Below are 144,179 nucleotides of genomic sequence, written 5' to 3'. Positions count from 1 at the left end.
GCTGTTCTTACCACCAATCGGCAAGCGCTTATTCGTTTTTTACTTCCGGGAAGTCCGCCATTGATCTGCATGCGAAAACCACAACAAACTAATAGCTAATACCGCTAGCTCCCCGCCGGCCACGAGTAGACTACCAGCGCTCTGCAGGATGACCAAACGAGGCATAATGATTTTACTGCAACGAATGTTATAATAAAAGCTTTTCTATACATTTGTCTGATTGAAAACTTTATTAACAGATTGCAGAATGGGTTCAGTACGGGCTCTCTGAGCAAAGGAAGGAAGTGAGAGATATGAATGAGTAATGCTCGCTATGTTCGGGTAAATATGCTGATGTTATTGAACGTGTAACTATATAACGTTAATGCCACAAAACGAAAGCCTTTGTTGATCATAAGTAACTTTGATGCAGTAGCTTGTGTGTGCAGGTCGCTTGACTGAAACTTTTTTCAAAGTTTGAACGTGTGGACCAGATTGACGCGACACAAATTGACGGATATTTATCGGCCACTGCCATCGGCACATTTGAGCTTATAGGCCGATGGCAGTCAACAAGGAACTTATCGGCCAATACCGATACCCGACGATATATTGGTGCACCCCTACTTACTAATTTTATATGATTTATTATAAAAAACTGATTTTATGTCTGCACTTTATGTGCTCATTTCTATGTCTATTCTACTATTTTATTGCACTGCACTATTTTACTCTGTCTATTATCTTACTCTTTTTATTATTGTCTATTTAAAACTGAATCAAACCATAAACAAATGTTGGGATGTTAGATCCTAATGTGAAAAACTGATTTTATGTCTGCTCATTTTATGCCCGTCTTTTTTCTGTTGTGAAGCACTTTGAGCTGCAGTTTCTGTATGAAAGGTGCTATACTAATAAAGTTTATTATTATTATATGCCCTTATGATAAGCACCAACAGACATTTATTTAACAGTTTTTTTTCTTCTTCTAGGTGTCGAGATCTGCATTGCCACCCCAGGTCGTCTCATTGACTTCCTTGAGAATAATAAGACCAACCTGCGACGCTGCACATACCTGGTGCTGGACGAAGCTGACCGCATGCTGGACATGGGCTTTGAACCGCAGATCCGCAAGATTGTGGACCAAATCCGGGTATGTTGCAGCATTCTTGATTGCTTCTACTTGGGAGATATCTCCCATCAGCTCACAATAAATCATGTTGATATTAGGGGTGGGACAATACATCGATCCAGATCGATATATCGATCTATTATCAATAATCAAATAGGATCGACGCAACGTAAAAAGATCGATTCATATTGCGATACTCTTATTTTGAAAATCCCTGCGAGTCATATCCGCCGGCGCCCAGTATTGTGAAACTCCGTGTAGAAATTACAGCAGTGTTTGCGTCTGCTGTAAAGCACTACAGAGCGTCTATTTTGCGAGCCGATATAAGTCTGTGCAGTTTTTTCCCCGCAACGGGTCAAATGCATACAACAGGCGTTGCATCGTCGCCATTCCTTTATGCCAACGTCGCGTTAAATATCTAAATGAACGTCGCGTTGGCTGCTAAAAGCTAAGCAGCTAACCGTGAGAGAGAACAGGAGAGTGGAAAGGGGACTTGGAAGGAGGAGGGGTGGGGGCTGTGGGGGACTGTGTGTGTGTGTGTGTGTCTGTGTGTGTCTGTGTGTGTGTTAAAGCTCAATATATAAAAACAAAAGTGAACAGGAGGTCTATTTGTATTAAAAACAATAGATTGTTTTTCATTTAAATGTCTGGAAGAGCTCAAAAATAAATACATCAATTGATATTTCCGTAGCCTTTTTTTAGTTGATCTAAATGTGACTGATTGTGTTAAATGGGCACATAATATCGCCTCATATCGATCGCAGACACCTGAATTGAATCGTATCGTATCGTGGCAGACTTTGTGATATCGGCAAATATCGTATCGTTGTCCAAAGAATCGATATCGTATCGTATCGTGATGAAACTGATGATTCCCACCCCTAGTTGATATTATGACATATTTCATTTTAAAATGTCCAATCTGCAGCTTTTTGATTCGAGGGTCAACCGTTTATAACGGCTCAAATGTAGCAAGTTTAAAGATGTGGTTTCTAATAGGGATGCACCAACTGACTTTTTCAGTCCCGATACCGGTATCTGCCGATACAGAGTACCGATCCGACACCCATTGTTCAATTAATAAACTGTTATAAAGTGTGAAATACCTCCAAACAGCTGACCCTTTCGCTCGCTCCATGCTGTATTAGCGCTATACATTTGCTGTTTTTTGAGAAACTACCGGCGCGTGGTGCTGACGCATGATGTAGTATGTGTCACACACATAGAATTGAAGTATGTAGTTTTTCCCCTGGCACTTTAACCTTTTTTATTGTCATCTATACATATATATTTTGTAATACGATTTATTGAATAAAGCATAATTATTATAAATGTTTTTGAATGGTCTCCGATACCCGATCTAGCTATTTTAGTCATATCGGGTCCGTTATAATTATCGGATCGGTGCATCCCTCCCCAGTTTCTAAACCGGAGCAAACGACTGTTCAGAAATGCTTACCTACCCTTTGCTGTGCCTCCCCCAGCCGGACCGCCAGACCCTGATGTGGAGTGCTACCTGGCCCAAGGAGGTGCGACAGCTGGCTGAGGACTTCCTCAAGGACTATGTCCAGATCAACATCGGAGCGCTGCAGCTCAGCGCCAACCATAACATCCTGCAGATAGTGGACGTCTGTAATGACATGGAGAAGGAGGACAAGTGAGTAGTGCAGGGTTCACACAAGGTGCTTGAATGTTGACATTCCTTAAAAACGGCAAGAATTTTTTTTAATATTTTGTTTTGAAGTCCTTGAAATTCAAATCAACCATTCACATAGAAAGTTTAGCACCCAAGTGGCGACCCATGTAACGCGCTGCGTCGCGAAGCGGCCGACCCGAGTTTGATTCCCGGACTCTGCGTCCTTTGCACAATGTCTTTCCCCCGCTCTGTCTCCCGTTCTTCCTCTCTCGCTCTCTCTCCCTCTACCGGACTGCCCGGTAATGCAAACAAATAAAAAAATCTACCAAAAACATAACTAAGTTTTGTTCATCGATGATAAAATTGTTCTGAAATCAAGAATTAGTTATTTTTTTCTTTTTATCTAAAGTGTAACTAATTGTCGGAAATTGGGTTTAAGCCATACATATTGGATCCGATTTCTTTTCAATAAAAAACAGCATTTAAAAGTGAATTGTATCCTTTTAAATGCCCTTTTAAAATAAAAAATAGTTTTTGAATTTAATTTGGCAATGTCTGTGGGAACCCTGGTAGTGTCTACAAATGGGGGGAGGAAATTTGGTTAGAACTTTGCTGCTGTTGGGGCATACGCTTTCTATAATAATTGACCCATAGGACAATTAAATGCATTCAAGAACCAATGTATAACTTAAAAGATATGATATTTCTTGTAATGCTTTTTTTAATGCCTCTTCTCTTCAGACTCCTCCGTCTACTTGAGGAGATAATGGCGGAGAAGGAGAACAAGACCATTATCTTTGTGGAGACCAAGAGGCGGTGTGATGAAATCACCAGGAGAATGAGACGGGACGGGTAAGGACACCTCTACACCAGGATGCCATTTTGATACCCCCCCCCCATTACATTGTTGCCTCGGCTACATAACATTTGATTGAAGCTGGTTTGGTAAACTGATGATTTTGTGTGTCACAGCTGGCCAGCGATGGGCATTCATGGGGACAAGACCCAGCAAGAGAGAGATTGGGTACTCAATGGTATGACTTAAGTGTTGTTTATTTTTATTTTTATGAAACATTAGTTTGATTACTTATATACAGCCGAGACATTTTTCCGTAATGCAACACATTTCTATCCCCTTCTGTTCAGAGTTCAAATATGGCAAGGCCCCCATCCTCATTGCTACAGACGTGGCCTCCCGTGGCTTAGGTCAGTATGTCTCTTATTATCCCAATTGTGTTGTTTCTCTTCAATGTTACACGATTTTAAAGAAAGTGGTTTTGCTTTCTTTAACTTTTCTATGCATTTTCTGAGTTTTTCTCACCTAAAGGTGCAGTCTTTGTGGCAGGCGCTAGGCATGACAGTCCCAGGCCTCAAGAGGGAGAAGGAGGACATATTGGAAGTGCTCCACTGGCTTGCCACCCAGTGGGCCTAGAGAGGCGAAAGCTCTCGTGTGCCAGTAATCTTCAAAAGGCGGCGTGGCTCCGCCTTTGTTTCTGATAAGTTGTATATTACACGCGCATCTGTTCTCTGTCCATGGATTTTACCTGACAAACGCCATCCATCTAGCCAGCTGTTTCCAACTCAAACGTAAAAAAAAAAGAGAAGCTTGATTGTGTGACTTTTGCCTTGCATGCCGTTTTGTTAGAGAGCACTGTATCGCAAGTCACTTTTTTGAGATTTGGAACAATTGTCACCATGGGAACTTGTATCAAATAGCATGTTTGCAAGCCTGTCTTAAGCTTTCCGTTGTTTTTTTTTTTTGTTTTTTTGTTTTTTTTTAAGTGCTGGTTTTCTTGAAATGGAGAGAGCAGTTTTAAACCTATTGTTTCTCATTGAAATTGGTGAGACCTGGCACATGTGTTTTTAAGGGGTTGTGGGGGCATCTAGAGAAAGGAGAAAGAGAATGAGAGCTCAAAAACCAAAGTTCCTCCCTCGCCTGCGTTTTAAAGTCATGTCGAGACCTGCCAACGAGAGACATTTTCTCAAGTGAACACTGGCTTCTGGGAAGATCTTGCCTTGACGAGACTGATGGGGGGGCGCGGGGACTTTCGCTATGCTCCTTGAGGGGTTCCGCAGGGTTCATTACTTGGGCCTTTTTTATTTTCCGCTTTTTTGGGGCCCTCGTTAAATTACTTGGGTCTACTCTGTCTTGGCAAGACATGCAGTGCGGCCTTTATTAGCAAGCTTCTTATGCGTGTGTACTGGGAAATGGGACCTACCGAAATGTACCACAACGGTCCTATATTGGCACATGAGGAGGCCCCAGTGCACACAGTGGCCCAACTGCGTAGAAGCTCCTGGATGTCACTTGACAATTTGTGGGGGATTTCGCTGCATTGGGAAAGGAATAGTGAATGCATACTCCTTTATGGTAAGACTTCAAATCCATTTTTTTTCTCTCCCTTGGTAATAAGAGGGAGGATGAATGTGTTTAGGATTCTTATTATTATGGTAAGCAATTGGAGTGTGCATCGTTTCTCTCTTCCCACAGTAGTATTCCCATGGACTAGTTATGTACATACTGGTTAATCTTTAACACTTCCTCTTGCAGGCCAACTTCATAACCACTTCCTCCCCCTTTAGCCTCCACTGTTGCTAACTTGTTGTCCCTTTTTGATCTGGCTGTTGTGGTGTGCAAAATCCCGTGCGGCTCCTTCCTTTTGTTTTGCCACACTGCAACACTTTCACAGATGTGGAGGATGTGAAATTTGTCATCAATTATGACTACCCTAACTCCTCTGAGGATTATATCCACCGCATTGGACGCACAGCCCGCAGTCAAAAAACGGGCACAGCCTACACCTTCTTCACCCCCAACAACATGAAACAGGCGGCCGACCTGATCGCTGTGCTCCGCGAGGCCAACCAGGCCATCAACCCTAAGCTGCTCCAGATGTCAGAGAGAGGAGGAGGTAAATATACCCATAGCTGCAAAATGCTGTCTGCAATGGTTTTTGGTTTCCTCTTTAACTCTTTCAGTGCCACGCCTGGTTTTCCGTTTTACCGCTTGAATGCCACCATCGGCGCCAATGTTAACGTTAATATCGCCTAATCTATGTTTTAAATTATGGCTATGTGTCTAATCTGCCCATCGCATTATCAAAGACTATTTTCCAGTCAGTGCTGTGAAGGCAGATTGTTTTTTATCGCGTCGTTTCCGTTTCAGAGCAGTTAGAAAAGCCCCCGTTTTGATATAAAAAACAGCTCATTCTGGAGCATTCTATGAAAATCGTCTTTTAGTGGAATATTCCACAACGTTGATATTCGTCGGCCTTTTTATGAATCGTTTTCAAATAAACGCTAGATGATCAATATTATACGTGCACGCAAGCACATTACGGCCGCGCACTGATAATCGCTCCGTTGATTTCCTCACAGACTTTTACATTGAAACCGAAAGAAGACATTTCACAAAACAGCTTATAACTTCATCAAACTTACTCCGATTATCCTACCACTGATAACATAGAGTCCTTACCTGACATCAGATGGTATCCAACTGGTATATTCCAATTCCTGATCACCATTCGAAAAAATCGATACGTGTATGGATCCAACGCGACACTGTAGAGCTCCATAATCCGCGGGGATCTGAGGCTCCAGAATGAACTGTGGTAACCCCGGCTGGATCAGTGAACTGGAAAATGTGGAGTACCGGATTTTTTTCCCCATTAATTTTCATTGAGTCCATTCCAAAATCACTTATGTCATCTGGGAGACGACAGGGGGCGCTTTTTTCCACAGTGATCACCGGCGCAGCTCGGCTATACTCGGGTAGGCTCGGGTGATGCAATAATTTTTCAGATCGCAAAAAGAAAAAAAAAAAAAAATTCCGAGAAATCTCGTGAGTGGCACGCAACCACCTATAAAAAAAACAGAGAAATCTCGTGAGTGGCACTGAAAGAGTTAAAAACACCCCCTTATCTATTCCTCTTTGATACGAGGGTAGGCGGCGGTTGTTGTGGAGAGTGGTTGTAACATTTCTGACCGGAGATTAGAGCCATATGAAATCCGCGTTCACGGAATCGCGGATGGAATTGCGGAATTGACCAATACAAATGGAATCAACTGCAAAAACGTGGAATATTGCAGAATTTGGCCTAATCTGGACTGAAATTCCGTTTTTGGGTGGAACGTTTGGTGCAAAGCAAACATGACCAGGGACCGCTGCGTGTTACACACAACACAGTAGGGCTGCAACGATTAGTCGACATAATCGACGACGTCGATCATAAAAACTCGTCGACGCTGAATTTTTGCGTCGATGCGTCGTAGAATTTTTTTTTGCACTACCTATCTTTGTGAAAGTGGCTTCTCAGCTCTGGTCCAGCTGAAGACAAAGCAGAGGAACAGATTGGACATTGAGCATGACCTCAGAGTTGCTTTGTCTACCATCACCCCAGACTTTGAGACTCTTGTCAGGAGCAAACAACATCCTCAGTTATCCCATTAGTTCCCTGGGATCTTAAGCTAAGAAGTCTGCTAAGAAGGATATATTATTTATTATTATTTTATTTCATTGTGTTTTTAGCCCGAGTTGCACTTTTGTTGTAACCCCAGTTATCCCATTAGTTCCCCCAAACGTACTGTCGGCCTGTTATGTTAAGCTAAGAAGTCTGCTAAGAGCCCGGAAAAGGAGCCACGCCCACAGGAAGCAGAGATGGAGGGTGTGACAGAAATAATCGTTAGATTAGTCGACTAATCGAAAAAAATAATTACAGATTAGTCGACTACCAAAATAATTGTTTGTTGCAGCCCTACAACACAGCAGTGTCCAAGCGTCTGCCGTCTGGCTGCTTTGATGTTAACCAGGGATGCACGATATTGATTTTGACACCGATACCGATATCGATAACTTTATGCTCCTCAGGCCGATAACCGATATCGATAACCGATATTTATTGTATTATAATCTTTTTTCTTAATGTATATATTTTTTTTTTATCAATTTTTTTTTAAACATGAAACAAAACATATCACAATACAATAATAATACATAAAAAGACTTCCCAGGACAATAACTTAACACCTACTTAAATGTGACCTAACCAGACAACAGAAACAAAAGCCAAGACAACAGTATTGACTGATAAAGTGACCATATTTATTTTTCCAAATGAAAATTCACAATCCGTCAACAACTTATAATACATCCAACCTAAGACGCTCGAAGCTTTTTGTTCTTCTTTTTTCAAAGCGGAGCCTTGAAAAAAAGGCTTTGAGTGGACACATCACCACCACAACAAGTCACCTGCAACAAGCTAGAAGCTAGAACCTAGAAGCTGCTGTGAATCCAAAGCCAGCTATTGACGAGTCGTTTGCTAAATTAAAGAAGTTTGACAGAAATGACCCAAGGGCTCAAGCCGCTAGCTTTTAAGCAGTCCTTGGTGGTGCAAATTAACCTGGCTACTATGGAGCAATAAGTGACTGCGTTCAACCGAGGGTTGCATCACAGCCATGGAAGGGGCTAGCTTTGCTTAGCTCCTCGCGTCGTCGTAGGCTTCTAAGTTAACACAATAACACACCATCGTAGCGGTGGTGATGCCGCAGGTGACCCGTCAGGCTGGATGTATTACAAGTTGTTGCCCTTTTCCCTCCTTGTGGAACTTCTCCATTGCATTTATTACAAATAGCAAGCGATCTTTTTCCTCTGAAATTCCGAGTACCGACGCGGCCATCTTTGTTTTTAACGTCCGCGCTGATACAGAAACTTACGTGCCTACGTCACAGCCAAGAAAGGGAGCGCTCGATTTGTGTAAAACGCCCTGTTCTTAAACCACACGCTGTCAGTCGTACCACAGTACTGGCAAAACGGGATGAGCCTACAGTCAAAACAAACGCACTTCATTCCAATTCACCCACACAGCATTTTCTTTTACCAAAAAATATATTATATTATCGGAGCTATTAATAACGTTATCGGGATGACGTCATAATTGCTGATATCGGCCCGATAATTATCGTGCATCCCTAATGTTAACATTGTCAAGAAGCTAAGAAATTCCGCAATAAGCCCTAAATTCAGATCAGAGCAGTATCCTAATGACTTTTATGCCTCCGGCAAACGATTGTCATTACACACTGTCTTTTATAAACTAAAACTTAAATAGCTATGTAACGTTACAGTACATAGGACTATAGATGGAAACTATAGCTTCTAGCTAAATCTAGTGCACCCATCCATTTGTTTAATACAAATGATTGTCAGTCAGTACACACTGTCCTTTATAAACGAAATAAACTAAACTAAAGGTGCCTAAATTATGCATTACTCTATTTCATCTCAATATAATAGATATAGCTAGGCTACTGACATTGTCATTGTGATATAATGTCAGTAGTAGCTAGCTGTATCTATTGTTTACACTTGAAATGTGTATTTTTATTTTGTGTGCATTTTTATTTTGTCACAATATTATTTGAAAGATATTGTGTAAAATTGAACTGTTTCTGAGTTGCAGCACTTAAAAACATTAAATGGACTGTTATATCTTATTCAATTGTGGACATTTATTAATTCCCACTTATTAGACACTATTTCTGATGGTAAAATTAGCATAAAAAGCAAAATACAGAATTCTGAAATATTAAAACGGAATTTGGGAAGAATTCAAATGGAATTTGGAAAATAATAAAACTGGTTTCATATGGCTTTACCAGAGATGTAGACCAAATTTGGTATCACTTTTTAATGTGGAGCTAGTATTTACAGATTCTGATTGCAATGAGATGATGTAACACTTTTACTCGTATTGTTTATCATTTCTATAATACATTTTAATGATCATTTCTAAGGCTGAGACCACTTATCGATTTATTGATAACTGCGTGAAAGTGTCGTTTATAGATTTGTTTGCATGTGTCAATTTTTTTTATTTTTTTTAACGTTGGTTCGTGTGTGATATTTATCTTTTATGTATATATATTTGTTTAAATTTATAATTTTCTTTTTCTTTTTTATCGATAATTGTCCCGATTTATTGATTCTTCCAAATGGCATATCGTCTCAGCCTTAATAATTTCCCACTTCTTGCATTGTCATTTAATGAGGCGGTACCAAACTGAACATGGTTTCCTATCTCCTGTCTTGTCTTCCGCTCCAGGCTATGGAAGTCGGGGAAGAGGTGGCTACAAGGATGACCGTCGGGATAGGTATTCCGGGGGTGGGAGGAGTAGCAACTTCAGTGGTGGAAGTAGCTTCAGGGATAGGGACAACGATAGGGGCTTTGGCGGCGGACCAAAGGGCGCCTTCGGTGGCAACAAGCCTCAAAACGGCGGAGGCTACGGAGGCAACAGCGGTGGCTCTGGTGGCGGCGGCTATGGCAACGGCAACGGACAGGGTAGTTTCAGCGCTCCCGCCAACCAGGTGGGTGCATTCGGTAATCAAAATTTCCAGGGAGCCTCTCAGTTCGGGGGGGCGCAGGGGTCCACTCAGAACGGCATGAATCACCCCCCGTTCCCCTTTACTCCACAGCCGCCACAGTCCCAGCAGCCACCGCCTCCAATGGTACCGTACCCCATGGCCCCTTCCTTCTCTCAGTAAGAGATCATTATTCGCACAAGGATACGGAACCACCTTCTGACTTTTTATTTTTTTTGTCTTGATCTTTATCGTATGACGATGATATTATTATTATTATAATTATTCTTTGTACTTGTTAAACTTTTTTTGCTAACAGCAGGGTTGGAATTATTGAGTGACCCCGAGCATTGAAAGGAGTCTCAGACTGGACTCTAACAGTGCAGTGCTAACTGCTGCACTTTCCCTTGACTGTTTTTATTTGTTACATTCCTCAGTAATTTATTTTTACTAGGTAATGTGATTTTCTTTTGAGTTTGTGGTATGTTTAAAGTGAAATGTTATGAAGAACGTACACAAAGGGCGTGCATGGCCCTTTAAATAAAAAAACATTAAAATGGAGGTCTTGTGTCTTGTCATATTTTGGGTGAATGATATGATAATTTAAATTGTTTTTAGATGGATCCTCAAGCAGTTGCTTAGCTTTAGGTTGTTGGAGTACCTCAGACGAAGAATCATGTACATCAAAATGTATCTAAAGACTAAGTTAATTCATAGTTAAAGATGGCAGAGGTTGAGTACTTTCTTGTGACATCACATTCACACTCCCAAGTGATTTTGATTGACTTTACAACTGCAAATACATGCGTTGTTCAAAACGGAGATATATGGTTCTTCAGTGCTAGGGTTAATTTGATAGTTATACACTATATATATATATATATATATATATATATATATATATATAAGAGTTATGTTATGATTTGAATTGAAAGTCCTGTTAGATTGGTTCAAGAATTCCAAGATTGTACTTGGAAGGAAATGGAACAAATTTGATAATTTAACACAAGTTTACTCCTTTTGACTGTTTCTTTTGTCAGGTTGTGTGATTTACTGGCGAGAGCGTTGCGTAAGAGTGTGAAGTTAACATTCTAATGATGTCATGGTAGCTACTGGGCATTGAAAGCTATAGCTCTAGACTTCCTACATGGAATTTGAAGATTATTTGCCAAAGGACTTGCACTAGAAATGGTTTGAAATTGATTGAAAACTTTATTAACAGATTGCAGAATGGGTACAGTACAGCTCAATACATACAATTGTTAAGGGGATGCAGACCAGAGAAATACTTTCGTCTTGTTTACATCAGGGTCCCCCATTTTCAATTCATCGTAACATATGACATACAGATAGACAGTACTGCTACATCTATACATTTATGACATACCAGATTTCCAAATACAGTACTGTTTGTGATACGAAAAGAGTAAAAAAAAAAGAGTATATACATTTGACGTAGAAACTACATTGGAGGTTGGGTAGGTGGGAGGGACCGTCATTGGGGGAGGGGGCGGGTTGGGTGGGTGGGGGACACTACAACTGTACAAGCAAAACTACATTTGAATATTGACAAGACCATACTTGGTAATTTACTGTACATTGGAGGGGGTTGTGTTAGGACATTTACAGGGGCCAGTTTCGAATTGCAGTCTCCCGTAGGTGTTTTTTGAGTGTTTTGAAAGTGGGTAGTGATTCACATTCCTTTACAGCTTTGGGTAGGGCGTTCCACATTGATGTGGCATAATTGCGAAATGTGTTTAGTCCCTTGTTTGAGCTGAATCTGGGTTTAACATGATTTGTGGAGCTCCCTCTGGTGTTGTGATCGTGGTATTCACTGACCTTTAGGAAGTATTTTGACATGTACATTGGTACCTTCGTAGTGTATCTTGTAGACCAGGCCCATTGCAAGTTGCTGTACTCTGTCGTCTACTCTAAGCCATCCTAGGTTGTCAAAGTGGGCAGGGGTGAGGTGGGTTCTAGGAGTAAGGTCAATCAGTAGTCTGACCAGTTAGTTTTGAGATGTTTGTAATTTTGTTTTTAGCGCCTTTGAGGTGCTTTGGTACCATGAGGTGCAAGTATAGTCGTCGTACCCTTGAATGAGTGCTCCTGCCAGAGTCTTCAGGGTATTCTTGTTTACCAGTGAGGAGATCCGGTACAAGAATCGAGTTTGTTGGTTGACTTTCTTTATTACATTGGATGCCATTTTGTCACAGGAAAGATTTGCCTCTAGGATGGAACCCAGGTAGGTAATATCTTCTTTCCTTGTGACAATATTGTCACCCACTGTAACTGAGAAGCCGTCGGTCTTGCTGAGTTTTGTTATTTGAACCGAAGAGAATGGACTGTTTTGCCCATGTGTAATGATAGTTTGTTATCAGCGAGCCATATGCAGATTTTGCCTAGTTCTGAGCTGAGGGTTTTTTCAACCTGTAACTTGTTCTTGTCAGAGACCAGCAGGGCTGAGTCGTCCGCAAACAGGAACAAGTTGCAGTCACAAGCTGACGACATGACATTTGCATAAATTAGGAACAGTAGCGGACCTAGTATGCTTCCTTGTGGAACACCACAGCTTACTGTGAGGGGGGGGATAGGGTACCGTTTACCTCCACCATCTGCTCTCTCCCCTCCAGGTAGGATTGCATCCAGCTCACTGATTGACAAGCTAAAAGCAATTGGTTTTGATAGTCTATCAGAATGGTGTGATTGACAGTGTCGAAGGCCTTTTGTAGGTCCAGCATGACCATGCCGCAGTATTTGCCCGCGTCCACCTCTTGTTTGATCTGGTCGTTTAAATACAGAAGGCATGTGTCAGTGGAGTGGGATGTTCTGAAGCCAGATTGGAATTCGTAGATTAGATTTTTTTCCGCGAAGTATTTTTCGACCTGTTAGTATACAATTTTTTCCATGACTTTCGAGATGAAGGTAAGGATAGAAACAGGGCGGTAGTTGCCTGGGTCTAATTTACTGCCTTTTTTGTGCAGGGGTGTTACTAGCAATTTTGAAGTCCTTGGGGACGTGTCCCTGTTTTATGGAGAGGTTTATTATGTGTGTGATGACTGGGGTGATGGCGGCTGCTGAGTCTCTGAGGAATTTGGAGGGGATGTTGTCATGGCCAGTGGCCTTGTTAGGTTGGAGGGCGCTCAGTTTTTTGAGTACCTCATCTGTTGTTACCATTTCCAGTTTGAAGTTGTCTTTGTGGACCCCTAGGTTCTTGTAGTATGCTACTATGTGTTCTACCCCATAATGCCCTGAGTGGGAGGGTAGTTTGTTTCAAGTTCCTTTTATTGCCACACGGCCAGGCCGGTGGAATTCGAGCACGGTGCAGGTGGTAGCTGCGACAATACACCACAGTCCACAAAGACATAAGATAAGATATTCCTTTATTGATCCCCTTGGGGAAATTCAGGCATCATAGCAGCATGGAGGGGGGGGGGGGGTACAGGTAGTAAAACAACACAGTATACAGGTAGTAAAAAACAACACAGGCAGTGTAAACAATTTGATCAATATGGTCAATATAATTTACTATCTGACTAGCTGAGGAATATTCACAGTGTCACATAAGGTGCAGTATGCATGAGGTAGTGTTATAATTTACTATACTGAGTATACATTATTCACAGTATCACGGTATCCACTGAAATATACATTATTCACAGTATCACCGTATCCACATAGGGTGCAGTAAGCCTAAGGTAGTGTAAGAAGTGTAAGTAAGAAGACGCATGTAACATAACATAACAACATAACATTTACCAGTGTTGTGGTTAAAGCTATGCATGTTTTATGCTGTCTTTATACAATGTGAATAATTATTATTGTATATTTGTATTTTTTTTTATAATGTGATCTAAGATCAGCAACGCTGTGGAGAAAATAAACCATAATGACGTGAGGGCAGCTTTGTGAAACTGCCATTAGAAATGTATCATGCGCAGACGTCCTTCCCGACTATGGCATCTAGCCACTACTATTAATTCATTCATTGTACCCGGAAGTAATATAGCAAGTTCCGGCTTACGTCACGTCACACGTTTTCAACAAGTTTCAATAACTAACATAACAGTGAACACAGCACGCTTGGTTATATCTCCAGGCATCCAAATCTAATCTTTTAGATTTAGTCTTTTTACGATATCCCCGACAGCGTCATAGAAATCAGCAGGGATCTGTAAAACTAGATATTTCTAGCGTTAATCGTGTTGTAAACCTACTTTTTGTGAAATATTATTATTATTATTATTTTTTTATTTATTTTTTTGAATGACTTCTAAATTATGCTCACTTACTGTGTAAAACAGTTCGTTTCTAACGTTAGGCGTGAAAAGAGTCTAACGACCTTACCACGCAGAGTAGCATTAGCTCTGCAGCACAACAGGGGGGTCGGGTCTAATAAAGTGGCTCCCCCTCCGGAGTCGGATCACATCCGAACTCTGCTGCAGCTGTGCACCGACAGACACTACCTGGCGCCTGGACTCACTCACGCAGACTCTCTGCGACGCGGGCTGAGCTGTAACTATGGACCCTTGGGCAGGGAGCTCAGGCAAAACACCTTGGATCTGTGGTGGCGCGCTGTCACAAGGTCCAAGGCACAGGTGTTCGGGATATGCACTCTGCTCACCAGCAGCAAGGAGAGGGCCATCGAAGTGGACGGCCAGGTGAGGGTTGTGGACACCGAGGACCTTAGCAAAGAACTTCAGCAAAAAGGAGGAAGGAAGGAGGACCAGATCCTCCAGAGGTTACAGACCCTACTTAATAAGACATCAGTGTCTGCAAGAACAAGTCTTCTTCCAGGTAAAGTGGTAAAAATGTTGTGTAGACGTTATAAACACCCATAGTGACCACGTATAAAATAATCCATTGGAGTCAGAGGTATAGGAATTGGACTTTATGGCAGCAATTTGAGGGAAGATGAAAGGGACCCACCCCTTCCTTAAAACAAACTGACGTGCATTCCTTTTTATCATATTATAGAAACTTTACTGCCCCACCCTCCACAAACATCTGCTGATTCCTATATACCATACCCCACTACTCCTATGTTGTTCTATGTAACCTAACTCTGTGTGGCCTGCTGGCGGTCTTGTCTTCAGGTGCTCTGGAGCAGTTCGTCCCCTCCCTGGAGCTGGTGAGCGGGAAGCTGCCCTTTGGCCTCGCAGAAACGGGCACGTGCTTCCAGCCCTCTCACGGACCTGGTTGGTGAGGCTTTTAGTCTAATGTCAACAATACAACATTGGCCAATACTGTTGGGTGCTGTGAGGGTAATAACCCGAGTGTAGGTAGTCGAAGATGGACTTGGTAAACAAAGGTTTATTCAGAGTTATGGCCTCTGCCCTGGATGACCCAACTGGGACACCGGCCTCGTGGCCTCGAGTGAGCTCGAGAGTCCACTCTGACGTGGCTCTTTTATAGGGGAGAGCGAGAGAGGGGAATTCTGGGTAGAGTGGCCCAGAGGGGGGGGGGGGGGGCATGTTTTGGGGGGTTGAAGGTGAGAGACGAAAGGTGAATGGATGGGGGAGGGTAATGGGATGGGGGGGCAATGTCCGGCCCATGGGGACATTAACGTGTGTTGTCGGGCCTTACAAATTCATTTGATTTGATTTGATTTAAGTAACATACAAGCTGTGGTGTTCCCTCTTGTCTACCAGCCCTCTCTCTGAAGTTACCCAGGCTTCACTGGTGTGGTTCTGCTGTCCTCGTACCTCCTCCCAGTGGTTGGACCACTGGGCAAGACAAAGGCTGCAGTGGTGGAGGAAGGTGAGTGTGTGAGACTAGGTGAGGTGGAAAGTGTGTGTGTGTGTGTGTGTGTGTGTGTGTGTGTGTGTGAGACTAGGTGAGGTGGAAAGTGTGTGTGTGTGTGTGTGTGTGTGTGTGAGACTAGGTGAGGTGGAAAGTTAGTGTGTGTGTGTGTGACTAGGTGAGGTGGAAAGTTAGTGTGTGTGTGTGTGAGTGAGACTAGGTGAGGTGGAAAGTTAGTGTGTGTGTGTGACTAGGTGAGGTGGAAAGTTAGTGTGTGTGTGTGACTAGGTGAGGTGGAAAGTTAGTGTGTGTGTGTGACTAGGTGAGGTGGAAAGTTTGTGTGTGTGTGTGTGACTAGGTGAGGTGGAAAGTTTGTGTGTGTGTGTGACTAGGTGAGGTGGAAAGTTTGTGTGTGTGTGTGTGTGTGTGTGTGTGTGACTAGGTGAGGTGAAAAGTTAGTGTGTGTGTGTGTATGTGACTAGGTGAGGTGGAAAGTTGGTGTGTGTGTGTGACTAGGTGAGGTGGAAAGTTAGTGTGTGTGTGACTAGGTGAGGTGTGTGTGTGTGTGTGTGTGTGTATGACTAGGTGAGGTGGGAAGTGTGTGTGTGTGACTAGGTGAGGTGGAAAGTGTGTGTGTGTGTGTGTGTGACTAGGTGAGGTGGAAAGTTAGTGTGTGTGTGTGACTAGGTGAGGTGGAAGGTGAGTGTGTGTGTGACTAGGTGAGGTGGAAGGGGAGTGTGTGTGTGACTAGGTGAGGTGGAAGGGGAGTGTGTGTGTGTGTGACTAGGTGAGGTGGAAGGGGAGTGTGTGTGTGTGTGTGACTAGGTGAGGTGGAAGGGGAGCGTCTATATTAATCCCAGCCGAAGAGTGCAACGCCCTCCAAATGCGCATTTTCTTTTCCCCCGCTCAGACGCCGAAATGGAATACATGTATATTATCGCGACGCGATTCACTCGCAACGCCATAACGTTTTCCCTGTACATTGCAACGTTAACACAACGCAGCTGTCAACTGTACTTTACATATTATCCAAACGAGGACCACATGTACTTTACATATTATGGAATAAATCAATCGCGTACCTCTTAGTTAGCTGCATGTTAGCTCAGTTAGCTCAGCAGTTAGCTCATGTTAGCTCAGCAGTTAGCTCATGTTAGCTCAGTAGTTAGCTTCATGTTAGCTCCATGTTAGCTCAGTTAGCTCAGTAGTTAGCTCCATGTTAGCTCAGTAGTTAGCTCAGTTAGCTCAGCAGTTAGCTTCATGTTAGCTCAGTAGTTAGCTTCATGTTAGCTCAGTAGTTATCAATCAATCAATTGTAGAGCTGGGATAAAGGAGTCGGAGGCGGTGTATCGAAGTTGAACCTAATTCCTTTATTCAACAGCAGCATAACAACAATGTCAACGTAGTCGAATCGATAGGTAGAATGATGTATCGAAGTTGAACCTAATTCCTTTATTCAACAGCAGCATAACAACAATGTCAACGTAGTCGAATCGATAGGTAGAATGAATGCTCGAGGCAGGAAGTGCTACACACAATATCGTCCGGGGGGAACTACTATTCCCAACAACAGTTCTGTGTGAATTATGTACAATCAATCAATCAATCATGTACCTCTTGCACGGCTGCGGCGCGGCGGCTGGCGTGGCTGAATAACAGTAGCAGTGATCGCCTGCTGCGTCCATCGCGTGTATATATATACCGTATTAGTATTAATAGCATATAGCAATAGCAATATATAGCAATAGCATATAGTATTAATGTGATTGACCAGCGTTAATGTGTGCTAATATGGCTTTAATATGGCGCGTTAATATGAACCAAAGGCTTTGCGTTCTGCCATCTGTGATTAGTGTTGAATGCGGGTCTGAACCGCGTCGAACCAAGCGGCGACCTCATGCGCATGCGCGGCGAGCACATGGGCGAAGGAAAAGGAAATGCGCATTACCGTACTGGCGTATGGCGAAGAATGCGGAAGCGCTCTTGCACTCTTCGGCTGGGATTAATATAGACGCGGAAGGCGAGTGTGTGTGACTAGGTGAGGTGGAAGGGGAGTGTGTGTGTGTGTCACTAGGTGAGGTGGAAGGGGAGTGTGTGTGTGACTAGGTGAGGTGGAAGGGGAGTGTGTGTGTGACTAGGTGAGGTGGAAGGGCCTCTGAAATAGTATTTAATTTATTTTTTTAATCTTTCGAACATGTAAATACAAACAAAATAAAACAAAAACAAATCATTCATCTCTAGCAATGAAATGAAAAAAAAAGAACATAACTCAATTTACATGTTCGAAAAGGAGTAGGAGGAAGTATAAACCTATTTAATCCTGCCCCTTTTCCACTAAACATTTATGTGATTTCTTACTAATTTAAAACCTTACAAAACAAATATATATATATATATATATATATATAATTATACAAAATTGAGTATGTATTTAGACCATGTGATGTCAAAACCCTCTACTGAGCCCAGTACAAGTGAAATCCTTTTAGGCAAAGTCATAACTCCGTTTTATTAGTGTGTATATATTAAATTTGTATTGAGAAGGAGACTGAATAAGGGAGATGCAGGAGAGTAGATTCTGCTTCCATGCACTTTTTTAGAAGCTAGATTGGCATCATGATCGTCACCTTTTTGTGTGAAATACTGTAGAGCAGCGTTTCTTGAACCAGGGTTAAACAAAAGCAGCAGGTCCTGTGTCCCACATGAGAAGTAATAGTATATTTCAATGAGGCTGGGTCTCAGAGTGAGACTTAAATGTAGTCAATTTGGTTAAAGCGACAATGTGTGTTTCTGGCATCTGCTGGCCGCAAGCGGTACTTTCTCTGTGTTTTCAATAAATTTCCCATGAGCCTCTTTGCTCTGTCGCTGCTGTGTGTCTTTTATTTTAATAAAAAAAATTGTTTTAAATGCAGAATTTTTGCAGAGCGAATTCTTGGTTTCTTGGTGGTCAAGATGGCTGCATATTTGTTTGCATAAAATACCCCACGTTCTGTGCAGGAAGAAACTATTGTGTCTTGTTCGTTCCAAGGCTTATACTTCTGCTATCGTGAGAAGACTGGCTAAGCTGTGTCTCACCAGACCATGTGAGGCTAGAGCAGCAACGCAGAGTGCCACGTTGAAGCGCCGGTGGTCTGTTTGCGCTGTAATCACTCCAGAACTGTATTCATTCATATAAAAAAGGCACATTGCCGCTGCACTGAAGACGTTTTAACACTTTGGGTGCCAAAAACGAGTTAAGTCGTTTCTGGGTAGTTTTTCCTTTTTCCCCCCGATATTTGTATTCATTATCCACCCATATGGAATGAGTCTGAGGTCACCAAGGTGCAATACCGGCCGCATCCCGCTAGACGGCGGTATCGAGCACCCTTTGTAACTTTATCTTCGCCTGTGGGGCGTGATTTTTTTCCGTAGCCTCTGTTTGCGAAGACGCTCTCTGATTGGCTAGGCCGTGTACAGCGAAGAAGAAAAGACCCTCTCTGACTGGTTTAGCTCCGAAGGGTCTCTTCCGCCTTGTACATATTCTCTGCTTCGAAGTGGTTATGCTTAGGCATTCTTTCGAAGTGGTTATGCTTAGGCATTCTTTCGAAGTGTTTATGCTTAGGCCCTCTTTCGAAGTGGTTATGCTTAGGCCCTCTTTCGAAGTGGTTATGCTTAGGCCCTCTTTCGACGTGGTTATGCTTAGTTAGGGTTAGGGTTAGCCAATCGGAGAGCGTCTTTTTCTTCTTCGCTGCAATCAAAGAGCGTCTTTGCTCACAGAGGCTACGGAAAAAAATCATGCACCTGTGGGACGGCCAAATGTCTCGGGTATAATTTTTCCTTGTCGGCCAAGGCGAGCAGTTGTCCCGGTTGCATTGAAGCGCGTCAAATATCCCCGGTTTCATATGTTGTGGTGGATTATGCCGTGGCCCAAATCGACATTGGATGTACCAGATGTAGGGATGGGTACCGTTCACATTTGAACCGATACGGTACCGGTACCTGTGAATCGATACCGGTACCCAACGGTACCTTTTTTTGGTACTTTAGTCTCTAAAAATCTAATCTACCTACCTCAGTTGTGAAGAAAAAATCCAAACTTCAAATAACCACACTTTCGACCGTTTTCGGCTTGCCATTGCCCCGACTGCTTTGTTGTTGAATCAAGTCAAATCCTAGGTAAGCGTATTGTGCGTGTGAACATTGACATGAAAATAAAAAATTTAAAAAAGTGTAACAAAAAATAAATGATTTTTATTTTATTTTAATTTTTTAAACAGTATCTCACGTGAATTGATACTCGGTAGTACCGACATGTTTCGGTAAGTACCTTTTTAAAAGTACCGAATTCGGTACCCATCCCTAACCAGATGGCGATCAAACAATTGGAATATTATTTTTGGAATACTCTCGATCACAGGTAAGAACGATCTGATGTCAATCTTAGCTTGATCCTGCAATGCTTTCATACCGATTGGGCTGATAACCGTTTTTAGTGTTCAATACGAATGCCGTTATTGACAATCAAATAATCAGAAACGACCCCCCCCCCCCCCCCCTTTTCATACATTCATGATGGAACATAATACCTATGATATAGATTTGATTTCGGGATAATAGCCTATACAGGCAAGAAATGGCAACGTCTATAGTGGAATTGACGTGTAGGGCTATAACTCAGCATTTCATGAATTACCCTAGACCGCTCTAAAACCATACTTATATTCACCACGGTATAACACGGGAACGTATGGATGGAAAAATTTATTCTTTTTCACATATTGAACGATAGATGGGTGATGTCAAATGGACCATAGTATTGTATCCATAGCTATAATATAGAATATAGTTATAGCTCTACAAACAAGGTGACGGATCCCTATCTATCTAGTGGTGGCGTCGCTACAGACGGCTGCGTCTAATGGCTTGCACTGAAAGTGTTAAGAAGCCCCACTGTAGCATTATTAGTAACCATGCAGTAACCTCTCTCCATTCACATCTTTATTTGTTATTGGTTATGCTGATGGTTACTTACAGCACTTGTAATATAATAAGTCACCCACATTAATAAATTCTCGGCAAATTTAAATCTTCCTACAAGAAGAATGTTGCTGCTTTTCTGTAGTCGTATATATTGAAATTAATAATCGACTTGTACATTTAATTTTTTCTTTTATTATATTAGATTGTGAAAAAAATAGGGGTTAACATACCGTTGTATTCGTTCGGTACACTACACAGCCGTTCTGTACGGTACGGTACACACTGAAACGGTTCGGTACGGATACGTGTACCTTTACACCCCTATCATACACTTTTACTATCATGTAGACTATTCTGTTTTGTGTTTTATGTGATGTATTATATATTGTATACATGCAATTTTATTGTGTTCTTGTGTGATGTATCGCACATTTAATTGCTGCGTGATGTATCGCAAAATGTTATTGCTGTTGTCTTGGCCAGGTCTCCCTCCCTGGTTAAATAAAATTAAAATGTATCATCTCCCTCCCTCCCTCCATCTATATATCCATCCCACAGTTTGCTCTGGGTCCGTCTGACTTCAGCTGCAGTGACATCCCAGAGGGGGAGCTGGGAGGGGAGGCGTCCCGCGGTGTGAAGATCATCTACAGGTTCCCCTGGGGACCAGAGCTCCTGGAGACTCTGTGGAGCAGAGGAGATGCCGAGCTGCTGCGGGAGCACAAGGGAGTCCGCACCAAACTGCAGGTCAGTGGTCCAGACAGTGGGACTACAGTAGATTCAAATGTATTGTCATCATGCAGCACAAGTACAGTACAAACGGAAATAAGTTGGCATCTAACCAGTGTGTAACGGTAAAGTGCAATAACAATATGCAATATACAATCTACAAGTGATTCAAAGGTGCTGTGGTAGATGGCAGGTGATTTGTTGAAACATAGTGGATTGAATTATGTTCTCATCAAAGGGAATGTATTTGATCATTTTTACCCTTCAGACGAAGAACCATATAAGTCTGTTTAGAAATGTTTTGCATTGGTCTCTCTGACACTATTGTTTTTTTTATTTTTTATACTTTATTGTGTCAAAGAAAGTCATTTTACATTTAGGTATAGTATGTGTACCCACATACACATACACAACTGCACATATCCATACTTACATACACACACAAATGTACATACGCATATTTTAAATCTTGACACATTTTTTTCTTCTTTTCTTTCTTTTTTTTCTGACACTATTGGATGTCATTTATATGGAGATCTCTACTGCACAGGTGATTGGGGTAGGACAACCCAGCATTGAACTATTGGTCTCAGCGGCCGAGAAAGTTAAAGCCATGATCTAGCGGCGAAGCATGGTCGAGATGTTGGTCCTGAGGGGTCCTGGGGTGGGGGGTGTGAGTGGGGAAAGAATTGTCTTTTGTGGCATCTGTAATAATATAATTTAAAGGGGAACTATCTTACTATTTCTTTCACTATTTGGGCAATAAAGTCTATGTCAAGTCAAGTCAAGAGTTTTATTTGTCATGGCATACAAGGCATACAGTGAAATGCGGGTGGTCATGCCCGCAGCCATTGTGCAATAATACAAGTAATAAGAATAAGACATAACAGGGATAATGTACATAAAGTTTAAAAATGCATGGTAAAAGATGTGGAACACATTTGTACGTTTTCTTTTCAAAATAATTCATTGTTTTGTATTTCTAATCGAGTTCTGTAGAGCAGCATTTTCTACCCTTCAAGATTCCAAGCTGTTTTTGGCTGGGCTCCGCCCATGCTAGCAATGCGCTTTGAGTGACAACTTTGGGAAGAGAGAGATAGAGAGGGAGACTAATTAATTTAGCCACGGGGGGTATAATCCCACAGGACAATGCATTGGTAACTTGTTTCAAATGACAATATATACCCCTGTGAATATTATTGCATGGATCGGAATACGAATATATTTTGCAACAGGTTGATGTGACGCGAGTGCTGATACAGAGAGAGAGAGATAGAGAGGGAGAGAGGAGAGATCGCTCCGAGAGCGCGCATGTGCGCGCTTCGAGTCACGATGCAGGGGGACTCGGGGAGAGACGGAGGAGAGATCGCTCCGTATGAGCCTCTCTCTCTCTCTCTCTTTTTCTCTCTTTTGGGGAAGTGCAAGTGTCTGTCTGTCTTTTGCATTATTTCCACTAGCTCCGTTGTTGAGCAAATTGTTGATTGTGGGTGGGTGAACAACCAGCGGCTGAGATATGCAGATCAGTCCGTAGGGGTGGACGGTATGGTCTAAAATTTATATCACGGTATAATTTGAAGCATAGACGGTAACGGTATATATCACGGTATCAGTGTTTCTGTTAGAATAATTTGTTTTGCCTGATAGGCAGGCTATATAAAGAATGACATCCTCAAGGCATGTAGATTTATAATATTTTAACTTAAAACTAGGCTACTTTTGCGTATAAAGTCATTATATTCCAAATAAAATAAGTCCCGAGTCGAGACTCCTGCTCCCATTGCAAACAGCGGGGCTGGATTTTGCTAGAAACATAGGTAGCTGCAGAGCCGCAGAGCCAGGGGCTCTTTCAGGTCATTCATTTCAGCCATTGGCAATTCAGCCGTTGGGTGAGGGGGCGCTGTTTGACGGGCCTGTGACCAGACCTGAAAGAGCCCCTGGCTCTGCGGCTCTGCAGCTGCATGCTATTCCCAAATCCACTGCTGCAGCCTTCCTCCCGGCTCCCGCTGCTGCCGTCGTTATCATAACACTACACACATATAATGTTTACAGCAAACTGTAGTTGATCACCAGGTATGTTTTATTAACGTAGAATAATTCATATAAGAAAAACGATAGGGAAATATCTTACCTTTCTCCACTGGTTAAAAATGCCAGGAACTGAAATTGAAACTTGCTGTGCGCCGCGGTGATATGTGTTTATTATGAAATGACAATTGCGTGTTGACACGCCCACTGCGCGAAGCCTCCTAAATAACTTTTTCCAGTTTGCACATATCTATTATCTATGACTAATTCTATCTATTTTTAGGGGCAAATGCGATTGAAATAGTCGCGCTGTGGTTACATGACGTCATTGCTATTTTAGAGCTGCCCTACCGGTTACACGGTATAGTCAAAATCCATACCGTAGAGCAAATTAATACCGTTTATACCGTTTATACCGTCCACCCCTAGATCAGTGCCTAATTCACGTCAGCGAACCAGTCAAATCAGAATGGCTTGGTTCAGTGGGGGAGGACCTTGTCTCATCTGAACTAGAGAAATGTGCAAAAAATATAATTTGCGACATAGATAGTGTTGGTACAACCCCACATTGCTAGAAAACAATGCTAAACACCGGAAAAGGCTATTTATAAGATAGTTCCCCTTTAATAACATTTTAATATTTTGTATGTTTTTATATTATGTATTTTATTATTTCTGATTGTCTTGTCATGATTGTAGTTAATATTGTTGAAGTATTGTCCTGTGGTGTTATTGTGTTACTGTATTGTGTTTTGTTGTGAAGAAGAGAAAAATTTGCAACAGTTGTGATTGGAGGATCAAGAAAAGAGGGTGGGGTTTGACACGGGTCCATTCTTTACAGTGTCATCGTGTTGTAAATATCGTCATCCTGGGGAGTGCTTATGTCATGTGTGTGTGTGTGTGTCATTCCCATTATGCTTCAGTGTCAGGATGGTAGGAAGTTGGTGGTTCCTCATGTTGTCTCGGTGACGGCGAACATGGACCGTGGTGTTACCGCCTACCTCTGCAACTCACTGCAGGTGAAGACGGCTGAGGGCAGGCAGAGACTGCAGCAGAGGAAGGTGAGCATCCTTCCAGATCAAAATCAAATCTAATGGATTTGTAAGGCCCGACAACACACGTTAATGTCCCCATGGGCCGGACACGTCTTCTTTAAGGCCCGACAACACACGTTAATGTCCCCATGGGCCGGACACGTCTTCTTTAAATAAGTCAAGAAGAAACGGTTACAATAAATCAAGAACAAAACAAAAAACACCATGAAATCCAGTGTAAAATAAATTAATGCAACACTCCCAGACATACCCCACAAAGGTAAGGAAAAACTCACTAAAAACCTAGCAATAGGAAAAAAGCACCACGGGCAATGTGGAGGGGAGAAACCGTAGAAGGGCCGTTCAAGGGGGGGGGATCTCCTTTCTTGGATGTCGGTGATGCTATAAAACAGGCGAAGTATGTACACACTACATATACGTGTAATGAAATACAAATATGTACATGCAATAGCAACTGGGGTACATAAGAACATTTTGAAAGATTGAAAATAGAATAGAGCTGATGACGGATCCATTTTTGAGATTGTGCCTCCGTATTCCGTATTGTGCCGAATACGGAACAATAGTTGAAAAAAAACTGAAAAAGGGGGCGACGGTGGCTCAGGAGGTAGTTTAGTCATCAGAAGGTTCCCGGTTAGATTATTGCTCCTCCCAGCAGCGTATAGAAGTGTCCTTGAGCAAGACACTCCACTGCTCCCAATGAGCAGGTTGGTACCTTGCATGGTCGCCTCCTCCGTTGGTGTGTGACTGTGCGAGTGAATGGTTGAATGTGAGGCATAAGTCGTAAAGCGCTTTGGATAAAAGCGCTGTATAAATGCAGTCCATTTAAATGTCATTATACATTCGCAACAACAGATCGTATCAAACCCCAAGCAAATCAAACAGCTGTCGAGCAGCCAAGGAATACTTTGTTACAGAGTGTAATTTTAGAAGATGGTGAGCCCAAAAAGACTGCCTTAAAAATGGTCAGAGAAAGGCTTGCCACTTCCAGGAAATTGAGAGAATTTGTTTTCTTTTATAAAAATAAGATTTGGTCTTCAAAAAAGGATTTTTCCAAAAATGTCTTATCGGGGTTGTCTTATATTCGGACCAATACTGTAGTATGTCAGTAGGATAATGTAAGATAATATTTCTTTCTTTCTTTGTGGTTTTCTCACTATGCCTTTTTGATTTCAGGTTCTGAAGTTGCACCCAGTTTTGGCTCCAATCAAAGTGTCTCTGGACATGGGCATGGGTGCCACCGTGGAACTGAGACGGGTAAAAAGAGGCTTTTATTCACGAACATCAAGGTGTTCAAAGACAATGATCCATATTTCATTTTGTTCAGTGTGGGGTTTTGCTCACTTGGAATATTCCGTGAGAAAAGTGCATAATGAGGAGAACCAATCAAAATGGGAGAAGGACGGGGGGGCCTTTAGGATGAGCGGAGTAAGAGTGTATGACATGTACTTGGAATGTTGTGCAAGTCTGTCAATGTCATCTTGTCTGATATGAAGATACAGTCTGCACTCGCACTCAATCTGGTTGAATAGTCTACAGTCTAGTATGTGTTAACTCATTGACCGCCACGCTTAGGTGCGCGAGAGGGCGCTAGAGCGTCACTGCTTTAATCAATGGGAGGACTGGGAGATTTGCGAGTGCTTAAAATATATCTTAAATTATGGCTATGGGTCTAATACACTCGTCGATTATCAGTGAGTTGCTTGCAGTCAACATGTACAAAACGGATTTATTTTTCATCTGTCCATTTCCGTTTTATACCGTTTTGAATACGAGTATAGTTTTGGTGATTTCTAGTAATTCCAGAGAAAGACGCGATAATAGCCCTTTAGTGGAATACACAAAACACATTGTAATTTTTCTGCTGATTATCGAATCTTCCTGAAATCAACGCTAGATCATCATTATTGTCCTTCCTCGTGCATACATGAAATGGCCCTTGTAGCGTGCCGCCCCCCCCCCACCTCCTGCACCCAACGGAAAACAGCCACACATACACACAGATACAGCGTCGATCGGGGTAGAAATACATATCAGATCAACGATCAAATGTATATATAATGTTCTTACCTTGTATCTGATGTAATGCAAAAGAAGTAATCTAATTATCTGATCGCCATTTGAAGTACTGGGCGCGGAGGTCCGTGCCACGTTCAACAGCATTGCATATGAGGGGCGGGGGCCAGCTTCGCAGATGTATCATTGAAATCAGGTTACCTCGCCTGATTATTTAAACCACGCCTGCACGGCTTGGATCGTCCCAGAAAGAAAACGTTACCATTCCCAGTGGAGTGCAATACCAGCCGGAAGGCGTAGGGGGCAGTATTTGCCCTTTTGCGAGCTCAGACCCATTCCCAACAATAACATCAGGCTGGATGGATGAAAATTAATGGATATCGCTAATAAAAGAAATAACGACCAAAACCCGACTATACTCGTGATTGGCGCTCAAGCGATGGCGAGTTAACCCGACTATACTCGTGATTGGCGCTGAATGAGTTAAGGTACGGGCAATATAAAAATTGCCGATACACAAGTATTTTTCTGTGGTACTATTTCAGTGCCATATAACTTCTTGAAAGTCTGAAAGGCTTTGAAATCATAAGTATAGACAATTAAAAATCACTATTGTATCGTGGCTCAAGTATTGTGTTAAAGGAACACGCCAACCTTTTGGGAAATTAGCTTATTTGCCATCTACCCTGGAGTTAGACAAGCAGATACATACCCTTTTCTTCTCTGTGCATGCATTAGGCTTAGGGAACAGCCACACTGTTAGCCTAGCTTAGCGTCATTCACTGGAAGTAGGTATGCCAGTGTACCCTAGTTCCCAACAGTCACGAAATACATTCCAAATACAACTCCAAAACGTTCCTGTAAACATGTTGTGACCTGTGTATTTTGAGTTGTATTTGGAGTGTATTTCGTGACTGTTGGGAACTAGGCTACACTGGCACACCTACTGACGCTAAGCTAGGCTAACGGTGCGGCTGTTCCCTAAGCCTAATGCAATGCATGCACAGAGAAGAAAAGGGTATGTATCTGCTTGTCTAACTCCAGGGTAGATGGCAAATAAGCTAATTTCCCAAAAAGTTGGCGTGTTCCTTTAACATCATATCAGGAGCTCTGGTGATTCCCTCCCCTGTTGTACGTGTTATTTCACCCAATTGATGCCTCTTATCGTCAATCGTTCTCATTCTGTACTAATGCAGTTCAATTGAGCAGAATTACTTTAGAATACTGAAGACCTGTCAGCATTGCCTGCGGCTTGGGCCGATCGTCATACTAACTCGTTTGGCTGAGTTAGCGGGAGGGAAGTCGAGGGTGGTAATCTGGCATTGTGGACAGCGACGCCTACAGGTCAGGTCTGGGTGCCTGCTCAGCGAAAGGCAGGAAATGGTGAAGGCAGCATGACCTCCCACGCGTTACGCTTCACCAATGAGAGTCCTCGCTGCCAGGTGAAAAGAGAGCCACTGGCTGTCTCCACATGTGTCGGAGGAAGCATGTGGTAGACTTCAGGGTTCCCTTGTACCGACCAGTAGGAGGAACATGCGCACAACAACCAGGTAGGGGAGGGGGGAATTGGCATAATGACTAAAATTGGGATGGGGAGAACAATTTTAAAATCAGGCGGAGAAAAAGAGGATACAAAAAAATAATACTGAAGACCTTTGTCCAGCATGTTAAGTTTTCAACTATCATGATGAATGTCATGTCCTTGTAGGTTTGTGAAGGTCTGCAGCAGGAGCTCCAGGAGGCTGAGATTTCCACATGGCCTGGATATCTGGATACCATGTCATCCTCACTGGAGAAGCTGAACACCAAGTAAAGCTCTTGGACCAATGACATATTGCACATTATTTATAGTGAGGGAGTGATGACATATTGCACATTATTTCCAGTGATGGAACAATGACATATTGCACATTATTTCCAGTGATGGAACCATGACATATTGCACATTATTTCCAGTGATGGAACGATGTCATATTGCACATTATTTCCACTGATGGAACGATGTCATATTGCACATTATTTATAGTGATGGAACGATGACATATTGCACATTCAACTTTAAAACTCAGGGGTAAAAGTTTAGACACAAAGGGGTTCCTACAGGAACTATATTAGTAACTTGATGATTAGGGTGATGTTTGACGAGTGCAGCGTTGAGAAATTGCAAGGGGACTATGAGGATTTAGACTGCTTCCCCAGGATGCAGTTCACTATCATGCAAAAGCAGCTAGGTGCATCGTGAAGGTAAGTGATTGAGCGCGCCATTCCATGAGAACCAATGAAAGCTTTGACAAAAAGCATTGTGTGAACACGGGTTTAGGAGGGTTGAGACTTGAATAGGGAAGCATTGAGGAGAAAACTAAGTTCCTATCAATATGGTTGGTTGCTGTGTAAACCAAGAATAGAGGAATGTTCACACTTGCACAGATGAAATGCATGAAAGGGGACATACTTCAAAGTTGCCTACTGATGAGTTTTTACATAATACTGTTGTTACAACCGTCTTGAGAGCCACAACATGAGCGGCACCACCAGTTTGAAGTGAATGAAGAAGGAAGTGAATATTTACAAAAAGTGTTGTTACTTGACTGGGATTATGAGAGAAAGAACTTGTGTTCGGCCGGTCCTCATCGACGCATAATGTCGTGAATGTCCAGGTTCACCACCAGGAAGTTGCACTTGAACGGCCGAACAAGTAGTAAATACCACAAGTGAACTCAGGCAAGTTCCATAGTTGTAGCATTATACTGACCGTTGACCTATTCACATACTTTATTATGAACATGGGAGTATCATGAGACATCATCAGAAATATGATATTATATTGATTATTGATATGATTACTGACACAGTGAGGTCCATAAAAGACAGACCCAACACACCACGAGGACAGGACAAAGATAGATCAGTATATAGGCCTCACACAAGTGCCTTCCGTTAGCTCATTAGCTGCCCATGGAACACGAAGGCATAGTACAAAGACACACAAACAAATACAATGTGCTTTAAAGGTGACATGTACTATAAATGTCATTTTTCAGTCTCTAGCATTGTATTATAGTAATAGGAGTTCGTATCAATGTGTTTTAGTGTCTAAATACCATATTGGCGGATTGCTCTGATTCAGCTCAGCCCCTTTCCTCCTCCAGTAAATCAGGCCATTTTGATTTGAACGGCTGAGTCACGTCATTCGGACGCTGGGTAGCAGACAGTGATGTGATTGGCTCTGTGGTTGTAGCTAATGCCCGCCCACATTCTACCTAGACTGACTGTACACAGAGAGTGGAAACCACTTCCTCATACTCTGCATGGGGAGAGAGAGAGAGAGAGATAGAGAGCACTTGGGGGGGGGGGGGGGGGCTGCCGCGCGCCACACACCCGCAAACGGGAGATTGAAAGAAAGAAAAAGAAAAAACACAAGCTGCCACACGGACTCATCACCGAGAGGGAGAGAAAGGGAGAGAGGGGGCCTTGTCAATAACGGCCTGTCTTTTTTTTTCTCTCTCCCACCCCCTCCCTCTCTCTCTCTCTCCCACCCCCCCTCTCCCACCCCCCCCTCTCTCTCTCTCTCTCTCTCTCTCTCTCTCTCTGAAAAATGATGGTTTTGAGTACTTGATTAGAAATATAAAACAATGCATTTTTTTGAAAAAAAACTTACAAATGTCTTCAATAGACTAACAGGAATTGTGTAAAGTTGCCCAAATAGTGCTAGGAATAGCAGTACATAGCCCCTTTAATAAGATCACAAGAAGTGAATTGCTTGTTAGCAGCGAGTTAATAAGAAATGTAACTTTTCCTATGAGTTCATTTGTGTGTGTGTGTGTTTCTAGATATGATGAGATGGGGGTGCTTTTCACGGTGGTGATCACTGACAACACGCTGGAGAGTGGCTTGCTGCAGGTGCGCAACAGAGACACCACCATCAAGGAGACCATGCACATCTCCGTGGTCAAGAGCTTCATCGCCAGATACATTTCTGCTGCCAGGAACATTTGAACAGGCTCGGGTTCCAAGGGAGCGTGTATATAAAAAAAACGTGACTTGCTCTGCGTTGGACAGAGCCTAGAAAAAGGTCTTTTGATCTTTGCAAATGAATCCCCCTGATAAAGAGGTTTCTGTGATGGCTGGACATCCACATTTTCAAATGAACGAATGGTAGCCTTGTGCACGTGGGTCAAGCATGGCAGCTAGCTGAAGAAATCTGCCCCAAGGGCAGCCGGGACTAGACGAGGGCTGCAGCGAGGGCTGCAGCGAGCGCAGCGCCCGGGGACCAATCCAAGTTCTCCTGTCAGTCTTCGTCAGGGACGCGACAGCGTTAGCGATCTGCTCTGCATGTTTTTCCATTGGGTTCATCTTATCTGGAGGGGAAACCCTTGCGAGCACGGGGCGAACATGCAAACTCCACACAGAAAGGCCCGAGAGATACCCAGGTGTAACTGGCAACACGGCAACCTGGTCCCCACGCGGGAATCGAACCCACAACCTTCTAGCTGTGAGGAGACGGTGTTAACCACTACCCCACCGCCTGTGCATGCATTCTCTAGTCTACAGTGTATCTACAAGGAAATTACCGCAAACAGTTTGGATGCAGGCGGTCAGAATTAGGGGCATGGGAAATGGATACGAATGCGAGTGCATTTGTCTATCACAGGCAAGTCATGTTGCAGTCGTGGGCTAGGCATTCTTCCCCTGTATCTTCCTCATAGTATATCCTCATTGAAAAAGGTGTGGGCAGTTTGTGACCATTGGGATAGATGTCTTGTTTCTTTCAGTATTTTGGTTAAACATACCTCAATGTGTACATGTACCTATTAAAATGTAAAAAGATATTGTCATTTGCAGTGAAATACTTTGTGCTGTGCTCCATACCATAATAACTTGGCTGTCTGATGGCAAGTCTCGCGAGAAGCATGCAGCTGCAGAGCCGCAGAGCCAGCAGCGCTCTCAGGGCCGCTCAGCAGCGCCACCCACCCAATGGCTGAATTGGAGTATTGCACTGTGCGGGCACAGCTGTGAGATCCGCGTGAGGCCAGAGGATGTACATACTGTATGAGTAAATTAACTATACTTTTGCTCACACAATATCTTGAATGAATGCGTTTATTTATTTCCAACATAAATTGAAAATAAATAATAATAAAAAACAATAAACGGATTAAAAAACAAACAAGTAGGAGGATGAAGTGTAAACGTATGTATTCCTACCCCCTTGATTGATTGATTGAAAACTTTATTAACAGATTGCAGAATGGGTACAATATACAGTACGGCTCAATACACACAATTGTTAAGGGGATGCAGACCAGAGAAAGACTTTCGTCTTGTTTACATCAGGGTCCATTTTCAATTCATCATAACATATGACATACATGACATACAGATACAGTATTCAGTATACCTTCACGCTCTATTATCTTATGCAACTCATATTCACTCCACAAACTGAAATATACATACATTGTTGAATGAACAGCCTGTTTCTTGAAGTTAGACTCTCCTCTAAATTGTAACCCCCCTCTCTATAACAGAATTTTTGGATGTTACCCGGGAGTGAATTGTTTCGTGCTTTAAACATGATTTGTGCGGTCTTAAATTCAGCCAAGTCCCAGAGTTTCATGGCATGTGATTAAAGAAATTGTGTGTTCCAGATATCCTACCTTATTGATAATCAAAATCAAATGTATTTGTAAGGCCCGACAACACACGTTAATGTCCCCATGGGCCAGGTAACGGTATACTTTTGCTATGCTATACACTACAGTCTATGTGATGTGGGTATGATGGTAATTAAGGAATGGTGAATATTATGTTTAATGTAAATATGTGTATACTGGATATGAACAGCAGTATTATAGGCCTACAGCAGTATTGTACAGCCAGCAATATTATACATTATTATACATGACTATTCTATGCAAGTAGGCTATGTCTAAGCTATTTTACAATATTATACAGAACTATGTGCAATTATGCATAAGACACTATATGTGGGTATGTCAGGTGGTCTTGTGGTCAAAGTTATGTCTGTGGAATCATATATGATGTGGCAAAAGTGATTCATATGGTGGTTAGGCTTGAGGGGGAGAGTGGAAAATAGGTAGGCTCGAGTTGCCCAAACTCATTGACGAGGAATTAGGGGAGATAAAGTATGCAAGAGTTTTGTGGGATGGGAACCTGGCCGTAGGGTGTGGTAGTGAGGAGCAGGTGGAGAGGGCTAGGAGGATGCGGAGCATTGGTGGGGTGGGTATACAGGAGGTGGTGAGAGTAGGGGAGAAGAGATGTAAGGGGGTGATAGCTGGGGTGCCGGTCGAGATGGACGTAGGGACGAGTTAAGGGAGGACAGGCGTAATGGCACAGTTAAGAGAGTAGAAAGGATGAAGAGGGGAGCGGATAGGATAGAGACGGAGACGGTAGTGATTGAGTTTGAGGGTGGGGTTGTTCCTAGGGAGGTGTTTGCAGGGCAAATGGTGTATAGGGTTAGGGAATTTGTTCAGAATCCTCTTAGGTGTTATAGGTGCCAGGAGTTTGGCCATATAGCTAACACGTGTAGGAAGGGGCAGAGGTGCGCTAGGTGTGGCGGGGAACATGACTATGGGAAGTGTGGAGAGGGAGTGAAGCCGTGGTGCTGTAGTTGTGGTGGGGAGCATAGTGTAGCGTTTAGGGGGTGTGAGGTGATGAAGAAGGAGTTCGAGGTGATGAAGAAGGAGGTCGCGGTTCGTAGAGTGAGAAGGGAGGGTAAGGTATCGTATGCTGAGGCGGTTAGCAGGGTAGGACAGGGAAGCCAAGAAAGGGTGCAGGGGGTTGGAGAAGGGCATTTTGCAGAGAGGGTAGAGCAGGAGGATAGAGAGAGGGTAAGGGAGGAGAAATTTGGTATTGTGGCCTTCGTGGCAGGGGTAGTTAATGGTCTGGCAGAGGCTAAGGGTAGAACAGATAGGGTAAAGATGATTGTTAGGATAGCGGTTCAACATTTGGGAATGGAAGGTCTGAAATGGGAGAAGGTGGTTAGGGAATTGAATGAGGGGGCTGTGAGGGATCAAGCAGCCCAGAATAAGATCGCAGGGGGCAAGGAGTGTCCCGAGCAGCATTAGCTGCACTCCAATGGACAATGTAGGGGATGACGGGTTCCAGTAGACTGCGGGAAAAGAAGAAGAAGAGCCCATCAAAAGAATTGCGGAGGGCAGTAATACCATAGATATATATGAGTAATACGACACAATGCGTCTACACTGCCGGAAATTCAAAAGAAGAAGAAGAAGAAGAACTCATTTTGTGCATTGTGGGAAAACATCCAGATGGGCGGTGTGAATGTGGAGAGACTGAAACTGTCGGGCATGTTTTCCTAGAATGTGAAAGGTATAGGAAAGAGAGGGAAATCTTTTAGAAAGGTCTGGTAGAGTTGGGAGTCTCTTCCTTCTCTCTTAAATCTTTCTTTGGCATGGATAATGAGAACCACCAGCTGATCACAGAGTCAGTGCTGACATTTCTGCACGCGTCAGAGTTGTATCAGAGGATATAGCGTTATTGTATTTATTAGTATTGGACAGGCAAGAGGAGCAGAGAAGAAGGAGATAGAGTCGATAGTCATGTGTTTTGAAGATGAGAAGAAGAAGAGGGTAAACAATCAAAAGTTGGTTTACCAGAGGCCTAACTATGGAAACCATACCACTAGCGTAGTATAAGAACTGAGGAGGGCAGTAATACACCTGCGGGAAATTCAAAAGAAGAAAGAAGAAGAAGAAGAAGAAGAAGAAGAAGAAGAAGAAGAAGAAGAAGAAGAAGAAGAAGAAGAAGAAGAAGAAGAAGAAGAAGAAGAAGAAGAAGAAGAAGAAGAAGAAGAAGAAGAAGAAGAAGAAGAGCTCATCAAAAGAACTGCGGAGGGCAGTAATACGCCACGATGCGTCTACACTGCCGGAAATTCTAAAGAAGAAGAAGATCTCATTGTGCATCTTGAAACGGTACTGAACTAGGGTGACCAGATGCAAAAAGTCCAAAAGTGGGACAACAGTAAGATTTTGGTGGGACAAAGTGGGACAACAGTACGATTTTGGTGGGACAAAGTGGGACAGATAGATAATGTAAATTTTTTTATTAGAATAACTGCCATGGTCTTCACTGAATAGATTTAAATCAAAGGTTAAAGGTTAAATCAAAATAAATACAAATTAAATACCACCTAACATCTGTTTTAAATATTCAAACGTCATCACTTGACAGGAATGTCTTGTGTTTGATATTCCCTGTTAACACAGAACTAGGGAAAACAGTGTAGTATAATACAAAAATAATAATACAAATAAATTGTGTTTCTATATTAGAATAACTGCCATGGTCTTCACCGAATAGATTTAAATCAAAGGTTAAAGGTTACCACAGTCGGCTGACCTGTATGAATGGGAGTGTTGTACTGTGTGATAGACACTTGTTATCTCAGCTGCAGTGACCTTGTCCGTCTGACTATCATTGTTTGGTTTAAAAAGAAACGTATCCATAGATCTGGATGTTTCTTTTTGGTGAGCCACTTTCAAGTGAGACTCACGTCCACTGTGGCGCTTCAAGTTGTATTCTCCTCCATGCGCAATTGAAAACGAACTATGACACAAAACACAGAAAGCCTGCTGCGGATTGCCTGCCATCTGCCTCACCCAGTCATGTGTCGTTTGCCAGTCTTGGTTGTAACTGCAGGTCCATTTCTTTTTACTGCTTTCCATCTTGAACTAGTTCGCTTGTAATGTTGTTGTGTTTTTTTTGACCAATCAGATTTGCGATATAAGGTAGCGTCACGACTCAGTCTCAGTCACGTCACAAGCAGGCAAGCAGCACGCTAAAGTACTATAACCAATCAGAGCAATGTGTGTGGACAAGAGGCGGGTTGCTACGTTTACTGTCTGTAGGGAGGGGCTTTTAGACGCATGTTTTTTTTGGCTTCGAAAAGAGGGACATCCTCTCAATATGAGGGACGCGGGACATTTGGTCAAATGGTGGGACAGTACAACCAAAAGGGGGACACCTGGTCACCCTACAGGCAATCCGCAGCAGGCTTTCTGTGTTTTGTGTCATAGTTCGTTTTCAATTGCGCATAACTGAACAGTACTGAACAGATAGACTAAACAACATAGATTGAAGCCTGCATTTCTCAACCAAGGTGCCTTGCCTACCGCTTTGCTGTGGAAAGACTACAGAGACTTGTTCCTGTTCCTGCAACTTGTTCCTGTTTGCGGACGACTCAGCCCTGCTGGTCTCTGACAAGAACAAGTTACAGGTTGAAAAAACCCTCAGCTCGGAACTAGGCAGAATCTGCATATGGCTCGCTGATAACAAACTATCATTACACATGGGCAAAACAGAGTCCATTCTCTTCGGTTCAAATAACAAACTCAGCAAGACCGACGGCTTCTCAGTTACAGTGGGTGACAATATTGTCACAAGGAAAGATGAAATTACCTACCTGGGTTCCATCCTAGAGGCTAATCTCTCCTGTGACAAAATGGCATCCAATGTAATAAAAAAAGTCAACCAACGAACTCGATTCTTGTACCGGATCTCCTCTCTGGTAAACAAGAACACCCTGAAGACTCTGGCAGGAGCACTCATTCAGGGGTACTACGACTATGCTTGCACCTCATGGTACCAAAGCACCTCAAAGGCGCTAAAAACAAAATTACAAACATCTCAAAACAAACTGGTCAGACTACTGCTTGACCTTACTCCTAGAACCCACCTCACCCCTGCCCACTTTGACAACCTAGGATGGCTTAGAGTAGACGACAGAGTACAACAACTTGCAATGGGCCTGGTCTACAAGATACACTACACGACCAAGGTACCCATGTACATGTCAAAATACTTCCCAAAGGTCAGTGAATACCACGATCACAACACCAGAGGGAGCTCCACAAATCATGTTAAACCCAGATTCGGCTCAAATAAGGGACTAAACACGTTTCGCAATTATGCCACATCAATGTGGAACGCCCTACCCAAAGCTGTAAAGGAATGTGGATCACTACCCACTTTCAAAACCTCTCTCAAGGGACACCTACGGGAGACTGCAATTCAACACTGGCCCCTGTAAATATCCTAACCCAACCCCCTCCAATGTACAGTCATTTACCTAGTATGGTTTTGTCAATAGTTCAATGTACAATTGTGTTTGTTTGTACAGTGTCTCCTCCCCCCCCCCCTCAATGTACAGTGTTACTTGTTTATACAGTGTGCCCCCCCCCCCCCCCCCCCAACCACCTCCAATGTAAATTACCCAGTATGGTTGTCAATATCCCAATGTACCCAACCCCCCCCACCCAACCTCCTCCAATGTACAGTTTCTACGTCAAATGTATATACTCCCTTTTCTTGACTCCTTCTGTATCACAAACAGTACTGTATTTGCAAATCTGGTATGTCATAAATGTATAGATGTAGCAGTACTGACTATCTGTATGTCATGTATGTCATATATGTCTATATGAATTGAAAATGGGGGACCCTGATGGAAACAAGACAAACGTCTTTCTCAGGTCTGCATCCCCTTAACAATTGTATGTATTGAGCCGTACTGTATTGTACCCATTCTGCAATCTGTTAAATAAAGTTTTCATTCATTCATTCATTCAGACAATACAGACCCTCTCCCACACTTTCACAATTTCCCGCGAGGAATTGTCTAGTTTTTTTTTTTTTTAATTATTATTTATTTTCAATTTATGTTCGAAATAAATAAACGCATTCATTCAAGATATCTGGCCTCGCGCGGATCTCACAGCTGTGCCCGCACAGTGCAATACTCCAATTCAGCCATTGGGTGAATGTGGAACGCCCTACCCAAAGCTGTAAAGGAATGTGAATCACTACCCACTTTCAAAAACACTCTCAAAAAACACCTACGGGAGACTGCAATTCGAAACTGGCCCCTGTAAATGTCCTAACACAACCCCCTCCAATGTACAGTAAATTACCATACAGGTCTTGTCAATATTCCAATGTACAGTTTTGTTTGTATAGTTGTACAGTGTCCCCCACCCACCCCTCCTACCCAACCCCCCCCCCACTCCTACACGACCCACCCCCCCCCCCCACCCACCCAACCACCTACAATGTACAGTCCCCCCCCCCCCCCCCACCTACCCAATCCAATGTACAGTTTCTACGCCAAATGTATATACTCTTTTTTTCTGGACTCTTTTTGTATCACAAACAGTACTGTATTTGCAAATCTGGTATGTCATAAATGTATAGATGTAGCAGTACTGTCTATCTGTATGTCATGTATATGTATGTCATATATGTTACGATGAATTGAAAATGGGGGACCCTGATGTAAACAAGACGAAAGTCTTTCTCTGGTCTGCATCCCCTTAATAATTGTATGTATTGAGCTGTACTGTACTGTACCCATTCTGCAATCTGTTAATAAAGTTTTCAATCAATCAATCAATCAGTCAGGTGGCGCTGCTGAGCGGCCCTCACAGCGCAGGCGGCCCTGAGAGCGCCGCTGGCTCTGCGGCTCTGCAGCTGCATACTATTGAGTCTCGCGAGCTTTGGGGTTTGATAATCTCCTCCCTCTACTGCATTGGGTGTACTTCCGGTGCATGTATGCGCCTGTTTCGTGCCGTTAGCATTTGGAGATATTATATCTATGTTTGGAGATGGCCGCAGACAAGCAAAACGAGGCGAAAATAGCCACACTAGACGACAATAAAGAAAATTCACCCTATCAAGGACTTGGACTGGAAAGTATCCTTTTTTTTTAAAAAACCCAGACCACAGCCTTATCCTGTGGTGTCTAATGTCTGCTAGCCAGACATGGCAACGTTAGCTCTCTTATGCTACGTGTCATAGTATTGCAAGCTTGCTCTTATCAATGGCTTGAACCTCTTGATTACCCTTTCAGACATTTTAAAATCTTTAACTAACCAATTAAGGATGTGGCGATTTGTATATTTGTTACGCAGATAACTGGAAGTGTCCATATACTATATAGCCTAGTATTAACCATATATTTATGTACATGTTGTTACAATTAGCTTTAAGCTGTGATTGATTGATTGAAAATTGTATTAACAGATTACAGAATGGGTACAATACAGTACAGCTCAATCTCAATACACACAATTGTTAAGGGGATGCAGACCAGATAAAGACATTTAGTCTTGTTTACATCATCAGGGTCCCCCATTTTCAATTTATCATAATCAATTCAATTCATAATCAATTCAATTCATTAATGTTGCCATTGATTAAAACGTGCATAATGAATGAACTTTCTATGGTCATTATAGATGTCTTTGTTATTTAGCTAACTGCAGCACTGTGTTCACCATATGGATAACTGTATTGTGGTAGATCAGGTTGTCCCTTAACAGTGAATTATTAAAGTCTTGCAAATCATCAAGGATTCACAGCAACAACATGGCTTGAGACATGGAGACTACCAGAGATACAGGTGAGATGTGCCCAGAAAAGGAGCTGCCTCTAATTTATCAATGGCTTAATTGACCAGTGCCTTTCTATATTGAATCACAAAGCCTGGTTTGTCTTTTTAGGCGAGCCATCACATTCTTTACCGTTCAGTGGTGTCTTTTACTTTGGACTAATATTACTCATCAGGGGAAACCGTGGCTCAGGAGGTAGAGCAGTTGTCTGGTAATCGGAAGGTTCCCGGTTCAATTCTGGCCACTCCTGGCAGCTCGTCAAAATGTCCTTGAGCATGACACATAACCCCCTAACTACTCTGACAAGCCTTCAGCTTTGTAAAGCTACTGTGAAAGACTGGCGTCCTGTCCAGGAGTTGCACATAAAGCTGTCTTGAGACTAAGTAGCTGACACCCGTCAAATAATGTAATATCCACAGATGGTTTATTGAATAATAGTTGCTATATTTAATTTTACTCATATCATATAGTCATATTTAGTGAAAAAGCATATTTAATCATAGCTTAATCATCTCCATGTTACTATCTCCAGGGGGTACTGTTCCCGCAGACTACGCCGTCTGCGTAAGACCCTGGGTTTCAAGATGGGCCACCGACACAAGTTCACCGGCAAGAAGGTTACCGTGGAGATGCTCTCCGACAACAGGTGAGGAAGGTATCTTGTCAGTAGTTTAGAAGGGTACAGGACTAAATGCTCTGACAAAAGGTGAGGAAGGTATCTCGTCAGTAGTTTAGAAGTAGGGGTGCACCGATGTATCGGTCGGGTATCGGTATCGGCCGATAAGTGCCTTGTTGACTGCAATCGGCCTATCGGCCGATAAGCTCGAATGTGCCGATGGCAGTAGCCGATAAATATCCATCAATTTGTGTAGCGTCAAGACAAAAAAAAGTTCACTCGCGACCTGCACAACGCCGTCCCCAGTCCCCCCCCCCCCCCACACACACACACACAAGCTACTGCATCAAAGTTACTACTTATGATTAACAAGGCATTCGTTTTGTGGCATTAACGTTATATAGTTAGTGTTACACGTTCAATAACATCAGCATATTATTATTCGAACGTAGCAAGCGTTCATACTAGCTCAGTTCTTTCCGTTGCTCACAGAGCCCTGAGTTTTACCCATTCTGCAATCTGTTAATAACGTTTTCAATCAGACACATGCAGGGTTAGAAAAAAAAATATAAATTCAAGGGCTTTTTTTGCCCCCCTTAATTGATTTTCGGGGGCTTTTTTTGTATTTCGGTGGCACAACATTTTTATAATGAAAATTAACATAAAGATTATAAAACATTGTTGACACTTTTTTTTTTACAGTCTTCGTCCCTATGTTTGATAACGTAATGTTAATGTCTCCATATATAGGGCTCTACGCTAACCTTTTTCCCAAGGAGCACATGTGCTCCTAAATAAAATGTTAATAAATTAAATCTAAATACAAATTTAGGAGCACACAGAAATTTAGGAGCACAGTGACAATTGTTCAAGTAACACACACACACACACGATGTGTGACATCATGGCTTGGTTTCATGTTTTGAGGTACCTTCAATTATCTGTAATTAATACATACATACTCTATCTAAATAGATTAAATATTATTGTCCCTGAGGGCAAGTTGTGTTGTCTTGATATATCTACAAATAGCAGACGAATAACCGGTTGCCTCTGGATCAATGAATGTCTAATATTGAATAATATTATTAGCTATTTTATTTTTAACATCCCTAATTCCAACAGTCAAGAGGCTTGTTTCAAATTGATACATGAAAAACCCCACACACGCAACGTTTGAGTATAGGCTAGGGGTGGGCGATATATCGAGTATACTCGATGTATCGCGGATTGTTCTACCCGAGATGTAGTACTGTACTATATCGCGAACATCGAGTATTAGTTTATATGGCCCGCGGCCGAGAGACACTCGCAGTGCTTTCCTCGAGAAGGGACGGCGGAGCTATAGGCTAACGTTAGTGTATTGGTCCCGAGTGTAGCAGGGACGGCGGAGCTATAGGCTAACATTAGTGTAGTCAGGGCTGTACAGTGCGATATAATGTTGCGGTTGTAATTTCATTAGACAGACCAGCGCGGACCTTTAATAACATGTCATTTAATTGACACGGGCAATGAGCTAACGGTAGCTGCTAACCAAGGTATCCATTAGGATTATGCTAAGCTAACTAGCGATAGCTGGAAAACGGTCAAAGCGGACTCCACAAGACTAGTTCCATTCGTGAGGAAAGGGGGTGGGTTATATTGACAACGCTTGACAACAGCAGTTTAAACATAACTTCATATTTATTGGTTATTCGTTTCTGTATATCATTCAATTTCCATCTCTGTGTGTCTCCATCTCCATCTCTTCCTGTTTACATTCGAGTGTGACGTCATCACCTACGGCAGCTTAGACGATCAAAACGCGAACCTAGAACAAAACCCGAGGGGGGGGCGCTGGCTCTCTTGTTCATTCTCGCCCTCTCTCTCTCTCTCGCTCTCGCTCTCGCTCTCTCTCGCTCTCTCTCGCTCTCTCTCGCTCTCTCTCTACATTCAATGATTTAAAGTAGCCAAACGTTACAGACAGTATAAATACTAACTGGATAGTTGATGATATAAACATTTAATTTCATAAATATTCTAAAATCATTAAGTCTGCTATAAGCCATTATACCTTTGTGTGTGATTATTATTTTCTCACAGTAGGGTGTGTATATATATGTGTGTGTGTGTTTTGCTAAAGTGGATAGAAAACACAGTACTGTGTAAAAGTCTTAGGCACCCAAGAGTTTTTATATAAATTGTCTTAGATGTAAATCTTTTTTATTAGTGTCAGTAGACTACTCTTAGTACATTTTCATTAAATTAAAAGCATCTTCATGGTTTAATAATGCAAACATATGTTGCAGGGACTTATTATAATCATCATATTGGCGTGACTGTATGCATCAAAGGGTTAAATCAAGCATTTTTAAGTGATTTAGAGGAAATGTCAAAATATTGCGATATATATCGTGTATCGCGATATGGCCAAAAAATATCGCGATATCATTTAGAGGCCATATCGCCCAGCCCTATAGGCTCTGGCCAGATCGATCAATGAAATACGTTGCACGCTCAGCGCTGTGGAATGAAGGAAATGCGCATCGGGATCGGATTTGGATGTTATTCTTTGGAGTTGTGTTACAAATGGAATGGTCTTTCCCCGCCGAACACAAGTTACTTAACGTTACACAGGTCGCGCTATGCAGATGCTTAGCTTGCTAACGTTAAGATAGCAGTGTAATGCTTGATGAAAGCAGAGCGCTCTGTCTGTGTTCGCATCCTCTCAAGTGCCTGTAACACGCAGCGGGCCCCGCCTCCCTCCCTCCCTCCTTGGAACAAACATTCCACCCAAAAACTGAATTTCAGTCCAGTTTCAATCTGAACTAGTATTAACAGCGGAGCTGTTTTGTAATATTCACTCGTCTCGTACACTGCAAGTAAATGATTTTTCCGGTTCGCAGTCGCACACACACATATTATTAGGGGCAAATACGAGGGAAATGCTCGCACTGTAGAGCATATATATAATTATATATATAATTATTAAACTGTCGGGGGGGCTTTTCTTGCCCCCCTTAACTGATTTTCGAGGGCATTTGGTCAATTTTCGAGGGCATTTTGCCCCAAGCCCCCGTTAATTTTTAACCCTGGACACATGTAAAAAAGTAAAAAGTAAAGTAAAAGTAAAAAATGGATACGCGCTTGCCGATTGGTGGTAACAGCAGAGGCGGGTGCAAGCGGTGTGTGACGTAATTGGCAGAATCGACTGTCAATCAAAATTTCATTGGTTGAGACAATAGTATCTAGCTGCAGCCCAGCAGGTAGACCATGCTGGGAGAACTAGTATCTAGCTGCAGCCCTGCAGAACATACTGGGAGAGAGATAGTGCTATTTCTTGATGTTTCCTTTTTTTAAGTAAGTAAAGAGGCCTATGTTCATATCGGTGAGCACAATTTGTAACACAAATATACAGTAGTTTCATAAAAAAAAAAAAAAATATTACAAAAAAAAATAATACTACAAAAGAAAATAATATTTTAAAAAGATTTGTTGCCACAAATATCGGTATCGGCCGATTGTGTTAGTTGAACAATCGGTATCGGTGGCACATTTTCATATCGGTGCATCCCTATTTAGAAGGGTACGGGACTAAATGCTCTGACAACAGGTGAGGAAGGTATCTTGTCAGTAGTTTAGAAGGGTACAGGATAGGGGTGTCAAGGTACACATATCCGTACCGAACCGTTTCAGTGTGTACCGTACCGAACGGCTGTGTAGTGTACCGAACGAATACAACGGTATGTTAACCACTGACGACCGCCCACCGGGGGCTGTTTTTTTCACAATCTAATATAATTATTATAAAAAAATAAATTACAAGTCTATTATTAATTTCAATATAGAATATTCGTTGACAGCCCTACAAGTACAATTAGTTACTGCACACTACATCACCCCTGAGTGGAACATGGAAAGCCAAGCTTTCCCCCACTGTACCAAAAACCCGTACCGAACCTTGACTTCAAAACCGAGGTACGTACCGTACCGTGGTTTTTGTGTACTGTTTGTTACACCCCTGGTACAGGACTAAATGTACTGATGGGGCAGTGAGCAGGATGGTACCAGGCACCTGCACTGATTACCATTGTTTCCATTTAAAGGGGACCTATTGTGAAAATGGCTTTTCCTGTGATTTGCATTGTTTTTGCAGAGTGAGGGGTTGTCTCAAAAGAAATGTGAAAATGTGAAATATGTGCAATGTGAGGCTGATAGAGTAGGAAGGCAGGCGAGGGGGTCGTTCTTGACATCGTCTCTCAATAGAGAAACTATGTTGCGCATACGGTAGTTTGAAGGTCGAATCTACAAATTTTGCATAGTTGATGACAGAAGTGTACTCTTCTTTGTGTTTATTGGTGGATCGCAAACCAACTAGGTGCATCACCTACTGTATCACAGTGTGTAGATAATAGCAAGTGTACTCTGGTACAGAACAACATTACTAATGTGAAAGCTGGGGGAGGCGGGGCAATCGTACTCAAGCACAGTACAAAGCAATCGTACCTAATATGAAAATGCCCTCAAGTATTTGCCTACTTTTTGAGGACATTTTATCTGACTGTTGCGTGGTCGCCCCATTAGTTTGAATTGCAGCTGGGAGAGCTACAGCTAACTTGGAAGGTTGACGATATCTGGAATTATCCTTTCATGTTCCTTTTCTTACGTATATTGTGAAAGGAAATGAACCCTTTCACTGCTGCGCTACCAAACGGTTAACCCTTTTCACTGCGATAATACACAGAAGGTTAACCCTTTCATTGCCACATGACAGCCGGTTAACCGTTGGTTGTGTGATAGTAAAGGGTTAACCTTCTGTCGTGTGGCAGTGAAAGGGTTAAGGAATATGAATGCCTTGTGAAAGGAATATGAATGCCTAAATGGATAACCCAACTGTCCTCCCTCCCTCCCCCAGGTATCTGTTGCTGGTTCTGATGGAGGCGGAGCGGGCGTGGAGCTATGCCATGCAGCTGAAGCTCGAGGCCAACACGGAGCCCCGTAAGCGTTTCCACCTACTGGCGAGGCTGCGGAAGGCTGCCAAGCATGGCGAGCGGCTGGAGAAGCTGTGTGAGAGTCCGCGTGTCGATGCCAAGACCAAGCTGGAGGCACAGGTATATACACCAGCCCGTCCTCGCTTTAAACCCTTTCACTACCACACTACAGAAGGTTAACCTTTCACTACAGAGACGGTTAACCGTCTGTAGTGTGGTAGTGAAAGGGTTAACCTTCTGTAGTGTGGTAGTGAAAGGGTTAACCCTTTGTCGTGTGGCAGTGAAGGGGTTAACCTGTGTTGTCGCAGTGAAAGGGTTAAGATATGTGAATAAACCTTGCCGTCAAGCTCCTCCTACTCGCAGACCGTGTGGTTCAAGCAGTGCCCGGCAACTAGGGGTGTAACGGTACACAAAAAACACGGTTCGGTACGTACCTCGGTTTTGAAGTCACGGTTCGGTACGGGTTTTCAGTACAGTGGGGGAAGGTTTGGCTTTCCATGTTCCACTCAGGGGTGATGTAGTGTGCAGTAACTAATTATACTTGTAGGGCGGTCAACGAATATTCTATATTGAAATTGATAATCGACTCGTTAAAAAAAAAGTGGTGGAGCTGGGGAGGAGGAGGAGTGCACCTGTGACCCCCGTTTCCATCAGGGGAGTCGATGTGGACAGGGTTGAAGAGTAAAAAATACCTCGTTGTGCACATCGACAACAAACTGAACGGGTCAAAACACGCAGAGGCACTGTAAAGAAGGGCCAGAGCCGACTCTACTCCCTCAGAAGGCTGAGATCCTTCAATGTCTGTACAAGGATGTTGAGGATGTTCTGAGTCGGTGGTGGCGGGCGCCTTCTTGTACGCTGTGACCTGCTGGGGCAGCGGACTGAGAGCAGGGGACACAAACAGGCTGGATAAGCTGGTCAGGAAGGCCAGTAGCGTGGTTGGGGTGGAGCTGGACTCCCTAGCGAGGGTGGCGGAGAGGAGGAGCCTTGCTAAGCTCCAGGCCATCAGGGAAAACCCCTCCCACCCACTATACACAGACTTGGCTGACAGGAGGAGCATGTTCAGTGCTATGCTCACACTACCTAAATGCAGCACTGAACGGCACAGGAAGTCCATTCCAACAGCCATCAGACTATACAATGCATCCAGGGACCGAAACTAGAGAGCGCCACCCGCCATTTGCGCTCAGTTTTTACGTTTGGCGCCTCCCACTGAGACGTCTGAGCGCCGTGTGACGGGCAATCAAATAGTCATGTGAAAACCGAAAATCATGATCCAATTCTTTAGCGGAGTTCTCACTCGCTGTCTCAGCAGACATGAAGCGCGCACCGCGCACCCCCTCCCCACCTGTTTCTGTATGCCTGCATGTAAACAGAGGCTATTGCCTCCGAGTCACCGTGACGTTAGTTAGCACTGCTGCTCCTACCCCTGTATGCCTGCATGTAAACAGAGGCTATTGCCTCACCGTGACGTTAGTCTAGTCAGTGTGGGACCTTCGTGAGATAACGTTAGCTACCGTTACAAAATGACCCAGTCAACTAATCACTTAGTTTAATACACGAGGCATTGTGTAACGTTATCCAGCCGGCTAGCTACGGATAGCTCCCGACATCAACAAATCCTCCAGCAATAGTCCAGTGCATAATACCTCCGTTGGCTAGGTAACTAGTCACTACGAAATGTCGCAGTAAACTAAATAGTTCACTGAGGCGTTGTCCCAACGCCATCCAGCAGTAGCTACAGATAGCTCTTGGCATCAATGTCCTACAACAACAACATGCTTATTCGAGTCCCTGGTTTACATCGCATGAGTGAGGGCTGCTGACTAGGGTCCAGGTGCAGCGCCGGAGAATTCTTTTGCATGCTGAATGTAGCGTTTAGGGTCCAGCTGCACCCCCGGAGAATCCTTGCTGGAGCTGGAGGCCACTCGAGTATACACACAGACAGTGGAGCTGTTTGCAGACAGCGAGGTGGCGATGTCTCGCAGATAACACAATCACAAGTATGATTATATAATATATATATTTTATAAAAAAAAAATCTATATAAAATAATAATAATAAAAAATTTTATCAAAAAAAAGTTGGCGGGTAAGAAATATGCTTGGCGGGTAGATTCTTCCCATCTACCCGCCACTGGCCGGTGAGTCAAAAAGTTAATTTCGCTCCCTGAATGCATCACTGTGCCTCACTGCATCACTGAGCACAGAGTGACAGTTACCATCTTCCTGGACTCTTACTTTTGAAACAGCACTGTGCAATACTACACCTACTGTAGTGACCTCAGTATATTTTACTGTATTTATTTACTGTATATTTTATTCCATTTTTATTCAATTTTATTCTACTCTTATTCTACTCTTAGGCAATTTGATTTGTTTTGTTATTCTTATTCATGACCTGTTCTGTCTAAATGTTTAATGTTGAGCGATTTGCAGTGTCAAATTTCCCTCTGGATAATAAAAGTATTTCTATTCTATTAACACACCGTTATATAAGCCGCCGGGTCGAAAAATGGGGAGCTTATAGTCCGAAAATTACGGTACTTTGATGTGGGGAAAAAGCGACGTGCACAAGAAATAATCCAGGGTTTATTAATTGGATTTGATGGAAATGCCAGTTGATGATGGAGACAGAGGCAGCACAGAGGAGAGAATACGATGTGGCAAAAGAGGCCTCATTGAACATAATTTCGCCTGCACCCTGCTTTTTGGATATTGGATAGCCCCGCTTTCCAGATCTGGCACAGATGGCACGCAGGTACTTGTCTGCCCCATCCACAAGCACAGACGGTGACTAATTTATTTATTTTCAGTTATTGTATATATATATATATATATTAACTCAATCAGCGCCAGAGGGCGCTGTGTACTGTGTTGGTTAAAAGGCCACCGCTTTAAAGTATAGGAATACGTGGCGGTGTTTGCAGAGTATCGAGTATCTATCGTTCAATTTGTGAAAAAGAAATAATTTTTTCATCCATACATTCCTGTTTTATATGTTTTCTGTTTTGGCCAATAATTTTCATTTCTGTGCAATGCATCCCTAGTTATAGCCATAAGTAATATATTTATGTATTATGTCTGTAACAAATGGGTTCATATATTACATATTCAAACAATGTAGACTGTTTACGTCTTCAGAAAATACAATATGTCATGACATGAGTGTTATAGAAAATCTGGCACAGCTCTTTGACCACAGTTGTCATTAATTGTCTCTTTAATATTTGCCAAAACCAAATGGGCTGAGTGATGCGTACGAAATATACATATTGCTACGGGAACACGTGAGTCCTTTACGTTATTATTTGACGTGGCCATTACGTACCCATTGTACTTTTTCTGAGGAGAGTGTGTTGGGTCTAACAGGCATCGCCAACACACACACCAACAACCGCGGACTCTCTCACAGGCACAGCTGATCAAATAAAAAAAAGAAACATACTTTTCCGGACTGACCATCTGAGCTCCTCTCCAGTTGAACTGCTACTATGTTTAAATCCAAATAATCCTCTGCCATTGTTGTAACATGGATCTGTTCTCTATAGTCTTCAGTCTCGTGAAGTTAAATCCTCTCTACAAGTGAAACTGAAATTTAGGTCAAGTTGTTAAAGGGGCAGTAGGCAATTAATTTACTCAGTGGATGCCTGAACACAGAATGACACCAGTATCACTGACTACCACGGCAAGCCTATAGAAAACGATTATATTTAATAATAATAATTATAATACTGTAATTATCATAAATATATAATAATAATTATAAATATTTTGTTTCTGTTGTATCAAACCGTAACCACAATACCGAGGTACGTACCCAACCGTGGCTTCTGTGTACCGTTACACCCCTAATACTGACGCAACTAAGTTGGGTGAAAGTACAGCTCACTCGGTTGCATCTTGACTGAAGTCTAGATCAGCACAGGTTTGTTTTCACTCTGAAAAGAGATCGACCACTAACCAAGGTTCGCACAAGGTGCTTGAAGTGCTTAAAAAAAATCAAGGCCTGGAATTCCTGGAAAACGGCTAATTATTTTAAAAGGTGCTTAAAAAGTCTTTGAAATTCAAATCAACCATTTGCATTGAATGTTTTGTTCATCCATGATCAAATTGTTCTGAATCAAGAAATCGAAAATGTTTTGGTTCTGTTTTAATAAAATCTGACTAGTTGCTGTCTCGCTCGCTCCAACTGCTTTTCTTCATTTATTCGCGTGTGATGCTCTAGCTTGCTCTAGCTGGCAAGCAGGCCAAGAAGATGCTTAAAAAAAAGCATTTAAAAGTGATTTGTATCCTTAGAGTGACATCCTTGAACATTTTAAATAGTGCTTGTGGAAAGTACTTAAAAGACCTTGAATTTCATTTTGCACAATGTCTGTGGGAACCCTGACTAACCAGAGATCATTGATTTCAGGCCTACAGATCCTACCTGTCTGGTATGGTGCAGTTTGAGCTGCAGGAGTGGAAGCCCGCCATGGAGGCTTTCAACAAGTGCAAGTGAGTTAGACCATATCGGACCCTATGCTCTGACCTTGTGTGTAGGGTTGGGTACCGTTCACATTTGAACCGATACCGGTACTAGGGGTGGGAATCGCCAGAGACCTCACGATACGATACTATCGCGATATGTGCGCCACGATACGATAGTATCGCGATACTAAATATATCGCGATACGCTGAGTATTGCGATTTTATTATTATTATTATTTTTTTATCTAATTTAATTTATTACCTTTTTTCAACTGCAAAGTAAAACTGTCAACATGTTTTATCTAATAAAATAAAGTTCAGTCTGTTCATCTCACTTCAATCATTTTTATTGCTGAACATGGTATTTTCTCAAGCAGACAGATGTAAACACTGTAATCTGTGTTGCATGTACCTGACAAACTGAACTGTTTGTATTACAGTCATATTCCAACTTAACTGAATGCACATGTGTGTGTGTGTGGACTACTGTACTATTACAGGTATTGAAATGAACAATGCAACTTCCTTATACAAATGTTCTGAATTTCTTTGATTTTTTATGAATAATTAAGTAAGTATCGCCACGCAAAGTATCGCGATACTACTACGTATCGATTCCCCCCCCCCCCCCCCCACCCCTAACTGGTACCAGTTCCTGTAATTCGTTATCGGTACCCAACGGTACCTTTTTCTGTAATACTTATAATTTATTATTATTTTTTTTAAATGATTGCAGTTGTAAAAAAATAACCTTCTCAATTTCAAATTTAGAACATTTTGTTATTTATTGTTGTAACACAACCCCACAAAATAAATCGCATGATCATGTATTGTGTTTTTAAATGATTAAATATCAACATTATCTGGCCATCTTCAGTAAATATGATCACACTCCTCTGACCTCGTCTGGTCTTTCCAAAGACCCAAGAGATGGGACAGTAATATATATATATATTTGTGGAAAAGGCTCCCTCTTGTCTAGTATATTACACTCTTATAATAAACAAGTAAAGATACCGAAATTTGGTACAGATTGATGTAGCATGAATTGGTACTCGGTAGTACTGATGTAATTCAGCCGGTACTATTAAAAGTACAGAGTTCGGTACCCAACCCTACTCGTGTGGGGGATTGTGTGTATGTGTAACTTGGACTGGAGGGATAATGCTAAAAGATGTAACTTGTGTACATTGGCAATAATGTAATGTTCTACTTCTATTATAACACTGTAAGAATATTAAGTGAGTTTGACTATCGGGTTTGAGTTTGATCTGAACGTATGCAATAGTTAGCATGTTATCATAACGCTGTATGAACATTAAGTAATTCCCATTGTGACACAAACGGTCCTCAAATGGGGCCCAATTGGATAAACGAAAACAGAGGAACTTAACAAAAGTGCATAACCTAGTGCATAAATGGCCATAACGTTTAGACAAGTTTGTACAGTCCTCATAAAATGTGTTGCATATATCAAGTAGACATACTTGTGCTTCAATGCTGCTGCTACCCTGAACCTTTCACTGCTGCTTATAGCTTTCATGTCCAGCTGTAACCAGTTTTATGATGACCAAATATATAGACGTTGTCAAGATTCAAGATTCAAGACGTTTATTTGTCACATACAGGGCATACAGTGAGATTGTGCAATAATACAATAGTAAATAAAATAAGTAGAAGATAATAAAATAGACATGATAAAATAGACATGTTAAAGTCCTGAGATAAATGCAATACACTGTTGGCTACAAATTAAGGCACTGGGTCCTATGTACACTACTATACAATATACAGTTTTTACTCCATATCCTTATGCTATACTTGCTATTTCTAAACTATACTATACAAGAACCACAACAGTTCTTTCCTTAAAGTGACCTTTTTTTCCTTGTTCCTTTAAAGTGTCCTGTCTAATTCGTCAGTTATGACCCTATGGCCTATGGTTATGGCCTATGACTATTCAAGCTGGTATATTTTATCAGGTTTACAAACCTCTATTCTGTTCTCTCCTTTCTCTCTCTCATGTAATGTCTGCCCATCAGGACCATCTATGAGAAGCTGGCCAGTGCTTTCACTGAAGAGCTAGCAGTGCTGTACAATCAGCGCGTGGACGAGATCTCACCTAATATCCGCTACTGTGCTTACAATATCGGTGAATATCTCTCACACACACACAAATTAACAGCACAATACATAATATGCAGCTATTTCAGACACCCATGTATTTAGGCATTTGAGTTTCTGTTTTCATGCAAGCATGTGTGTCAGAGTAGCTCTGTATTCCCCTCTTGGTTGTCCGATAGATGTTTGTCCTCCCATGTTTGAATGTTGCCTTAAACACATTCATATAACGCATAACAAACGCACCTTAAAAAAAGGGTGTCCCCATTTAATGTTTTGCAAAACCTTTGAGTTGAAGATTTGGTCAATGGCATGACCATTTTAACCCTTTCACTACAGGAGGTTAACCTTTTTTTTTTTTAATTTTTTCCCCATTTGTGCACTCAGTAAGCTAAGCTATGGGGGTAGATTTCTATCAAAAATAAACAAACGCAAAAGTAGAATCCACAATTGTAAAAACGATCCACACACACACTTCTCAATCTGTGTTTCATAAATCATAAAAACACGCTTGATCTGCTTAGATTTACGTACGGAATTCTAAAAACACGCTTGATCTGCTTAGATTTACATACGGAATTCTAAGGACACGCTTGATCTGTTTGGAGTTACGTACAGAATTTTGAGACAAATATTTCACTGTTTTCCCTGTGTGGATTTGTGTGTGAAGCTTCTTCTTCGGCGCTACCGAATATAACAAATACCGTAATTCCTCTAATAGTAACCCCGGCTTGTATTTGTTTCAAATGTAGCGGGTACCAGGCTTGTATTAGGAGGAGGCATGTATAAGAGGGAGGCCTATATTTCAAATTTTCAAACGGATCATAATGAATAAATCAACATTTTGTGTCAGTTTGAACCCAGTAAAATGTACTGGGTTCATTTATTGAAACCAAGTACTGTATGAAATAGTAAACAGTGCAATTACAGGTAGTCACTGGTCATTTCAACGTTTTCAAAGTGAAATCAAGTAACTAGCTCAGTATGCAGCTCAGTATATTAGTAACCCGGCTTGTATTAGGAGGTCGGCTTATAATTGCTTAGCTCAAGAGCACACCCGGCCATTAATAGAGACCCGGCTTGTATTTGATTACCGGTTACTATTAGAGGAATTACGGTAAACGATGGGATTAGAAACTACTAGGGCTGTCCCCGACTAAGGATTTGGATGGTCGACTATGATTGGCCAAAATTTGCCGTTAGTCGACTATCCATTTGCGCTGTGGGGAGTGTTTAATGTCTGAAGGAGTCGACTGAAGGCTTCTTGTCCTCTGCAAAAGCATGCAATTAATCCACTGATGGATACATCTTGATATTTGTCTAGTGTGTTCATTAGATGGGTGAAATCCTCTTTCAGTGCCTCTGTGCCTGTTTTCGTAGGCAGTTAGCCTCTGCTATGCGTGCCATTAGCGTTAGCCACGCTTCTAGGCCTCTTTTCTTTTGGAAAGAATGATAAAAAAATTTTATTAAAAAAGATTATTATATTTATTTTTATTTATTTTTTACTATTCGACTAAGAGGTTGGTTAGTCGACTACGGCTCCTTTCGTCCGATTAGTCGACTAATCGACTAATAGGAGTCAGCCCTAGAAACTACAAGGCTAAATTAATTCAGAATGCAGTTTGTTGAAATGTGGTGGCCGGACAAGATTTTTGTAATAATTTCTGTATCAAATATGAAAGATATGAATAATATATTACTTTGAGCATACCGACAAACTATATTCATCATAAACCCATTCAAGTACATTTTCAGACGGAATTGTTTTATTACTATCACTATAATTATCATAACTTTTGAACAATAAATTATATTTCTAATCTGTCAGCTGTTCTATATTGCCCCCATAATTGTCTATATCCCATACCCTCCAAGTTTCCTGCTAGCTTGTCAGTAAAGTGGTTGCAAATGCAGTTGTTTGTTGAAATGTGGTGGCCGGACAAGATTTTTGTAATTTCTGTATCAAATATGAAACATATTAATAATAATCGTCATGATAATCATACAGATATTTAATATCATTTGAAAGCCCTAGTTGTTATCTTCAAAATGGTACTATATATATTTACTTTGAGCATTAATCTTCATAATGGAATGTTGATGCCTAGGGCTAAAGATAATGTGTGATTTTGGCCACTGGTAGCGCTCATGAGCCGAAGACACCTCGGGCCGTGTTCGGTAGCGCCGAAGAAGAAGAAGCTTCACACACGAATCCACACGGGGAAAACAGTGAAATATTTGTCTCAAAATTCTGTACGTAACTCCAAGCAGATCAAGCGTGTTTTTATGATTTATGAAACACAGATTGAGAGGTGTGTGTGTGTTGATCGTTTTTACGATTGTGGATTCTACTTTTGCGTTTGTTTATTTTTGATAGACCTCTAAGAAGAAGAAGCTTCACACACGAATCCACACGGGGAAAACAGCGAAATATTTGTCTCAAAATTCCGTACGTAACTCCAAGCTGATCAAGCGTGTCCTAGAATTCCGTACGTAAATCTAAGCAGATCAAGCATGTTTTTAGAATTCCGTACGTAAATCTAAGCAGATCAAGCGTGTTTTTATGATTTATGAAACACAAATTCGTTTTTACGATTGTGGATTCTACTTTTGCGTTTGTTTATTTTTGATAGAAATCTACCCCCATACTAAGCAGCCTTTATTAAAAAAAAAAAAAAAAAAAAAAAAAAAAAAAAATGTAACCTTTATTTACCCAGGCAAGCAAATAAGAACAAATTCTTATATACAAAAGCAGCCTGACCAAAAAGCAAAGGCCTCTTGAGATATAAAAAAATACAAAATTACAGTAGCAATAGTATACAAGGACAATTACAATAAATAAGGGAGAGAGAGGGAAGAAGGGAGAAGAATGAGTGAGGTAAGTGAGGGGGCTTAGGGGGAGGAGAGAAGAGTTGAGGGCTATGCGTGCGATTGGAGTCGGTTATGATCTGTTGCAGATTTTGTTTAAAAGCAGTGAGGGCAGTGAGTTTAAGGGTGTTTTGTAAGGTGTTCCAGTCGGAAGCGGCAGCAAATCGGAAGGCGTTGCATGAACTGGGTCCGACTGTAAAGCTGAGACTCACAGCTGTATTCCAACTGTATTCATGTGTGATTATGTGAGTCAACTAATTTCATTAAAGTTGCATTTTTTGCGACGCATACCATTGATTTACCAATGATTCCAGGATTTCTGCTAGACGGGACAGTTTGGAGATTGGTCAATAATTATTTAGGTCAATTCTATTCTCCACCAGAAAAATAAACAATGCACATCCTCCGCTCCTTGGTGCTGAGCCAAACTGTAAAAACATTAGTAAATTAATACATCAACAAAGCGGGGCTCGCAACTCACTTTTGATGCTCCAAGGTGTTTAATTGTGACAAAAATAGCAGATACAACGTTTCGACCCTTCCGGTCTTTTTCAAGTATGAACACACAACTGGAAATTGCATCTTTTTTATACAGGAAATGAATAAATTAGCTATCAGCGCCACCTGGTGATCAGGGGCGGTACCAAGACTTGCATGATTTTTTAATAGATTTTAGGCATGATTTTATAGCAATACAATTTTTACATTTGAAATTTTGTAGAGAAATATATATATAATATATATATATATTATATATATATATTAAACACAGTATCATCTAGTATATACCACACATACAGGATGTCACACATACTGCACTTAATGTACTGAACAGTAAGTTACTACAGTATGTAATATGTTGTACATACTTTATGTATGTAGTACATGCAATGAATTCGGAGGCAGCTTGTATCTGTATGTCTGTCCGTCCCCTGGTGGTATCATTGAACCCTTTCACTACCACACTACCAAAGGTTAACCCTTTTAACTGTGACGATACAGAAGGTTAACCTTTTCACTGCCACACGACAAAGGCGTTAACCCTTTCATAACCACACTACAGAAGGTTAACCTTTCACTACCACACTACAGACGGTTAACCGTGGTAATGAAAGGGTTTGGAGGAAGGATGGAAAACATTTCAGCTCATTAATTTAATTGTAAGTTGCATTGAGAGGAAAGTTAATAAACAATCGTGGTCGCCTCTGGGTCTTCATTGTAATAAAAGTTAAATTTAATAGAGGACATATTCCACGTTAAAGGTATCTTCTTCATTTTATTATTTGCCTTTCTGGGCCAAAGGGGTTTAAGCTGCATTCTAGGGTTTGGCCAGCAGGGAGGATCAGTCTGCTGGCTGAAACCATAGGGAGGGAGGTGTAGTGGTTACGTCATTGTTGTTTCCACCTCACTTGAAATTGCAATACATTTTCAGTGGACACAATTCTAAATTGTCTCGTTTAAAACAAATAAAGCATGAACATTGGCATGGTGTACCTTTCTGTGTGTATTCATCCACAATCTATAGCTCAACATGAAAATATTCGCAATTAATCATCAAATAATTACGTATAATTTTATTTCAACCAAAAATGCTTAGAAAATAATGTTAGTGATAGAAGGGAACTCATTTTGTGCAAAAATGGAAAGCTTGCCAATGTTCATGAAGCAGAATTATTACCGATAGCCGATAATACTTTTTCCCAATGATAAATCCCTATGTAGTGACGTCAGACTACACCTCCCTATTGCATGGGGGCTGGTCTCTCCCCACAAAAGTAGACCAATCAGAGCTAGTGATTAGGGATGGGACCGAATATTAGAATAGTCATTCTGTTATTAAGATCGATTTCATTTTTTTTTTACAATTGAATATTCATTTTGTAAAAAGTAATAAAAATTATATAATTTTCATAGCCTAATTGATCAAAAAGATGCACATGCTACTGTTTCTGTTTGTTTATTAAAGCCGGTTGATAGGCCAATGCAATGCTGTTATTATAGGCTACGATGGTGAATGGTGTCATTTTGATTTATTGTCGGTCAGCTGAAAAAAAAAGTATATACCGGTAAATTACTTTTTTATATACGGTAAATTCATTTTTGGATAGCACTTTTGCCGTAAAGTCCCATCCCTACTAGTGATTGTAAAACATGATTTTCATTGTACTGAATCTTTTAGAGCAGCGGTTCTCAAACTACGGGTCGTGACCCAAAGTGGGGTCGTGGGTAGGTGACAGTGGGGTATAGCATTGGCAAAAAAGAAACATTCTGGCAACATATTTTGGCTAAATATCCCTCGTTTTATAAATGTGTATTGATAATATAGTGCTGTAATTAAATGTTCTAATAAATATGCATGATCAAGTTCAACAACGTGTGCTTTTATTTTGATATTTCTTAATTCCATGTTGAAATGACGCAATACATTAATTGTGGGGTCGCCAAAAAAAATCCTAAATAAAATGGGGTCGTGCTGGCTGGATACACCGCTGTTGGACTGTAGTCTTGTTTATTTATTTTAGAAGGGTTTGCAATTATATCTGATTTATATAAATATATAGTCACATATTGTTGCGGGACTCTAGACACACATCCGTGTATATGGATCGCTGCCATAACTCAATAATCGATATGATTTGGGCGTTTATTGCGCCATACAAACCGGAAATGGATCTAGTTGATCAATGTCTTTTTCCTCCAGTCTCATCGGCGAACGGTAAGAGGACAGTAACGTTACTTTCAGCGTGATTGTTTATTATTATTAATGCAAACGGCTCTGCTCAATATATCACCCATACTACATAAAGCATTTACTGACGATCACAGAATTATAAACGACCCCCCCCCCCCCCCCTTTCATCCGCGCATGATGAGTCAACGTTTAGGATCATGTACAGTTGAAATTTTTAATATAGCGTGTATCGCGAATAAACTGCAATCGATAATCTATATTATGCGTTAAGGCCTATAACTAACATTCTAGGAATTACTGCAGAAAACGATAAAAACACTTATATTCTAGACGTATTTTCGTATGAATATATGAATGAAAAAGTAACGTTCCTACATCCTGAACGATAGCTAATCGATGTTGAATGGGCCATAGTACGATAATGTCAATTTAGCAATACAATTTAAAAAGTTATAGCCCTGCAAAGAAGGTGAACATCTCCATAGGCTTAGACTGGTGGCAGTGATCATACATTGATGGATATAAGCATGGCAGTTAATGTGTTAACTCAATCCCATTCATTCTCAATGGAAAGTATCCACCTATGAATATTACAGAAATTTGGCAACTGTACAAAACGGAAACACTTTGTCCCCTCTGATTGTAGGTGACCAGAATGCCATTAATGACCTGATGCAGATGAGACTGGCTGGAGGTGGTGGAGGAATGATGGCTGAGAAGCTAGAGGTGAGTGCGACATTCTGCACATTTGACCATTCCATGGCTGGACACACTCACTCACTCACTCACTCACTCACTCACTCACTCATCAAGGTTAGAAAAAAAATATGTTTAACATAGGGTTTAATATAGTGATTGTTAATAAATAAATAAATTTAGTATTTATTGATAAAGTATGGACAGAAACTGAGTCTTTTGTTTGTTCCCCCATCTGACAAATTACATTTCACTTAAAATCCATAGTTTTAGGTCAATATGCTGTTTTTTTTTTATTTTATAATATTTGTCATTAGACATATTCTTTTAGTTAACCGACACAATCTCATCATGTCAACTTGTGATGTATTTACAGGCCCTGATCACCCAGACGAGAGCCAAGCAGGCGGCCACCATGAGCGAGGTGGAGTGGCGAGGGCGCTCTGTGCCCGTCAAGATTGACAAGGCCCGTATCTTTCTACTGGGCCTTGCAGACAATGAGGCTGCCATCGCCCAGGTTAGTCAAAGACGCTGGGCGTGAAGCTACAGCCTTAGTGGACTATCTTTTACTTTCACTTGATATCATAGTTGGCCTTTGAAGACATATCTTGTCTGTCCCAGCAAAGCATCGGGATCAATTGTCGCAAAAGTGCACCCGTGCAGTCCCTTTAACATACAGCAGGTGGTGATGTTCTCATTGTAAGTGACTGCGTGCTGCTAATCTCTCCAGGGCTCCCATGGCTGAAGACTTAACTGTCTCTTATAGACGCACCGTCACACCCATGGCCATGACTCCTCTGGGCTCTGGCATGCAGCCCCTCTCGTCACCTGACTGCATTCTGAGCATTTCAACCAACATACTATCACTGGGCTACACCCTTCAGGTCTCGGTGGCCAGATTAGCATCATCCTTGCTAGACGCTTATCCGTTTCAGATTGGTCGGCAACCTTTTGTGTCACTTAATTGTAGTATTTCAGGCTATTGTTCTGCTAGCAATGGTTCGGAAAGGACTTTGTTATAGGCGGTCTGCAGACCAGTTTCAGCCACAAATCTGTTGCATAAATGTTCAAATAAGGAGACCTTACAAATGTCACTAAAAAGCTGCAATGGCACAAAATGACCTTTTCAAAACCTGCCCTCTTTTCTTGATCTAGTGTTGATCAACTGATTATTTTAAAGGGGTTGCAAGATGGTTCTTAATATGTGAAAATGTACCTTCACGTATTCCCACTTTCCTAATTTATTTACAAATATATTATATTGGACTGATACAGATGAGTTAGTCAAAACCCTCATTTAAACTTGTCTCGTTGTCTTATAAGCAGTCATTTCAGAACTTTAGAAGTTGCTTCTAATCTTCTTCCCACGGACACACTCTGCAACAGTTGTGACTGGAGGACAAGAGCGCGGCGTTTGAGAGGGGTCAATTGGGTTACTGCTTGGTTGTGGTTTATAAAAATTTAAATAATGCGAGTGTAGCTCAAGAGACATTGTTCAGTTGCTGTTCAACATGGCTGCCTGCGGCCAATATGGATACAAACGTTTTGTTCCACTAGCTCACAAATTTATAGCCTTTGGAAACGGAATAGAAGAATTAGGCTGTGGAGAGGTCCCGTCAGACATGTCTACCCCACCCTCTCCCCACCCAATCACCACTCCCTCCCCACCCAATCACCACTCCCTCCCTGCTTAAAAGAACAGAAGATACCCAACAGGTTTAGGCGTTGCAAGGGTGTTGGCGCAAGTTTATAAAGCATTAAATGACTGCAACCCTACTCATCAACCCTAATCATCTGGTAACATTCCTTGCATCCTTGGCCACAACAACTTGATTGCGCTTAAGTCTTTTTTTGTTTGTTTTTCCCCGCCCTTTTAAAGGTGGAGAGATGCATTTAAAACCAACAGGTGGAAAGACATTCTTTAAATTACATTCTTCTCGTTCCTCCCGCCCCCCTGTCCTGGGCAAAGTCCAATCAATTTTTGTGAACATTGGAAACCAGAGAAATAAGATTCAAACCTGTGATGTCATCGGGGTATAAAGTCCGGAGCTGCTCCATTGGAAAAATGAACGGGAGACGTGATTTTGTGGATCCACAGCACATTTTTCTTTTGTATACCAAAATGATCTTTATTCTATCGTAGTGTTCACAGTTTTTAAACAGAATGATGTAACCGTCTAACCAGAACATTCCCCTGGGTGCTCTCAATGTCATCTGTACCATATTTCCCAATTCATTGTCTACTTTATACCTGATGATGACATAACCGATTTGAGTTTAGATGAGCTAAATTAGCTAGATTTTGGGTTTGGCGTGGAGTTGTTCATGGTCAATAATATTTTGGACTGTCTTGGAACATACAGTAAGAAACCTGTATCAATTCGTCATGGTTCCCCGTTAACCCTTTCACTACCAAAAGGGTAACCCTTTCACTGCGACAATACAGAAGGTTAACCCTTTCACTGCCACACTACAGACGGTTAACCCTTTCACTGCCACACAACAAATTGTTAACCCTTTCACTGCGACGATACAGAATGTTAACCCGTTCACTGCCACACGACAGTGTTAACCCTTTCACTACCACACTACAGAAGGTTAACCCTTTCACTAGTGTGGTTGTGAAAGGGTTAAAGCCAAACTCTGACTCATCGTCTGCCATGGAGTTCAGTTTGCAGCAGGGCAACACAGTGTGTGTGTGTGTGTGTGTGAGAGAGAGAAACCGTGTGTAGAAGAACAATGGTGTCGTTCACATATGGACCACAGTGACTCTTGTGTGCTGCTGTGTGCAGGAATGTTATGAGCAACCTGCTCTGCCACATAGTCCTGTCTCCCCCACCAAGACACAATCGCATTCCTGGCTGGCTGCATCCGACGGATTTGGATAGGAAAGAATCTGAAAAGTTTTTCGGTGTTTGTCTGATTTTAGTTTAATTTAGTATGAACCATTGACTGACTGGAGTGAGTCAGTGTGTGTGTGTGTGTCAAGTTTTGGCTACATTTTGAGTGTTTTTTTATGTCATTTTATTAAACCATTGGGTGTGGGTGGTGGGCTGTTGCAAGATGATTTTAAAGGGGTTGCAAGATGATTCATGATATGTGAAAATGTACCTTCACATTTTTTTAAACTAATATTTGCAGCCTGTAGGCTTACTTCAGTAGTAACTCAAATGGCCTGAAAGTCAAATGTGTATCGTCTTTTTCATTTAAAAGGGTTGTGAGTGGGGATCCTTTTTTGTTTTGGGGGTCATTGGCCAAACAAGGACGGACACGCATTGGATGTGGAGCATCGTCACACATCAAGATTGAACAGATCTTACAAAGTGCCATGTACGTGAGCCACCACTAGGGGCAGATTGGCTAACCATGACTGACTGAGTGGGTGGCATTTCAGGTCTATGAGGTGCTTGAGTTTGACTGATACAGACAAGTCAAGACCCTCTTTTAAATGGGTCTTATGTCATCTTATCAGCAGTCATTTCAGAACGTTAGAAGCACAGTCGGGAACCCATTTCCAGAGGTTGCAGTACAGTACAGATATTGCATTTCTTTTTCTATAATTATTTTATTCCTTATGTAAATCACTTTGGACTGTATGAAATATGCTGTAAACAATCTTGCCTCGTCTTCTGTCTAGCTTATTCAAAAGACTTCTCAGATGGTCCGCTCGTCAAATTTACGAGCAACATTCTAAACTGAAGTCTTCCTCTCTGTGAAACATCCTGACATACAACACTTGTTCTTTTGTTAGCCCCTGGGCCTTGAGCATCATAATCATCATCCATTCCGACGAGTGGTGACAGAATTGTATGTACGACTGGTAGATAAGCCTTGATTGCGCTAGAATTTTGATTGGATGGGCATTATGTCACTCTGTAACATGTAACTGATATGTAATTGGTTATCATATACACAGTACAAATTTAATGTAATTTAGGCTGCACAGTAATTACGGTATGGTTTGTTTTGTATTGTAATATACAGGCGACCAATGAGGAGACCAAGGAACATCTGTATGAGACCATGCTGGCAGAGTGTAGAGACACCATCCAGGCTGTGAGAGAGGAACTCAAGACTGAAGCGGTAAGAGGAGTGAACCGGGTTATGGAGTTGATGGCTTTTATATGTGGAGTTGAAACTTTCAATGCTGGAGTTGGCCGTTTTGGGGGTACGAAGTTGGGACAATTTGGGTTAGCGTCAAGTTAATTGCCATTTTGAGTTCTTCAGTTAGTTAACAAAGTTGACACTTTGGGTCACAGGCCAAATGAAATCAATCAGGAAACTGCGCACTTGGCCATACTATGTCTATGATATTTCTTTGTTCCTTGTAGAAGCAGCGAGAGAGAGGCCCTGATGGAGACTGTGGAAAGGTGTCCAACTTACAGTTCCTGCACAGGTAAAGCACTACAACTAGGGATGTTCGATATTGGCTTTTTTACCGATATCCGATATACCGATATTGTCCAACTCTTAATTTCCGATACCGATATCAACCGATACTGATATATGCCAGGGTTTCCCCCCAAAAAAACACAACATTATGCATACTTTTCACAATAAATAAAATAAGAATTTGTTCTTACTTGCTTGCCTGGGACCCGGGTAAATAAAGGTTAAATGTAAAAAGAGAATTCTTTTTAATTTTTAATTTTTTTTAGCGGATACCGACAATTTCCGATATTACATTTTAATGCCAATATCGGCCGATAATATCGGACATCCCTAACTACACACATCACTGAGTGCATTTACCCTTAACACACAATATCTGACAACCAATGGGGCGACATCCTTAGGTTGGTACACTCCTCGTCTATATGCGCCAAACACTGTCTATTATAGTGCAAGGTGCCACACCGGGTTCATCACACCAATCCCAAATGATGTGAGCTAGAATGAAGATCAAGCCTAGTATATCGAGAAGCATTTCATTGATCAGAGAGAAGGTAGTAGAGCAAACACGTTTTTTACGTAGATGAGGAGGAAATTCCATCTATAAGGGACAAGCCGGTGAAAGGTCTGGGTAGGTGGTATAATGAGGAGTTGAATGATGGTGAACAGATGGAGCAACTTGGGGAAATATGTTGTAGAGGGGAGAGGAAGGATGGAGAAGTCGGGCTTCCAGGCAAGTTGAAGTTATGGTGTTTGCAGTTTGATTTATTCCCTGTATTGATGTGGCCATTGTCAATATATGAAGTACCAATATCAAAGGTAGAACGGCTTGAGAGATTGGTTAACTGGCTGTGAGTTCCTCTGTGTATTAGTAGAGTGGAAAGGCATTATCATGCTACCAGTAACTATTCTAACAGAGGAGTTTAAGTGTGTGAAGCTGAGAACGGAGTTATTGCTATCTGGGAGCAAAGTTACAGTAGTTAGTAATTTGGTCCCAAATCCAACCAGAGGGGGAGATGGTACCCAAGACGGGCAGTACAGGAACCAGAGGCAGCTCTTAGGCATACAGACATTGTAGGTCCGGTGCAACAAGGCCTAGGGCTCAGCTCGGGGAAACCAGTATGGAGCAAAGCAGGTCCTGCAGGAAGGAGAACGCTGGTAGTGGAGCAGGTTCGGATGTAATTTGGTTTACAAAGGCTGTGGCCCAGGCTAAGCAAGGACAGTGGATGAACTGGGAAAGTGTAAAGAAGAGGACGATTAGTTGGAAGGACCTGTGGAGTATGGAGGAACATTTTATAAAATTCCTAATGCGAGCTACTTATGATGTGTCACCACAGAACCTAAAACAGTGGGTAGATGGGGACCCGCCGTGTCCACTGTGTTCAGAGACAGCAACATTGAGGCATATTACCGTAATTCCTCTAATAGTAACCCCGGCTTGTATTTGTTTCAACTGTAGCGGGTACCAGGCTTGTATTAGGAGGAGGCCTGTATAAGAGGGACAGGGAGGCCTATATTTCAAATTTTCAAACGGATCATAATGAATAAATCAACATTTTGTGTCAGTTTGAACCCAGTAAAATTTACTTCATTTATTGAAACCAAGTACTGTATGAAATAGTAAACAGTGCAATTACAGGTGGTCACTGGTCATTTCAACGTTTTCAAAGTGAAATCAAGTAACTAGCTCAGTATGCAGCTCAGTATATTAGTAACCCGGCTTGTATTAGGAGGCCGGCTTATAATTGCTTAGCTCAAGAGCGCACCCGGCCATTAATAGAGACCCGGCTTGTATTTGAGACCCGGTTACTATTAGAGGAATTACGGTATGTCAGGCTGTAAGACTAGTCTTTCTCAAAGCTGGTATAGATGTCGATATAACCAGGTTTTGAAGAACTTGGCAGCAGGAATTGAAAGTAGAGTACAAGTGAATTCAGGATGTAATGGGATGGAGGGTGCAGTCGAATTTTGTGCCGAGACATTTCCAGACTTTTAATATCATTCACAGTTTCCCTCTTAACCCCTTAAGCCTGACGGGCCCGGTACTGGGCCCGAAATTAATATCACGTCATAAATGGATCAATACAGTCCGTATTAATATAAATAAATAATTTATATTCTCCTTTGGTTCATTACAATTTACTCAAGCATAGTAACGGACACAATATTTCTGACTCTGGGAATACATTCCCTGAGGTCCATAGATGTCCCTACTAGATAAGAACATGTCTAACATGTCTTGTAGAAGTTGAGTAATCTTCCATTTACTTAGGTATGTACCTTTAGGCGAATCTTCAGAAAATATGCCTCTGGCTTAAGAGGTTAATTGTTTATCTCTTTCTGAATAAGGCCAATAATTAAGGGAAGAAATGGATTTCTGTTGTCTTTTTTTTCAAGGACTTGTTCTAAACTCTGGTCTGTGTCCTGCTAGCTACCTGACCTACATCAAGCTGTTTACTGTGGTGAAGAGGAATGAGAGCATGGCCCACACACTGCAGGCTAAACTTAAAGAGCCCCAGGCTGATGAGAATAAGAGAGGCCCCCGCCCCCAGGATCTCATCCGCCTGTATGACATTATCCTGCAGGTACACACACACACACACACACACACACACACACACACACACACACACACACACACACACACACACACATATATATATATCGCAGAATGGATTTGTCAGTACAAAGATATGTAACATTTGTTATGGTTAACAACTAAACTGAACTGTATGATAAAAACCTAATATCATTCTCAATCATATCCCATAGACACGATTTTGCCCCAAATAAGCCACTTGACAGAATCAAGTCGAGAGGCACAGAATGTTTCTTTCCTTTTTCATCCTTTTCTTTTAGTATGGCTGCCTGTAACCACTTTTAAAATAAAACACCCTGCTTTCTGTGCAGCGGTAGAGTTGGTAAACACTGGAACAGCATGCTTTTACTGTTCTACTGTGACTTGTTCCAGTATTTCTCATATATCTTTATCAACATATGGCAACCGTTGTCTCTTCCATTGCTATGTACAAAACAATGGTTACATTGCCATGCTGCAAGCAAGATAACTATGCAAACATTCCGTGGAAGGCCTCCATTAATTCAAGTCATGTAATTTCCTTGTTCAATGGAATTGTGACTTTCAAGCATACTTTAGTTTGACACCTCCCTCTATCTGCCTTTCTCTCCCCCCCTTTCTCTCCCTCACCCTCCTCTCCTCCTCTCATCTCTCCTCCCCTCCTCCCTCCTCTCTCCCCCCCCTCTCTCCCTCACCCTCATCTCTCCTCCCCTCATCTCTCCTCCTCTCCTCCCCTCCTCCCTCCTCTCTCCTCCCATCCTCTCTCCTCCCTCCTCTCTCCAGAGTCTGGCTGAGCTGGCTACTCTGCAGGGCCTAGAGGAGGACCACACCTTCCAGAAGGAGATGTCTCTCAAGATGCTGGTATACAAGGCCTACAGGTCTGACACAGATGCATAACATACATAAATAGATTTTAAAGGGCCATACCGGTCTAAATAGGAGTTTCAACCTTTTGACTAATCGGCACACATATTTTACTTTATCTCTGACTATTTTAGAATTATGTTTACTTATTTTTATTATTTGAATGTTCTGGTTGATGAACCTACCCTAAAATTATCTCCTGGTCGCACTAACGGAGACGTCGCCCCTTAGAAAAGATGTATGTTCATGAAAAACCACACTTTCTTTAGGGACTATTTAACCCATTACTTTCCATAGTGGGTTATCTGGTCCATATGTGCATTGATTTAAAAAGGTCCAAGTGCAGTTATGTTCCCACACAATCGGGTCACTTTGATAAATATAAGCATATAGCATGACCAGGAAATGCATTTAAGCCATGTTTATCACCATAACGATATAGTCCTTTTTAAATACATATACATATATGGATACAAATACTGCAACCCCCCCCTAATGTTTGAATGCTGCATCTACACACTTCCGTAAAATCAGACTCCACCCTGTCTAGAACATAAATGAATGCACGCGTATGTACATGCACACGTGTATTATTTATACTGCCATACAGAGAATATTCTATTCGAATCACTTTGAAATTGCCATAACAACAAAAACATTTTATTTGGTCATCATTGCGTGCATGGAACTGCACTCGTGTGCACATTTGCTGACAAACACACACACACAGTTTTAACTATGGTGTCCCTCTGTCTTGCTGCAGGTGTTTCTTCATAGCCCAGTCCTACGTGGTTGTGAAGAAGTGGAGCGAGGCGCTGGTTCTATATGAGAGGGTGTTGAAGTACGCCAGAGAGGTCCAGTCTAAGGCCAAGAGCCTCAACAACAGTCTCGAGGTTAATGATGCAAACAAATACGCACACATGAATGCACACACAACACTGCTAAGCATGCATAATGAACAAACGCATGCACGTACAACAACACTGCTAAGCATGCATATGAACAAACGCATGCATTGCACGTACAACAACACTGCTAAGCATGCATATGAACAAACGCATGCATTGCACGCACAACAACACTGCTAAGAATGCACCAATAACATGTCTTGTATTCTCTACAGGATCTCCCGGATGTTCAGGAACTCATTGCCGAGGTCAGCGCGGAGAAATACTCACTTCAGGCAGCAGCCATATTAGGTGAGTATCTATCTGAATTGGCAGGCATTTTCTGTCTTGACGCCTAACTGGAGTTAGATAATGGTGTCCATTTTGATGGCTCTGCTTGCGTTTTTAACCCTTTCACTACCAAATGGTTAACCCTTTCACTGCGACAATACAGAAGGTTAACCCTTTCACGGCCACACGACAAAGTGTTAACCCTTTCACTGCCACACTACAGAAGGTTAACCCTTTCTCTACAAACGTCTGTAGTGTGGCAGTGAAAGGGTTAACCTTCTGTAGTGTGGTTGTGAAATGGTTAATTGTGATTCAAACTAAATCAGTACATTGAAAGTGAGTGACGCTGAGTGGTGTTTGTGTTTTAGACACCGATGAGACCCCCGAAGTTCCATCCCAGCAACAAGTGAGGGACAACACGGTAAGAGACCAGGGGAAATGTTGGAATGTGATCAATATTATAGTACTATGCATTTTATATTGAAGCCTGTTGCTTGCTGCCATTATCGATTTATTATAGTGTCAAATCTGACCAAATTTGCACGACAGAACAAGAGATTAATCTATTGACGATAGCTAGGAAGCATGTTTACACATTGCCTATTTCAGTATAGAAGTGCCAACACTGCTGCTGGATTCTTTTTCAAGCTTTATACACGGGCCATCATGGAAATAACTAACGTTATTAATTATGGCAATACGTAACATTACTGTAACACAGTTCTATTGACATTGTGAATAGTGTTCTTTCTGAACACATTACATTAAATGCATCTAGGCTTGTGGATATTAAAGTATTTCATGATTATATGCAAAGACATACTTGGGATTTCTCAAATACTAAACGAACAATAATCGCTAAACGAACAATAATCACTATGCAACAACCATCAAATGCACACAGCACACACACCCACACGCACACACTCACTCAAACAAACAACTCACTGCAGCACCCACTCTCCACACTTTAGATCACACAAACACACTTACACTTTATATTTATTGATAAAGGATTTGCACTACAACTCGTACACCTACTGTGAATTGTACCTAAACTGCACCTCGTCCATTTATGCCTTGCACTATATAGTATTGTATATTAGTACACTGCACAGTATTGTATATTGTATGGTAACTACGTCTACGAACATTGTACATATGTCTAAACTGAACACTGTGACCTCTTTTTTTACTTCTAATTTTTACTATGTTTTTATTTCATACTTATCTTGTCATGCACAGTCTCTGGAGCGCAACAGTAAGAAGCATTTTGTACAAAAGTATTCTGTACTTCTGTATGACAACTATTAAAGAAACTTGAAACTTGAAACTTGCAGCCCCCGCTCATTAACATTTATTTTGCTAACGTAGGCCGCCCTCCTCTAAACATGATCCACAATTAAAGTTAGCTAACAGGAACACAGCTTTATCTGTTTTGCCTCGGGTAACTAGATTGACCTGTGCCTGAAACTCTGAGAATGTTTTAACCAGTTAGACTACATAATTAACATGTATAGTGCAGAAGGTCCGGGTCTACAGAGCACACCTGAAGAGCTGCACTCTGCTGCGATGCAACTAAAAACCATAAAGCATATTTAAAAAAAAAAATTTAAATCTTTATTTCGAACATGTAAATGAATACAAACAAAATAATAACTAAACAAAATCAAAACATAACTCAAACAAAATAAATAACTAAAAAGAAAAACATAACTCAATTCGAAAAGGAGTAGGAAGAAGTATACACTTATTTAAATCCTACCCCTTTTCCACTACTCAAATGAGTGTACTAATTTAAAACATCTAAAAATATATATATATGCAAAACAAAAAAACAAAAACTATATGTAAAACATGAAAGAAATAAAATAAAAATTTAAACACCCGTGAATATCAAGTCCCTTCCTCATCCCTGTACCTCGTGAACATAATTTCCTTATAAATCAGTTTGAATTGTCTAATGTTTGGACATTGCTTTAGCACCACATTCAGACTGTTCCACAGTTTCACTCCACATATTGAGATGCAGTGTCTTCTCATGGTAGTGCGTACATTAAGAACTTTTAAATTGAGTTCTCCCCTCAGATTATAACCCCCCCTCCCTATCAAAGAACAGTTCATAGGGCCTAGAGGAGGATGATGACGATGATGATGATGATAGTAGTAACTACACGTTGCATAACACAGACTTTAGTGGGCGTGTTCGCTCAGAGGGAGGGAAGGAGGGGGAGGGAGAGACTGCTGCACCCCCCCCCCCCCCCCCGCCTGTACGTTAATGCCAAGCAAGCAGTGCAAAAATGCTTCCGCATTCGTCACCGCACGCTAGTGCGGTAAAGCGCCCTTCTTTTCAGACAAATGCTACCGTGCGTGCACCGGCGGCGGCGTGCTCGCTCAGGTGCGTGCGTGCGCCGGCGTGCTCGCGCGAGGTGCCCGCGCATGCGACACGAGCGGAGCTCAATATATATAAGTCACCGCCCCTTATTCAGTATCCAACAAATAGCTCAATTGGCTAGGACACATGGCTGTGGATCCTATGGCTTGTTTGCTGGCGAGTTCGAATCCCATCGAAAATATTTTTTAACGTGATTTTTTTTTAACGTGTATTCTTTCGCCGATTAAGGTTAGGCATTGTTTCGGAGTTGGTTAAGGTTAGAACGGTTAAGTTTAGGCGCTGTTAAGGAGCTGGTTAAGGTTAGAGTTTGTCAAAGAGAATGGCAATATAATTTCTATGGTTAAGGTTAAGGTTAGGCATTGTTTCGGAGTTGGTTAAGGTTAGAACGGTTAAGTTTAGGCGCTGTTAAGGAGCTGGTTAAGGTTAGAGTTTGTCAAAGAGAATGGCAATAGACAGCCTATTTCCGCGAAAATGAAAGGCGCATTACTGCATGCCACTACGGTAAATTTTTGCACTGCTTGCTTGGCATAAAGCTACACGCCCCCCCCCCACTAGGGTTGCACAATACACCGATGCTAGGAAAGTGTTGCGATACCAACTGTTAAATTGTATTAGCATAGCTACTTTTAGAATAATAAAGACAGTGTCAGCGGAACACATTGTCTGTTGGTGATTCTGCCTAAAGCCAGGACTCGACAGTGCAAGTGTCTCACTCGCATTTGCGACTAAAATAGCTAACCGCAAAAATTATTTAGGAGCACATGAGTTAAGATTATATCCTACAAGCTGACAATTCGATGACCTAGACTTAACGTTGGCTGCTAATGTCAACCAAGCTGGTTAACATTATAACATATAATAACAAATGGAGATTAGCTACAGTATATAGTTAAGCAGCTGTAACAAAATCATTTTATTATTTTTTATTATATTAAGTTTCAACAGCGTCAAAATTATAGACTTTTCCATGTTCTGCCATCTAATATATTCCATTACTTTTCCTGATATTATTATAGGTTTTTGCTGTTGTATCGTTTTAGAACCGGTATTGATAAACATTTGGTATCGTGACAACACTAACACACACAGGCAATCCCACAGAGTAATCCCAATATGGAGAACATCGGCCAACCCTAGTTGGAATGCTGCCTGCTACGTTTTGAGCAGGGCTCTTGTGGCCAAATGAAGCTAGCTGGCATATACCACAGATGTCCTATTTGCAATGCTGTGTATCTTTAGTGTTCATGAATCCACATGGAATACATACTTTGCCAGATTGTCGAACCGTGCCAAACTTAGGGTTCGCACAAGGTTCTTGAAGTGCTTAAATTCCTTAAACAGAATTTTTTAACAAGGTGCTTAAAAAGTAATTGAAATTCAAATCAACCATTCGCATTGAATGTTTTGCTCATCCATGATCAAATAGTTTTGAATCAAGAAATCAAGTGATGCTCTAGCTGGCAAGCAGGCCAAGAAGATTGAAGAAGAAGAAGAAGACTGCATTTATGGCGGCTAAGTGGCGCAGTGGGCAAGGCGCTCGCCACTAGTGCAGGAGATGCTGGGTTCGAGCCCAGCTCTCGGCATTGCTACCAGCTTGGCTGGTCGTTCATACTAACACAATTGGCAGTGTTAGGGGTAGGAAAGCTGGTGGGTGGGTCCTGGTCGTTGTAAACAGCGACTCCTACAGTTCGGTCGGGGCGCCTGCTCAGCGAGGAAAGGATCTAAGGGGGGTAGTGTGATCCTTCCACACGTTACACCCTCTCAGTGAGAGTCCGCGCTGCCAGGTGAAAAGAAGCGGTTGATTGGCTACACATGTGTCGGAGGAAGCATGTGATAGTCTCCACTCTCCCAGACCGACCGTAGGGGGTAGGTGCGCAGCGACCAGGAAGGGGATTGGGAATTGGCATAACGACTAACATTGGGATGGGAGAAAAACGGAGGAAAAAGGAGGGGGAAAAAGATTAAAAAAAATAAAATAAAAAAATGTGCATTTAAAAGTGAATTGTATCCGTTGAGTGGCATCCTTGAAAATGAAAAATAGTGCTTGGAAAAGTACTTAAAAGTCCTTGAATTTAATTATGCAATGTCTGTGGGAACCCTGCAAAAAACTAAATATTTGAGTGGTGAAAATACTGATTCTGTAATCTCTCATCAGCGTTTTTAATTGTTTTCATTTTCTTTTCCACACCTCCCCCGTTCAGCCCCTGTGTGACCGCCTGGAGACCTTCCGCCTCGACCCAACCCTCGTGGGCAAGCAGCCCAATCTGGTCCAGTTCCCGCCCGACTTCCAGCCAATCCCCTGCAAGCCCCTGTTCTTTGACCTTGCTCTCAACCACGTGGCCTTCCCGCCCCTGGATGACAAGGTGGAGCAGAAGGGCAAGGGCGGTCTGACCGGCTACATCAAGGGCATCTTTGGATTTGGCAGCTAAGTTGAGCCCCACGCTTCAGCGAGAGCTCTAGTTGAAAGGCCCATAAGGCTGTCATAGACCACTGCCAGACCTGGGTCGATTGTTGAATTGGAATTCTTTCAATGACTCTTGAGCATTAGATTTTGACTGTCTGACGGGCAAGAAGGGTAGCGTTTAGCAATTTTGAGGCTATCTGATTGGTCCGCTGCTCCAGCCAAGATCGATGAATGATGAAAAAGTTATTGAATTCATTTCAAATGGTAATCATTTGAGCCATCGTCAGTAATGACAGGGTTCTCAACATACCGGCTCCCTCCTCCTGAGCTGTGGAGACATCTCTACCACATCAAGTTCCAGAGGTGTTCATGCCTTTTTCCTTCGCCCGTACAGTCAATTTGTCATGCTCACAATCCTTGCTGTTAGGGTAAACTAAGCTTATTTGGCACAATTCTTCATTGTTCAAATTATTTTAAATATTTTTTTTTCAAGTTATGAAAGCACCTTCATGTATCCCATGTCTCAGTTTCTGTGTATATGAGAGAGGTTTCAAGCATTTTGTTTGCCGGAGTATTCTTTTTTTCTTGGGACCCAAACAAATAAAATCAGTGTCACACTTGTGAAAATACACTAGTACTCAGTAACCACACAGAAACAGGTCACACTCATGAAAACACACTAGTCCTCACAGTAACAGAAACCGGTCCACCACCCACTCGGGGCCCCTACACCCGTCAATGCGTTGTATCAATCGTCTCTAAGAATGTTTGACTAAAACTCGGAAGTACAGGGATCGTAGCAAAGCATGTCCAAGCCATGCTGTGGCCTCTGAGACTACCTCATTATCAGAGTCATGTGGTCGTGATGGATGATGATGATATCAGTGTTTGTTTTGTGTGGACTGTACTTATGATCTTGATAGCCAGATATCAACAGTACTGTAATAATTGTGTCTTATCATTTTCTTTAAGGTCCTCTCTACTCAAAAACTAAACTCTTCTTGGAGGCGTGACTCTGACTCTACAGATTATTTGTGCGCAACTTGTCACAAGAGTGCCCTTTTCACGTTATTCCACTGAAGGGTGGGGGGTGGCGGCTTCTCTGTAAGATACGACGAGATATTCCTTTATTGATCCACTTGGGGAAATTTGGGTACTTCCTCAAAATCTGAGCTGCTTGTGTGACGCAACTAATCTTGCAAACCTATTCTGTTGCTATTGCCCACCAAGCCACAGTCCACCAGGAAATGGTAACTGTTAACGTGAAATGCTAATGTGAAACTCATATTCGTTGATACGTCATCCGGTGATCTATCCACGTGGGGGGGGGGGGGGGGGGACCTTCATAGATCATTCATTGCATTCTTAATGAGGGCAAAGGTGTAGGGATGCAGCTTAATCATTTTCAGTCGTTTATTGATTTTTTTTTGTGGAAAAACCATAACAAACAAATTGTTGTTCATTATACAACATTTTTAAAAGTGTTAAAACATGTGTGCAGGGGATCTTTACGTTTGAGAATAATCTTGCCTTTAGAGATTTTCTCATCCTACATGCCATTTGGCACCACTTAACTACTCTGTAAACGACTCTACTCATGGTTTTCACTTGGCACTATGTACGACAATAGCTCAACTATGGTGAGCACCTTGATGTAACTAACAGACTGCAGGCCAAGATGTCAGTTTTGAAAAATTACAATATGTCCTACATCAGTACATATTGTGTGATTATACACCAGACTGAATGTCTTTGAATTTCTAAACAGGTGAGTGGATCTCAACATTTTATCATCTTTGTAGTTTCTCAGAAACATCACGTAATTATGTCTAATGTAACGATGTGGACATGGCAACATGTAAATCTTGCCAAGAAGCAAAAAAAAACAGGATACATTTTAACTTATCGTATTTTTCATCAAAGTTTGTCAAATTTTTAAAGGGGAATACCACCCAAATTAAGAATTCCAATATTTTATTTCCATGGCCCAGGAAAGTTCAATCAATATTTGAACTTGGGCAGCTGGGTGGCGCAGCGGACTAAGCGCTCGTCACCAACGAGAGAGACACTTCCGGCTGTCAGCGTTGCCTCCGGCTTGGCCGGCCATCATACAGGCTCAATTGGCAGAGTCAGCGGGAGGGAAGCCGGTGAGGTGGTATTCTGGTCGTTGTAAACAGCGACTCCTACAGGTCGGTCAGAGCGCCTGCACAGCGAGGGAGGGAGATGGTGAAGGTAGTGTGACCTCCCACACGTTACACCTCACCAATGAGAGTCCGCGCTGGCAGGTGAAAAGATGCTGCTGGCTGTCTCCCATGTCTCGGAGGAAGCATCTGATAGACTTCAGGGCTCCCTAGACCGACCAGTGGGGGGCACATGCAAGCAACGACCAGGAAGGGGAGAGGGGAATTGGCATAACGACTAAATTGGGATGGGAGAAAAACACAGAAAAAACAGGAGGAGAAAAAGTGGATAAGCCGGAGAAGTTTTTTTTTTTATACTTAAATGAGCTTTGTTCTGTATTTCCGTTTTCACTTCTATAACAGAAAATATACCCATATACTCAACTCTCCCCTGGGTGCACTTCCAGTGTCATCTTTAGCATCTCTCCCAATCATTGTCTATGGAGCAGATCCAGACTATATCTGATCACTTGGGATTTGGGAGAGAGTTGTTCATGTTTTCACTAATATATTTCCTGACTCGTAGACCATAGGAGATGTCATGTATGAATTGTTAAATTGTGCGTAGTTCCCCTTAACACATTGAGTGCCAACGTTATTTTTTTTATTCACGATTTCCATTCATTTTTCATCAATCTAGCCTCACGTTACCATTGGGGATCTATCTGAGCTCGAACAGTGAAAATACCGCCCTATCATCTCTCCGGATGGTATTGCACCCATTGGATTGGACTGAATGAAATGGATGGGAAAAAAAGAGTCCACAATCCACATTTTACTTGTCAGGCATGTAACCGGAGACGATCCCATTCATTGCCGAGCCGCAGAACAGCGTGGAATATGTGTTTCCAGTACCCAGCGTTGGATCAATAAACGTGATCGATATTTGGAATGGCGATCAGGAATTGGAATAATCTTTTTGGAGAACATCTGATCTGAGGTAAGGAATCTATTTTACCAATCTTGGGATAATCAGTTTTTTTCACCTACCCATATCTCAGCGTGTCCCATGTGTGTGCTGATCAGGAAATAAGATAATAGATTTTTCAGCCCGCTTCTCTAGCGTGCATAAGTACACATATACTATCGATAATCTAGCGTTTATTTGAAAACGATTCATAAATAGGCAGAAAAATGATGACTTGTTTTGTGTATTCCACTAAAGCGCGATTCCTGCAAAATCACTTAAAACGAACGTTTTTCAAAATGGTATAAAAACGGAAATGTACCGATTAAAAAAAACATCTGTTTCGACAATGTTGACTGCATACAAGTCATTGATAAGCGATGGGTGTATTAGACACAGCCATAATTTAAGATATAGTTTATGCGTTCGCAAATGTGCTCGCCCTCCCATTGACTACAGCGCCGGCACGCAAGCGCTAAATCGTGCTGGCACTCAAAGTGTTAAGGCAGAGCCAGTGTGCCATTTCACATCAGTTGAAACCTTGACTTGTTTTCATTGGTCACCCCCACCCCCTTCCAAGGTCATGACTCATTATCGCCAACAAGTAGGCTCTGTAGTGAGACTTTCATGTAAAAAACATGGAACTTTAAATGTTCATTCTAAGGTTGGTAGTGTGCCTAGCCCGAGAGTCCCCTCACCAAAACTCACAAGTGCCATGACTGTTGAACAGACCTAATTTTTGCCTGTGATACATTACATTTTTTATTTCTTTATTTAATTTAACCTTTATTTACCCAGGCAAGCAAGTAAGAACACATTCTTATATACAAAAGCAGCCTGGTGATACTCTATCCTTATGACTGTTTCTATCTGACTCTCTCTTAATATGAGCATACTTCTTTTGCTTACTACTTTTTATCACATTTTCTTTGGGTTTTCTTTTTACCCTTAAATGTTGTACGTTAAACAGGGTTATGTGAAATGTGTGCAGGAATAATTCCAGACAATAACTCAAGAAGCCAGAGGAAGGATTTCTGTAAACTCAATTAATTGTAAACCGAATGAGGAATTGATGAATAAACATAATGAAATTATTGATACGATTGTATGATTTGATTTGGTTTCCAAGCCTCTAATTAAACGGACACATTTGAACCAAAGATTACTTGTCTCTTTGCTTTTTTTCTTCTATTTTCCATAGTTTATTTTTTATTCAGTTTTGAAAGTAAAAAGAGTTAGGAATATTTTACATCTGAGACGGGCATGATGATCACTTGTAGTTGAGATTTAATCCTTTCACTGCCACACTACAGAAGGTTAACCCTTTACTATCACACTACCGAGGGTTACCTGTCGGTAGTGTGATAGTAAAGGGTTAACCTGCTGTCCTGTTGCCGTGAAAGGGTTAAGGTTTATGACATAAAAAGGCTGACCAAGTGGCACTGTCCTGAAGAGGAGAAAGACGGCAGCATAGAAGTGCATCTCCCAAAACGTAGCTCTACTCTGCAAAGACCTGCTGAGGATAAGAGTGTTGGAGAAGACGACATGAAATACACCATAGAAAAACAAAATAACCAAGTTTCCAAGAGAAGGAACTACAAAAGGAAACGGCGTAAAGAAACCTGAGAAAGAATGGCTGAGACCGACTTACCGCAGACAGTCCTGATTAACCCTGATGGAGTCACAACCAATGAACATTGAATAGACAGACATTGGCTATATGCCTATCAGAGCTATAGCTCTGTTGTAAAAAATAAAAACATTATTTCTTTGGCTCGAATAGATTTAGTTTGTTTATATTTTTAGAACAGTACCCATAATAATGGAACCAGTTGTTGGACCAAAGCCTGACCAACAGCCTAATGCTTTGAAATACTTTGAATGTTATTGAAATACCTTGACTTATTTGAATCACTAACTAATTTGTTCTTCCCATGCACAGGGACAACAAGTGGAAACCAGGACCCAGTCAAGCTTATTTGTGTTTAGAACTATGATTTGAAATTGGTTATGTCGGTAGCTTCTTTGATATATATATATATATTTTTGTAATTGTGTTTTAATGCACAATTAAGGGGCCGGTATGTAGAAGCAGAAACCGACTTGGTGGATTTATATTGTTAGACTATTAGAACTTACATTGTTTAGACTAGGTGTCGTATTTATGTTGAACTCTATAGGGGGCACCCCACCTACTATAAGTAACCTAGCTGATTACTGTAATTCATGCACCTGTTATGGAGATTCATTTTCGTCCTACCTGTTTCACTGTTTGGAACTGATCGACAGAGCAACTGACAACTGCTCTAATTGAACCATTTATTCATTCTTCTTTGGACAATAAAACCCTGTAAACCGTACCAGCCGCAACTTGGACATTCTTCTATATTTACATCACAAACTGTGTCACTGAGTAGAGAACTAATGGGTGCATCGTGACACCTGTCACCACTATCGGGGAGTGACAGTCGGCCACTACAAGTCTATTCTATACAGTAGCTATATCCGCGGTGATTTGGTTACTTATTTAGATTGCAGTGTGTGTGTAATGCTTACAATGCCTCATTGAGTCATGACTATAAATGCAAAACGTAATTGTTAATGATACAAATATTGTCATATTTATCTTTATTATTTAATTCTGAGGATGTCTGTAGACTACTTGAACGCAATCACCAACTATTTATCCCAAATTAAGCCTTTTACCAGTTTCATCACCTATGCATTGTATGTTACTATTGCACTTTACTCTTACATTTGCACTCTGGTTGGATGTTGTATTGCACTTGTGCTGTATGATGACAATACATTTTAATTAAGGCTGTCAATCTATTAAAACATTTAATCTGATTAATCACATGATTGTCCGTATAGTTAATCGTGATTAATCGCATATTTTTTATCTATCTACCTTAAACTGATCTTTTTCAAGTTTTAATACTTTTATCAACATGAGAGTAAACAAATGCTTGCTTTATGCAGCCATTTAACACAAAAGGATGACCCTCATGCATTGAAAATTTGCATCAAATTCAAAACGGAGTGATGCACAAAATAACTTAAAAGAAAATAATAATTTAAAACAATGAATAAAGTGTGCATGAAATAATAGGGGAAAGAAAACGTTAGGAACTTGTTACATTCACCCACACAAGGGCTTAGGATTTACTGGGGCCAGTTTTGAATTGCGGTCTCCCGTAGGTGCTGCTTTAGAGCGGTTTTGAAGGTGGGTAGGGATTCACATTTTACGGCTGTGGGTAGGGCGTTCCACATTGTTGTGGCATAGTTGCGAAATGTGTTTAGTCCCTTGTTTGAGCCGAATCTGGGTTGAACATGATTTGTGGAACTCCCTCTGGTGTTGTGGTCATGGAATTCACTGACCTTTGGGAAGTATTTCGACATGTACATGGGTACCTGTGTGGTGTACTTAAGCATTACATCATGCGCAGGAGTGGTTTGTGAACAATAAACCATGCCTAGGGGTGGTCGTTAGACCCCCCCCTAGGCATGGTTTATTGTTCACAAATCACGACTGCAAGTGGTGTAATGCTTTTATACAACTGCCACATTCATCCAACCTTATTGCTATACAATAAACACACATTAATCGAAGATTTATTGAAAAAAATTCAATGACCCATAGATTACACAATCCAACATTGTGTAAGAGACTAAGACATTCGCCGTGACAGAATCGCTTGATATTTAGTCGTTATGACGCTATCAACATATCCATTTGTTAAAGATTATTGTCCGCCATCTTGTGATCCGGCGGAGTGATGTGATGTGATTCGGTTGTGGGCGGGTCCTGGGACCAGCAGCGTGGAGAGTTCCCTATACATACGTGTAAATGGCTGTTTCAGCCAATCAGAATCGAGAAATTTGCATGCTGTTGTATAATGTATCTTGTAGACCAGGCTGATTGCAAGTTGCTGTACTCTGTTGTCTACTCTAAGCCATCCTAGGTTATCAAAATGGGCAGGGGTGAGGTGGGTTTTTGGAGTAAGGTCAAGCAGTAGTCTGACCAGTTTGTTTTGTGATGTTTGTAATCTTGTTTTTAGTGCCTTTGAGGTGCTTTGGTACCATGAGGTGCAAGCATAGTCCTAGTACCCTTGAATGAGTGCTCCTGCCAGAGTCTTCAGGGTATTCTTGTTCACCAGAGAGGAGATCCGGTACAAGAATCTTGTTCGTTGGTTGACTTTTTTGATTACATTGGCTCTTTGCTCTTCTCCTTCACAGTCCCAAGTCGGTCGTATCCTTTCGGGGTCTGCATACGGACCACCTGTCCCTCTATTTTTTTTATTATCTTTTTCCTCCTTTTTCCGTTTTTTCTCCCCTCCCAATGTTAGTCGTTATGCCAATTCCCAATACCCTTCCTGGTCGTTGCGCACTCTACCCCCTACCGTCGGTCTGCCGGAATATGACTGCCCCCTTAAATTTTGATTGCAAAGTCTGACATTGACCAAATTTGATATTCCTGCACCTATGTGTTCGAAACTTCTTATTTTATTTTTTATTTTTTTTACTTACGTTTTTATTTTTATTTGTTTTCAACAACATACATAGACAACATTCATAGACAATACATTTCAACATATCAACAGTACATAAATATAAAACAAATAGACAAAAATGAGAAAAGAAAAAGTGTGGCATGGGTCCTTCGGTCCATTCTATTTTTGCATTATTTATTTACATTTTCATTCATTTCCTTGTATCCTTTTCAATCCCCTGTGATGTTGTTCCTTCCCCTCCTATATTCTTCCCACTTTCCCCATTTCCATTCAAACTTTTCTTCTTGCAGCCTCAGCAGATGTGTGATTCTCTCCATTTCCTGTATCCCCTCTACTATCTCTATCCATTGGTCCTTCGTCGGCACTTCTACCTTGTACCACAGCTTAGTTCAAGCTTTTTTGGCTGCCACTATCAATATCTTAATCAAGTATTTGTCTTCCCCTTGGATTCCTTCTTGTGATACGTTCCCCAGATACAACACTTGGCCTCCCTGGGGTATTTCGTATCCTATTATTTCATTTATTATCCCTCCTATCTCTTCCCAGTAGTGCCTTATCTTCTGACATCCCCAGAATGTGTGTATGGTTCGCCACTTCCTGTCCACACTCCCTCCAACATGGTTTCTTTGCTGGTGTGTAATTGCCCTGTATTTCTGGTGTTATAAAGTATCTAATTATGTTTTTCCACCCAAACTCCCTCCATATCCTTGATCCTGTGGTTGTTTGTTGTGTCTTACATGTGTTATACCATTCCTCCTCTGTTATCTCTATTTCTAACTCTTTCTCCCACTTTTCTTTTACATACAATGTTGTATTTCCCTTACTGTCCATTATTGCCTGATATAGTGCTGATATCACCCTTCCCTTCCGTCCTTCGTATGACTTTACCATTATCTTAATTACCCCATTCTGTTCTTTGTCTCTGTCTTGCTTTATTTCCTTGTTATAGTAGTCTCTAATCTGTAAATATCTAAAGTGGTCCCTATTCTCTAGTCCGTATCTTTCTTTCAAGTCTTGTAGAGTCTGCATCTCCCCTCCTTCTGTCATTGTACACATTGCTGTTATACCCCCCCCGTTCCCATCTCTTGAACCCATGGTCTTCTATCCCTGGTCTGAATTTGTTGTCGTGTGCTATCCATCTCAGTATCTTGGATTATTTTTCTAGCTTGTATTTCTTTACTATTGTGTTCCATATGTTTATAGTGAATTTTGTAATTGGATCTAGTAGTTGTTCCTGTCTTCTGAACAGCTCCCTATCCCCTATCAGTGTCTGTACTTTGAATCCCTCTCTTTTGGTTTCTATATCTTTCCATTTGGCCTCATAATTCACATTGCACCAGCATGCTACTGTTCTAAGCTGTGCTGCATAGTAATAGCTTTCTAAACTGAGTACTGCCATCCCTCCTTTGGTAATTGTAGAGTCACATATCTGATCCTTGGCCTTTCCCCCCCCCCCCCCAAATGAATCTTGATATATGTCTATACCATTCCCTGAATTGTTTTTGTGGTATTAATATAGGTAGAGATTGAAATAGGTATAATAACCTTGGTAATATGTTCATCTTAATGATTTCGATCCTTGAGCTGAAATCTAGGGCATTACCGTCCATCTTTCTAGGTCTCTCTTGATTTTCTGATTTATCTGTGTATAGTTTGCCTCGTATAGCCCCTCCATCCCTCTTGTGATGTTCACCCCTAGGTACTTGATCCTGTCCATGCCCCATTTGATTTTGTATTTTTCTTTGATCTCTATCGTTGGTGTGTAGTTCAGTGCTAATGTCTGTGTCTTCGTCACATTAAGTCTATACCCTGAGTAATATCCATATTCTGTCAGTAGATCCATCAGTGTCGGGAATCTTGTGTCTGGTTGTCTCGTATATACTATCACGTCGTCTGCGAACAATCCCAATTTATGTTCTGTCCCCCTTATCTCCACCCCTTTGATGTCTTTGGTCTGTCTAATTAGTTGAGCCAGTGGTTCGATGAATACATCGAAGAGCGTCGGCGAAAGACAACAACCCTGTCTGGTAGCTCTCTCTAGTTTAATCTGGTCCGTCAGACTACCATTCACCTTAATCCTAGCCGTCGGTTCTTGATATAATGCCCTAATTGTTTTCATAGTGTTTTTGTCTAATCCAAATTTCTCCAATACCTTATATAGAAATATCCAGCTTACACTGTCGAAGGCTTTTTCTGCACGAAACTTTCAAAATAAAGTAGTTTTTTATAAGAGATGCTGCAACGGCAGATATGTGGTGAAAACACAAAGGGACAAAGCAACAGTCCCTGATTAGAGGCTGCAGCTCCACCTGACCGTATAAAAAAAAATAAACTGCTCAGTTATATTCATTAAAGAAAGTTGATTTAATAAAAAAGAGACTCATTTAATCAGATTAATCACTTTATTCAAATTGAGGATTTAGTTTGAGGATGTTTAAAAACAGGGTTCTAGGGGGCGGCTAAGTGGCGCAGTGGGCAAGGCGCTCGACACTAACGCAGGAGATGCTGGGTTCGAGCCCAGCTCTCTGTGTTGCTACCAGCTTGGCTGGTCGTTCATACTAACACAATTGGCAGTGTTAGGGGTGGGAAAGCTGGTGGGTGGGGATTGGATGCTGTGGACAGCGACTCCCACAGGTCGGTTGGTGCGCTGGTACAGCAGAATCAGGAAGCAACGGGGGCAGCGTGAGCCTCCCACGCGTTACTCCTCGCCACTGAGAGATCGCGCTGTGCAGGTGAAAAGATGCGACGGCTGCCTCCTTGTGTACCGGAGGGGACATGTGATGCAAGGCTTGGTCCTCACTGCAGCCGACCAGTGGGAGGCATAGTCTAGCAACGTTCGAGACAGGGGAGGGGAGAATTGGCGAGGCGAAATTGGGATGGGAGAAAAATAAGGAGAAAAAGTGGATCAAAACAAAAAACAGGGTTCTAGAATCTTATAGTCAAATTTAACCTACAATCTCTTTTTCTCTACCATGAAACTCGGGTATTGCAAATTAAGTTTTGATTTTCCTATGTTGGCTTATGTTCTTTTCGGGAACGTTTTTTGTTGATTGTTTGTTTGTTTGTTTCTTTTCTGGATCGGTTTTTGTTGTTTTTTTTTAATTAGGGGTAGGTTGCTCTAAGCCTTCGGCTTCAAACGTATCCTTTTCGTTTGTTTATTTGTAAAAGATTTCGAAAAATTATTTGTTTGTTTATTTATTTGTATTTGTAAACATTCAAAATAAATAATTCATTCATTCATATACTGCTGATCCTCATCTACCATGTCAGCATGACCAACATCTATATACTGATGATCCTCCTCTACCATGTCAGCATGACCAACCTCTATATACTGGTGATCCTCTACCATGTCAGCATGACCAACCTCTATATACTGGTGATCCTCCTCTACCATGTCAGCATGACCAACCTCTATATACTGATGATCCTCTACCATGTCAGCATGACCAACCTCTCTATATACTGATGATCCTCCTCTACCATGTCAGCATGACCAACCTCTATATACTGATGATCCTCCTCTACCAGCATGACCAACCTCTATATACTGATGATCCTCATCTACCATGTCAGCATGACCAACCTCTCCATATACTGGTGATCCTCCTCTACCATGTCAGCATGACCAACCTCTATATACTGATGATCCTCCTCTACCAACATGACCAACCTCTATATACTGATGATCCTCCTCTACCAACATGACCAACCTCTATATACTGATGATCCTCCTCTACCATGTCAGCATGACCAACCTCTATATACTGAAGATCCTCATCTACCATGTCAGCATGACCAACCTCTCCATATACTGATGATCCTCCTCTACCAACATACCCAACCTCTATATACTGATGATCCTCATCTACCATGTCAGCATGACCAACCTCTCCAGATACCTTGATGATCCTCATCTACCACTACCAGCATGACCAAGATACAAGATACAAGAGTTGTATTTGTCATGGCATACAGGTATACAGTGAAATGCGGGGGGTCTTGCCCACAACGATGTGTATAATACAAGTAATAATAATAAGAGTCCAACCAATAGAGCGACAGTGCAATAAACAAGTAAACAAAGTAGGCATATCGGTATCTGTAAATGAGCTATTTACAGAGCATGTTAGGACATGCTAGGTCCTGTGGCAGTGCAGTACACTGTTAGCTACGGATGAGGCATTGGGTCTTTATGTACACTGCTATACAATGCTATATTCTACAATCTCAAGCTATACTATTCTTAAAGTGACCTTTCCTTCTGTAAAGTGTCCATAGTGTGAGCGTGTGCTCATGTTAAAGTGGCTGCTAGTGTGTGAGCGTGTACAGTGTGTGTGCTCATGTGTGCTTGTGCGTGGAGAGTTCAGTGTTCAAGGCTCTGATGGCCTGGGGGAAGAAGCTGAGCCTAAGTCTCTCTGTCCTCGTTACTGGTGCTCGCAGGCGTTTGCCTGACCGCAGCAGCATGAACAGGCTGTTGTTGGGGTGGTGAGGGTCTTTCATTATCCTGCAGGCTCTGGATTTGCACCTCTTGTTGTATAGGACCTGCAGGCTTGGTAGTGCAATACCCGTGGTACGCTCGGCTGAACGCACCACTCTCTGTAGGGCCTTCTTGTCCTGTGCCGTGCTGTTGCCATACCATGCAGTGATGTTTCCAGTCAAGATGCTCTCTACAGCTCCGGAGTAGAAGGACTGGAGTATCTTCCCAGATACTCTGAACTTCCTTAACTGTCTCAGGTGGTAGAGGCGCTGCTTCGCCTTTTTTACGACTGAGTCTATGTGTGTTGTCCATGTCAGGTCCTCTAAGATGTGGACCTCCAGGTACTTGAAGCTGCTCACCCTGTCCACGGTAGCCCCGTTTATCCTCAGTGGTGTGTGTGTCTCCTGCTGTCTCCTCCTAAAATCCACGATCAGCTCCTTGGTTTTACCAATGTTCATACTGATGATCCTCATCTACCATGTCAGCATGACCAACATCTCCAGATACCTTGATGAACCTCCTCTACCAGCATGACAAACCTCTATACACTGATGATCCTCATCTACCATCTACTTGGGGGGGATGCGGACCGGAGGGGGACTTTCGTCTTGTTTGCATCGGGGTCCCCCATTTTCAATTCATGATACAGCACAGCTTGAATACATGCACACCCTGATAAATAGTTTTATTTGGTTCTAACTGGAATCTGCTAAGCTAGGCTAATGTGCAGCCAGATAGCTTTCTACTAAACGCACAGAGAGGAAACTGGTATCTATCTTCTTATCTCTCTCTGGAGAAGACGGCAAGCTAATTTCCCAAAATGTTGGCGTGTTCCTTTAATCTCAATCATATCCATTGGTCTTTTCACAAGATTTTGCCCCAAATAAGCCATCCCATTGTGTATCCACCAAACCTGTCTGATTCATGTTCCTGTCTTTCCTGTGTGACAATACGCATTTGTCAACAGTAAGGAATTAGGGAAGGGATTGTTTAAACAATGGGGACACTGTTGTGTGCATAGATGTGTGTGTCTGATTCTGTCATTTCCTTGTTCAATGTAACTTTCAAGCATAATTTTGTTTGACGCCTCCCTCTCTCTATATCCCTCTATCTGCCTTTCTGTGCCCCCCCCTCCTCTCCCTCACCCTCCCTCCCTCAGCTGTCTGGAGGCCTGGAGGAGGACCACACCTTACAGAAGGAGGCGTCTCTGAAGATGCTGGTATACAAGGCCTACAGGTCTGACATAGATGCATAACATACATTTTAAAGGAACATACCGGTCTAAATACGAGTTTTAACTTTTTGACTAATCAACACACATTAGATAAAAGTGTCACACCTCTGACTATTTTCCTGAGCATTTTCTTTCTTTTTTTTAATGAAAGGGGACATATCAACTAGTTAATATAGGTATTTGAGATCCTGTCAGCATTCTCCTCCTAAACACGTCTTTTAGGTTTTATTGCTGAAAGAACCACTCAGATGATGCATTCTAGCAGCCTCTCTACCTCTCTGTTTCAGTCCTGTTCTCATTCTAGCAGCCTCTCTACCTCTCTGTTTCAGTCCTGTTCTCATTCTAGCAGCCTCTCTACCTCTCTGTTTCAGTCCTGTTCTCATTCTAGCAGCCTCTCTACCTCTCTGTTTCAGTCCTATTCTCATTCTAGCAGCCTCTCTACCTCTCTGTTTCAGTCCTGTTCTCAACAGGCTGCTTCTGTGACTGTAACTAGCTAATTGCATTGGTGCACGAGCCTGTACTGTCAAACTAAATTCAGATCAAACTTTCAGACTAGGGAGGCGGCTGGGTGGCGCAGCGGACATTGCGCTCGTCACCAACGCAAGAGACACCGGGTTCGACTCCGGCTGTCGGCGTTGCCTCCGGCTTGGGCCAGTCGTCATACTAACTCAATTTGCAGAGTTAGCGGGTGGAAGTCGATGGGTGGTAATCTGGACGTCGTGGACAGCGGTTGGGGATGCCTGCACAGCAGAGACAGGAAATGGCGGGGGTAGTGTGAGCCTCCCACACATTACACCTCGCCAATGAGAGTCCACGCTGGCAGGTGAAAAAATGTGACAGGCTGCCTCCTCGTGTATCGGAGGGGACACGTGATGCAAGGCTTCTATCCTTCCTACAAACGGCCAGTGGGGGGCATATGCGAGCAACGCTCAAGACAGGGGAGGGGAGAATTGGCATAGATAGATAGAAAAAGAGGAGAAAAAGTGGATCATGCGATTATTCAGGCAACTATTCAATGCATCATGAAATATCTTCATTTGACCACGATTTGATTCGATTCAATTTGATTAATTTTCGATATCTATCTATCAGTTAATTCCCCCAAACATTTTGAATACACAAATGTGGCTGGGGGAACTGATTCACTCAGCATGAATGGACTATAGGTAAATAAAAACAATACACACAAAAAAAAACATTAATTATTTCGATTAATTTCTATTATAATCGATTCTAACATTCAAATCGATGCAGTTGAATCGTCACATTAGAATCGATGCATTTCGATTAATCGTTACACACACTTCTTTTGGAACTGTACATAGCCATCTTTGTTATTTAAAATGTATATAGTATAATATCTACATCCTGATCTGCACTGCACACTTTTAGAACTGTATATAGTAATCTTTATTTTTAGTCATCTTATTTTATTCTATGCAAAATTTATTGTATTTTTATCTTATTTTATTATTAAGAATCTCTTATTATTAAGATAGAAGCTGCTATGGTTGAGGGACCACAATAAATATAATTTTACTGTTCTTGCTGTAAAGTACTGAAATAAGTGACAATAAAGGAATCTGAATCTGATGTATATGAAACATTTTCCAAGATCTCTTCACATGCACAAGGCATTCCTAACTACATCGATTGAAGATGTAATTCTGAACGGCTCATTTCAAGAAGAAGGGTTCTTCTTGTCACAGCTGAACTGCAGAAAATGCACAATGCACATTTAACATGTTCTCAGTGTTGGGACAACCTCTCATTCTGTAAAAAAAATGTAAAACACAGGCATTTTCACAATAGGTTCCTTTTAACCCTTTGTTGTGTGGCAGTGAAAGGGTTAACCCTTTGGTAGAGTGGTAGTGAAAGGGTAATTTTTTTTGCTTTGTTTACTTCTTATTATTTGAACATTCTGGTGGTAAACCTACCCTAAAATCATCTCCAAAAAATAAATCAAAATCCAAGTGCAGTTATCTTCACACACAATCAAGAAACTTTGATAATGTTAGTACAAAGCTATGTTTATCACCGTAATGGTAAAGGGATTGAAACTTGTTAAAAAAGTATGGTATATTGCACCAATAACATGTCTGTATACTGTAAAGTGATTGAAACATGTTATTACAGTACAGTGTATATATCACCAGTGGCTGGCTGCAAGACAGTGTCATCAGAAAACGCAAATAAAGTACTAATTGACCACAGGAAAAAGATTACATAATGTACATTATGTTATGTCCATAAGTAATATATTTACATATTGTATAAGTCATATATTTACATTTCGGATTGCAAAAGTCCAAAACAAATCACAGCGACTGGGAGTCACACCAACGATTGTGGTTGTGGGTGAGTGCACAGCAATACTATGATGATGATGTATGGTTATGGTTAAGATAGAAAGTTAGGGTTATGGTTATAGGTTAGGGTTAGGGTTAGGGTTAGGGTTAGGGTTATGGTTATGGTAACAGTGTGGTTAAGGTTAGGGTTTGGGCGAGGCTATCAGAAAAGTGTGTCTTGGTATATAGTGGTAAAGGCACTTTCCTCCTATGCTGAGAGCCCTGGGTCTGTTTCCTAGCAGGGGAACTCAAACGTTTTCTGAAAATGTCAAAGGTTTTTGAATATGGAATATATTACCTATTTGTAATACACACACATTGTACATTTTCATATATATGTTACTTGTACAAAATATATTACTTATGGCTATAACATAACCTACAATATATACCTTTTTCCTGTGGTCGATAAGTACTTTATTTACATATTTTAAGTGAGATTGGGCTGACCAGTAAGATATCTGTATTCATATTTTTTTATCCACTTTTTCTCCTTATTTTCTATTTTTCTCCCATCCCAATTTCGTATTATCCAATTCTTCCCTCCCCTGTCTTGAACGTTGCTAGACTATGCCTCCCACTGGTCGGCTGTAGTGAGGATAGAAGCCTTGCATCACGTGTCCCCTCCGGTACACGAGGAGGCAGCCTGTCGTTTTCACCGCAGCAGCTCGAACTCTCAGTGGCGAGGAGTAACACGTGGGAGGCTCACGCTGCCCCCGCTACTTCCTGTTTCCGTCGCACCGGCGTCACCAAACCGACCTGTAGGAGTTGCTGTCCACAACGTCCAATCCCCACCCACCGGCTTTCCCACCCTCTAACACTGCCAATTGTGTTAGTATGACGGCCGGCCAAGCCGGTAGCAATGCAGAGAGCTGGGCTCGATACCAGCGTCTCCTGTGTTAGTGGCGAGTGCCTTGCCCACTGCGCCACTCAGCCGCCCAGATATCTGTATTCTGTACAGGGATTGAAACCATTGAAATCTTTCAAAGAATTTTAAGGGAAAATATCATTAAAAAGTCATAAATTGCCATTGAAATGTAATTCCATTAAATGCTGGCTTAATTCTACATATCCTTCCTCAAATCAGCAGCAATTCCTTTCTCAGATTTTTGAGTAACACTAACCATCATTAATAAATGGTAAATTGATAGTTAATTACACTTTAGTACATTGTTATTTAATAGTTAACTGAGCTGAGACCTTGCAGACGTACAAGGCCTAAAAAACAATAATTGATAAGAATCATTAAATAAAACGAATTGTATTTTGGTGTCATAACATACTTGATGTTTTCTATCCATATGTGTTTTTTTCTTTTTTTTTTTTATATATATTATTGGTCTTTTTCCCCCTCCATTTTCCTCCGATTTTCTCCCATCCCAATGTTAGTCGTATGCCAATTCCCAGTCCCTTCCTGGTCGCTGCGCTTTACCCCCCACAGTCAGATCATTTGGGAGAGTGGAGGCTACCACGTGCTTCCTCCGACACACGTCCAGCCAATCACCGCTTCTTTTCACCTGGCAGCGCAGATTCTCATTGAGAGGGCGTAGCGTGTGGGAGGACCACACTATCCCCCTCACGTCCAATCCGCGCTTAGCAGGCGCCCCGACCGAACTGTAGGAGTCGCTGTTTACAACGACCCGGACCCACCCCGCCAGCTTCTCCCACCCTCTGATACAGCCAATTGTATCAGTGCAGACGGCCAGCCAAGCTGGTGACAACCCCGGAGCTGTGAGCTGGATTCGAACAGGCGAACCAAGCTCACAGCTCCGGGGCTGGTGACTCCATATGTGTTTTCTATCCATATGTGTTTTCTATCCATATGGCATTGTATAGGCCTACACCTATTGCAATTAATAATTTCATTAATTGTATCATACTTACTAACAAGGCAAGAGTTGGGGGTTCCATTACCTGTGTGGCTCAATGGTAAGAGCAAGGCACTAACACTGCCAGGGTTAGGGGTTCCATTACCTGTGTGGCTCAATGGTAAGAGCAAGGCACTAACACTGCCAGGGTTAGGGGTTCCATTACCTGTGTGGCTCAATGTGTAGAGCAAGGCACTAACACTGCCAGGGTTAGGGGTTCCATTACCTGTGTGGCTCAATGGTAAGAGCAAGGCACTAACACTGCCAGGGTTAGGGGTTCCATTACCTGTGTGGCTCAATGGTAAGAGCAAGGCACTAACACTGCCAGGGTTAGGGGTTCCATTACCTGTGTGGCTCAATGGTAAGAGCAAGGCACTAACACTGCCAGGGTTAGGGGTTCCATTACCTGTGTGGCTCAATGGTAAGAGCAAGGCACTAACACTGCCAGGGTTAGGGGTTCCATTACCTGTGTGGCTCAATGGTAAGAGCAAGGCACTAACACTGCCAGGGTTAGGGGCTTCATTCACATTACAGTGAGTTTTAATGGATGACGCATGATGACGGTGGTGCAAAAGGGGAACTTTATCCAGGAAGACTATCAATCAATCAATCAAATGTATTTGTATAGCACATTTAACCCTTTCACTGCCACAAGACAGAAGGTTAACCCTTTACTATCACACAACCGACGGTCGCTGTGGTGTGGCAATGAAAGGACCTTCTGTGTATTGTCGCAGTGAAAGGGTTAACCGTTTTGGTAGTGCGGCAGTGAAAGACACAAAAAATAACAAAAGTACTTCTGAAGTATAAATAAACAGAAAATAAACAACCAACAGACAAACAAAGAAACAGAACAACACGTCAAAACAAACTAGGCAAGAGTCAGAGTGAGTCAGGGAAGGCTAAGGAATATAGGTGGGTTTTGAGTTTAGATTTAAAAGACTTGATGGAGGGGCAGATTTGATGGACATGGGGGTGCTGGTCCAGAGGTCAGGGGCTGCGACAGCAAAAGCACGCCCCCCCCCCCCCCCCCTAGACTTGAAGTTGGACCTATGGGTGGTTAGGAGACCCTTAGGGCCCTGATGTTGGTATAGGGGGTGAGGAGGTCTGCTAGGTAAAAGGGGGCCTTACCAATCAGAGCTTTATAGACGAATAGGAGACTAAAGAGATACTAAAGAGATACTGAATTCTAGAGGTGGGGGTGAAAGGTATTTAGAGTTATAGTAGTACCGGCAAGACAGGTTTTCTGACCACCTGTCAGCTATACGAATCCTTGCACACCAGCCAGGAAGTTCTAGATAAGGTTTCTCAAGGTGGCGGTCTGGGTGGCGACAAATCTGGGAGGGGCCACTCAGGACAAGCATCTGCACTTAAACACTGGCTCTGATGCAAGCGACACACCTAAAGATAAAAGGGGAGGACTTTCAGGGTGAAAAAGGTTGAGGTTGAGACCAAAGAGGGTGAAAGAGAGTGAGAAGAACCAGAAGATGAGGAAGTCACAGACTATGGAGAGAGAGAGAGAGAAGAACCAGAAGATGAGTAAGTCACAGACTATGGAGAAAAAGAGTTCCACTGGACCGCGGCAAGACCCCCCACCGATCTTCAGCATGTTTAGGAAAAAGTACAAGGATGGTACACTGAAGAACAGGGATGATACACTGAAGAACAGGGATGATACACTGAAGAACAGGGATGATACACTGAAGAACAGGGATGATACACTGAAGGTCGCCGGCAATATCAGCAAGTGAGTTTATCCTCGAGGAGAGTGTGGTGCTGCTGCTGTCCTCCCTCTCTGAGATGCATGTGTGTGTTTGTGTGCCAGATCTTTCAGGGGCTGGGTTTTAACCCTTTCACTACCACACTACAGAAGGTTAACCCTTTCACTACCACACTACAGACGGTGAAAGGGTTAACCATTTGTCGTGTGGCAGTGCAAAGGGTTAACCTTCTGTATTGTCGCAGTGAAAAGGTTAACCATTTGGTAGTGAAAGGGTTTTAAAGAGCTCTATCTGATGGTTCTGCTGCTGTTCATGTCTGTGTGGCTAATTCTGTTGATCCTCTGAGACGTCTAAGGCCAGTGTTGGGGCATGATGTGAGAATGAGTGATTCTGGAGTATAGTTTAGCTGGGACTACCAGCTTCATTGGAGATATTGAAACATGTTTGTGTGCATGTGACGACGGACGTGGTGACTGTATTGTGTCTTCTTAGTATGTCTATGATTCTTTCTATGAAAGGGAACCAAAACATCCTGTGAATCTGATTGTGAAAAATGATAGAATAATGGATTTGTGTGGCTTGTTATATTATCTGGAGTCTTTATCCCAGCATCAAAAAAAGATTTCTAGTGGAGAGATATGGTATCATGTTTCACATTTTCCTTAAAGAGATGCCAATACTGTAGCCCTAAAGTCTATTCAGCAGACATCTACCTACTTATTAAGAACCTACACATCAACCAACATCTGATGGGCCAGTTTCTTAATCCCAAAGCGAGCCTAGTTTGCCAAGTTATCCAAGTGTGGACATTTTTCAGATCGACCGACATTGAGGTGAATGGGATTGACATCTCCTTGTTTATGACAATGGCATTATTTAAACAAGTTATTACCTCTGATGGCAAAATCAAGAGTCAATGCATTTCAACAGTAAGCCTCACCAGACTGTGAGGTCAGTGGCCCTCGGTGTCCCTCGCCAAGATTTAGCTCAACTTTCCAATGTTATTTAGCCCCCTTCCTAACAAGCTACCATGACAGGGTGGTAACAATATCTTGGTACTCAGATTTCATATGAATATCAGATTTTCAGTGTAGCTTTAAAACAGCCTCTGAGAGTAATGTGGCGCGCGCAGAGTTTAACGGGCTGGTACGTGGGCGGGCGGGTAACGGTACAGAGCATAAGAAAATGGGGGAAGGACGAACATGGTTGAGACAGCCTAAGGAGTGGGGGGAAGATGAAATCAACGAAATAAACAAAAAGCCCAACCAACATGGGAATACGCTGGGGCAGAAGACAGACAGTTGTGGTGCATTATAGAAAAATGAAGTAACCTGTCAGTTCTGTACATGTCTGGTCGGTTCCAAGTTGGGTCAAGAGGAATGGTGTAGTTCCAGTCTAGCTTCAGCCATAGCCTGGGGAGGCGCACTGCAGTTATGTTAAGCTGGGACAGCCTGGGGTTCTGAGTTTGAATTCTTTACTGGTCGAACAGAGTCCCTAGCTCTCTGTTCTCGAGCTCTTGGACCAACTGGGGCTCTACATTAGGCCCCAGGGCCAGCAGCATTATGGGGGCCCTAACAGGCTAGCACCAGAGCGTCTATGCTAGCTATGTCAACATGAGGTACACTACCACTACACCAGGGGTGTAAAAAGTACCCAGAAATGATACTTAAGTGAAAGTATGGGTACCGTCTCAAAATCGTACTCAAGTAAAAGTCAGAGTATCTGGCTAAAAAAGTTGCTACTTTTAAATTGACTTAAGTACTAAAAAGTTAAAGTTAAAACTTTCTTTCTGACTGTCTATTCTTCTGATAGCAGGTGTTTAATCAAAGATCCCCGCTTTCTAGTCTTGCACAAGGACCAATCAGCATGGGTATGGGCGGGTTAATTTTCCATTGATCGGGATTTGATTGGCTTTTTGTCTAAAGTTTTCAGGGTTTGCTTATACAAGGAAGCAAGAGGTCTGATTCAGACCTGATTCACTAGCTTGTCCCCAGCATGTGATACAGTATGCCATGTGGGAGAGAATCATAGCGTGCATAAATGTCTTAGCTGCATCTAAGGAGACAGTTTCTGATGATTAGTCTAAAATTAACTATGTTGTACTTGTTTTAACCATTTTCTTTACATGGCTCTTAAAGTTGGTAAAGTGTTGGGTATATGTTGAATAGGAAGGGCCCCGTACAGACGTACCAGTGTGATGTCCCTGCTCCTCTGAGAGCTCCCACTCACCTAGCCCCTTTCGTGACTGTGATGCACAGAGTGAAACCACAGTCACTTCCTAGCCGATAGCAAAGAGACATTTCAAAGGTACTCACAGTTGCACGAGGGTTTCTGACAAAAATACGTGATGGTTTGAAAGCTCTGCGTTGCTAATAAACTATTTAAATATTTTTTAGAAACTGGTCAACACTGCATTATTTCCAGCATTGGGTGCATGATGCGCATGCGCTGTGATCACAGCGCAGGCGCACCAGGCAGCCAAATGCGGAGATAAAGCCCTTTTTTTTGTCCGAAACCCTCGTGCAACTGTGAGTACCTTTGAAATTTCTCTGCGATACTTGTATAACGAACGGTTCGGGCAGAACCAGTCCTTCTTGGTCAACATAGGTTGGTTTGCTATCGGCTATAGGAAGTGACTGTGGTTTCACTCGGTCACGAAAGGGGCTAGGTGAGTGGGGGCTCTCAGAGGAGCAGGGACGTACATCATCACACTGGTGCCAATATAATAATTTTAATAATAATTATAAATACAAATAAATATTTTAATGCCCGTCTGTCTGAGGTGCATGGATTTCTGTTATGTTGCGTGACGCGTCACCCTCTCTCTTGGAACGACAGACCCATTAGCCAATAGAAATCTATAATACATTTAGAATTTTAGATAAATCCCAAACTATTCTAAGGCATAATCATATAGTATGATGCAGTTTGTTGTAAGATTCCGTGTTACATTCTCTGAATATTGGTTGCTAATGATAGATTGGCTGGTTACGTTACGCTGTTGTTGGTGTTCTAACATTTTGATACATGTGCCCTTTTTAAAATATGAGCACCTGGCCCTCTAAAGGTCTCTGCACGGCCCTGGTGTAGAACTACCACATGCCTCCTCCGCGGAGTTGCTGCCTGCAACTTTTCACCTGACAGCTAGGAGTTTCACTGGGAAACGACCAGGACTCATACCCCACCGACTTCCAACCCCGCAAACATGGCCAATTCTGTTCATAGGGACGACTGACCAAGCCCCATTATTCTGTATTCTTCATAGATAATATCACATTCCTGTGAAGCTCAAAACTATCTACAGCATCTCTGGCATCTCTGGCAGTCACCTGAGTATACTTTGTCTCAAAGCTCACACACTCCTGGCATCCCCTGATAGACCAGGTCAGAGATTTGGAACACACCCACACAAAATATACAAAAAGGGCTGGGACTTCTATCGCATTAATTTTTGATTAATTATCTACAGAAAGAATTAAAAGTAAAAAAATGTATGCATTTGGGGCGCTCCAGTAGTAGCGGTCGTCCCGGGTTCGTTTCCCAGTCCCGGCGACCATTTGCCGCATGTCTTCCCTACCTCTCCTCCCGTTCTCCCTCTCTCCCTCTATCGGTCCTGCGTGGCCAGAAAAAGCTGAAAATGCTATAAATAAAAGTAAAATTCTATAATTTTTTTTTAATGTATGCATTTAATCGCATGGTGATTTTTCTTTATTGTGTAAGAATGTTACCTTTCAAAGAGACCAGACTCGTGCATGTGCTATAAGTATAATAAATCGCAAATAACTTTTTTTCTTAGTCTGGTTTGTTTATTAAAAAAAAATTAAATAAGAGAAATTGAGATCAAACAAGAGTTTTTTTTTTTTTCAATGGTCAACTGTTCTGGAATGTACTTGAAAGTACTGCGTTTTACTTTTACCTCGAAAGTGCTTGAGTTTACAAAAGGTCCTTTGCGCTATATATATATTATTCCTAAAAATTGCATTGATCTATAGGTCTGCGTAGTAGCTAATACAGGATTTTGCTGCTTAAACGTATGTATAATGTATATTCATTGATTCACTCTTATACCAAAATTAATTTGAATTGAAAAATGTCGCTTTTCGCATCAAATATTGATATGAAATAAAAATGTGATTAATTTCTATTAATTAACTATAAAGTCTCGAATTAATTCGATTAACATTGTTAATCGAGTCCCACCACTAATACAAATATAAACACACACACTCTCTATTTCCCAACTACACTCAAACACACAACAAAAGAGAGGTATGCCCCATGATCCATCCCGTTGTTGTTTTTAGTAACAATGTGAATCATGTCAGGTGAATTCCTTCGACCCACCCGTCCTGATGGCGGAGACAGATAGTTCTCCATCATTGCTGTCATCACCTCAACCCTTCCCAGGTCCCTCCATGGATACTCTGTTTTTCTGTAGTTGTGAAAGCAGTAAGTAGTAGTAATAGTGATAAAACAATAAGCAGATGTCCCTCCTGCATGACTGAAACCATTGCTGTACCTTTTCTGCTGCCAAACACTAGCTAACAGTGCTGTTGACAGAGAAGAATGCAGACAGTCACAGCGGGAGTGACATGGGGAAACACTCAGGGTGTGGCTGGGATGTGTGCCTCAACCCTTAACCTGTTAAGCTGTAGCCCTATTTTCCGAAAATCCGCCCAAGTAAATGGAAGATTGCTCCACTTCTACAAGGTCAATTTGCATGTTCTTGGTATCTAGGAACATCTATGGACCTCAGGGAATGTATTCCCAGTGTCAGAAATATTGCGTCTGTTACTGTGCTTGAGTAAATCATAATGAAACAAAGGAGAATATAAATTCTAATTTTTCTTTGCATCTTTGACAGTGAATAACACCATGTTTAAACTGTGCTCACTGAGCTCATTCAGCACCTTCTTGAGATCAAGTGTACAAAAAATCTAAGAAAATGAATAAAGGGAAGATGATTCAACAGAATTAACCTTTCAGCAGGGTTTATTTGTAATTTTTTAAATCTTGGACAAAGGGGAAAGCTTAGAAAATGCACATGAGTTGAATGGATGGAAATTACATTTCCCAGTATATCATGGTAACCTCCGAGATGATTGTGTCATATAAGTTTAGTAATGTGGACAGTGTATGAGAGTTGGACTATTTTGCATTACCAACTATTATTGTGCAAAAATGTAAATTCTAACACACTGAACCAGTTCTCATTTATATGATAATATAATCAGATACGTAATAGAAGACGGCCATCTTCAGTGTATCAGCCTAAATGTAAAATACCATAAGACCATGTTGCCAGTGAATTATGGCAATTATTGTACAGGAATGGAACCAGCTTATTTTTTTGATTATTTTAGAAAATTAATTTTCTTCTCACTTTTTCTGTATTTTGCTCCCATCCCAATTTAGTCGTTATGCCAATTTCCTTCCTGGTCGTTGTGCGCATTGCCCCACTGTCGGCCTAGGGAGGGTGTAGAACTACCACATGCCTCCTCCGATACATGTGGAGTCAGCCAGCCGCTTCTTTTCACCTGACAGCGAGGACTCTCACTGGGGGAATGTAACGCATGCGGAGGTTCACGCTATTTCCCCCCGATCCCCTCCCTGCTGAACAGGCGTCCCGACCGACCAGTAGGAACCGCAGTTTACAACGACCAGGACACATACCCCGCCGGCTTCCCACCCGCTAACACTGCCAATTGTGTTAGTAGGGACGACTGACCAAGCCGGAGGTACCGCTGACAGCTGGATTCGATCCCAGAGTCTCTGCGGTGGTAGGCGAGTGCATTCTCCAATGCGCTACCCAGCCGCTCCATGGAACCAGCTTCTTAACCCTTTCACTGCCGCACTACCAAACGGTTAATCCTTTCACTGTGACAATACACAGAAGGTTAACCCTTTCTCTGCCACACAACAGCAGGTTAACCCTTTACTATCACACTACCGACGGTAGCCGTATGCAGTAGTGTGATAGTAAAGGGTTAACCTTCTGTAGTGTGGCAGTGAAAGGGTTAATGATTAGCAGAAAGAGTTGATGATTCATTGAGGATTTCTATTCAGATTCAGATTCCTTTATTAAGCCATTTGTGTAAAAACACATTGGTAATTGTTGCAGCATTACAGTGTATGCATTTTTCATTTCTTTTTTCACAGTAACGACAAACACCAACACAGACACAGGACAAAAAACAGTGCAGTGGAGGATTAATCATTTAAATACATATATATATAAAGTGTAAAGTGCAGAGTTCCAGTAGGGACTAGTGCAGTGCAGTCAGTGTCATTGTGCCAGTGTCACTTGGGGGCAGAGGGGGGGGGGGGGGGGGGGGGGGGGCTGAGGCATTGATCAGCCTGGCGGCTGAGGGGAAGAAGCCAATCTGTGACGAGCTTTCACAGCCTTTGGGATCCTCAGCCTTCTCCCAGAGGGGAGCAGGGTGAAGAGGCTGTGACCGGGGTGGGGAGGGGTCGGCCATGATCTTCCTCGCCCTCTTCAGCGCCCTGGAGTCGTGCAGGGACCTGAGGGAGGGCAGGGGACAGCCGATCACCCTCTCCGCGGAGCGAATCACCCGCTGCAGCTTGGCGAGATCTTTTGCCACTGCAGATGGAGTGGGTGAGGATGGACTCAATGATGGCCGTGTAGAATTGGGCCATCATGGTCTTGGATTATGGAGATGGGATTGGGAAGGTTGGGATGGGAAGGGAAGGTTAACCGTCTGTAGTGTGGTAGTGAAAGGTTAACCTTCTGTTAACCATTGCTGGGAAATTACCACTTTATCACAATGTTATTATTGGAATTATGGACCCTATCTGACAGCTCAGATGACTGGTTTATATTGATAAGGTACAGACTGAACTGGGAAAATTAAAACATGATTCCAAATCTCCCTGTTTCAGTTTGTAACTGCTTTTAATTGGTATCTTTATTTGTTTGTTTTTTTGTTCATCTGTGTTTTTTTCCTATTTATTCAATTATCTAGACTGATTTTGTTTTCCTTTATTTAATTTTGTGTATTTTGTGACTTAGGGGGGTGGGTTAGTGGGAGGGCTCTGTTTGTTTATTGTATTTTCATTTATCATTTATTTAATTAGTGTATCTGTATTATGTACCCAAGATGTGAGTTACATTTATTTAAAGTCATGTTTGTTTATTACATTTTATTTTTTTTGCATTTTTGTAAACCAGAGATGTAAGCCTTGGGCCTCTACACAGAATACTTCGTGCCTGTTTGTGTTGCTTTATATTTTGTAATTTTATATATTTTTTTCTTGTATTCGTACTTCAATGTCAATCTTTCAATTTCAATGTATTTTTGTCGTTTGTCGTTTGTGTAAAAAAAACAAACAATAAAAATATCAAAAAAGAAATAAGGCAAAACTGGGCTGAGTCACTCACCTTTGACCTCTGACCTCTGCCCCTCAGGACCCAGGCCAGCAGCCTGGCATTGCTGGTTCCGCGGATGCAAAAGAATGCCGACCTGGTGGAGAAATATGTCCTCCGTGCAGAGGAGCTGCTGGCTGTGGTGAGAACACACGCACACACGCGCACACACGCGCACACACGCGCACACGCACCTTTCAGTATACAGTACACCAATACTAAATTTCAGTCCTCTCAAGATTTCAAGATTCAAGAGATTTATTAGTCACATACATAGACGAGACAAGTAGTGAAATGAAGGTGGCCATGCCCGCCTTGATTGTGCAAAAAAATACAACTAATAATAGAATAAAATAGAATAGATAGACATGATAAAAGGTACTAAGATAAAATACTATACAATGCTAAGCTTACGAATTAAACGTAATGAGTCCTATTATACACTACTATACAATATATACTATACAATATACAGTTATGCTATATGTAACTATACTATACAAACTATACTATACAAAAACACACATTTATATTTATATATCTCTAAAGTAACAGTACCGTTCATTTCTTCCTACAGGATGCGGAGAATGAAAAGAAAGAGTTGCCCTTTAAGCACCAGAATGAGATCGCTGACCAGATGGGACAGGTTGAAGGGATGCTCATAGAACTCTTCATGGAGGTCGACAAGGCAGAGAGGCTCAACCATCCCCAGGGCACAGAGATCGAGAGCGAGTGAGTTTGTTACAGTTTATAGACCTCTTATGTCTTTTTAACCCTTTCACTGCCACACGACAGAAGTGTGTTAACCTTCTGTTGTGTGATAGTAAAGGGTTAACCTTCTGTCGTGTGGCAGTGAAAGGGTTAACTTGCTGTTGTGTGGCAGTGAAAGGGTTAAATTCTATTATCAAATAACTCTGAAACGGTTGGGTTTCTCAAGGACATAATCCCTTTCACTGCCACACTACAGAAGGTTAACCCTTTCACTACCACACTACAGAAGGTTAGGGTTAACCTTCTGTAGTGTGTGGCAGTGAAAGGGTTAACCTTCTGTGTTGTCACAGTGAAAGGGTTAAACATTTGGTAGTGTGGTAGGGAAAGGGTTAACATGAAGAACGGCAATCCTTCCTCCAATTTCCTCAAGCAACAGTTGAGATTGGAGGCTCAATAAAAAAGAGGGTGGAGCTTGAGATGATGTTTCACCCTTTCACTACCACACTACAGAAGGTTAACCTTTCACTACCACACTACAGAAGGTTAACCTTTCACTACCACACTACAGAAGGTTAACCTGAAAGGGTTAACCTTCTGTATTGTTGCAGTAAAAGGGTTAACCATTTGGTAGTGTGGTAGTGAAAGGGTTAAGACTCTCTTCTTTACTTGAAGAAACATGATGGGATGGATGGTCATGCCCGTCTCAACCACTTTTTTTTTAAGCTAATGCTAGGTCCACTGCTAGAACTCATCTGGGCTGATGATGTGTTAAAAAAGGAATTGATTAACGATAAGAAATCAATCAAAATCAGTAAATGCATTTATCCTCTCTTCCTTCCACTTGTAAATAATCAATTATAACTATTAAATGTGTTTCATCATCGCCTCTCTCTCTCTCTCAAACCAATGCCAGCCAGTCAATCATAACCCATTAGTATACTATCCTCCTCATCCTAAAGCTAATGGTAATACTAATACATCATGTATTTCTCTCTTCTGTCTTGTTCATCAGTATCAAACTCCTCCATCAACGCTGGCTGAAAGACAGCGCCTTCTACATTAATTTGTACGACCAAGTCAACGACGTGCCCTGGATCGACTGCGGTCCCGTCCTCAGTCAGAAACAGGTATGGTCAACACATCTGGGTCTGCAGGAATTTAACCCTTTCACTACCACACTACAGAAGGTTAACCTTTATCACTACCAAACTGGTCTGTAGTGTGGTAGTGAAAGGGTTAACCTTCTGTGGTGTGGTAGTGAACGGGTTAACCTTCTGTAGTGTGGCAGTGAAAGGGTTACCGCTTTGTCGTGTGTGGCAGTGAAAGGGTTAACCGTCTGTATTGTCGCAGTGAAAGGGTTAACCAATTTGGCAGTGTGGTAGTGAAAGGGTTAAAGGGGAACACACCCATCTAACTCATCTCAGACCCCGCCCTCTTTTCTTGATCCTCCAATCACAACCGTCGCTCAGTCTGAGGGACTCAAATATTAGTGAAAAAACACATAACTCTTTCCCTAATCCCAAAACTAAAGAGTTCTGAAACTCAATCTTGTGATGGCATCGAGTATAAGGTCTGAAGCTGCTCCATAGAAAATGAATTGGGAAAGATGTTATAGGTGACACTGAGAATAACTAGGGGAATATTCTGAGTATATTATGGGTACATTTTCTGTAAAAACATTCTGTGGGTCCACAAATTCAGTCTGCCATTCATTGTCAATGGAGCAGCTCCATATTTTTTAGTCTTACTTCTCTGGTTTCTGGCTTTGGCAGAGAGTAGCTGATGTTCACAGGTGTTGATTGAACGTTCCTGCCATGGAAATTACATATTTCTTATTCTTATTTTGGGGCCCTTTAATAATATTCCATCCCTTGTTTTCACTTAACATATCACCCACCTGCGGACATTTTACAGCAGCCATCGTGTGTCCCTCCTTGTATTAAGCATCCGGTTTAATGCAAGATGGTGCAAATGAAAGCAACAATAGGATTACTGATGTAGTATCAGTAATCAGAAACCTTGGTTAAGTCGAGAAAAATTGCACCAGAGGGCTTTCCATTCTCAGAGGCAGTAAACACATCATTTGAGTTGTTGAAAACTGGCATGGAGAAAAATATTGACATACCGGTAACAAGATAGTTGACTAGGATGGTTTGGAGATAAAGTGGGTCTTGATCCATTGTGAGGCCTACAAGGTTGTTCTTGTTATTTTTATAATTTTTTAATAAATTTTAATAATTTTTTAATATTATTATATTCTTATTTTTGGTCCTATTGACTACCTAAATGTTTATTGTTGTTCAATGTGAGCGATCTGTAGTGCCGAATTTCCCTCGGGATTATTAAAGGATTTCTATTCTATTCTATTCTATTCTATTCCTCTAACAATAGGAAAGCAGTTTGGTCTAATAACTTCTAAGATTCTTCCACTTGCGTTTTCGGAGACACCACAATTACATTTGATTATCACCGGCAGATAAAGTAGTAAATCTAACTCACTAGGACCTTAATAATAGGCAAATGTTTGAGCCAGAAAGAGTGGAGCTTGTTGCGCACACTGTTTCTCTCCCACTAACAATCTATGTTTGTGCAAATACATTTGTCTCCTTTATCCATCTATATCAATCTCGTATACTAATCCTTCTGGCGTGTGTGTTCTTAGAAAGAGGTGAGCGAGGAATATGGCCCCACCATGGCAGACCTGGAGAAGCAGATTGGCTCACACAACATTCTCCACAAGGAGATCGAGGCCTATGATTCACAGCTCAGCCCGGACACCGCTGGAAGCAAGGTGAGGAAGCTTTCCTCAGTTCTCTAGTGCTTCATGAACACAAGCCCTAAAGAAATTCATTATAATTGTTTTGACCAAAACCTTTTTGGACATGCGGTTATGGAGACTTACATGATGTGATTTTGTTGTTCCTTTCTTTTAGGGGCCATACACTAACCTGCTGGTGAGTTCTGATGGTTCCTCTAATAAAATAATAATAATAATAAAAACTTTCAATTGTTGGTTTTGGTGCTTAATTGCTTACATTATTTTAGATCTAAATGAATCTTGACCCTCCTACTATCATATTCCACAGGGCAACTCTAAGAGGCGCAGGCACTACCTGAGCAGCCTGTACGACTACATGCAGGGCTGCCAGAAGGAGCTGGTCCACATAGGAGAAGAACAGGACAAGATCAAGAAACGGGACTGGAGCGATCACATGGTAGACCCGCCATATGTACGCAGACAGTATGAGGTGAGTAGTCCCGTAGAAATAAACATCTCTCTTGACCAGGATTCAGGCTTTGTTAGTGAACATGGTTGATTTCTCACACTGGAGACCCAAGGTTCAAATGCAGTTGGTTAACAAAGTTACCCTTAAAGTTGAACACGTGGGGATCTTTTTTCGGTATAGCTAATTGAGATTGTAGTGTTTTGATATTTAACCATAAAATATGCTTTAGATTCAGAAATGTTTGCACTTTTGTATTGGGATGTGACATGTGTCAATAATCATTCTTTGAATTTACCTCAATCAGAACTTCAAGAACAACAGCCTACTGTCCCATGAGAGTGAGGTGAACAGACTCCACGATGAAGGAGGCAGACTGATAGAGCTGAAGCACCCTGCCAGCTCTACAATAAAGGTAAAGTAAAGACTGATGGAGCTGAAGTTCTACAATAGAGGTAAAGACTGATAGAGCTGAAGCAGCCTGCCAGCTCTACAATAGAGGTACAGTAAAGACTTATAGAGATGAAGCAGCCTGCCAGCTCTACAATAGAGGTACAGTAAAGACTGATAGAGCTGAAGCAGCCTGCCAGCTCTACAATAGAGGTACAGTAAAGACTGATAGAGCTGAAGCAGCCTGCCAGCTCTACAATAGAGGTAAAGACTGATAGAGCTGAAGCAGCCTGCCAGCTCTACAATAGAGGTACAGTAAAGACTGATAGAGATGAAGCAGCCTGCCAGTTCTACAATAGAGGTACAGTAAAGACTGATAGAGGTGAAGCAGCCTGCCAGCTCTACAATAGAGGTACAGTAAAGACTGATAGAGCTGAAGCAGCCTGCCAGCTCTACAAGAGGTAAAGACTGATAGAGCTGAAGCAGCCTGCCAGCTCTACAATAGAGGTACAGTAAAGACTGATAGAGGTGAAGCAGCCTGCCAGCTCTACAATAGAGGTAAAGACTGATAGAGGTGAAGCAGCCTGCCAGCTCTACAATAGAGGTACAGTAAAGACTGATAGAGATGAAGCAGCCTGCCAGCTCTACAATAGAGGTAGAGTAGAAGATCCAGCCAAGCAAACGCTAGAACACCAAGACCTGTCTCAGTCCCACACAAGTTATCTTTTTGGAAATTCATGCTCCTTTTGTATGAATTATCAGTGTCGCCCCTAGGTTTCTTTCCCACCCTGGTGGTATAAACAAGAAAACAAAACAAAACAGACGAGGCGCACGGGATGCCGCAGCAGGTGGTCTGCAATTTGTATTTGCATTGAAATTAGTGTGTTTGCTCGGTATATTCAAGACTTAAAACAAAGTGATCACAAGGAGAGGATGATTAATAATAATAATACAACTTTATTTGTATAGCACCTTTCATACAGAAACTGCAGCTCAAAGTGCTTCACACAACAGAAAAAAGACAGGCATAAAATGAGCACAAATAAATAATATTACCAGTACAGTACAGTATCTAGCACTCTCAGGAGCAAAACAGAAAGAATCATTTCAAACTTGAACTATGTGACATGGCTTGAATCAACTGCTCCAGTGGAGTTGCTCAGTGGCCAATGGTGTCAACTGTGGTTGTACTGGGCAGCTCCCAGGTGTGAATGGAACTGTGTGAATGTGAAGCAGGGCGTTCCTGAAAAAGAGCATCTGTGCTCAGCGAACCTACCCTGGGTAAATAAAGGTAAAAAAAAAAATATATATATATATATATATTTATTAATGCGTTAATTATATTATCGCGCGATACTAGTATAGCGTTAACGCAGCACGTTAACGCTGTTAACGGCCCAGCTCTAGTTTTAATACTGTATAATATAATATACAGTATATATAAATAAGATATCAAATATTTAGTTAAGTTAGTGCTCATTAGATATTATAACCTGTTAGGGTTTGGTAGATGTGTTGGACCCAGGTGCAGTGCAGGACGAGAGGCAGGTGTTGTTTCTCAAACAAAGGATAATTATTTATTATCAATGTGCAGCGCGTACACGCCGACAACGACGTATAAAAGAAACAAGGAGAACCTTTGTCTCCAAAACAGGGAAAGTAAAGGGGAGAAAACAAGTCTCCAAAAACACGCTGTAGTATTACACACAAATTGAACTGTATCACAAAACGGGAAAAGCAAAGGGGAGAAACACTGTCTCCAAAACAGATAGCAAAAGAAACACGTCGGGCGACGGCGCTACATCAGCAGCACACAGTCACGTAATACAAAACGATAAGTAACGACACGGTAATCAATACATGAACAGCGAATTAACTTATCCTCCGTGGCAAGGAGCAATAAGGCTTTAGCAAGAATACAAGGTACTACTTACAGCAAGGTTCAGTGATTGACTGATGATCTGAATAGTAACCAGGAAGAACATATAAAGCCAACTTAACTATACACACCAGGTACCAATGAATGCAATCAGGGCAGATAGACAGGTTAATTACCATCGGGTAACGCTAGGGCTTTTGCTCCCAGAGGAGAGCAAAACCCCAAACGTTACATAACCCAAGTATAACGCTAATGTTTTTGTAACGTTAATGCTAACGTTGCTAGCGCGGGAGACTGCAAGATGTTGAAAATGGTACAGGGAGGGTTGAAACAAAATAGGTCATTGAACTGTCATCTTGTAGGTTGTAATAGGGAGGTGTAGTGGTTACGTCATTGTTGTTTCTGGCGCGGTCCACCTCACTTGAAATTGCAATGTATGGACACATTTCTAAATCGTCTCTTTTAAAACAAATAAAGCATGAACATTGGCATGGTGTACCTTTCTGTTATGTATTCATTCACAATCTATAGCTCAACATGAAACAATTAATCCTAAAATAATTACGTATAATTTTATTTCAACCAAAAATGCTCAACTCTTTGGACGCCAGACCCGATGATAGTCTGGTTATCTCGCCATGCGTTGAGCGCCAGGACACCCGAAAACCCGAGTATAGTCGGGTTTTCATCGTTATTTCTTTTATTCAATATTTCCGTTCATTACAGGCACACGGACTCTGGGTTAACATGGGGAATCATCCTGAGAATGCCAAAGTACAATACTGGCCGCATCCACCCAGGTGGCAGTATCGAGCACCATTTGAAACATTATATCTTGGCCTGTGCGTTGATAAAATGTCTCCGGCCCCACTTTTCTTTGTCGGGCGAGGCGGGCGGGTATCCCGATCCCATTGAGAAGCGCCAAATGCCTCTGATGCATCTGTTGTGGTCGATTATGTTGGCGACATGATGGACACCGGCACTAACGTTACTCCACAACTAATGCCGTTGGTGATGATCAAAGCATCAAAAAACTACCCCCCCCCCCCCCCTTTCATGCATTCATGATGAAACATAATACCTATAATATATATTTGACTTTGAAATAGTACCATGTCCAGGTGAGAAACGGCAACGCTTTTAGTGAAATGCACGTATTGCTGCATAGCGTCGTTTTCTGGGATTAGACAGGATTACTCTAAAACCACTCATATTCACCACGGTATAAAACGGGAATGTATGGATGCATTTTTTTTTTCTTTTCTTCACATATTGAACGATAGATAGTTGATGTCAAATGGGCCATAGTTAGTATTGTATCCATAGCTATAATATAGAATATAGTTATAGCCCTGCAAACACCGCCACTTATTCCTATCTCTTAGAGCGTTTGCCTGGTAGGAACAAACAATGCTCAAGTCCGTGGCGTCCATTGAGTTAAACAATAATGTTAGTGATAGAAGGGAACTCATTTTGTGCAAGAATGGAAAGCTTGCCAATGTTCATGAGGCAGAATTATTACAATAGCTGATAATAAAATGTCCCAAATAAATCCCTATATGGGTGGACCGCGCGGGAAACTAAAGTGACGTCAGACTGATTCCCAGGCAACGACACAGAGGTTGACAAAAATGTTGGAACAGCGCCACACAGAGGCTCCCAAACGCAAATGATTATTGATCTGAATATATGGCCTGGCTGTGTTTCTCATTGCAATTACAGGGGAAACACTGATTAACCTTTTCACTACCGGGCGGTCAGGTGGCGTAGTGGAGATTGCGTTCGTCACCAACGCCGGAGAGGCTGGATTCGCGTGTTCGAATCCAGCTCCCGGCGTTGCTATCAGCTTGGCTGGCCGTTCACACTAATACAATTGGCAGTATTAGAGGGTGGGAAAGCTGAAGGGTGGGTCCTGGGCGTTGTGGACAGCGACCCCTACAGTTCGGTCGGGTGCCTGCTCAGCAAGGGTAGGATCTAGGGAGAGATAGTGCGGCCCCCACACGCTACACTCTCCACGGTGAGAATCTGCGCGGCCAGGCTGGCCTGCCGGCTGGCTGCACATGCGTCGGAGGAAAGCATGTGACAGTCTCCGGTCTCTCGGACCAACATTAGGGGAAAGTGCGAAACAACCAGGAAGGGTGGGATGGGAGAAAAATCGGAAAAAAGGAGGGGGAAAAAGATAATCAAAAAAAAATAAAACGTTTCACTACCACACTACAGAAGGTTAACCCTTTCACGGTTAACCGTCTGTAGTGTGGTAGTGAAAGGGTTAACCTTCTGTAGCGTGGTAGTGAAAGTGTTAACCCTTTGTCGTGTGGCAGTGAAAAGGTTAACCTTATGTGTTGTCGCAGTGAAAGGGTTAACCCTTTGGTAGTGAAAGGGCTAAGAAATATTGTAATGTGCACAGTCACCTGATAGATGTTTTATGTTTGTTTGTCAGACTCTATTCCAATATTGACGATGCTGCCAGTAATACATCATGGGTCTCCAGTACTGATGGTGCTTCTGTGATGCTGATGTTTAACCCTTAACCTCCCAGGCTCTCAGAGATGATGTACATCGGGAGTGGCGGAAATTCCTCAATCTCTGCATCTGTCTAGAGGTGCATCTGGACAACGTGGAGGATTATAACAAGGTAAAATACTATTTTTTATATTTTCAAATATAGTGCTATTTGTTTACTTTTACACATACTCTTATTTCACACTGCTTACTTGAGTAATAGGCAGAGAGGCTTTGTGTGTCCAGTATTAAACTAGTTTGACTCGTTTCTTCAACCACATAAATTGGTTTCACTTGTTTGTTCTGTCAGACACCAACAACAGTTAAACCTTAAGACACCTGCTGGGATATTACCATCTTATCATTGGCAAGAAGAAAATCTAAAGGCAAATAGAAGATAATCTTTATTCTGTAAAAAACATAAATCTTTATGGTTTATGTGTTGCTATGTGTAGGTTACTCTTATGTGACATGCATCCTTTATGTCCCTTTTTATATTATAATTATGTGATGTTTTATAGTGTGTTCACTGGACATAAACACTGTCACTGAATCACAGATTAAACAGAAACAAACACACCGGTGTACAGAGGAAAATATCATGTGTTGTATTCCTTGTTCAGTACCAATTGGACACTGAACAGTTGACAGAGGACCTGACCAGATTCAACATAAACCTGGACCCCAAGATTGTCAGCAAGAAGAGCAAGTCTGAGACACTACTGCAGCTGCAGGTACATGAACATGTTATCAAACAGGAAGATTAGATTGTAAGATATAAAGGATATAATAGAATCATCATCAGAGAATTATTGAAATTAAGTGGTCCTGCAGACAATTTCCAAAAGTGTCTTTTTTATTGATTTATTACAATGTATTATGAATGGTTTGGCTTGGTCCCAGGGCCAGAAACAGTTTCTACATGCAGGAGACGTCAGCTGTCAATTACAGAAAATCTGAAAATCGGGATCCCTTAGCGGGACACTGGCATCAATACCATTCAAGTTTTGAGATGTGTATAATATGCATTTAACAATACCCCTTCCATTCCTCAGGCGGAAGAGAGGGATGTGCAGGATAGTGAGCAGCTGCTGTTTGACCTGAGGAGGCGCAGTACGACCATTGCTCCTCTGAAGCAGCGCCACATCACCCCCACCAGACCCACCACTGTGGAGTCCCTCTGTGACTGGGACACAGAAAAGGTAAAACCTCATGGCCTTTCACCTTTCAAATCTGACCATGATGCATAGATTCAGAGAGTAACTTGTCTTTATGCGAGGCAAGAACATCTCTTCTCTGTACGTCTCTGTGTCAGATGTATCGTCTGTAGTCCAGGGTTTTTCAAAGATTAGCTGGGGAACCAAAGACACTGTCAGTGGAAGATTAAATGGACCCCAAATTATTATGAAGAAATTGGCATCTAAAGCAACTATATTAGGTTGTCAAAGCAGATTAGAAACCACTGATGTACATTGTAAGCTGAACATTATACTCTCATTAAAAGAAATCATGATAGGCTACCACTGACAATACAATTTTATTTTATTTTGGATAAACATATACAAAAACAATAGTGTTAACTTTAGTTAGAAAGTATATAATAAAGACTACATAAGTAGAAAAAAGGGGGGAAACCTGCTGAGAACCCCCCAGCCCAGCAAGAAGAGTTTGTGTTTCCATAAGTGACGACACCAAATTAGAACGGTCATTCAGAATTAGCACATTGGGCAAGGGAGGGACATTAATCTCAAACAATTTGGAAAGTTTAGCAGCAAACGACACCCAGAAAGCAGCCACTCCCAGAACATATCCCCGTCGTCAAATATTGAAAGCAAATGCGGAATGCAGTGAACAGCATTATGAACATAATACATTATCCACACATAAAGAAATATGATGTTGTCAGTATAATTATGTGATTTATGTACTTTTTGAGCCAGTGGTTCAAGGGAAATCTCAAACAGGAAAGGACACCCGTGGTGTGAACCTCTGGGGAAGAGAGGACAGCAGACCTTACCCGTTAGAATCATGGCAGTCATTGTAGAGAACCATGATCATGTCATTATAATAAAACACAAGATATGTGTGCCCTAATGATGGGCCCTAATGACCCAATGGCCATCACAAACCAGCGTGCAGATAATGTAGATGAGCAGCAAGAGCCAGCAGATCACCAGGGTTATCAAGTGGGCACCCCCCTTCACTGGTGTTTTGTCACGTTAGGCCCACGACACCTCTGGAAGGCTCAACAGTTACAAAGGTTCCAGCCTCCCGGAACCACCCCCTCCATGCTAGCTCCCCCTTTTCCATGATATTCAGACGCTGAACCTCCCTATGTTATCCTATGTCAAAAATACTATTCCTGATACCAATACCACACAAGAAACAGCAGAAAAGGAAGAGAAGAAAATGAATACTCTTACCCTTTGTTTACTTTGGCCCCCAGCTGACATTATTTCTCCTCAACCAAATCCACTGGCTGCCTTTCAATGCTTCTTCCGATATCTCATATACCGCTTTTTGCAAGCTCCACCCACGAATCCCCAACTCTCCCAACAATGATAAATAGAATAGAATAGAAGTACTTTATTAATCCTGAGGGAAATTCAGCACCACAGATCGCTGACAATAAACATTTAGCTAGTCAAAAATAAGAAAGTTGATTGTGCTATAAATCCTCTGCATCCTACTTCCACTGGACAAACCCTAGCTTTTCATCCTTGCTGTTCAGTTTCTGCTGGGTCAGGCCTCAAGTTAGTGCTAACTATCTCTCGTGGAACAACACATTTTTCCTCCCAAATCTACCTGCATCTCCCAATCAGTAGCTCCATTTAGGCCTGACTCATGCCTGCCAAAAAACCTACCTCCTCTACATTTCTCTCCCTCTCTGACAAATTACATCCTGAATTCACCTGTACTCTTCTACTTTCAAGTCCTGCCGCTAAGCTCTTCAAAACCTGATTATGTCTCCATGTATACCGACCTTGAGAAAGACTAGTCTTACATCCTGACATAATATGCCTCAATGTTCCTGTCTCTGAACACAGTGGACACGGGCCAGCGGGTCCCCATCTACCCACCGTTTTAGGTTCTGTGGTGACACATCATAAGTAGCTCGCATTAGGAATTGTATACGGTTTTCCTCCATATTCCACAGGTCCTTCCAACTAATCTCCCTCTTCTCTACACTTTCCCAGTTCATCCACTGTCCCTGCTTAGCCTGTGCCACAGCCTTTGTACACCTCACTACTTCCTCTTGTCGCTGTACCTGCTCCACTACCAGCTTCCTCCTTTCTGTGGGACCTGCTTTACTCCATAATACTGGCTTCCCGGAGCTGAGCCCCAGGCCCCCTGGCCTTGTTGCACCTTACCTACAATGTCTGTATGCCTAAGAGCTGCCTCTGCTTTCTGTACTGCCTGTATTTGGTTCCATTTCCTCCCTCTAGTTGGATTTGGGACCAACTTACTAACTACCGTATTTTTGCTCCCTGATAACAACAACTCTGTTCTCACCTTCACACACTTAAACTCCTCGGTTAGACTTGTTACTGGTAGCTGGAGAATGCCTTTCCCATACAATGCCACACTCCTACAGTAATACACAAGGAACTCCTAGCCATTTCCTAATATACAAATTAACCAATCTCTCAAGCCTTTCTACCTTTGATATTGGCACTTCATATATTGACAATGGCCACATCAACTTGTAAATGTGGTAATAAACCAAACTGCAAACACCATAACTTCAACTTGCCTGGAAGCCCTGGCTTCTCTATTCTTCTTATCCCCTCTACAACATCTTTCCTAAGTTGCTTTATCTGTTCACTATCATTCAACTCCTCATTATACCACCTACCCAAACTTTTCACTGGCTTGTCCCTTATAGATGGAATTTCCTCCTCATCTACTGTACGTAAAAACTGGTATATGAAATGCTTCTCGATTTACTATCTTCATCCTAGCCCATTTGAGATTATCATTTAACTTCTCTAGTAACCTTTTTGTACAAGGCACTGTCCTGGTCACTAATGTCATGTCATCCATGTAAGCCCTAATAGGTGGGAGGCTTAGCCCGCCCTGCCGTCTCTCCCCACCTACCACCCATTTTGAGGCTCTAATAATTACTTCCATCACCATTGTGAATGCTAGTGGTGAAATAGTGCACCCTGCCATAATGCCTATGTCTTTACCATGCAGTTGTAAACTCTGTAGTACTAAAGCACATTATAATATCTTGGAAGTATGCTTTCACCAAGTTTACAATAACCGCTGGCATTCTAAAGAAATCAAACACTCCAAATAAGGCTATGCGGTACCGAACCACACGCATTTGCCAGGTCTAAAAATACCACATGTAAATCTCTTTTCTCTATCTTGGCTGATTGAATCTGGTGCCATATCAAGCTTGTGTGTTCTATGCATCCGGAAAACCCTGGGATTCCTGCTTTCTGCACTGCGGTGTCTACAATTCCTTTCTAGGTAGTTTGCTAGCCTCTGTGCCACTACACTAAAGAAAATCTTACCTTCTACATTCAGGAGGGATATAGTCCGAAACTGGCTTAATAGTGAGGACTCTTTTCTTGGGAATTAGGATTCCTCCTGCTCTACACCAAGCTTTTGATATAATCTGTTTATCCCATACTATTCTCAATAACCTCAAGAATCTTCAGGCAATAAATGGTGTGCCGAATCCCAGAGCACTGACCACAGATGAGGCCATTCTAAATCGATAAGGCCTTCATCGCATCCAATGAAAGAACCGCCGCTGGTATGTTCAAGTTTTGAGCACCCTCTATCTATAATGTTGTTATCCGAAGCCAATCTTGATTTAATAAATCCTGTCTGATCAAACAAAGAACTGCCCGGTAAAGCATAAACTGCTTGATCTTGGCTTCATATAGGGAACATTATCCAAATGTACGTTATCCAATGTATTAAAAAAAAGTCCTGATAGATGCCAATCCTGTTGCCCTTCCAACGAACATCACCTTTCTCTCTGGCTAGTTTCCTCACCAACTCCTTCTGTTGATATCCTGAGAATCTGACGATAAAAGGCCTTGGAGATCTGACTGCTTTGCAAGGTGCCGATGTTCTGCGAGTCCTTTCCAGCAGCAGCTCCCCAGTGAATTCCTTGCCAAGAACCTCAGGAACCGTTTTCTTCAGGAACCCGATGGGATCTTTTCCTTCCACTCCCTCTGGGAAACCATATGAGCAAATTGACACGTCTGTCTCTGTCCTCATGCTTGGTCAACTTTGCAGTCAATCTCTCAATTTATATTGCTTTAGCCAGTGGTTCTGCTTCCTTTCAGCAGTTTCCAACACAGACACTCTGAATTCTAAACTCTCTAGCTGCTGCTTTACTTTTCAATCGAAGGCGGTTATGAATCTTGTTTGCTCTTCAGCCATCTTCTCCTCTAAGATAAGATGATATATTCCTTTATTGATAACCTTGGGGAAATTCAGGCCATCTTTTTCTGTTCACTGGCCAGTTCAAACATCTTCTCCTGTCTTCATGCCATCTTTTCGACAAGTTTCTGTCGTATTTGCACCTCACGTCGCAGAGACAAATTATTCTTAGATTCTCGCTGTGTTGTCCTCTATCCGGTCGATAAAAAGTTCACTCTTGATTTATCTTCACCAGTTTGAATATAAAAATGATGATGTTGGTCGTAAGAAGCAATAAAATGTGGGAGCTACAAAGTTAAGCGACCGGCTCCATTGAACGCTCAGCCATGCCCCCCATGAGATAATCATTTGTGTGTTCTCCTAGGCTTCTCTGGCTCGGGAGGATCGGTTCACCCTTAAATCCAATTCAGACACTGAGAACTGGGATGTCGTTTCCACCGATGGATCAATCAAAACTTTCCCCGGAGTTTGTTTCCTGGCCCCACCACCTGACCCAGAGGCCATCGATAAAGTGGATCTGTAAGGAATACAAAACTACATTACTATGCAGTCATAACATCTATTAGCTGTACCTTACATGAGTGTCAGCTGTCATACTATACATACTGTGTTTGATGTGTGCTTATCTGGATGGTGTTGATGTGGAGTCAATATTTATTTTTCTATATATATTTATTTTTTAATCGATCAGGCTAGGCAAAGAACTGGCAGACATCAAGAGGAGAAGAGCGGCTCTGATGGCCTCCCTGAAGAACCACAACACAGAGGTCTCCAGGCCCCTGAAGTCAGGTATTATCTGATTCATTACTACTACTTGGTGAATGAATGAATGAATGAATGAATGAATGAATGAATGAATGAATGAATGAATGAATGAATGAATGAAAACTTTATTTAACAGATTGCAGAATGGGTACAATACAGTACGGCTCAATACATACAATTGTTAAGGGGATGCAGACCAGAGAAAGACGTTTGTCTTGTTTACATCAGGGTCCCCCATTTTCAATTCATAGTGATAGATGTAAAAGTATATCTCAAGGCCATATTGTTCAGGCCATGTCACTGCTGCAACCTTGTCAATTGAAGACATAATATCTATAATAAATAAAGTGGTGAGGTTAATCACTGAATCACATATAGGATTAATTCTTCCATGTATTTATTCATTCTATCATCAATTCAAATATCCCATTGTTTCCCCATGCAGCTCCATTGTCCAGTGCTCCAGACCCCAAGGCTGTGGCCGTAGCTGACAAGCTGGACAAGCTAGACGGAGACCTGGCCCAGGCTGAACAGGACATCTTGAATAACCTCCGAACCCCACTGAACCGCACTGACCCTGCGGGTGACCTGGTCAACAGGCTGAAGGAACAGGAGGTGAGGCACAGTACAGACCGTGTTTTCAACAGCCTTCTTTGGGACAAGTCCTTGGGGGTTGCCATCACTTCGATAGACAGACAGACATCCGTGGAATTAAATAATTATAACGATAATAGATACACTATTTTCTTTTTTTTAATCCACTTTTTCTCCTCTTTTTCTATTTTTCTCCCATCCCAATTCCATTGCGTCAATTCTTCCCTTCCCTGTTTTGAACGTTGCTCACATATGCCCCCCACTGGCCGTTTGTAGGGAGGATAGAAGCCTTGCATCACGTGTCCCCTCCGGTACGCGAGGAGGCAGCCTGTCACATCTCTTCACCTGCCAGCGCGGACTCTCATTGGCGAGGTGTAACGAGTGGGAGGCTCACACTACCCCCACCATTTCCTGTCTCTGCTGTGCAGGCGTCCCCCAACCGACCTGTAGGAGTCGCTGTCCACAACGTCCAGATTACCACCCATCGACTTCCACCCGCTAACTCTGCCAATTGAATTAGTATGACGGCTGGCCCAAGCCGGAGGCAACGCCGACAGCCGGAGTCGAACCCGGTGTCTCTTGCGTTGGTGACGAGCGCAATGTCCGCTGCGCCACCCAGCCGCCTAGATACACTATTTGTATAATTAACAATTACATTTTACATTTATAGTTATGACTCAACAAACCATGTCCGAGAAATGGCTTGGTGATTATGTATTATGGGTTTATGGCAGATGCACACACACACACACACACACACACTGTTTTATTAGGAAATATATGGAAGTCATAAGGTAGAACTGTGTGTGTGCGCATTTTTGGACATGGGTCGCTGAATGAGTGACGTACTTCATTCAGCGGAGCACAACTGCGTACATTTTGCCCACTTACGAAGACCATTTCATGCATTCAGGACTCCGGAGGAGGATTTTAGTAAATTTGTTAACATGAAATTTTTACCACGATATTTACAAAGGTACTTACGAACATGTTTGAGAATGAGCACCAATGTACGTCTGAGGTACTCAATTTACTGGCTATATTATGTTGTATTTAATTATATCGGGCCAGCAATGAGGACTTTGTAGATTCAACCACTAAGTTATGTGTTCATTCCACATAATTGCATGTGATTGAATCTATCCAAATTTCAGATTATGGAAAATCTTGGTTTCTTTAACCCCAGTTAGTCTAGAACTAGTGACACCAGTCCCTTTGTATATATATATATATATATATATATATATATATATATATATATATATATATATATATATTGTATGTAGTGTACTAAGATTGTAGCACTTATCTGCTCCACTAATACTGAATATATTTGCTTTCAATAGAGAGCAGCGCAGGTGCTTGAAAAATAAAATCAGCCTGTGCTTTGCCACAGAAAGTTACTGAGTGAGAGAGACAAGGATGAGTGTGTGGGAATATGTTTCACATCAGGCAACAGGAAGTATTTTGGGGGAATTAATTCCCAGCATTCTCCATTGACTTTCATGTAGTCCTTTGTGTAGTTGCAGTATACATTTCTACCACTAGAGAGCAACAACAACAGCTTCAAATGCTTCCACCAAGACTACTACAGTGGGTCAGCAGAGACAATGCAATACTACAGACAGTTGGCCACTCCCTCCAACCTAGCATGCTTTGCGTGATTGCAGCAAAATGTTGTAACAGTTTAGTCTGTGATTCAGTGACAGTGATTCAGTGTTTATGTCCAGTGAACACATAAAACATCACGTAAAAGGGGGAGCTCCAGTAGCTCACCGCGTACCTCGGACGCTATTTCGGCGTCGGGGACAACCGTGCGCGTCACGGATCTGGGGTAGCGAGTTCGACTCCCGGACTAGCCGTATTTTCTCAGAGTGTCTTTCCCCCGATCTATACCCCATTCAACCAACCTGTTTCTGTCGGTCATGCTTGACCAGAAAAAAGCGATAAACGCTAAAAGAACCAGCTGACTGGTCAAAGTAATAAAAAAAAAATAAAAAAAATCACGTAAAAAAAAAAGGACATAAAGGATGCATGTAACTTATATATAGCACACATAAATCTTCTTAGTCTAGAACTAGTGAAACCTGTCCCTTTGTATTTATACTGTACAGTATGTAGTGTATTACACATTATGTTTACATACTGAATATCTTTGCCTTCAACAGAGAGCGTCGGAGGCGCTTGAGGCTCTTGAGCAGCAGAAGGCAGCAGCCCAGGCTGAGCTGGAGCCCCTTTTGTCCCAAGACACCAGTGGAACCACCTCCTCAGCCCTGCCACTCAAACTCAGAGCTGCTAACGACAAGCATGATGGTATCGCTGCCCTTGCTGATCTCTTCAACACAAAGTAAGAATATCTTTCATGCAGAGGAATTGGGCGGGGGGGGGGGGGGCTTATATAATAGATATGGTAATCATGATAATGAAAAGCAAATATAATAATGGTTCAAAATCGTTGATTTATTTATTGCTTATCTTTTCTTCAGGGTAAACGCATCTCTCAACCTGGAAGGTCAGATCAAGAAAGTGGATGGGATCGTCTCTGGATTTGAAGAGAAGCTGAGTGAAGATGGTGCCATCCCTGATGCCCCCGACGCTATTCAGGCTAAAGCCCAGGAGATTCAGGTGAGGAACTTTACTCCATAAAAACCAACAGAATCACAACAACTTGAACCTTCTTATAGGCCATAATCCTGGTTTAATTTTTTATATTTTTTAAAGAAAAACTAAAATATAATACAATTTTGATGGGACACATACATATTTCACAATGTGAAATACACAGTACTTTAACAAAAACATTAACAAAATAACTAGGGATGCTCGATATTGTCTTTTTTACCTATACCGATATTGTCCAACTCTTAATTTCCGATACCAATATCAACCGATATATGCAGGGTTTCCCCCCCCCAAAAACGGAATAATTTCAGGTAATTAACATTACATATCTTTTGTTGTGGAATTAACACAACATTATGCATACTTTTGACAATAAATAAAATCTGAATTTGTTCTTACTTGCTTGCCTGGGTAAATAAAGGTTATAGAAATGTAAAACAAAATAAAGAAATATATATTTTTTTCTTTTTTGAAAACCGATACCGATATTTTCCGATATGACATTTTAATGCCAATATCGGCCGATAATATCGGTAGGCCGATAATATCGGACATCCGTAAAAATAACATTTCTAACCGTTCCCCCCCACTTTCCTCTCTCCAGAGTCTGCGTAAAGAAGTGGCCGGATCCCAAGATGAGATGAAGAAGCTGGGTCAGGACCTGGAGACGACAGAGCAACTGTGTAGCTCCCTTCAGCAGGACTACCAGGAGTACTGCCCTGACATCCGACACCAGGCGACCCAGGTTAAGCAGTTACAGAACCGCTATACCAATGTAAACAACCGGCTGAAGGAGAGGTGAGAACCAGACTGAATTCAAATAGTTTTTCCATCTCTAGAGCATTTGCTTTGAACCTAGCTGGACTGCCAGTTGCAAAGATTATACAGTCCCTGAAAAGTAATTTCATCAGAATTTGACCAAAATAGGTGGTAATACATGGTTTATCGCTGAGACATGCTCGAGATAAATATGTTTGAGGTTTTAGGCTAATTTGACTGAAACTAAATAATATAGACAAAGGTATAATATTGATGTGCAAATCTAGATTTGGTCGGGTCTGAGGGGAAATTTGAGTGAGGGGATGACACAGACATTGTAAAATAAAATACACAATCCATCCTTTAGTTAAAAGGGTAATTCACAACAAAAAAAAATCACCCCTTACCCGGAGTGCTATCTATCCATCCAGATAGTGTGATTTGCCTAGGTGTGTTTTGCCTAATTGCCTAATCTAACTGCCATAGAGATGTATGTTGTCACTCTAAAGAGCTGAATGGCAATCAAAACAGCAGAAAAAGGGCGGCCAGGTGGTGCAGTGGGCAATGCACTCACCACCAATGCTGGAGACGCTGGGTTCGCGTGTTCGATCCCAGCTCTCCACATTGTTTTCAGTTTGGCTGGTCGTCCGTACTAATACAATTGGCAGTATTAGAGGGTGGGAAAGCTGATGGGTGGGTCCTGGGCGTTGTAAACAGAAAAATACTCCTACAGTTCGGTCGGGGCGCCTGCTCAGCGAAGGAAGGATCTGGAGGGAGGTAGTGTGACCTTCCACACGTTACACTCTCCCAGTGAGAATCTGAGCTGCCAGGCTGGCTGCCGGCTGGCTGCGCATGTGTCGGAGAATAGCATGTGATCTCCGGCCTCCCGGACCAACAGTAGGGGGTAGGCCTGTCACGATAACACATTTTGCTGGGCGATTATTTGTCCCAGAAAATATTGCGATAAGCGATATTATTGCGGTTTTGAGAGATTTTTTTTTGAGAAATGTATTTCCCAAAAGTTTTCAATTAACCTTTTTATTTTTTTTTACTAATATAATAATAGCATAATAATGCAAGGAAACCGTTTCAAAGTGCAATAAACCTTTATTTAACATTGGAAGATATTTTAAATATCCTAAATAAAAAAAATGCTCAGTTTGATTGTTTATTATAAAACATTATTATGGAAACAAGCCCTCTGTCTGGCTTTTTGTATCATCCTTTTAACATGTAAATTTATTATTAATGTACCTTGCGGTACCATGTACAAAATGTTAATAAAGTATGAGGAAAAAACTGTGGAAACGTAATAAATAAAAAGGCAGTGAAACAATAATCAAATAAACACCAAAATATATACTATCTCTATTGGAATGGAGACTTCAGCACAGGATAAACTAGGGATGGGCAAAAATAATCCAGATCGATTGATCACATGATGTACTCGAGTACTCGTGGAGGAAAACGCTGTACAAAATAAACATCTTTTCCGGTGTTTTAGACTTTTATTTTGAAACCCACCCACCGGTCCGGAGCGGAAGTATTGTTGTTATTATCCTAGCAGAACGTATTGAGCGGACAACTTGTCTCGTCCAGTTCTGTGTTTTTGAGCCAATGATAAAACAAATGTTGAGATTGTTGGTGAACAACTAACTTTAGGTTAGTTTTAACGTTAGCTACTAACGTTAGATGCAGCTACTACAGGCAATCAACGATGAGGAGGAAGCGCCAAAGCCGTATATAATAGAATAGTAGCCCTGTGGTGCGTAGGCACGACTCGAAACTACCTGTTATAATAAATTAATTCATGTTTAACTTGTCCCCGTGTCCAGTCCTTTGACTAGCCCCACCCGTTCATTGTAAACAATGATGCATGTAATTGTATTAACGTTATTCTGTGTTGTAGCTAGCTATGCTATACGTTGTATTTCGTTTGTTAGCTATTTAGCTAATGTTGATAGCATCAACGCTAGATCTTTAATCTTTATTTAGCAGTCCAGTTTCTCCGGGCAGTAGCGAGTAACTACTTGGGTCTAAAAATAGCTACACTACAAAGAACACTACTTGGTTAAAAGGAGCAACACTATTGAGAAATGTAGTTAAGCTATGTGGCGTTGCTAGTGCCCCACAGAGCTCCCGTGCTGTACTCTGTAGTAAGGCCAGCGGCCCCCCACACGGAGAGTGACTGACAAGGGGTACTGGTTCCGCCTCATTAAAACAAACGCGCAAATAGCAATTAATCGCGCCCGTCAAAATCATTGCATTCATTTTAATTATTGCGCCAATTAATCGATTTATTGCTTATTGCGGCAGGCCTAGTAGGGGGGGTGCGCAACAACCAGGAAGGGAGTTGGGAATTGGCATAACGACTAACAGTGGGATGGGAGAAAAATCGGAAAAAGAGGGGGGAAAAATATAGTAAAAAAAAATTATAAAAAAAACAGCAGAAAAAGGCACTTGAAAATGTCTTTCCAGAAAATGTCTTTCCAGAATTCATGAAATCATGACCCGATTATATTGTTAATCAAGATCTTGTTGTGAGCAGTTTCATGTAGGAACTATATATATACACGTCTGTGTATTATTATTTTTTTGATCCACTTTTTCTCCCATTTTCTATTTTTCTCCCATCCCAATTTCGTATCGTCCAATGCAACCCTCCCCTGTCTTTGAACGTTGTTTCATGCCTCCCACAAGCCGGCTGCAATGTGGACTAAGTCATACATAGCACGAGTCCCCTCCGATACTCGAGGTAACAGCAGTCGCATCTTTCCACCTGCGCGGCTTGATCTTTCAGCGTCGGGGGTCTGGGCTTTGGAGGGGCCCCGCCCCTGTCGCTTCCTGATTCTACTGCGCAGGCGCACCAACCGACCTGTAGGAGTCGCTGTCCACAACGCCCGATCCCCACCCATCAGTTTCCCTCCCCCTAATACTGCCAATGTGTATTAGTGCGGACGACCAGCTAAACTGAAAGCAATGTGGAGCGCTGGGCTCGAACAGGGAGATGATCCGTTTGAGCCCAGCCTCCAGTATTTGTGGTGAGCGCCTTGCCCACTGCACCACGTAGCCGCCCACGTCTGTGAATTATTGATTGAAAACTTTATTAACAGATTGCAGAATGGGTACAATACAGTACGGCTCAATACACACAATTTTTAAGGGGATGCAGACCAGAGAAAGACTTTCGTCTTGTTTACATCAGGGTCCCCCATTTTCAATTCATCATGACATTTATGACAGATATACAGTACTGTTACATCCAGACATTTATGACATACAAGATATACAAATATACAGTACTGTTTAAGAGGCAGAGATCATAAAAGAAATTATATACATTCGAGGGGGAAGAAACTGTACATTGGAGGGCGTTGTGGGTGGGGGGGTGTTTGGACATTTTCCGGGGCCAGTTTAGAAATGCAGCCTCCCGTAGGTGCTCTTTGAGAGCGGTTTTGAAAGAGGGTAGGGATTCACACTATTTTACGGCTGTGGGTAGGGCGTTCCACATTGTTGTGGCATAATTGCGAAACGTGTTTAGTCCCTTGTTTGAGCATTAACATGATTTGTGGAACTCCCTCTGGTGTTGTGGTCGTGGAATTCACTGACCTTTGGGAAGTATTTCGACATGTACATGGGTATCTTAGTGGTGTAGTGTATCTTGTAGACCAGGCCCATTGCAAGTTGCTGTACTCTGTCGTCTACTCTAAGCCATCCTAGGTTGTCAAAATGGGCAGGGGTGAGGTGGGTTTTAGGAGTAAGGTCAAGCAGTAGTCTGACCAGTTTGTTTTGTGATGTTTGTTATCTTGGGTAGGGTCATGATTTCTGGAAAGAGATATTCCTTTTGAGTTTTTCAAATGTATTTCTTTTCCGTTTTGATCGCCACACACCAAGTGCCATTCAGCTCCATTGTATTGGAGTAAGAGCAGACAAACTAAGCAAATCACAACGAAACTATATAAAAAAAAAAGGGATAAGGATATCTTTTATTAATCTGGATGGATAGATAGCACTCCGGGTAAGGGGGGGGGGGATGTGTTGGGTGAACTGCACCTTTAACTGGTAAAATATAGTATTTAGGAAAATATTGACAGAAAACAACACTCCACCTTGTGACACGTGTGTTTGTGGTTGTAGAGTGTTCACTTGACTGAAAACCATAAATTCAAGGTCCACAACCAGAGAAATCTAAATCAAACGTTTTCTACTTTTTCGACTGTGTTGAGCTTACAGTTCATCACGATAAATAATTAAAACAGATGACTATAAAGGTAAGAAATATTAAAGTATATGCTATAACAATACTATATACTATAACAAATCACACAAGGAGGAAACAATCTTATTATGTGTATCGTTTGCAATTTCACTTCATGGATTTTCCATCATATTGTTCCGTCTTCTCAGAGAGAATCTCTTGCAAGAGGCTGCTACCAAGAACCAGGAGTTTCAGAGCACAAGTGGATCCTTGAATTCCTTCCTGGACAATCTTCCTGTCAATGAGGTCAACCCCAGTGATGATCGGTCTCAAGTCGATGCCAAACAGAGCTCCCAGGAGGTCAGTTGATTCACACAATCTATGGAAATCGAAGTAGGTGGGAGGTGGTCACTCTGTTATTCCTCTCAGAAAAATGGGGGCTTATATTTGTCTTTAAAAATTATTCTAAGAACTATTCATTTGTCAAGATTGGCTAGCTAGTGATGGTAGTTGATTGAGTTATTTATTTGTTAACTTTTACAGATGTATTATCTGTTGGACCACATTCTATACACTGATTAACCTCTGAAATAAATGTTCTTTGTAGCGGGTTATAGATGACCTGCAGAGAAAGGGGGACGACATGGACAGAGTTGTGGACCTGTCTCAGGACCTGCAGAATCTACTCAATGTAAGACACCAAATAAGTAATTACTAATTACTGTATTGTGCTAGAAAATTACACAGCAGGAATACATATCAAATGGACTCTCTTAGACTAAATGGACTGCATTTATATAGCGCTTTTATCCAAAGCACTGTACAACGTATGCCTCACATTCACTCACCCATTCACACACCGACAGCAGAGGCAATATATATCTTTGTGCTCAGATAGTACAGTGCAGTAGAGAATATTGTCCATGGTTAGGGATCCTAGCATACCTTTTAATTACCTTTAATTATTTGATGTTATCCTAGAAATAAAGAACAAAAGAACAATGAAAGAAAAATAAATAATTGTCATAAAAACTGTGATTCAATTCTGCAGGAGTATGAGGCCAACATTGCTAAATACAGCGGTACCCTTGAAGATGCTGGAGCTACTGTTGCCATGAAGCCTCATGATTCCACACTGGCTGAGGCTGTGCAGAAACAGGTAACACTGAAATGCTTTATAATTATTATATCTTCAAATTCTTTCATACATACAAATTTGGTGTTGATGGAGGTTGTATGCCAATTTTTGCTTGCAGGAAAAAGCCCTGGTGAATCGCTATGCTGGAATGTCTGCTGAAATGAATCAGCGCCTCAATCAGATGGGCTTGGCTAAGAACCTAATTGCACAAGTAAGATGGAATTGCCTACATACTTTAGTTATACCTTCTGATGACCCATCTACTGGGTCCATGACAATTATATATAATCATATCTTATAATATTTTGACAATATATTAATTTAGTTGTTCATTCCTTTTGATATTCATTGTACATATATTTTCTTTTTGCAGAATGAAGAGAAAGTTCAACAAGTGCAGCTGGAAAGGCAGCAAGCAAATGCCACTGAGGTAGATGGTTTGAAGAAAGATTTGGAGGGGGAGAAAGATAGGCTTTCCCATGTTGAGACAGACCTGAAAACATTCACAGACAGGTTCCTGTCACTGAAGAGTCGTAGAGGAGTGGAACGGATTGAAGAGAAAGAAGTCGTGCAGTACTACCGTGACCCTAAACTGGAGAGCAATTTGGATGCATTTCAAAGAACACTGCATGAAGAGGCTCTGAAGGGCAGCACCACCCAGGGTGAGATTGAGCTGGTCAACAAGAAAATCACAATCCTGGAAGATACCCTCAAAAACATCCCACCACCCAAATTTGTGACCAGAGAGGTGACAGAGTTCGAGAGAGATCCACAGCTGGATATCGAGGCAGCCAAGTTGGAAGATGATATCCCAAAGATAAAAGATGACATTCGACTGAGCGACGGGTGGATAATTCAGATGAAGACGGAGGTTACCTTTCTTGAGCAGAAAAAGCCCCCTATCAAGGAAAAGGTGGTAAAGAAGGAGGTTGTGAAAGTGGAGAAGGATCCAGAAATGCTGAAAGCAGTGCAAACATTTGAGAAGGACATTTCTGACGAGGGCACTAAGAGCAAGCTACTCAATGATGAAATCTTCCAGATGAGGAGCCAAATAACTGCTCTGGAGAGAATCATTCCTAGTATACAGCCTAAGATCATCACTAAGGAAGTAAAAAAGATAGAACAAGACCCTGAGCTGATCTATGAGTCCAAGAAGATTCGATCAGGCCTTGAGGATGAAAAGATTGAAAATAACACTCTAACCAAATCGCTTTCAGACCTCCAAAGTCACTACCGTGAGGTACAGGACTGGAAGCCAAGAATAGAAGTAAAGGAAATTGTTAATGAGATCTACCGGATAGACCCAGACACAGAGGTGGAGATAAAGCGTCTGAAGACAGACATACAAGACGCGGGCAAGCTGAGCTCTGATCTTGAAAAACAGATCCCCTTGGTCACATCTGATCTGGATGTCAAACGATCAGAGAAGCCCAAAGTGGAGCTGAAGGAAGTGGTCCAAGAGGTGGTGAAAGAGGAAAGAAGCCCCGAGAATGAGAGAGAGATTCGGAGGCTAAATGACCAACTGAATAATCTGCACAGCACTTACAGCTCCATTGAGGACAAGCTGAGACTCCTCAGGAAAGAGAGAGATGAATGGAAGGCTGAAAAGTCCAAGGTAGAGACCAGGATCATCAACAGAGAAGTCATCAAGTATGAAGATGATCCGCTCCTGGAGAAAGAAGCTGACCGCATGAGAAGGGAGGTTCGTGAGGAGGCACAGGTTCGGCGCACCACAGAGGAGATGGTGTTTGACTTGCAAAACAAATACATCCTGCTGGAAAGGGAGAAACCAGAGGAGAAAGTGGTTGTACAGGAGGTGGTGCGCCTACAGAAGGACCCCAGGCAGATGGTAGAGCATGAGAAACTGGGCAGAGACTTTGATGAAGAAGTAAAGACCCGTCGCCAGCTAGAGCTGGAGTTGCAGCAGCTGAAAATCAAGATGGAGATTAAAGAGAGTTTTCTGGCACAGAGTGATGAGCATCAAAAGAAAATGCAAGCAGAGGCTGAATTGAAAGAAATAAAACTGTGCATCAGAGAGCTAGAGAATGCCCCAGCTCCTATTGAGGAGAACATCATCGTAGAGGAAGTTCTCAAAGTTGAGAGAGACCCAGAAATTGAGAGGATGACAAAAGACCTTTACTCAGACATGGAGAAAGAAACAAATGACATCCTTCGTCTCCAAAGAGACATCAGAAACACCAATGTCAAGGTCGAGATCCTACAAAAGGAGAAAACGGGTGAGAAGACGATATATATGGAGGTTGTTCGTGTCGAGAAGGACCAGGCTGTAGAAGCAGAGAGGGAGAGCCTGAGGGAACAGGTATCCAAGGAGAAATTTTCCAGGCAGGACCTGGAGGATGAAATAAAACGCCTCTCTGACAAAATCAACCTTCTGAGGACCACGCAATCCAGCAGTTCCAGAGACGAGACCAGCCTCGTTTTGAACAGAGACTCCCTAAAGAGAGAGAGGGACAACCTCAGTCGTGAACTCAAGACCCTCGAGGCTCAGAAGCATGACATTTGCCTGTCGCTTCAGCAACAGTCCAGGCTGATGAGCGAGAGAACACAGAAAAACAAGCAGAGGAGCATCAAAATGGAGTCAGGCGTGCAACGTCTAGAGAAAGATATCCTAGATGAGAAGGACAAGATCCATGAAAGAGACAGTGACATCGGAGATCTTAAGCTGAGCCTGGGGAAAGAAGAGCTTGTGGAGACAAGAACCAAGGAGACAACGACCAAAATCTCAATTTTGGATCCGGAAACGGGCAAAGACATGTCTCCGCATGATGCCTTCCTACAGGGCTTGATCAGTCGCCAACAGTGCATCCACCTAATGGAGCTGGGGTCTGACTGGGAGGAAATTACCTCCATAGGGCCTGATGGTGAGACATCGATACTGCAGGATTGCAAGAGTGGCAAGCAGTACCCAATCAAGGATGCCCTGAGGGGTGGCAGGCTAACGCAATATGACCTGCAAAAGTACAAAGATGGCAAAATGTCTATATCAGAATTTGCCCTGCTGGTCACTGGAGAAAATAAGGAGCAAAATGGTCATTCTGTCACCCCAAAGTCTACCTCTCCTGTGAAATCAGCCACTCCTACAATCGCCCCACCAAAGCAACTGAAATCAATCATGGAATAATGGATACAAATACAGACACATGCTATACAATACATAGTACCATGATGCAGAAACTGATTGATAACACCACGGCCCAAAGGCTTCTGGAGGCTCTGGCAGCAACAGGATCATTAATACCAACAACAAAGAGAGATACCCAGTCCACAGGGCAGCAGAGATGGGCCTGATTGAGAGCAGTCAACTACAGAGGCTACTCAATGCCCAGAAGGCCTTCTGGGCACTGGTGTTGAGGACCCCATGACCAAGGAACTTCTGTCTGTTGGAGAAGCTGTCCCGAAAGGGTGGATGCCCAAGGACACCGCCATTCGCTACATGCAGGCACAACACCTGACAGGAAGGCTTGTGAATCTCAACACTGGCAAGCGAGTGAACACCATCGATGCCATTGGGGCCAATATGATTGACACCATGATGAGGGAGCTTCAGACTGACATAAATTACGCCAAAGAGATTATGGACCCGCTCACACAGGAGAGAATCAGCTACAAGCAAGCTATGGATCGCTAACCCTGTGAGGCCCTTATTTGCAAAATTACAACATCACTTTTAGCTTATTAAAAAAAGTCTGTAAATGTTTATTTTTTTAGTACATTTACATAGTCAATGGGTCCTGTTTTTCAGCCTCACAGTGCTATTGGGTAGTAACTGTGTTTATAGGTCCCACATTCTGGCCTCTGAAGTTGCTCATGTCAATTTAGCACACACACCACACCTTTACAAGACCTGGTTATTAACCAATCAAACATGTGATCACTTTTAATCAGTTCATTGTGTATTTTGTTATTGCTTTTACTATTATGTTGGATTGTGTTGTACTGTGTTTTACTTTGAATGCTTCTGTTCTAGGTGTATGGTCGGTCTTATAACATCTTGCCAAAAGGACTACAGTTGCGAATTAGCCAGCTGGCTAAAACTGACACATTTACAGAAATGTTCATTAATGTGTACTGTCCTTTTTTAAATAAACTGAAACTGAATTTAATTTGGGCCTTACATGGAGATAGACCCACAGTCAGGTTTAATAATGCTGCCTACCTCCTCTAAAGAGTTACACCCCTGGGTACACTCCTCATGCTAATAGATACCCAAGATGTTATGACATGTTTACTTCATGCTTAGAGGGTATCACGGTTATCACGGTCTCTGGGGTGATTAATGAGATATATCAGATTAATGACATTAGATTGTACAAACAAAATTTTTTACTCAGGAAAAGTCTGAATGCTCACTGTCCAGACGGAATTATTGATGTCGCTTTTGTTTACTAAACTTGATGTGGGCATATATATTTTTTGATCTAATGAAAGAAAAAGAAAAAAATATTAAGTTTCATTAAACAATTATTTGTATCCATTCTGAAATAAAAAGGTAAATAAAAAGGTACTATGTGAAAATGTCTACATGCTTATACTGTATATACACAAATGTAGTATCAGTAACTTTAAAGGGGAATTTCGCCACCCTTTGAGGATTTCCTCAAATTTTCTCAACGCATGCTATATTGATTTTGTATATATACATATCAAGTGGCAAAGTCTATTAAAATATTATTCAGACTATGAAAATGAAGCTCTTTTCAACTAACGTTGTTCACCTTGTCGGCTAGAACCAGATGAACAAAACGGTCTGGAGGCTAGCGCTAGCTAGCTAGCTAACTTAGCTATTGAATAAAAAAATCACCAGCTGGAATTTCACCATCTTTGTCTATGATTATCAGCACTACAACTATTTTAGTTTCAAGGCAGCTCCATAGAAGCTTTATAATAATAATGCATGACCTCTTTAGAGACGTCTTTATTCGGCATGCAACAACATGGGACATGCACTGGGCGGCACACACACACACAGGATTACACACACACATACAGGTCGCCGATGCGATTGAGCTCTGCGCTTAAGCCCCTCTCCCTACCCTTGGACCCCTCTCCCCCTCCAGCTTAAATTAAACATTCTAAACCACTCCATTCTCCTGTGCCTTTGTTCCGCTCGTGGGTTCTAGAAACGCCCCCCATAACAAGACAAAAGTATTGTTGATGTAGCTAGCTAACGTTAGTAATACCATTACTAGTAGTAGTATGCTGGCTGTGGTAACGGTTAACGTTACTAGCTTTTATCTAGGTGGACATTTTCACATAGTACCTTTTTATTTACCTTTAAAACATGTAAAAAGGTAAGAACTAATGTAAAAGCTAGATGTGTTTAAATTTTGGGAGTTAAATTGTGGAATATCCTTAGTGACGGGTTGAAGTTGAGTACTTCTCAGGGGAGATTTAAAAAGGCATTAAAGGATAAAATAATTCAGGAGTACAGTTGAGTAAAACATCAAAAAAGAAATCCCTTTAAAAAAAATTATATCTTGCAGCATATTTAAAGTTTTTCTTTCTTATATTAAAGTATATTTAGTTTTTAAGAATTGTAAAGGATAGGCAAAAATAAGCATGTGCTTCAGCCTATTCCTTTTTTCGGTCATTGAGTTTGGATTTTGTGTGAGCTTACTTTGAATGTACATTTGTGATATTTTTTATTAAAAAAAATGTATGTCCACACAAGTGTGTTTTTGATTGATCTGTAAACAAAGACCGAAAATAAACTATTCATCATCATCAAGAGTAATGTGTTTACACAAGTATTAAGAAACCATGACATTACATTTGATAATTATTTCCCATTGTAGGAGAAAATGAAAAGATACTGAAGGACATTGTAACTGTTAACAGTAGGCATCTATCTGCATGTCGAGTCTAATGGCAAGGCAAGTTTATTATTGAGTCTAAATATGTCATGTGAATAAAATAGCTAAATATGAGACAGAGATCCTGTTTACAGTTATTCCATCACGGACAGGAAGAACATAATGGATAAAATTATGAACTTGTAAGGTTCCTCTCATCCTTTCACGATTCATGAGTCCAGGTGTCTGTAACAAAGCCATCTCCATCATCCAGGACCACAACCACCCGGAACACCAGCTGTTCTCCCACCTGCGATCCGGTCGCCGGTACCGCTGCATACGAACAAACACAAACCGGTACAAGAACAGTTTCTACCAGGCAGTACGCCTGATGAACAGTTAATCCGCTCATTACTGGACTCAGCTACAATGCTCAGCCACTTTACTGCACCCTTGTGCATCAATATAATGTGCAATTATTTTTTACTTGTCGAAATGTGTACTTATTTTCATTTACTTATACTTAGTGGTACTATGTTATTGCACAGACAGAGTATTATATTTTATATATATAATATAATAATATATATATATACCTCCTTTTTTATTCCTTTATGCTGTGGAGCAAACGGAGAGTAAGAATTCCATTGTACTTGTTGCATATGGCAAATAAAACTATTATTATTTTATTTGAATCTGAATCTTTTAAATTGATCTCCACCAAAAATATCTACTGTAGTGTTTGTAGGAACAAATGGCAACTACAACACACTGCGTTTAACAACCCACGCCCACCAAAAGGCCCATGGCGTGTAGGAAATCAGCTGTGAGCAGGGGCTGTGCCACTTGTGCCAAAACAAAATCCTAAGGGAAATGGCGTCCACTGAATCACAGGGTCACCTGCTTCTTGCCTTAGCTAAGTATCAAGCTGCTATTAGCGGCATCCAGCGCAGGGCTGTTCTACCCCGCTCCGACCTCATCGGGTGACATGGGGAGGACGCTCACCAGAGCGCCCATGTCCACCAGGAAAACGGCATCCTAAAGATGTGTTCCTGACCAATAGTGGGCAGTCCGAGTGGGTGGCACCCACAGCGTTCACCGAGAGCCTGGCCCTCACATGTCTGTGTGGCTGTAGGACAGGCGGCAGCCCTTCTGACAGGAATGATGGAAGTGGCAATAGGCCCAGACACAGTAGCCCCTTGTGTGGCGGAGTGAAAAATAAAGTCTTCCATGGGCGTATGTCACAGGTTGACATTACAGTTTAGATTAGATTAGATTCACTTTATTGTCATTACACTAGGGGTGTAACTATGCATCGACGCATCGAAAAGCATCGATCCTAATGTGATGATTTTTTTTTATTGTTTTTTATTGACCTATAGTCTATTCATGCTGAGTCAATCAGTTCCCCCAGCCACATTTGTGTATTCAAAATATTTTGGGGAATTAACTGATAGAAAATTAATCGAATCGAATCAAATCGTGGTCAAATGAAGAGATTTCATGATGCATTGAATCGTTGCCTGAAGAATCGTAATCGAATTGAATCGTTGTGAGGTCGCATCGTTACACCCCTACATTACACAGTACAAGACAAGTGCAACGAAATTGTGTGCGTCTAACCAGGATGTGACAATCAACATTTAGTTGCAATGAAACACAGTATATAGCAATCTGTACAGTAAAGTGCAATGGCTAGCACAATGTGCAATGGTAAGAAGGATCTACACAAGCTATGGGCTATATACACAGGATATACAGTGAGGTGCAGTGGGATATGTAAACAGAATATGCAGAGTAGTGAAATGGTAAGCTCAGTGCAATGTACTACAGCTCTAAGCTATAGGGATATATGTACAGTAAATACAGTAAATATATATACAGTAAATAAAGGCAGTAAAACAGCATGATCTATGCCCAAACACAGTTGCAACTGGGTGGGCTAGGCAGATTGAGACAGAGTAGTGTTTTGATTCAGTAGTCTGACAGCTGAGGGGAAGAACCTTGACAGTCAGAAGGGGGGGATATGTGAGATTGCTGTTCATTGACTATAGTTCAGCTTTCAACACCATAGTCCCCACCAGACTGGTTGACAAGCTGATTGATCTGGGTCTGAACACCGCCCTGAGTGCCTGGATCCTGGACTTTCAGACCGACAGGCCCCAGGCGGTCAGGGTGGGTGGACTGGACACACCTCCAACTCAATCTCCCTGAGCATCGGGTCCCCCGAGGGCTGTGTTCTCAGTCCTCTGCTGTACTCACTGTACACACATGACTGTGTGGCCAGGTTCAGCTCCAACTCCATAGTGAAGTTTGCGGACGACACGTGGTGGTGGGGCTGATCTCTAACAATGACGAGAAGGCCTACTGGGAGGAGGTTGATGTACTGACACGTTGGTGGCGGGATAACAGCCTACTCCTGAACATAGGTAAAACCAAGGAGCTGATCGTGGATTTTAGGAGAGTACAGCAGGGGACACACAAGCCACTGTGGATAAATGGGCCTATCGTAGACAGGGTGAGCAGTTTTAAGTACCTGGGAGTACACATCACAGTGGACCTGACATGGTCAACTCACATAGCCACTGTGGTAAAAAAGGCGAAACAGCGCCTCTACCACCTGAGACAATTAAGGAAGTTCTATCAGGGAAGATACTCCACTCCTTCTATTCCGGGGCTGTAGAGAGCATTCTGACTGAGAACATCACTGCCTCGTTTGGAAACAGCACGGCCCAGGATAGGAAGGCCCTACAGAGAGTGGTGCGCTCAGCAGAATGGACTACGGGTATTGCACTACCACCCCTGCAGGACTTATACAATAGGAGGTGCAAATCCAGAGCCTGTAGAATAATGAAGGACCCTCACCACCCCAATAACAGCCTGTTCAAGCTGCTGTGGTCAAGCTGCTATGCACTCGCACACACACAAACGCATCACAGGTCACTTTAAACACACAAGAAAAGGACACTTTAAGGAAGGAAAAGGACACTTTAAGAAAAGAACTTGTTGTGATTGTTGTATAGTATAGTTAGTAGGGCTGTCCCTGACTAAGGATTTGTATAGTCGATTTGTAGTCACCAAAATTAGCTGATAGTCGACTGTTAGTCGACTATGAAAAAAAATAATATATATATATATATATATATTTTTTTTTATCATTCCATTTGGGCTGTGGGGGTGCTTAATGTCTGAAGGAGTCGACGGAAGGCTTCTTGTTCTCTGCGAAAGCATGCAATTGGTCCACTGATGGATACATGTTGATATTTGTCTAGTCTAGTGTGTTCATTAGATGGGTGAAATCCTCTTTCAGTGCCTCTGTGCCTGTTTTCTTAGGCAGTTAGCCTCTGGTATGCGTGCCATTAGCGTTAGCCACGCTTCTAGGCCTCTTTTCTTTTGGAAAGTGATAAAAAGAAATGTGTAGTGTGGCAGTCGACTTCGGCTCCTTTAGATCGATTAGTCGACTATTCGACTAATAGGGGTCAGCTCTAATAGTTAGTAACAGCAAGTATAGCATAGGGACATAGAAGAAAAAGTGCACATTGTATAGGAATGTACATAGGATCCAGTGCCTTTAAGCGATTTATTAACATGTCTATTTACCATATCTATTCTAGTTATCTTTTTATTATTATTACTATTGTATTACTGTATGTATGTGATGAATAAAATTCTTAAATCTTGAAGAAGCTATTTGTGGTCCTGTTGGTTCTGCCTGGGAGGCTAGTTTAGATTAGGGACATTAGTTTAGATTAGATTCAAATGTATTGTCATTATACAGCACAAGTACAGTACAATGAAAAGAAGTTTGACATCTAACCAAAGTGCAAATTAACAATAAAATGCAATAGCAATATACAATTTACAGGTGATTAAACTGGAGTATGTGTACTACTGAGTAATAATGCTAATCAGATGTACGTACAGTGTTATAATATTATTAATTATGTACAGTGATACAGGTATAAAGTTCTATACAGACTTATGCTAGTAAGTCATACTGGTCAGCGGTATCACTAGTACAAGTAGGTAAGAAATATGTACAGATATAGATATAGTATCTACAGGTATGTAAAAACGAGTATATGCAGCCTGGATTCGGCTGTCCTAACTGGGATGGGTAGTTCATTCCACCATTGTGGGGCAAGGACTGAGAATAGGCGGCTTCTCTTTGATGACCCTCCGGGAGCTTGGATAGGAGTAGGTCTGAGGCGGCCAGAAGATGCAGAGCGTAGGGGTCTTGAGGGTGTGTAGTTAGAGACCATTGACCGGAGGTAGGCGGGAGCGGTTCCCTTTGCTGCACGGTATGCTAGGTCGAGGGCCTTGAAGCGGATACGTGCAGCAATGGGGAGCCAGTGCAGGTCCCTAAGAAGTGGGGTGACATGGGCCGACTTCGGTAGGTTTGATATCAGGCGGGCCGCTGCGTTTTGAATGAGTTGAAGAGGCTTGGTGGCAGTGGCCGGGAGGCCAGCTAGCAGTGCGTTGCAGTAGTCGAGGCGGGAGATGACTGTTGATTGGACGAGGAGTTGGGTGGCTTCTTTTGTCAGGAAGGGGCGTATCCTTCTGACGTTACTCAGGAGGAATCTGCAGGTTCTGGTTGTCGCTGCGATGTGAGCAGAGAAGTTCAACTGGTCGTCAAGGACAACACCAAGGTTCTTGGCGGTCGGGGACGCGGTCACAGCTGCATTCTCGACTGTGATGGAGAAGTCGGTCAGGGGGGAGGATTTGGCCGGCAGGTGGAGCAATTCTGTTTTGCTTAGGTTCAGTTTGAGGTGGTTGGTCGTCATCCAGGCGGAGATGTCGGACAGACAGGCCGAGATCCGCTCAGAGACGTGGATATCTGAGGGAGGGAAGGAGAGGAAGAGTTGAGTATCATCGGCATAACAATGATATGAGAAGCCATGAGACGTGATAATGTTACCCAGTGATTTAGTGTAGAGGGAGAAGAGAAGGGGTCCTAGGACCGAGCCCTGGGGGACACCCGTCCGGAGGGGGCGGGTGGCCGACAGAGTCCCTCTCCATGACACTTGGTAGGAGCGGTCGTTGAGGTATGATGTCAGCCATGTCAGCGCAGATCCAGCCACTCCCATTCCTGTGAGGGCCGTGAGGAGGATCTGATGGTTGACTGTGTCGAAGGCTGCAGATAGATCTAGGAGAATCAGGACAGAGGAGAGGCCTTTCGCTTTTGCTAAGTGAAGTGCCTCTGTGACCGCAATGAGGGCCGTTTCTGTGGAGTGGCCAGTCCGGAAGCCAGACTGATTGGGGTCTAGGAGGTCATTCTGTAAGAGATAAGCAGTAAGTTGGTTGGATACAGCACGTTCAAGTGTTTTAGAAAGAAAGGAGAGAAGAGAGACAGGACGATAGTTGGCTATGACGGTGGGGTTCAGGGTTGGTTTTTTTATGAGGGGCGTGACTCTGGCTTGTTTTAGGGAGGTGGGGACCACCCCCGAGTTGAGTGAGGAGTTGATGGTTGCAGTTAGGAATGGGAGGATGTCCGGTGCTATGGTCTGGAGGAGTGGGGAGGGTAGCTGGTCCAGCTGGCATGTTATGTACAGATGTGCACAGTATTTACAGCATTATTGTACATGCTATCATAGTTATATAATATGGGTTATATGCATATATATAAATAGGATTATATGCAGGTATATTCAAACAGATAAATATATACTGTATATGGTAAATATAAATATATAAATATGGTCTATACAGCATTATTGTACATGCTACAATATAGGTTATATGGGTAGACTATAGTTACAGTGTACGGCAGTTGTAGATAGTGAAGGCAGTAGGCAGGTATAAATTGAGTTCCCTACTGTAATATAAAAACTGTTCTTTTAACGTGCACCTTTTTTTTTCTCACTGAATCACTTTCTTAAAAGAAATTTGGTTTAAAATATACAGAGACTGTGCATATTAAGGAACATTACTGTAAAGATGCCAGTTTAGCCAGCAAATTTTCAACCGTAGTCTCTGGGGCAGGTGTCATGAGCACAGTAGAATAATTAAAACATAGTAGGAATCAGTAGGTTACAAGCCTGCTGATAAAATACATTACAATACATTCAAATACATTACAACCCCTCAGTGAAAATGGTCGCACACTTGACCATCTCTCAACCAAGATTTTAAGTTTGATTTAAATTAAAATATTAAATGTATCTTTCCTACTCCCTGAGCCGTGTTGGAAGACTGTTCCAGGTGTGGGCTGCTCTCACAGAAAAGGCTGCCCGACTAAAAGCAGACCTCCTGTTTGGAACTACACAGTCCCCTCTAACTACAGACCTGGTATGTCTGTCAGCAGATGCTTTCTGTTTTATAAAAGTACAGAGAGGGGGAGGAGCCAAGCCATGTAGGATCTTATAGGTAAGGCAGGCATCTTTGAATTTAACAAAATTGTCCCAGCTCAGTATATTCTGATTAGTTATATTAGAATATACAAATGATACAATTTGTACAATATGATATATTTGTCACAGCCTGATGGTAAACTACCTGTACAGATCTTAGTGTTGTACAGGAGGCTTGTGTCCAGCTAGTCAGACAGTATGACAAATGTGACATAATTAATAATAGCATTAAAATACAGCGCTGCTGCTTTTGTTGACAGAGTTTCTGATGTGACGGAAGTTTGATAAGTGAAACTATGCGTTGTTTACTACTGATTTGATTTGTTTTTTAAATGTAAGATTGGAGTCCATTTTTATCCCGAGATATTTATATTCGGACACGACTGTCAACTTTTCTCCTCCGACATAAACATCAGGTGAAACAGTATTCATCAACCGCTTTGTGAAAAACATGTAAACAGTTTTCTTGGTGTTTAAATGCAGACATGAGTTAGTCAACCATTCAGTGACCGATGTCATCGCTGCTGTTAACTTGTTTGCAGCTTGCTGCTTGGTTGCTGCATGAACATAAATTACCATATCATCAAGTCAAGTCAAGTCAAGAGTTTTATTTGTCACGGCATACGAGTATACAATGAAATGCGGGTGGTCTTGCCCGCAATGATGTGCATAGTACAATAGTAATAACATAATAGAATCCAATAGAACGACATTGTGCAATAAAACAAGTAAACAGAGTAAGGCATATCGGTATATGTACATAAGTTATTTACAGAGCATGGTAGGACATGCTAGGTCCTGCGGTAGTGCAATACACTGTTAGCTACGGATGAAGCACTGGGTCTTTATGTACATGCTATATTATACAATCTCAAGTTATACTATACTATTCTTAAAGTGACCTTTCCTTAGTGGCCATAAGTGTGGGCGTGTGCAGCATGAGTGTGTGCTTGCTCATGTTAAAGTGGCTGCTAGTGTGTGAGCGTGTACAGTGTGTGTGTCGTGTGTGTGCTCATGTGTGCTTGTGTGTGGAGAGTTCAGTGTTCAAGGCTCTGATGGCCTGGGGGAAGAAGCTGAGCCGAAGTCTCTCTGTCCTAGTAGCTGGTGTTCGCAGGCGTCTGCCTGACCTCAGCAGCATGAACAGGCTGTTGTTGGGGTGGTGAGGGTCTTTCATTATTCTGCAGGCTCTGGATTTGCACCTCTTGTTGTATAGAACCTGCAGGGGTGGTAGTGCAATACCCGTGGTACGCTCGGCTGAGCGCACCACTCTCTGTAGGGCATACATCTGGATGTCAGACTCATTGCATACAGATGGAAGATCATTAATGTAGAGACTAAACAACAACGGTCCCAATATAGATCCCTGGGGGACACCAAAACCACAGGTAAGGGCAGAGGCTAGCTCACCATTTGCCCTTGCTCTCTGAGTTCTACCTTCAAGATAAGACTTCATAGGGCGGCTAGGTGGTGTAGTGGGCAAGGCGCTCGCCACCAATGCAGGAGATGCTGGGTTCGAGCCCAGCTCTCCACATTGCTATCAGCTTGGCTGATCGTTCATACTAATACAATTGGCAGTATTAGGGGGTGGGAAGCTGATGGGTGGGGATCGGACGTTGTGGACAGCGACTCCTACGGGTCGGTTGGTGCGCCTGCGCAGCGGAATCAGGAAGCGACGGGGGCGGCGTGCCCGCCAAACGCAGACCTCCGCCGCTGAGAGATCGCGCTGTGCAGGTGAAAAGATGCAACGGCTGCTTCCTCGAGTACCGGAGGGGACACGTGATGTAAGGCTTCGTTCACATTGCAGCCGGCTTGTGGGAGGCATGGCCTAACAACGTTCGAGACAGGGGAGGGTAGAATTGGACAATACGAAATTGGGATGGGAGAAAAATAGAAAAATGGGAGAAAAAGTAGATAAAAAAAAAGATAAGACTTCATGTACAGTATGTGATGGTATTAGGGGAGAAGTTGTACTGAGAAAGCTTGGTGAGCAGGACACCATGATTCACAGTGTCAAAGGCTTTCTTTAGATCTAAAAATGCGGCTGCAACAACTCCCCCCTTATCAAGCTTAGATATAATATTCTCCAAGAGGAAGCAGATTGCAGTCTGTTGAATGTTTCAACCTAAAACCAAACTGCATGGGGTGCAATCCGACAGAGCTGGTGCTAAGGTGACTTGTCAGTTGTTCTGCTATACGTTTCTCTGCTATTTTGGTCATAACAGGTCATTAATTGGTTACTTCAGAGGATTTACCTGCTTTGTAGATGGGGGTTATTAGCTTCCTTCCATGCTCCTGGAAAAACCTCTTCACTATAGGATCTATTTATGATAGTTGATATTGGTCCAGATAAGCGTTCATTAAATGTTTTTATTAGCATAGTGTTTAGACCATACACACCCTTGGCTTTGGAGTTCTTCAAGGAATTAATAATTGTTGTCACTTTTGTTACAGATTTTGATCCACTGGAGACACTCATATTAGTAGGGGAGCTCTGTTGCAGAGTCTGCACTGACTTTACAAAATAGGAATTAAAGCTTGTTGCAATTTGAGGTCCATCCTGTGTAATATTGCCATTCACCCCCCCGTGTGTTTCCCTGTCAGCTTATTCAAGTTCTCCGAAATCAATTTGGAGTCTCCCTTTGCTTGGTCAATGATATTAATAAAATAATTGGCCTTTTCTTTCCTTATTTCTCTTGCCACCTTATTTCGCAGTTCAATAAACCTTAATTTATTAGTGGTCAGTTTTGATTTTATGGCTACTTTCAGTGTCGCATCACGCTCCCTATTCATTTTAAGTAAATCACCTCCTATCCATAGAACAGAGTGTTTTTCTGTCCACAACTAGGCTTTGTTTTCCTCATAAAAGTATTCATTACACGTTGGATGGTAGACAAAAAGGCATGACAGTCAGAGTCAGCATCAGAGTAGGACAGTACCTCATTCCATTTGATCACTTTAATTTCATTTTCAAAATGTGTTTGTTCACCTTTAGGTATTCTAAATTGGCTAGGCTTTCTTGCCCCAAGGCTAAAATGCTTTTTGGACAGTTTCCTAACAATAAGGGTTAAATTATGGTCAGATAACCCTGTGATCATATTGAGAGTCTTAACAATTCTCTCTGATGCTGGATTCCCGTGTTTGAATCCAGCTCCCGGCGTTGTCACCAGCTTGGCTGGCCGTTCACACTAATACAATTGGCAGTATTAGAGGGTGGGAAAGCTGGCGGGTGGGTCCTGGGCGTTGTGGACAGCGACCCCTACAGTTCGGTCGGGGCGCCTGCTCAGCGAGGGTAGGATCTGGAGAGAGGTAGTGCGGCCTCCCACACGTTACACTCTCCCAGTGAGAATCTGCACGGCCAGGCTGGCCTGCCGGCTGGCTGCACATGCGTCGGAGGAAAGCATGTGACAGTCTCCGGTCTCTCGGACCAACAGTAGGGGAAAATGCGCAACAACCAGGAAGGGTGGGATGGGGGGGAATTCTCTCTGAGTTTCTCTGGGAGTAATTTCACAGCTGACACGTTGACAAATAATTGTCAACGCCTACTAAAAAATCCTTTTCTCAGGCTCTGAAGTAGATATAAACATGGAATAAAAAACATTTGATAGCTTACAAGTGTGGCTTTTATTTACAGTTGATTGCTTTAAAATAGTATTCAACTATGTTGAAGTCAGAGGTTCTATGTAGGATTGTTAGTAATTGTCTAACTGCATATATATAACTGTTTCCACTAGAGGGCGCTCTAGGCGGAGCCACTCAGGAACACCACCAGGTGGCGAGTATAAATATAGATGTCTCCTCCCACTCTTCCTCTTTCCCCCAGCCGCTCAGTGAGAGGAGAACTCTAGAACTGCTGCTCTGCCATGTGAATAAATAAACCACGCCAGTTAAAGGCTAAAGATAGAAACCATGCCTCTTGACCACATTATTGTCGCCCTATAGCCGGATTCTGTCAACAATGATGGCATTAAGAAAAGTTATAATTATTTTGTCTCGTCTTGTTTTAGTCAACAATATCAACATACATGAAGAGAAATTTCGTCCTGGTTTTTGTAAATTACATTTGTGTCCTCAGTTGTAGTCAACGATATTTAATAAACTATTTAATCTCGTTAGCGTGACACGGTCTTCAATAACGTGACGTCACGTCTCGTTGTCGTCATGAAAAAAACCTTCATAACACATTATGCCTCCCCCTCTTCCTTTAGTTCTATCCCTCCTGTAAATATTGTAGCCGGGGATGCTTAATGCTGCACTTGTAGCTCCCACGCCGCCAGCTCCTCCTGGGACCGGTCCGCCGAGGCTCGTTGCAGGCGCGCAGCCCGGACACAGCATGCCCCCGCTCGGGCCCGGTGGAGGCCCCACCGCCGGCCGACTCAACCGCCAGGTCCAACGCTCCAGCCCCGACACTCCGCAAGCACAGCACATCCCCCGTGTCGCCCGAGAGAGGTAGATGTTAGATTGTTCACAACCAAACGCTAGATTGTCAAGACATAGATCACATACCTGAATGACAGCTGTACTCCGCCTTGCCTCCAGTGTTGAGTCGCAGGTTCCATTCCCCCTCTCCGTGTGGAGAGGGCCGGGGCACGGCTGAATATCACCCGACAGCAGCAAACAAATCGCAATTATAAGTGCAGTCCCTTGTTGACATCTAGGTGGTTGTTTAGTAGACCTTCTCTTAGTCCAATCGTAAAGGGAAGGGAAAATAAACCTTGTAGCCAGGGCATGTTTGCCAAAGCCGAAGTTTCCAAAATGTTTGGTTGTTTGGTCCAGCTGATCAGCGTCTTTTGCAAACAAACTATAATTTGCCCCCAAAAACTTGGGAACGGATTTATGTGAACTAATTTCAGTGTGGCATTGCTCACATTTTCATCAACGCTTGCCGGTCGTATAAAACTTAAAAACAAACAGTAAAATAGTAGAGCTGACGCTGCTCCAGCTCTACCCGACGAGGCTCTATTCATGCCTGCTCAGTTCTTCCTCTCCTGTTGGTTTCTGTACTGTGTGATGTCACAGCAACACTCGCAGTGGTAACTATTATGCCTGATGTATTATAAAAACTGTTGGAATAATATACCCACATGGATTATAAAAACTGTTGGAATGACGTGAATATATGCAAGGGGTTTCTGAGAAATTGTGGAGAGATTACCATACAATTTTATATGAACATTTATGACCCCTAGAGGTAGAACCTTATTGAATTTGGTGACCTCATGACCTTTCTTCTAGTGCCACGATCAGGCCAAACTGTAAATGGTCAAATGAGTCTATCTCTTGAGCCATTAGTCATACAGTCACAAAAGGATACCCAGATATGCGGTGGACAACACATTTGCCATAAGGACAAGTATACAGTAATATCGACCTGATCTGACCCTCTCCTCCCTTGAATATCATGCAATATCTGTCTCTAGTGCCTTCAATCTCACCATTGTTATTAGGGCTGGGTATCGCCACTGATTTCCCAAAACAATTAGATTCCGATTCACAAGGTCCCGATTCTATTTCCGTTTCAATCCGATTCAATGGTTCAAGGAACCCTCTAACATGTTGCATTGTTAAAAATATCAATGTTTACATTAATAATTGACTCTCAAGCAGTTACATGAATGCACTTTTTATTGGAACATTGGCTTTTGCATATGTCACGTCTGGGTGATGTCTCAGTTAGTGGATTTGTTGTATTTCCACAATCATTATCTATGTCTGTCACTATAGCCAATGGAAATGCTAGAAATGGTCACGTGGGCTGGGAGAACCAATGAAAAATTCCTATCCCGAGGCCAAACTTAATTGCCGACCCCTGGTCTACACCCTCCCCAGACCGACAGTGGGGCAATGCGCGCAACGACCAGGAAGGGAATTGGCATAGCGACTAAATTGGGGGATGAAAAGAATAATTATATATACAGTATATATTTTTTTAAGATCGATCTTGGGCTATTATGAATCGATACTCGCTCATTCAAATGAAGATCGATTCAGAATCTGGAAATGTATTTCTTTTTTATTTTTCTTAATTTTTTTTTTAATTGTTATTCTCTATTGCCCTCCAGGTCCCCTTGAACACTTTCCAGATGAGCTGGACATGCTTTTAAACTCTGGTTTACCGGCTTGTGCCACCAAGAAGCTTCAACTCATACAGAACGCAGCGGCCCGCCTGATCTCCGACCTACCAAAGTCTGCCCATGTTACCCCACTTCTCAGAGAGCTGAACTGGCTTCCCATTGCCGCACGGATCTGCTTCAAGGTTATATATCATACTGGTCATCGCGTCTCGCTCTTTGCCATTATGAGATAACTCTTATCTTCTAGCACCTACTGTGCTCATGAACAAACAATTTGCACTCATGCACGTGACCAGGCCACGCCCCCGCGTCCTGCTATAAGACGCCGGACATGGTCACACTCTACCTTCCTCTACCTACCTTCCTCTTTTTTGTTTCCAACACTTCATGAACTAGTTGTTATGAAACGCAGGAAGAAATTACACAATGTTGGGTTATCGCCGGAGGTTCACCAGCCCCTGGAATCTTCTTGGCACATCCTACCAGCGCATCGGGCCTGTCCTGGGGTTCCTCATCTCGTGACAGCGGACTGAGGGACATCGCGCGACGGTTAGCGGTCGAGCTACGTTGCGCACAGGTAGGCCTGCATTGTCAGGCATTAATACTAGCATGAGTAATACTGCTCGTTGTCCCGTGAGACAGCCGTGCAGTGTTTTTCAAATGCTCCTTTTTCATTTTCATCATATTTAGTCACCTTAATTTATTTTTAGTTTAGTCAGTTTTAGTCAACTACAGGTCTGAGCATTTTAGTCTTAGTCAGTTTTAGTCTCAATTTTGTCTTTTTTGTTTTAGTCTAGATTTAGTCACAGAAAACGGATGACATTTTTGTCTAGTTTTCGTTTATGAAAAAAAAGGCATTTTATTCTCTTGTAATGCAATTCTATGTACAGCTACAGTCAGTCAAATTCACATTAATTTCTATTGGGATCATAGATTCATGTAGACGCCCCTCTCCCCACATAATGTAATGAGTTAAAGATTGTAGACAGTTAAAGACCCTCACCAGTCTTAAAATAACAAAAACAGTAAAGTGAACCGAACGTTTCCACAGCCCATGTGAAGCAGACATGACCCCTGGTTGTACAAAAAGAATAATATATATACATATAGAGCATAGAAGTGCTCCACATATATACACCATAAGACATAATCAAACCAATAGTTTGTCTTAGTCATGTGTCAAATACTCCTTTTTCGTTTATCATATTTAGTCACCTTCATTTATTTTTCATTTTAGTCTTAGTCAGTTTTAGTCAACTACAGGTCTGAGCATTTTAGTCTTAGTCAGTTTTAGTCTCGATTTTGTCTTTTTCGTTTTAGTCTAGATTTAGTCAGGGGGAAAAGCTTTGTTGACAACCATATTTAGTCATCATTTTCGTTGACAAAATTAACACTGCAGCCGTGTGATGTATTGGCGCGAGGGGCAGGATATTTGGGAGAACATGGTCGTCATGACTCTGTTTTGGGTGTTTTCCCAACTATCCTAGTGCGCGCGACTAATACTACAATGCTAGGTCTCCGTTCTTGTTCCCCGCCGAGGGCTGTCTTTACTAAAAGGTCTTCCCTCCTCTTAACCATTCATGCTGACGGTCAATCGGTGTCTAATGTTGGGGGTTTAGCGGGGGCTTGTTTACCATTTCATGGGTGGATGGGCTGAGGCCTAGGGCTGGTGTGCTTTTTGTGAATCTATGAATTGTGTGCGGGACTGGTGTTTTTCTCTGGTCTGCATCCCCTTAACATTTGTGTGTATGGGCTAGCCCATTCTGCAGTGTGTTAGTGGAGTTTTCGTTCATTTATTCATTTACCCCTTCATGGGTGCACACCACAGTGGAGGTTGCTGCATTCCTACTAGTGAGGCAGTGCTTCACTAGTAGTAGTCTTTTGTCTGCAGCCACCACTGGTGCTCCGTGCTTGTGAAGCAGGTGGCATCAGTCCTTTGCCTCTGACATGGTGTAACGGTGTCCCGCCCAGCCGACGCCATGAGGCGAGTCGGCCCGGCAGGTGGCTGATGGGCTGTTAAAGCCTATACCGCTGCGGTATATAATTAGCAGCGACTAGCAACATTGTTTGAATTGCTGTTTTTTCTGTCAAAAATGGTGTCGGGTGGTGGGGCCTTAGGGCCAGCCGACGTCGAAACATCACGCAAGGTTTTGAGGTTATTAGCTTTTGACCTAGCCGCAAGCTATAACCGCAGGGAGGGCTAGGATGCTGTCAACGCTTGTTTACAGACATCTTTGGTTGGATCAGTCTCCCCTTGAGGAGGAGAGAAGGGTTTTCCCTCCTCAGGGCTCCCCTCTCCGCAGAGGGACTTTGGTCTTTCCGCAGGAGCGTGGGCGGTATTTGACCTAGGCCCCTCTGCGCGCTTGGGAGGTTCCGTCCAAGGACGGTTACGGCGCTGTCCGTGATGCGCCTGCTGCTGGGGTCCCTCTTGGCCTCCTCTTCATGAGGGGGATGTAGAGGTGGTTTTTTCCAGTATGGAAATGGACCCGGTGTGAGACATATGGAAGCGGCTGAAGGTTCCCATGTCAGTACTGGGGGACCTCGTCTTCTGGGGAGGGTCTGGTGCCCTCACCTGCGGGGTCCCCGTGGGCAGCAGGCTGTCACACGTCACGGTCTTCACCGACGCCTCCCTCATGGGATGGGGGGGATGTGTCGGGCCAACACAGTAGGGGCAGCTGCCATGCTGCCCGGTCTGCACTACATTCAATGTGTTGGAATTGAAGGCAGTCCTTCTGGTCCTCAAACGGCTCGACCGCCTTGTGGTGGGCAAGCATGTTTTGGTCAGGACGGACAACAGGACGTCAGCGTCGTATATTGTCAGACAGGGTGGAGTGCGCTCCCCCCGTCTGCACCGGGCGGCGGTCGGGCTCTGGCTATGGGCGTTCTCCATCTGCTCTGCCTGAGGGCTCTCCACATCCCCGGCAGGGTGAATGTGGGTGCAGGTGTGATGTTGCGGGGTGGTCCTCACTCTGACGAGTGGGGATTACGTCCAGACATAGTCGGGCAGGTCTGGGACCGATTCCGTGGCCGTCCGGGATTCTGTACACATTCCCCCCCTTACACCTGATAGCTCAGCTGTTGGGGCGGGTACGTCGGGAGCGCGGGACTTGGTCCTGGTCGCGCCGGGCCGGGGCTCAGCTGTGTGGTCCCCGGCCCTGATTCAGCTCTTGGTGGCCCCGCCGTGGCCTGTTCCGTGGTCACCGCGGACCCTCTCTCAGGCACGCAAAACTCTGTTCTGCCTCCTGTTCTGGGGCAGCCTCTAGGCTTGGCTGCTGACAGTGTGAATCTGGTGGGGATGCGTCTTGATTATTCTGTGGTTAACGCTATCCGGTACGCGCACGCTCCGTCCTCTGCCTCGGCTTACGCTGGGGAGTGGCGTATGGTCGAGTGTGGGGGCGGAACATTGTTCAGCCACCCTCTCGTGGAACATTCCTGCTTGGCGCTCGGCGTCTCAAGCCTGTGGAACGTTCTCTGTCTTTGAGTGGGACCTCCAACTGGTCCTGGGCCGGTTGTCGGAGGCCCCGTTTGAGCCTCTTGAGCAGGCGCCATTGGATCTGCTGTCTTGAAGACAGCGTTCTTTTTGGCCATCACCTCCGCTAAACGCGTGGGTGAGCTGTGTGCTCTCTCGGTGCGGCCTGAGTGACTGTCTATTCGGCCGATAGCGGTGCGACTCTGAGGCCTAATCCAGTCTTCGTGCCAAAGAATATCCGGAGCTCTTTCGCTCCAGGGATATTGTGGTTCAGGCGTTCGTCCGCCTCCTCACGCTAGTGAGTTGGAGGCGGGCCTTCACCTGTCGTGTCCTGTCCGTGCACTGGGGGTTTTA

The 144,179-nt window shown here is 42.3% G+C and overlaps 4 protein-coding genes across 4 annotated transcripts in view; all 4 read left to right on the top strand.

Moving 5' to 3' along the window:
• LOC311231299 (putative ATP-dependent RNA helicase DDX5) overlaps positions 1 to 10,668 on the top strand; it is a 23,035-nt gene extending 12,367 nt beyond the window's left edge. Inside the window, exons 7-13 of the mRNA XM_084317843.1 lie at positions 972 to 1,132; positions 2,596 to 2,768; positions 3,489 to 3,599; positions 3,720 to 3,781; positions 3,894 to 3,953; positions 5,438 to 5,659; positions 9,851 to 10,668. Coding sequence (XP_084173969.1) covers positions 972 to 1,132; positions 2,596 to 2,768; positions 3,489 to 3,599; positions 3,720 to 3,781; positions 3,894 to 3,953; positions 5,438 to 5,659; positions 9,851 to 10,290 — 1,229 coding nt within the window. The 3' untranslated portion in view covers positions 10,291 to 10,668. The remainder of the gene's footprint in view (positions 1 to 971; positions 1,133 to 2,595; positions 2,769 to 3,488; positions 3,600 to 3,719; positions 3,782 to 3,893; positions 3,954 to 5,437; positions 5,660 to 9,850) is intronic.
• A 3,325-nt stretch (positions 10,669 to 13,993) lies between these two features.
• polg2 (polymerase (DNA directed), gamma 2, accessory subunit) lies at positions 13,994 to 31,449 on the top strand (the record flags this gene model as incomplete). Its single annotated transcript, XM_084318402.1, has 9 exons — positions 13,994 to 13,998; positions 14,426 to 14,901; positions 15,201 to 15,306; positions 15,756 to 15,864; positions 21,364 to 21,549; positions 24,480 to 24,617; positions 25,788 to 25,868; positions 28,336 to 28,436; positions 30,458 to 31,449. 9 exons carry the CDS (start codon positions 13,994 to 13,996, stop codon positions 30,621 to 30,623), a joined length of 1,368 nt encoding a protein of 455 aa, XP_084174528.1. The 3' UTR covers positions 30,624 to 31,449.
• A 6,768-nt stretch (positions 31,450 to 38,217) lies between these two features.
• Positions 38,218 to 72,311, top strand: srp68 (signal recognition particle 68). Its single transcript, XM_084317846.1, has 16 exons — positions 38,218 to 38,357; positions 39,000 to 39,066; positions 39,588 to 39,701; positions 44,566 to 44,761; positions 49,055 to 49,137; positions 51,153 to 51,262; positions 57,438 to 57,517; positions 57,864 to 58,004; positions 61,472 to 61,570; positions 61,819 to 61,883; positions 64,311 to 64,464; positions 65,241 to 65,335; positions 66,085 to 66,214; positions 66,445 to 66,520; positions 66,868 to 66,920; positions 71,096 to 72,311. The coding sequence occupies exons 1-16, from the start codon at positions 38,270 to 38,272 to the stop codon at positions 71,321 to 71,323; spliced, it is 1,779 nt and encodes a 592-aa protein (XP_084173972.1). The 5' UTR covers positions 38,218 to 38,269; the 3' UTR covers positions 71,324 to 72,311.
• An 18,024-nt stretch (positions 72,312 to 90,335) lies between these two features.
• On the top strand, positions 90,336 to 127,848 carry LOC311232538 (envoplakin-like). The gene is given in 25 exon segments (XM_084319372.1): positions 90,336 to 90,576; positions 97,977 to 98,076; positions 98,512 to 98,666; positions 99,658 to 99,772; positions 101,308 to 101,436; positions 101,579 to 101,599; positions 101,732 to 101,893; positions 102,177 to 102,284; positions 106,678 to 106,773; positions 107,264 to 107,374; positions 107,696 to 107,842; positions 112,411 to 112,565; positions 112,738 to 112,835; positions 113,257 to 113,426; positions 115,574 to 115,752; positions 115,892 to 116,030; positions 116,632 to 116,825; positions 121,194 to 121,344; positions 121,592 to 121,675; positions 122,036 to 122,143; positions 122,241 to 122,333; positions 122,496 to 125,229; positions 125,232 to 125,369; positions 125,372 to 125,481; positions 125,484 to 127,848. Coding segments are annotated over 25 exon segments (5,997 nt in total). The 5' UTR covers positions 90,336 to 90,364; the 3' UTR covers positions 125,772 to 127,848.
• The last annotated feature ends 16,331 nt before the right edge of the window (positions 127,849 to 144,179 follow it).

The sequence above is a fragment of the Notolepis coatsorum genome (assembly GCF_963971535.1).
Source record: "Notolepis coatsorum genome assembly, chromosome: 7".
NCBI classification, from domain to species: Eukaryota; Metazoa; Chordata; class Actinopteri; order Aulopiformes; family Paralepididae; genus Notolepis; species Notolepis coatsorum.
Note: the sequence above shows the minus strand (reverse complement) of the source record. Positions and strands in the feature narration are given on the sequence as shown.

Coding starts and splice junctions, on each gene's coding strand:
- srp68 (XM_084317846.1), top strand. CDS start 38,270: ATGGCCGCAGACAAGCAAAACGAGGCGAAAATAGCCACACTAGACGAC. Junction 64,465..65,240: donor TGTATGACATTATCCTGCAG/GTACACACACAC, acceptor TCCTCTCTCCAG/AGTCTGGCTGAGCTGGCTAC. Junction 65,336..66,084: donor CTGGTATACAAGGCCTACAG/GTCTGACACAGA, acceptor GTCTTGCTGCAG/GTGTTTCTTCATAGCCCAGT.